Source organism: Podarcis tiliguerta (genome assembly GCF_965153285.1).
Source record: "Podarcis tiliguerta genome assembly, chromosome: 17".
Taxonomy (NCBI): Eukaryota; Metazoa; Chordata; class Lepidosauria; order Squamata; family Lacertidae; genus Podarcis; species Podarcis tiliguerta.
Window position 1 is genome coordinate 36,667,574 of NC_139550.1, and position 105,596 is coordinate 36,773,169.

Consider the following 105,596-nt stretch of genomic DNA (forward strand, 5'->3'; position numbering starts at 1 on the left):
TAGTCCTTGCAGCATCTGGAGAGACCCAGGTTCCTCATCCCCATTGCTGCGTCTCTCTGTCTCTCTTGCCACTGGGGGAAAGCAGCTAATAGCTGGCAGTGAGGAAGAGGAGGGGGCCAAGTGCCAGAAGAGCCAAAACGGATGGTGTGGCCTTAAAGTCCTATTTATATAGGAAGATTTGCTTTCATTTTTTCTTTCTGGCAGGGCTATTACTTTTAAATGGCAAGCAAAACTTCCCCACCTCAGTCACCACCTTTGCATTCTGGTGAAAGCTTCACCTGTTGAATTTCTGTTTGGCATTTGTCGTAAGGTACACTAATCATAAAGACGCTTGCAGCTCCCTCTTGAAGGCACACGTGCTGAAACCTTTGTGCTTGTGTAAAAAGACCCAAGAGCGCTTCTTGCCAGCCATTGCTGTTCCTGAACCAGGATAGTCTTGCCCCAGTTATCCATGTTCTGGTAACCTCCAGAGTGGGATTACTGCCATGCGCTGTACGTGGGGCGATCCTTGAAGACCGTTTCTGAAATTACTAGTGCAGAATGCAACTGCCAGGTCCCAAATTATAATACAGCACCAGACTTGACAGCCTTGCACTGGTTGCCTTTGTGTGCCTGTCCCCAATTCAAGGGGTTAAAATTGACACATAAACCTTAAAAGACTTGGGACCCAGATAATTGAACGCACATGAGTCTCTTTACCAACTTGCTCATGTGCCTAGATTGGCAGGAGAGACCCTGGACTGGCCATTAGGAGGCCATAAATCAGGCAGGCAGGTGGGGACTGGCAGAGTTTGGGGGGCAAAACCCTCTTAGCCCCAGTGGACCAGCCTCCACTTTCTCCCTGGGCTTAGAAAAACAGGGAAATAAACGGACAACATGGCCCAGAGTGACCCACCTTGTGGGAGGGAAGCTAAAATCAAAGGCAGTAAAGGAAGCCGCGTTCTTGGGCCGTCTAGCATTTTTATTTGCCTTCAAGATGCAAAGCGTGGTCTGAGATGACATCAGCCCCGTCCATCGGAATGGGGCGATGATGGCATTTCTTGAGGGGCGGAGGGAGGTGGCTGATCTGGGTTGTCTGCGAGATCGCCCTCCCCCCCCGGACCCGCCTCCTCTCCCCTCCCTTTGGCCTCCCGCCACCGCGCACGGCTCCCTTTGGCCCATTCCTAAAAAGGTTTCCTTGCAGAGATATCAGGATTCCAGCCGTGTGAATCATCCGCACCGGGTCTCTCAGGGGTGCCAATTATAGGCTCTTGCCCCCCTCTTTCCCCTTCATTTTTGGTGAGCCAATGAAACTCCCTCGCTTTCCCCCTCCCCCTTGTTTATTTCTCTGGATCCTGGCATTGCTCGATGTGCGGCTTGGGGGGGAAAAAGGCATTTTCCATTAATCGCCTTTGCGCCTCCATCAATTATCCCCATCTCTGGCCGCGCCGCGGTTCCTGGAAGTGGGGTGCGGGGGTCGGGGGTCCAGAAAGGGATTAGAATCGGGGCTGGAAGATCCGACTTCTCCCTTACTATAAAAGGAGAGTGCCGGGGAGGGCAAGGCGGCTGCACGATGGTTCTCCAGCGACAGATGAAAGGGAGCAAGACGCCTGTCGGGGAAGCAGAAGATTAGCTCGGCTGGGCGCCAGTGGAGCAAGCCCGCCAGCAGATGGCGCCCTTTCTCCGCCCTTGGCCGCTTCGCCTCGGCTCTCCAAAGCCTCCTTTTATTTATTTATTTTTTCAAATTTTCAAATTGATTTTCCAAGAATTTTTAAGACAAACAAACATACATCCTAGTTGTACCGTAATTAAACCAATCTTAATAACATTGTTAAGTGACTTCCTCAAATCCCCCTGGTTGAGTTCCATTGTATATCATTTTAAGTTTTCCAAAATCAATTTTCTCTAAAAATTAACTTGATCACTTAACATCTTTCATTCTTTCTAATTTAGCTTTAAACATCTTAACACTGAGGTCCAGCTCCGAGGGCCTTCTGGCGGTTCCCTCACTGCGAGAGGCCAAGTTACAGGGAACCAGGCAGAGGGCCTTCTCGGTAGTGGCGCCCGCCCTGTGGAACGCCCTCCCATCAGATGTCAAAGCGATAAACAACTACCTGACATTCAGAAGACATCTTCAGGGAAGTTTTTAATGTGACATTTTAGTGTATTTTTCATCTTTGTTGGAAGCCGCCCAGAGTGGCTGGGGAAACCCAGCCAGATGGGCGGGGTACAAATATATTATTATTATTATTATTATTATTATTATTATTATTATTATTATTATTAATTCCTATCTTTACATATTAAAATCCTAAGCCTATCTGGTATTTGCAAGCTTCCCAAGCCCCCTTTTAAAGGAGACGGAGAGATCATTCCGGCGAGAATTCCTCTTTACGGGCACATGTCTTTGCCCGCTGGCCTCTTGCACCCCGCCCCGCATCCTGCGCTGGCCTTTGCTGCTCCGGCGAGTGGCTGGCAGCTTCTCTTCTCGCTGGTCCTTCCCCAGAAACAGCTGCATTTCTGCATCAGTACAGAAGGCGATTCCCACTCCATCCCATCATCACCCCCAGGTCTAAGCAGCTGCTGAAGCTCTTGTGCGCCTCTGGGGAACCATGAACGCTCTCTTCTTTGCGATGGCTAGCTTTTCTCCCCCCCCTCCCCATTTTTTATTTTAAAGAGGGAGGAATCAATCACATCTGGGCTCTGCAAAACCTCACCCTGAGTGGCTCTTTATTACCCCCTGGGGATGAGGGGAGGCCGGGGCAGATGGTCAGGGAGCACGTGTCTGTGGAAGCAGGCGAAGGGGCGCCCCAGCGTCCTCCAGACATCATCTGCAACGCATTTCCTCAGGCTGAGATCTCTGATTGTGGATTTGAGGATCTGGTGGTGGGGAGGAATCAAACCGCTACCCCCTTTCTTCTGCTAGACCACTGAATTGCCTTCCACCCCCCACCCCTACCCCGGCTTGGCAAAGAACCCCGGAGTCCTGGCTGCAAAGATGGGAGAAAGTTGGGAGCAGAGAAGATGCAAACGCCCTCCTCCCCACCTTGGCCCCCGATTCTTCTTACTGATGCACCTCACACACTCCAGCACACGGGAAAAAGAAATAAATGGAAAAAGCAGGGTCCAGAGAGTGATCTCAGCTACCTGGCCTCGTTCTGAGGAACTGCACTGCCAACCTCCAGTCCAGAGCCTCTGGTTTGTTTCAGTGGGGAAGACTCTTGCCTGGGAGAGCTTATCTGTTGATGGCATTTCTACCTTTTGCTGATTATTTTCAGTTCTGCCAAAGCAAGGGAATTAAACCACGGGCATAGCCAGGATTTTGGGGTTTATTTTGGGGGGAGGCCTTTTGTTTGAGGGGGGCAGAACCTTAGTTAGCTATGTATTTTTATTGATTGGGGGGCTGCCCCTCCGGCTACACCCATGCATTGAACCCATGCATCCTAGCTAGCTCTGCATTCCACCCCTGTGCCTCCGGTGATGCCACAGAAATCTTTCTGGCTCAGAAGATGGAGCCTAGGCATCTCTACTGTGCCCCCTCCCTTTCCAAGCTCTCCCCGGTCTGAGGATGCAGTTGGCATACAATGCCACTTCCGTACGCGATTAATGTGCTAAAAGCCCCCTGATCGTAATTAATCTTTATGAGGCTGCTCTGAACTTCTATCCGATTCGCATTATAATCTTCCTTTCTCTCCACCCAGAGGCAGAGGGTGTGTGTGTGTGTGTGTGTGTGTGTGTGCGCGCGCTAAAGATTTACAGGCAGACACAGGCAGGCTCAGTTGAGTATGGCTGTCTCAGGCCTAGTCCTTGACTGGCTTTAAATGAGAGGGTAGTGTTAAATGCCGCTCAGGGCTTCTTGAAGACCACACCCAGGCCCCTCCAGACTGGTGCTGCTCCAGAAGGGTGTGTGGGTGTATTGTGACTCAGTAATAACGCATTGGTGGCAGATTTATACTGGAGCATCCACACATCATTTTGCTTTATTAGCTGTTCTTTGATGCTTCCCCAACATTACTGCATGATTGCCACCCAGAGGGGCACAGGAGTGAGTGCAAGAAAACAACACAAAACTTTGGAACCTTTGTGCTATGAAAAGTTACAAAGATTTCAGCAGGAAGCTGGGGAACACACACGGAACACACCCAGTCTCCTTCTTTGGAGGTCTTTAGGCAGAGGCTTGACAACCATATGTCAGGAGTGCTCTGATGGTGTTTCCTGCTTGGCAGGGGGTTGGACTCGATGACCCTTGTGGTCTCTTCCAACTCTATGATTCTATGATTCTATGGAACGGAAAAGAAACTGGAACTTTTGTAGGTGAAAACAGTATTCAAAGCAGGATCAAATAATCATGAATGCACAGTCAAAATGACTCTTGGAGAAGCTGCAGCTGAGGATGGAAGGAGAACAATATTTTTGAGCACTTCCTTACTTTTTTTTAAAAAAAATCTCCCTGCAAGTAGAAAATTAGCACAGTGCACGCCACATATTCCACCCCAGCTTCTGCAACCTGCAACCGTACAACTTGAGTTACCAAGTCATCTCTCTCAGAGTGCCGTGTTCGACTGAGGCACTAGAATTCTGGATGGTGCCACTTCCCAGAGGAAGGGCTGTGGCTCTGTGGCAGAACAGCTGCTTTGCATGCAGAATGTCCAGTTTCAGTCTCCCAAGTGGGGCTGGGAATGTCCCCTGCAGAGTTGCTGTCAATCAGTGTAGATAATTCTGTGCTAGATGAAGTAACAGTTTGACCCAGCATAAGAGCTTCTTAGGTTCCATACTTCAGGGGGCACCACAATAATGCTGTAGAACGGAGCATGAGAAGTGGGGGCGTGCCAAATTTTGACGTTGCACGGAGTGCTGCTGAAATTTGAGAGCCCCGACTGCTACTGCAAGAGCCCAGAAGTATTCCACCATGTCAGTCTACCACTTTGCTCTGGGTTATGTGCACAACTGAAGGGACTGAATGGGGAAGCACACAGGAGAGGGGGAGGCTCCCAGGATTCTTGCTAGCCAGAAGTGCTCTCTCTTCCTGGATGGGGCGGGTGAGCAGCCTTAAGGGGGCTGCAAAATTATGCCTGTCTCCTTTAAGAAGCACATGCATGTTCACATGCACACATACGAAGCAACTCCTTTTATTGCAGAATCAATCCTTTCAGTGTTTGCTGAAAGGGATTATTATTATGGGGATTCTAACCTGTGTTAGGGATGTGGGTGGTGCTGTGGGTTAAACCACAGAGCCTAGGACCTGCCGATCAGAAGGTTGGCGATTCGAATCCCCGCGACGGGGTGAGCTCCTGTTGCTCGGTCCCTGCTCCTGCCAACCTAGCGGTTCGAAAGTACGTCAAAGTGCAAGTAGATAAATAGGTACCGCTCTGGTGGGAAGGTAAACGGTGCTTCTGTGCGCTGCTCTGGTTCGCCAGAAGCGGCTTAGTCATGCTGGCCACATGACCCAGAAGCTGTACGCCGGCTCCCTTGGCCAATAAAGCGAGATGAGTGCCGCAACCCCAGAGTCGGTCACAACTGGACCTAATGGTCAGGGGTCCCTTTACCTAACCTGTGTTGATGGTTGAAAAATGAAGGAGTAGTTCTTCCAGCTGAACTAAAGCAAAAGGTACAAACAGGTCTCCTATGTGGAATATGTTTCTTCAGAAATTATTCCTCCATTAAAAAACACCAGGCAATACCATTCGAAGTTGTTGCGTGTGCGGCTGTGACTTAAGGTGAGCGTGTGTTGACTGTGAGCGTGAAGCCTGCAAGAACATTTTCTTGGCTTAACTTACTGCATCCTGCTTCCCCTTCCCAGATTTGGACTCCAAAGAACCTGGGAATTTTGATACATTTCAACACAAGAAGAAAACAAAACAAAAAACCCCGAAAGTAATAGGAAATAGGAAAAAGAAAATTATGTATTACATATTCTATTACATAAAAAAAAAAACACCTTTCCAAACTTTTCATGTTGCTGACACACTTTTTAGACATGCATCGTTTTGAGACACAGTAATTCAGTTTTACTAGCAAACCAGAGGTTAAACTAACCTCCTTCCAGCCCTGGGAGGAGCGTTTGCACAACACACCTACACCCTGCAGCCGACAGGACACCGAGTCTGGAAAGCCTTGAGCTACAGCACAGGCAACAAGTTCTGAGCAGCATTATTAACAGCCGCTCGCTTCGCTCTGGCTGCTGCCCCCAAGCCTCTTCTCAGACGAGGAAGCAATTAACAATGTTAAAGGCTTTATTAATGCTGCTGGAAGCCCACAAGGTGACGCCTAATGAAGCAGGAAGCAGGCGGGCGGCAGTGGCAGCCGTGGTGGAACTGGGGGTTAGTGGCAGGTTTCGCTAGCAAATCAACAAGACTTCTTACCGCACAAGGTCATTTAGAATTTGGGCTGAGAATCAAGAGTTGCTTGAAAGCTTTGGCTGCAGAATCCAAGCTTTCGTTTCCTGGAGTGAATCCTGGGTTTGGCGTCAGCATGCAGCACCCTCAGGTAGCTGTTGGGCCCATAACATGTGCCCACCCTGCTGCTCTGCCACTTTATTTCACCCCCTCCAAGAGCCACCATTTTAATTACCCACAATGCCTCCAATGTATCATCACTCCGGAGCACTATGGGAAAAATTTAATGGCAGCTTTCAACCACCGAGTGCAGGTCGAGCATGCTCCTGTGGCCACACGTCATGGCTAGTGGCTAAATTTGCTAGGGTGCTGGATCTGACGTAGGCTCGACATCCTGAAGTCAGCCCTTGATCAGATCCAGCACTAAAGGGCTACGGCCCTTTTGTGGGTGCTCATTCCATCAGGCATGCTTCATATACAGTCATACCTCGGGTTGAAGTAGCTTTGGGATAAGTATTTTCGGGTTGCGCGCTGCGGTGACCCGGAAGTAACAGAGTGCATTACTTCTGGGTTTCGCCGCTTGCACAGGCGGTCAAAATGATGTCACGTGCATGCACAGAAGTGGCAAATCGTGATCCGCGCACGCGCAGATGCGGATTGTGTTCGCTTCTGGATGCGAACGGGGCTCCGGAACGGATCCCTTTCGCATCCAGAGGTACCACTGTACTGTATTAGGTCTGAGTGAAACCCACAAGTGCCTCTCCCTGGGAGAAAAAATGCAACACCACTAAATAACCTCTTCATTTGCCGTTCTTTCATGAAACTCCAAGTCTACCACCTGAGGCATCCATCCACCTCACACTGCCTGATGGTAGCCCGACCTGTTGAGAGTGAAGAAATATTCCCAAATAATTTCTTTGTTTTCTGAATTCTGCCGCATTTTGCCAAACCTGGGTAAACACTCGCTGCAGCTTAGTGATGGTCTGTAATCTCATAACAGCCGTACTCTGAGGGCATTACTCCTCCAATCGTACAATAGCTTGTGACAGACTGTTATGGCGTGAGAGCAAAACTGCATCCACACGGTATCAGCCAGGGTACGGTTCTCTGGGATGGCTAGACCTTCAGTCTGATGCCAGCAGCCTAAGGAAACAGTACGGCAGATGTACCCAAGATGCGCTGTGAACTGGGGTGTGTGTGGAAAGGTCATGTGCAGTTGCAGATGTGAAAGTGTGAAAAGGAAGAGAGACGCACCCAGCGTCAGTCGGAGCAATAACACATGTGTGCAGCAACATGGTGACAACTGCATTTGTTTCTTCTCCCCTCTCATGTTGGGTTTCTGCTGTGTTGTTTTAAAAATCTTTTCAGCACTTGTAGCTTCATCTAATCTCTCTGCAATGCAACTTGTTTGTAATTGGTATTTTGCTTCATTTTGTATGTTAACTTTTGAGGACTACTTTGGGGGGGTTTTGTGCACAAAAAGCAGCAATAATTAATAAATTAAAAATAATAATGTTTTAATATGACATCATCCTCAGGAGAGAAAATTTGGGCAGGCCAGGCCCTAATGTGAATTAAACAAAAAGCACCAAAATTAAATTAAAATGCAACTGCCCCTACAAAAGGCCCCTTTCCCAGGCACCGTTAAACCTTTTCCTGGAACTCCCAGCCTGGCCAATGGTCAGAGGTCACTTCCAGACCTGTTTATCAAACTTTTATCCTAATTTGTTTGCACAAACTTTGCGATGTGATTAGGGGATATTAACTCTCATTCAACACACATTCTAATTTGATTGCGGGGAGGTTACATGATAATGCGTTAAGCAAGTCTTATCCCACACTTCCCAGTGCAATTCCCCATCACTTTCCTTATTGCAAAAAGGCTGACCTGGCTGGGGATGTGTTGTGGAGAGGTTGTTTTTTTTTTGCACAGCCTGAATTTGCCAGTATGTGATTGAGCCTCACTCATAAACGCAACTGCCTGGAATCACCCAGAGAGAATATAGCCCAGCAACATCCAGGAAGGCCTCTAGAGAGCCAGTGTGGTGTAGTGGTTAAGAGCGGTGGACTCGTAATCTGGTGAACCGGGTTCGCTTCCCCGCTCCTCCACATGCAGCTGCTGGGTGACCTTGGGCCAGTCACACTTCTCTGAAGTCTCTCAGCCCCACTCACCTCAGAGTGTTTGTTGTGGGGGAGGAAGGGAAAGGAGATTGTTAGCCGCTTTGAGACTCCTCAAGGTAGTGACAAAGCGGGATATCAAATCCAAACTCTTCTTCTTCTTCTTCTCCTCTGGTTTCCCATCCTTCCACAAGATGCCTGAAGTCAAAGAGTTGTCTGGTTGTTTCAAATCAGCACATGAGCTTCATCTGATCTCTGACTTCCACAGCTCCTGGTCACACAGTGGTTCTCCTCACCACTCAATCCTCTTCCACTGTACAGCACGTGAATTGGGGCCACTGAGCCTTCTCCTCCCAGACACAGACTGCGTCTGCACTATACATTTAAAGCGCATTCGAAGCACATTTCCCTCTCAAAGAATTCTGGGCACTGTCGTTTGTTAAAGGTTCCTGGAGATTATAACTCTGTGAGGGGTAAACTACCACTAATGTGAGAGCAAACCCCAGTGAATTCAATAGACATGGCTGGGACTGTGTTGTAAATCGTTTTCCCTTCCAGTGCTGGTCCAAGATGTTTCGTTGCCTCAAGCAAACCTCTGAATGTTCCCTCTGCCCACAGGCAAGGCCAAAAAAATTAAACATCCCACTGTACCATTCCAAAAAGCACTTCCTGCCTTCCTCTCATCCCCATAAATTCCACAGTCTCCTGCTTGGGCCGGCCCCAACAACGGCCAGCAGTTAAGCTGTTTTAAATGGTGCAGCAGCTTCCCATGAGCTGCAGCCTTTAGAGGCCCCATTGGCCTCTTCCAATGAGGCCAATGCGGCTTCTACCACCTGCTTCCCTTTAAGGCAGGAGCGGGGAGCCTGGAGCACTCAAGCCGTCGTTGGAACTCCAACTCCCATCAGCCTCAGCCAGCATGCCCATGAAGGATGCTGGGAGTGGTAGTCCAGCAACGTCAGAAGGGCTGCATGTTCCCCATTCCTGCTCCACAGCTCAAGTTCTGTCTTCGTTTCTGCCACTGCAGGTGAGAGAAGATGCAAGGCCGTTAAAGGCACTTGCCAATTTCCTTGTAAGTGGTGTTGCGTTCAACACTGTTTCAGACAGTGGGTACCCACAGCTGCCCTCTTGCAGCTCCCACACCTGCCCTCTTCCCTCGCCCCTTTGTCCTTGGCCTGGGTTGAAGAGGAGAAAGTGACCCTCACTAGACAGAAGGAAATGGTTGAGTTGCAGCTGCAAAAAGTGACATATGCAAGATAGACAAGAGAGGGGAGGTCAGGGGAGGGGATGTACAGAATGACAGAGAAGAGAAATAGCCAAGGAAACGGAGGCGCAGCCACAGGGAGGGAAGTGAGTGCAGTATAGTCAATAGGGTATTGAACCAGGGACCCCTGAGTCACATCATTTATTTGGTTGGCACCAATCAATCAGAAATCATGACATTTTCTCTCTCTGGAAATGGTTTCCATCTGACTTTTGGGCCATCTGGGTTCCTCCTTCCCTGCTCACAGCCACCTTCCCTTTCCCTTTTTTCTTTTTAGGCAAGAGGGTCTTGCCTTTGTTTCGCCCACCTCACTGTAGGGAAATGCTTGATCATCCCAGGCTGGGCCTGGGAGCAGTTAGTGCTGCCAAGCCTCTTGCTGGCTTAGATGTGCATTTCCCAATGGGTTGCGAGGACTGGCTTGTTGGGTTTTTTAGCTGCGTCTGTAGTAATCTGAGCCTCTTTGGGGTTTGGATCGCTGCTCCATTGGTTGGAGCCTGTCGCAAAATCAGGCTGCCTCCATTTGGGGTTGATTTTGAGAGCCTCCTGTGCTTTGCACAGAAAAGAAATTTCTTCTAGCGGCATTGGGCGAGATTTCTACTCTGGCCCACTTTAACCCATTCCTCTCCCAGAAACGAGACTTCTGTCCCCTTGCTGAACTGGGGAGGGGTCCTTAATCCCCTCTCCTCAAATGAGCTATGTCTGAAAGGGTGGGAGAGAGAACCTTTCCCTTCCTCCCCCCCCCCCCGCCCCCCTCAGACTTATTCTGAGATCATTGCCCCCCTCCCCCTCCTCAGGATTTATATCTTGGCTCTTTTTCTCTCTGGACTTTTTTGAGACAGAAACAATAAAATTTCATTTACGAGGCCATTAGCGGCGGCTGGCGGGTGAAATCACCAACTTGCGGAGGGGAGAGGAAGGGTGGCTGTGACAGGCCCTGGGCAGGATTGATGCTCCCCCCGCCCGGCACTCTGCTCTTGATAAAAATGTTATGTGGCGCTGCCAGCCACTAATGGACACCAGTGACTGGTGATGGCATGAATCACACATCGTGGCAGTTCGGGAAATGTTGTAACCGCACAGCAACGCCCCCCCCCCCCCCACTACTGGTGATGTGTGGGAAGCCTATTCTGCAGCGTTAGGGGGTTACAGCAACCCAAGTCATAGGAACGGAACCCACCAACCATTACGCTTTCCTTGGCACCCCCCATGCCATTATTCTGTTGTCTGCACCTCCTCAGGCTCTGACCCCTAAAGGAATCGATCCCTGCAGGTACATTCAGGAGTGGGAGTAAATAACCTTCCTGCAGAGTTTTCTGTATGCAGGCCTAAGCTCATGAAGGCTGGAGGGATACTTGTGGGGTATGACAGTGTGCCTTCGCCTATGGGTCATACAACCCCTCCAAGAGCCCAAATAGGTCCAGTGAAATTTATTTGGCTATTACATATTACACCCTACTCCGATTCAGATAGCATGCAAAGTAGGCCAACAATTTGGTCAGACCTGCAAAATCCCAGCTGGATGGCAGCCCCAATTTCTCTTTCTCAATTTTTACGGGAGCTCTGTTCTGTTTTCAAGTTGCCACATGGCCCAGGGCTGAGGAGGAGAGGGCGCCCTGTGCTACAGCCCAAAATGACTGAAGCTCTCTTCCTGCTTATGCTGAATCCAGGCAGCTTTTAAGAGAGAGGTAAAACCTCCTTTGGGCAGACTGTCTGTTTGTTTTACAGTCACTAAAGAACATTTCCAGTTTTTAAATGGCTGCTTCCTATTTGGTGACATCACAGCAGCATTTCAATAGCTTCTGGGTTCAGCCATGTTCATAGCGGGGTGGTAAAGTTTTGGAGACTCCCTACCAAAAAGGAAGAGTCAGATTCTCTAAACATGCAGATCAGCATTCAGCCTCAGAAGAGGTTAAATATCCCATCCAGTTTGCTTCATACAATAGGTGAGCAGAGAGTTTTGAATCTGGCTTTCCCACAGGCGCCCACTGCCCTACAATGCCCAGAAAAGCACTCTCTTCCATCTAATACAAATTTATCCTGTCCGCAAATGGGTGGGGCGGACACAGACAGTGACTGGAACAGGTAGCCCAGATAACAGATTCCTCACTCTCCATGTTGCTGAGGGATCTTCTGTACTTAAACCACCCCCAACCCTAAGCACCTTACATTAGGCCCCGAATCCAGCTAAAGTAATCCTTACTAAGTCCCATTAAAACCAATACAAGAAGGTATTAATGAAGCTGATCAGGCCTTTTTCCAGGTGGGTGCCACTGCCATTATAAGAGAACAGTGGAAGGGTTGACAGTGAGTTTCGGCACCTATTTCTCTAGAAAAATAGCACTAAACTGATGATGATGTTTGCAAGTCCATGCTCAGCTTTCACGTACCATTTAATGCGTCCTGGATTCTTGGGGTCTAGCGTGAGCATGTTCATCCCCTTCCATCTCTCCACCCTCACATGACCCTGGCAGATGGAAGCAGCAGCAACGGAGGCACACACACAAAGAAGCCTCTGGCCACTGCCTGCTCTGCTTGGTTATTCATTATTCATCCCCCTCTGTGGGCAACCAGCTGACACAAGGTTAATGGATGGAGTCAGCGGTGGGATTCCCTCACCTTCCTCTTCCCACAACCTACATAAAACAATTGCCAAAGAGTACGGTTTGTTGGTACTACACAGTGGTGGCACACCTGGGAGATGGGACACCCAATTACTACCAAATCCTCCCACTGCATCACAATGCTCCTTAGCCTCATAGCGATGGCAAAACCCCTTTAAATATTGAAAATGCATGGTTGGGACTCCTGGGTGCAAAGCATGAAGAGAACGGAACATTTAGCATGTTCTCCAACTGATGTCTACCCTTGCCGCCCCCCACCCCAGTTATCGGGGACAATCCCCATTTTCCCAAATATTGCTCTGTGGCAAATCACCTGTAATGTAACATTTGGGATGGAAATGTTGGGTTGGCCTCGTTAAATTCCAAGTGGCTAGGTAGGAAGACCCTTCCCAACTGAGGCACATATAAATCATATGGAAAAACTCAGGGATGGAATTGGAAAACACCACTGCACAGCCGCCTTCCTTCCACCCAGCAGAGAACCAGTGGAGTGCCAGATTGGGAGGCCAGGGTTCAAACCCTACTTAGCCATGAGGCTCACTGGGTGACCCTGGGTCAATACCTCAGCCTAGCTCATCTTGCAGGGTTGTTGTGAAGCTGAAATACAAAGGAAAGGGGGGGAAACCACATAGGTCTCTTTGAAGGAAAGGTACGGTATACATAAACAGAAAAAAGTAAACAAATCCTGCTGCCATAAAGATCTAGTTTAGATTTTTTTCCTGTGAATCAACATGGCTTCTTTTGCTTTTTGTGTGCCTTGGGAGAGTACAGATCCAGAAGAAAATGTGAATGTGTTTGGAGTTGCAGCTGCACTGTAAACAAACCCATTGTGATTAAAGCCTATTATAATGACTCCCCAAAAAATCTCAGGGTGTTTCTTGGGGTCAGTTTAACACAAAGCAGGCAGGGGAGGCCTCAATAACACGTAAGGATTGTGTATTAGGTGTGTTGGGCAGTGGATACTAGCAAGTATGGGCAAGTCTGTACATTTCAATTTTGTTCATTTTCTCATTTTTCCACCCTTTGCATTTCCGTGCCAGCCTGTGATTATTATTTTTTTAAGTCTGCATGAGAGTTCATCAGCATTTTAGGGCAAATTTATCCATATGCGCACATTTTTGTATGCTGTTTTGCCTAATATGATGCATCTGCATATCTGAAGAAGTGTGCATGCACACGAAAGCTCATACCAATAACAAACTTTGTTAGTCTCTAAGGTGCTACCGGAAGGAATTTTTTTGTTGTTGTTGCATCTGCATAAGTTACTTTCACTAAATATATGCATTTTTAATGCAAACTGTACCCTAGCATAAGCATTTTCTTAACTTGGCTGGGTAAGTGTATAGGGGGGTGTGAATTGTGAAGGACAGCTGTTTTTCAATTCTTTTATGGTTCCAGAAAGTGCAAATATGGGTAAATTTGCCTTTAAATGCAACCTGAATCGCCTTGCTCCTCCATCCCTGGGTATAGACCAGACATTGATCCTTCCTGTGGTCCCTCTTTTTGTCTGTGGGAATGTTAAAAGGGCATGGCATTAACAGTTCCTTACATTCACCATGCAACATAGGTAATTTTCTAGTAAGAAAGGTTTATGGCTTGCCCCTTAATCCATAACATAGGCTAGCTGTAGTTACACAGCAGAGAAGGAAGAATACTTTGCCCATGTGTAGGGGCACTCTCTCCAAGGCCAGACTGGCTGGGGGAACAAGGTCCCAGAGCTTAGCAGTGACCTCTACCTAAGGTGCAGTTTTGCTCTGCTGCCACGAGGCAGGAGGCTTCACCAACTGCGTAGAAAATAACTTCAAAGGGTCCGGATTTAGACAGCTCCCGTGGGATTAAAGGCAGAAAGGCTTTTCCCCCATAATAAGGGATCATCTTGAGGGTGGCAGGGGTGGAGCTGCAGAGAGACGGGAGGAGAGGGCCTGTCAAGGATGGGCTGGGAATGAGAAAGAAAGCAGAAGCATTTAAATTTCCCCTGCTCTGAAGATTATATATCATGGATGATGGGGCAGCCAGGGGGGTGCATGGAGAGAGAGACAGGCAGACAAAGAGCCCTTAAGCAAGAAAAGAGCTGTGAAGAGGCCAACATACATGTGGGGGGCACGGATAAGATGTGGGGAGAGGCATTGCAATGGGAAGGGCACACTTGCCGCTCGACAGCAGGATTCAGCTGCTGCCTGTCAGAGAAGCGAGTTTAATGGGACCGGGCATTTCATTTCCCTGAGTGGCCCTTTGTGGGCTGTGCTGTCAAGGCTGATGGATCCAGATTGAATTAGCTGGGGATGTGGATGTGGCATTTACAGCTCTCTCCCCCCCCCCCCTTCTTTTTGAAAGCCCCAGGGTAAGAACCACCAGACACTCCCTTCTTCGCTTAGCCTTTTTTTCCCTGGGTGGGGGGTGGGGAGACCCCAATTACTGCCCTCTGTCCATGGCTGAGTGACTACTAGACAATAAGATCAGCGCTGCTGCCAACTAGGAGCATCTTACATCCCTGCTAAGCCGTCAGTTGTGCTGCAGTCAGGATGCAGCCCCAACCATCCACTGGCCCGATTTTGGCCTGCCATTGGCAAAAAGCTCAGGAGCAGTAGAATGCTTGAGAGAACTAGATTCAGCAGAAGGGGCAAAAGCTTCTCAGCCTGTGTGAAGACTTTAACTTTGCTATATTATCATTTATTATTCGTTGCATTTATACCCTGGCCTTATCCTCACAACAACCCTGAGAGGGAGGTTAGACTGAGACACTGCGACTGGCCCAAGGTCTCCCAGTGAACGTCGTGGCCAAGTGGTGATTTGAACCCTCATCTCCCAGGTTCCAGCCCAACACTCTAACCACTACACCTCTGCTATGTGCTGATGGTGTTCCCTTTTAAGGTCTGCTCCTTAAACTCCTATTATAGTTGTTCCAAAACTCCCCCCCCCCCCAACTACAGAGCACTTGAAAATTGCTGAGGGTCTTGGCGGACCTACATTATTATTTTTCTTCCAGCTGTAGCAACTGTAATGCACCATGCACGATGCTATTTGATTCTTAATTATACTTTTATCACTTCTTTCATTTCTTGTATATCATATTACAATTTGAATTTCAGAGAATGCAAACTGTAATACAGTAAAATACAATCCGAGAAATAAAAAGATGCAATAAAAATACAATTAAAATCAAAATGAATATTTAATGTGATGGATGTGCCATCTCTCATCTCTAAGCACAAATGCAGAGACGCCACAGACCACCTGCATGAACCTCTGCTCTATTGCACCCGGCTAAAATCAAGCTTCCTTACCTTGGTACCTATTACAGGTGACAGGGCAATCCTTTACGTGTCATATATACCAGTTTCTATAACCTCCACCAGTTAACAGTTAAAATAAACAAAATACACGGATTATTGCTCTTGTGAAAGGTGACTGTGCTGACTTTGCATACATTTAAGCTCTGCTTGAATTGTGATAGACTACTTCTAATTCTGGCTTCTACTTTCCCCCCTCCACCCCATTGCACCCATGTGTATATACACGCCTCTCAACTGCATTCAATGAAGTCCATGAAAGCTTATGCAGTAAACCAGTGCATTCATTTTTAGGTTGCACTAGTGCACTTCTATTCTTCCACCAAGGATCCTTACTAGCTGAGGTGCCCCATCCCCCTTAAAAGACACTGCTGAGGGGGGCTCTCCAACTCCTATGGGTAAAGGCAAGTGCCATATTGTATTGCCTTGAATAAAAACAACAAAATAATTAGAATTTATATCCCTCAGCAAGTTAACAGTTGACAATGAACCTTGGCAGCTGCACAATCTGAAGTGGCAAACTCGGGCACACACCGATCATGTTTGAAGAAGAGGAGTTTGGATTTGATATCCCGCTTTATCACTACCCGAAGGAGTCTCAAAGCAGCTCACAATCTCCTTTCCCTTCCTCCCCCACAACAAACACTCTGAGGTGAGTGGGGCTGAGAGACTTCAGAGAAGTGTGACTGGCCCAAGGTCACCCAGCAGCTGCATGCGGAGGAGCGGAGACGCGAACCCGGTTCCCCAGATTACGAGACTACCACTCTTAACCACTACACCACACTGGCTCATAATTTGTTCATAATTTTTATTCATAATTATTAAGGCAGGGGAGAAATTCAGTGTAGCCGTATGGCCATCGTTCTGTCCGCACAAGCGTCTCATATCCCGCCCGCCCCCATGCACTGTTCTGGGGTTTTCCTGAACCAATTTTTTATGGGGGGGGGCGTTCACGGGAGAGGAGGGAAGCCCATTGTTCTAGCAGGTCTTTGCACTAGCTCCCACTAGTTAGTAGGACTTGTTAGCCCCAAGATTCCCAGCTGACTACAGTTTATCAGGAACGAACATGGTGCTGGTCAACACTGCCCAGTTAATCCCAAATTGTTCATCCCTTGGCAGGGGCAGGAGAAACAGACCAGTATGCTACTGTTAAGCTTGGCTTCCTGTTGCATCTGAAGATGGAATCACAGTTTGTGGCTACCTATCAAGTCATGATCACGAGCCACAGCCTCAAAACCAGAGTTTGTTGTTAGATTACAGATCCCGCCATGTTAGGAAATGACAAACGATGACCCCAAGTTTGGAGATAACAGGAAGTGATGCTTAATTGCACTTCCCTGGTCTGATTCTCCCAATCATGCTGGGGTTTGAGGGGAGTGAAGAAGAGGGAGCGATCAGGCAGTGTGCATGGCAAAGTTAAACTAGTAATCTTTTGCCATTGAGCTATGGGAACTCTATGACTGCCCGTGCATGTTCCTATACACGTGCCTTTATGCACTAGAGCTGAAACAGAGTGTCTCAGAGGAAGGGGCCGAATGGGAAATTTCACGAAAATGTCTGTAAACTAAAGTTGGCAAAGAGAAGACAGGGAGAAGTGGTTTACAAAGAAAAAGTACTTTCAAAAATGGAACAATCCCTAGTAAATTGGTACCAATGGACTCTGAGTTATCTGTCAACTCCAGACTGTCACTATTTTGTGGGCGGGATTCCCATCCTGTATTGGAAGTGTAAAGGTAAATGTAAAGGTACCCCTGGCCGTACGGGCCAGTCATGACCGACTCTAGGGTTGTGCGCTCATCTCACTCAAGAGGCCGGGAGCCGGCGCCGTCCGAGAACACCTCCGGGTCACGTGGCCAGCGTGACAAAGCTGCACTGGTGAGCCAGCACCCGTGCCGCACACGGAAACGCCGTTTACCTTCCCGCTATAAAGCGGTACCTATTTATCTACTTGCACTTAGGGGTGCTTTCGAACTGCTAGGTGGGCAGGAGCTGGGACCGAACAGCGGGAGCTCACCCCGCCACGGGGATTCAAACCGCCAACCTTACAATCAGCAAGTCCTAGGCACTGAGGTTTTCCCACAGCGCCACCCGCGTCCCATTGGAAGTGTAGCTGTGTATAATTAAAGTGAATTAAAGTTCTCTATTGCAAACAGATCCACTTTTTAAAAAGACAACTTTTTGCAGTTAGGGAAGTTACAGGGAAATTCACTAAAAAGTGTGGGATAATGATGGACTAACAGGAAGACAACGCCCGTCACCACAATTAAAATCAGGGCAAATGCTCAATATATAAAATCATAATAACATGAAACATTAAAAAACCTCCCTATACAGGGCTGCCTTCAGATGTCTTCTAAAGGCTGTATAGTTATTTAGCTCCTTGGCTCGGGGGGTCACATAAATTGATACTCTCCAACATTTCTCTGATGAAAACAGGGACGTTCTAAGGAAAAGCGGGACATTCCAGGATCAAATCAGAAACCAGGATGGCTTCTGTAAATCCAGGACTGTCCCTGGAAAATAGGGACACTTGTAGCAAACATTTAAGAAAGTGCTTTCTCTGTACAGTGGTACCTCTGGTTGCGAAAGGGATCCGTTCCGGAGGCCCGTTCACAACCTGAAAACAATGCAACCTGCGTCTCCGCGTGCCATGATTCGCCACTTCTGCGCATGCGCGTGATGTCATTTTGCGCATCTGCGCGTGCACGAGCGGTGAAACCCAGAAGTAACCCAGAAGTAACTTACGGGTCGCCGCGGGACACAACCTGAAAACGTGCACCCTGAAGCAAATGTAACATGAGCTATGACTGTACAGTGGTACCTCGAGTTACAGACGCTTCAGGTTACAGACTCCGCTAACCCAGCATTAGTACCTTGGGTTAAGAACTTTGCTTCAGGATGAGAACAGAAATTGTGTGGCGGCGGCAGTGGGTGGCCCCAGTAGCTAAAGTGGTGCTTCAGGTTAAGAACAGTTTCAGGTTAAGAACGGACCTCCAGAACGAATTAAGTTCTTAACCTGAGGTACCACTGTATTAGCCTTCCCTAACCTGGGGCCCTCATGATGTTTCGCACCACAACTCCCATCAGCCCCAGGGGTGGATCAGGCTGCCCTACATCACAGTCATGCAGACATTTTTTGACCTACATCCCTTCTCTTCCCCCCTTCCCTAGTTTATTCTGGCAGTTAAAAAACTCCTCAACTCGGTAAGTCCTATTGATGCTTAGGAGGCACACAAAAAAGCCCCCTCCTCCCCACAGCTACTCAGCACCCGGCGCTCCTGCTAATGAAGGCCCCTGATGCAGCCATGACTTATTCATAAAGCTGCCACCAAAACTTCCCTTTTATCTTATTGCTGCCTCCCCTCCCAGGCGCTGCTGGTTTGCCTCACTCCCACATCAAAACACACACACAGGCACACAAGGCACACACGGTCCTCTCCCCACCATCAGACAGCCACAAATGCCTGGGGAGCCCACAATGCATTCTTTGCTCCAGCCCCTGGGTCCTTTCCTAAACACCAGAGTCTGAAGGGTGGGGGAAATCTCAAGGCCACAAGAAGAACTCCCTCTCTCCCTAAGAGGGAGGAGGATGCTGACTGCTCACAACTCCAGGGGACCAAACCTACTTCGAAATGAGCACCTTAAAAAAATGTGCAATCCAGCTTAATGCAGGTCAGTTGCTCCTCTTCTATGCAGTTTAACCCACATCTAGGCACACAGGGCTTATCAACTCTTCCTGCTTTCCCCAGGGGAGGGGGGGACCGCTGTTTAGCGCATAGTCAGGTTTCCTCCAGATTACTATTTGTTTCAGACTACATGCTAAAGAGGAGGTTTTCCCTTGGAAAGGAACAGATCAAGGGCAAAGCTGCTCGGATACCCATGTTTTCTAGGCATGGCACAGGAGGAAGCGTGGACGAGCCCAAAGTCAAAACGCTCAGAGAAGAGTGGAAGACCTGGTTCACCCTTTCCCAGCCACAGTTTTCTATGTATAAAAGTTGGAATAAAGTGGAGATTTTAATCTGCATAATTGCAAATATGGAAGCAGAGGGGGTGGGTGTTGCAGAATAAGCTTCTTGTGCGAGTGAAATTGCTAGCTGACAGGCAGGGAGGGCAAAACAGACACATAATTCGCTTTTGTCTTTTTGCCTTATTAGAAAAAATAAGCAGCAGTGACGTTTCTCTCCCCCTTCAGCCATTTCTTGGGGTGGAGTGCGGCTGGGATGCTCAGTGAAATCCCCAACCTTGGGTGAAGAAGAAATAAAGTGTGGGCTGTTGTATTTATGTGGTGCTCCAGCTAAGGTGAACTATAGCTAGTAGCAGCTGTTTTTGCCAAACCTTGCTCTGTTGCCATTGCATTCTCTCCTCTCCAGCTATCAGGTTGATATAAGAATGCTCTTTGGTTTGGGCACCCAGTCCTCCTCCTAGATGAATTGAAGGAGACCCGGCCACAGTACAAGGAGCAGGTGCACGCAGGATGAGCAGCATTTGGTCCAATGGCATGGAGGCATGCCCAACACATCAGCTCAATGAGATGTTTACACCCAGACAATTGAAAACAAAGGGTTATTAGTATACAACAAACTAGTCCAGAAGTGGCCCCAGTACAACTAAAGTGTTTCCACAATGTTTAATTCAGTGGAAACTGAATGGGCATGGGAAGAGTTCTGAGCATCTGCTCAGAGTGGAAAGGGACCACAAGGCAAGAACATCAACGTGTGCAACCAAGACCGCAATATGCTGGTGCTAGAAAGTCCTGGGCTGCTTCCATACTTGATATTTTCAGGACTGCTGGTGAATCAGCAGGTTTAGAAGACTCCAGGCCACCAGATTTGAAGAGAGAAGCGGCAGCCTAACGTTTTTACAACTGGAGACCTAATCTTATGGGGCTGGCCTTTAATGGAAGCAGGGGATGGAATAGAAGTTGCACCAAGTTCCATAGAACTGGGGAGAGGAACAAGTGAGATTAGCCTAGCTATGGCAAGGACTGCTGTCTGCTTGTGTGGTGCATGCTGAACTTTGACTAAGGTAGGACACTAGTTGCTGCTTACGGTCAGCTGGGATTGGGGGAGAACAGGGACAGGGGGCTGGACTAGATGAGCCTTGGTATCCCTTCCAACTCTACAATTCTATGGAGGAGTAAAAGAGTTTTTTAATTTTTGGTTGACTGTGAAAAAAAAATGGCCTTCCGCTATCTATGATTCTACGTTTGTCTTAATTTGTCAAGGGGCAAGGCACTTTTCTTGCGGCAAACGTATGTGTGAATATCACATTTGCCTTCACAAGAACTGGGTACACATGCCCAAGAATCCCAATTGTACAACAAAATCACGCACACAGGTATTTAAGGATGTGCACATACGTTTGCGGCATGTACTGCAGTGTTTTTCAACAGCAAACAAGACTGCTGGGTAAAAGGTGCTGCTCCTGAAAGAAACTAAAAAATATGATGTGGGCTGATATATCTGCTGGAATACCAACAACCTGACTGTTGAAATACAACAGCAACACACACACACACAATTTATTCCATGTGAAAAAAGAGCCAGCATTAGCCTGAGCTTGGGGTGCAATTCAAAAGAGAAACAAATATTGAGGGATTGGTTCTGTGGACAGATGGACAGAGGACTGCCATATGGGGGCTGCAAAGACCAGACTATCCTTGCATCAAAGTGAAATGCAAGTGTTTGCCCACTTGCCCAGGATTCTTCTCTTGGGACACCCCCCACCTTGCCGATCCCCACATGACAACAAGAGGAACATTTTTCCACGCTTTTATTTAGCAAAAGAAAAATTAATTATAAAATGAACCGATAAAAAGCCCATGCAGCTGCAGGGACATTTCCCCCACCCCAGCTCCTTCACCCCAGTGGGGGATTTAAAAGTGTAGTTTTCTTTTATTTTTGGGGAGGGGTGGGGGACCGATTCCCTCCAGGCTGCAGTGCAAATATTTACACAGACTCGAAGGATGCGGATGGGGCAGGGAGGAATGGAGGACTTTTTACACTGAAATCTCTACACCCAGGGAATGGAATCATTTACAGCCAATAATCTTAACGAGATGCAATAATAAATTAATGAGTAAGGCACTGCACCCGGAGAGGGCACAACAGGTGGGGTGGGGGTGAGAGGATGGGGGGGTTGTCAGGTAAGGATTAAAAATATCTGATTGCCATGGTTACCAAAAAAAAAACAGAACAAGGGCAAATTCCACCAGCTACCAACAAGGAGTGGGGGGCTAGGGAATGGTCTGGATGATTAAGGGGAGGGTCCACAAACATTTGGGGTGAGGGGTCTCCATTTAGCTGCCAGCTTGAGGGGGGCATTATCTGGCTGCACCCCAACCTTATTGTTCACTCTGAGTTGCTCCTCCCAATTCAGATGCTGAGGAAAGGGTGCTGGTTATTGCTTCCGGGCTGAAGGTAGGGAGGGGGGGGCACCACAGCCTCTTTCTGAAACCCCAGGATTTCAGCCTTACAGGGCAAGAGGTCACACGTCTCTTGTTGACAGGGAGGTTAAAAATGTCAAGTCTGTCACCCTTGGGGGGCCACAAGTCAAGGCTGGAGGTAGAGTCCTTTTTTCTGATACGTCTATCCTGGATGCGTGCCCCCCCCTGCCCACTCTCCCTCCCCCCCCCCATCACTCTCAGCTATTTCCAGAAACGAGAGTGATGACTTGTTCAAGCTTCAGCCTCAATTTGTGTTTTCGGCAGGCGGCATCACGTTCCAGCGCGGTCAGGATCTGATGGGTAGACAGGCCATGGGTTGGGAAAACACGAGGGTCCGGAATAAAGGGAAGGAAAGAGAAAGGTGGAAAAAAAAAGGTCAGGAGGGACTAAGCCCCAAACTTCCAGGAGCAAAACGGGAATAAGAGATGGGCCCTAGGATGGAGAAGTACCTGGTAAAACTGGGAAAGGGACAGGAGACAAAGAGAAAGGCTTATGGGGTCTGTCCTGTCACCTGGAATCAGGCAATAGTTTTAAATCAGAGCTTGCCGACGGGGTTCCCGTGGGAAGGGCTACGGCTAGAGCATCTGGCTTGCATGCAGAAGGTCTGAGATTCGGCCCTTGGCAACTCTAGGTAGGGCTGGTAAATATCCACCAAAACATTGCAATGCACCACAGTTTTTGCTCTTCCTGCTCAGTTCCTGTGAGCATGTGCTCAGTCTCTCACCTTGGAATGTGTCCCCTTTAACATGGACACATTTTGTGGGATGCCAGGATTGAACACCCACCCATCCACTCCAAACAGAGGAGAGGGGTGAAGAGCTTGTCTCTAGGAGTGAGTGCAGTGGTGACCAACTTTTCCCCACTGATGGGAAGGCATGCCCAGGCGATTTTGTGGCTGTTTCTTTTTCCTATGCAGCTGCCATGTTTTGTTGTGCCTCCACCAACAGCAGCTCAGAATTCCATATGTGCTCAGTGGCTCAAAAAGGTTGGTGACCCATGTTTTAAAGAGTGTCATAATGCACTTTCAGAGAGACACGGTTCTTTTGCCCTGCCCACTGCCACTTCTGGTTTCGGAAATAAAAAGCAGGAAGAGCGGACAACACTTTCTTATTGAAGGTGAGAGTGCAAGGAGTGTGCATACAGACACACAAGCAGCAGTTCCTCTCAAAACGCCTTCAGTTCTTGGTGGCGGCAGCAGGGGATCCCTGTTTTCTCCAGCAGGCTAGGTAAGGGACAGATTTATGGCGTGAAAGCTCCAAATGGGGGAAATGTGTAGGTGAGAGGGATAAACATGGAGCAGAGGTCTCCATTTGTCATTCTACCTTCTCTGGAGTCCTAAGCCAGGTGTGGGAAACCCGTGGACTTTCCAGATGTTGTTGGATTCCAACTCGTCTTCTGGAACCACTGGCCATGCCTACTGGGTCTGATGGGAGCTGGAGTCCACCTACATCTGGAGGGTGTCCAGGTTCCCTATCCCTCTCATACACTACCCCTGGCTATTGAGATGTAGGGTGTTCTTAGGAGAGTGTCAAGGGCTAAACAGAAGGGTACAGGATAACCAATGAGGCAGTAGGCGGTGGTGCCTTAACTTATTATGGTACCTTAAATTCCTCCCCATGAGCAATTTAATTACAGAGGATCTGCAGTAGGGTCCAAATTAGGCTCTATCCTCATCAGATTTATAGCATAGCTGAATAACAGGTTGAAAACAATGTGAGAAAATTGTGGTGAGAGAGGGGGGAAAAACAAATAGGAAGGAAAGAGTTGGGCTGGAGCCTCACCTCATCACGGTACCTCCCCACGTAGCTGTAGAGCTCCCCCAGTGCACCCAGCGTGTTAAATTCGCCTGCGTGCTGCCGTGATTGCTCCACTAGATAGGCATCCATGTCTTGGTCACTGATGGAAGCCATCTTGGTGATATCCCGATAGTACCTGGTAAACATATGCATAGCTTTGGGATTCCTTGGAGAGAAGATTGATCAACACTCCCACGTCCGCAGAGGGTTTCCACACAAACCAAAGTGAATAAATGTGCATGTTTATTGCATTGCAGTCCCTTCTATGAATGGAAGCTATAAATGAAGGCTCCAGATTTTGCCATGTTGAATACAGAGCCATATGGCTCCTCCAGATGACCTAATTAATTAATTAGTTTTATATCCCACTTTTCCTTCTATAGGAGCCAAGGGGGATATTTAACTGAGCATTCATCCTGATTTGCTTGCACAAAGCTTACATGGTGATTAGGCTACAACTGGTGATTATTGAGAATTTGTTCTTTCTTGAATATTTGTGTTTCCCTGCCACTTTCCAAATGGCAAAAATGTTTGGGTTTTTTGTTAGAATTGTATTTGTTGCACCAGGATGACAGAGCCCTTTGATCCACTTTGTGCAAACTTAAAAGTTTTGGTACGTATTTGAACCTCTTAGGCCAAATACTGACAGCGTGGAGGCATAGACAACTACATAACCCCTGTTTTATCATGGCTTTTATGGTGCAACAGATAACCTTCAAAACGTGAGCTGTGTTCACTTCAACACTGAAGGAACCCATGTGTGGAGGTCAAACTCTGGCTTGGGAGAAGCTCTGCAGCAAAGCCTATGTGCTTTTCACACAGAAGGGCACAGGTTTAATTCCAGGTACCTCCAGCTAAAAGGATTTGCTAGCAGGTGATTAGAAACACATCCTGCTGAAATGATTAACAGGTGGGTATGATTTGGGGAAAATGTGCTTGTGGGCCAAGACTATCCCTCAGTCTAGAGCAGGGGTCAGCAACCTTTTTTAGCTGTTGGCCGGTCCACCGTCCCTCAGACCATGTGGTTGGCCAGACTATATTTTGAAAAATACATGAATGAATTCCTATGCCCCACAAATAACCCAGAGATGGATTTTAAATAAAAGCACACATTCTATTCATGTAAAAACATGCTGATTCCCGGACTGTCTGTGGGCCAGATTTAGAAGGCGATTGGGCCGCATCTGGCCTCTGGGCCTTAGGTTGCCTACCCCTGGCCTAGAGGTTTATGAGCAGGTCCTTGCTTCCTCCAGGAGCACCCTCCATTGCCTAGTCAAGATGAATCAGCTAGAGCTTTAAGGAGACTGGCAATAGATTAGGGAGGTCAGTTTAGAGACAGAAGTGGCAGACTCACCATGCTAGCTTCATTGCAGACCACTGTTGTTTACCGAGGGAGGCAGTGTGGAAATCAGTCTGGTGCAAACACACTGGCAGGAGGGCTGATTTGATTCTGCCAGTGCTTTTGCGCCACACTGCCCTCCCCCACCCCACCTCTCTCCCTCACTGGTGAGCAACAGCAACCCACCTTCAGGATGCCAGCACAGCAGCTCTGCCCCATCCAGCGTGCCGCTTGTGTGTGTGGAACAGCAGCAGCGGTGACTCCTCCTTTCCAAAGATGCTAAGGGAGGCCAAGGTAACAGAGCCCCCCCCCCCCCCTCAAAGACTCCTGCCCTTCCTGACTGTCCTGAACTCGTGGAAAGCCACAGCATTCCTTTTCCAACCTGTTTGAGGATGGCCCTCATCCAAACACCCCCTCATTCAAGGAACCAAGTTTCAGGCAGGATCTTGTTCTCCTTGTACAGTAAAGACCTACCAACATTATAATGCCATGGGATGATGTGCTGAGGTCAATCCCACCTCTGCAGTTGTACAGGCAACACAACCCGACGTGACCCCTCTCTGTAGCTCACCTTTCCACCCAGCCTTTGTAGACAGGGATGTCCTTGGCATAGAGAAGCTTTGTTGAAGGGGAATCCTTGCCCAGGCGGTGCTCAGAGGTGGAGCACGAGTCCATGAAGGTCTGGGCCACCACAGAGAGGCAAGCATCTGTAATGCTGCTTTTGTGGATATCAAAAACAAATTGTGGGTTCTTGATGACGTTCACCCAAAACCTCAAGGGCAGGCTGCAGTGGAAGAAAGGAAGAATGATGAAGCTTCAAAAGACCCCCTGTCACACATGAGAGGCAAAGGGTTAGATAGGGATAGGGCAGTGGTGGTGAGGAAATTACAGAGGTTGAAGCTCAATACTCATGTTTTGTTGAGGGTTTTTCATTTGTTTGTTTTGATACGCTGGGAAAACGCAGAGATCAAAGCCAATGGGTTGTATCCTGAGTAGTGCTACGTGAAAGCTCATGTCAGCGCAAGGATTTCTGCTTGCACAAAAGAACATTCACCACTAGATCCAAATTGGTCTAGGGGTTTCTTCAAACCTCTGGAGCAGATTTGGGAGAGTATAGGGTGCAGGGGCGCTCCTCTGTTATTCCTGTGCAAATGGAGCGAGTGAACTGGATACTGCCCCTTTAAAGGACTCCTACAGCCCATTTCCTGTAGACAGCACTTCCTTGTTTGCCAGACTGTGCTCCACAAAGGTAACATCCCATAGCTGAGTGTCATCATGGCCTTCCTCCATCCCGGTCAAGGGTGCTCCCCAGCCAAAGGAATGCACATGCCAAAGAGTTAACTCTTTGTTGTCAAAGGTAACAGAGTCATTTCTACAGCTCTGTAGAATAAATACACACACCAGTTTAGCATCTAGGGTCCGTGCTCTAGGGAGCAGTTGCAGCAATGGGGGAACATTCCCCCTCCACCCGTTTATGTACCTTCCCCTGACGTCTGCATGGAAACTTCCTCTGCTGCTTAAATTATCTTCTGGTTCTAGGAGATGGTGGTGCAGAAGAGGATGGGAAAGCACCTGGCCCTTCACTTGCCTGGCCTGCCTCTTCCTCCAGCTCTGAAGCTTCCCCTACCTCCTATTCCTGCCTCCTGGCTGGTACAGGTCTCCACAAACCACTGACCCCACCCTCTCCTGAGCCCCACTCCAGCCCCCATTCCCTTGGTGCACACTCATCAGTGTCCTGCCAGTCCCTGACAATCCCTGAAGTAGAGGAATGGAGGATTAGCAAAGTCCATGGGAGGTGGGGGAGAGTTGGCTGGCATCAAACACTTAGGGGTCATGAGCACTGGATTTCTTGGGGCAAAAATGTCTTCCTAAAGAAGATTTGTTCAATCAAGGAAGGGTAGGACAGAGCCTGGAAAAATGAATGGCTGAAGGCTGGCCAAGAGGAATACACAAAGCCAATCTGGTAGTGCAGCCAATCTGGCTGTGCAAAGATTCCTTAGGGCTAAAAAATCTTTCCCCATCTGCTTAAATATGATATGCCAGCTGTCAATTATCCACAGCCAGGATAGTCACACTGGCCGCTAGAGCCCTACCATTACCGACAAGTGGGAAACACTGGCCAGCGAGGGCTCCAACTGGAGAATAGCCTCTGCCAAAGGTGTCATGGACTTTGAAGAAGCACGAACTCAGGAAGGAAAAGAAAAATGAGCTAAGAGGAAGGCACATTTGGCGAATCCTCAACATGATCCAACGCCTGCTCAGAAACCTATGTCCCCACTGTGGAAGGACGTGCAGATCCAGAATGGGCCTCCACAGTCACTTAGGGACTCACTGTTAAGACCACATTCATGGAAGACAATCTTACTCGGCTACAAGTGATCACCAAAGAAGAAGAATTATTACTTTAGGGTACTGGCTGGTGGCCAAAGGACCAAAGGTCTCACCAGTTGCTTTTCCAGGTATGTCGCACGTCGGGGTCCCCAATCTGCCTTCGCTCTGCCTGCTCGTCCAGGAAGTCAAACATGTATTTGATGGGCAGGGGGAGTGCGCTGGCCCGGTGTGCTGTGCTGAACACAGTCTCAAACAGGTCGTCTACAAACTTCTGCAATGTGCCCTGAAGAAGCAGAAGAGAACAATTTCTGGGATGGATGGATGGAGAGAACAACTGCCAACATTTGGAGATCATGCGGAGCACTCCCACGGAAAATAGCACCACCCTTCCATCTTGCAATTGTATACATAATATTCACAAGCACATCTAATCCCTTTTGTTTCCCTAACTATTCTGCTCCAGACACTGTCCCTGATTTTCTTGAACTCTCCTAGTACAGTAGCCTTCCAAATCATCTCTGCCATAGTATTCTTGATTTGGGACACAGTCTCAAATAAGGGCACATCTACACTTCCTTGTAGGCCAGTTTTACACGAGTTTAAATGGTTGCCACTTCTCCTGAGGGGACCATTCAATTGGAAGCTTGACACCAATCTCATTTGCAGAATGGATAAGCCTTAAGAGATACAGGCGACGACCATTTTGCGCCAGGGTTCTGTTCCCAGCTCCCATGTGCCGAGCCCCATCCGCCCTGCCCCATTCTGCCCCCCCCAATCCACCCCCGTTCTTCCCTCTTCTGGGTCCAAAAGGACCCACACCTCATCAATCGCGCGCCCTGTAGATGCAGTGCTGGATTTGCATATAAGCTAAACAAGCTGTAGCTGAGGGCCCCACTCTCTTGGGCCCCCCCAAAAAAAAATTAGAAGAAAAAAAACCTACATACAGCAACAGTGGCAAATGGCTTTAGATACCTGTTAGGTCCATAAATTACCATATAGAATATATTCAACACAAAAACAACAACAATTTGTTGTTGTGAGTCAAGGACCTGCCACCCGCTTAGGGATAAATAAGACACAAAGACACATGTATTTTAGGTTAATGGGGTAAACAAGGCCACAACTTTATTGGTTACAGCATGTGAGTGGTATTGGCTTAGGCATTGGATCAAACAATCTATACATGACTCCACCCCGCTCAGCGGGGAGTCATTCAAGGGTTAACAACCAGTGGGAGGAGCTTGTTGATGCAAATACAACTGGAAGCTTCCCCTTTCCCCGGGGTAGTGCCATGGCCCCAGCCACCAGTACGGCATCGGACAGGATTCATGACGGCCGGATCCCTTTAATGGAATACCCAAAAGGTGAGGGGTAGGTGATGGCCACAACCTGCCCTCCAACACACCACACATATTCCAATGCCTAACTGCCAATACCCGAAAAGTTGTGACCATTTGCTATGAGGTAGGTGAAAAACCAAGAGGCTGGAGCCAATTAGCCAAATGGATAAAAATTCCTACCAGGCTTCTTGGCCAACCAAGGCAACCAACCAAGGTCCATAGCCATGTCAAAAGCGTAGAGATGACCTAAAGGGAGGGTGGGCGGGTGATCCGTCAAATTCTGGAAGCAAAGTGAGGGTGCAGCACTGCCGCGGCTGCTTAAGTGTGGCTAGACCCTGCCCCCAAGCCAGGCCAGTTGGCTAGCTGAAGGGGCGCGGGAGCTGGAAAGTGGATGCAGGGGGCTGAAACGCCCCACTGTCAACATGGGAACTGGGTCCCACTCACAAGCCCTCCCCTCGGGTAGGAGGAGAGGCCTTGACAGCTGGACATATAAAGGCCCCCATTACCTTCAGTAGCTTAGGGCCTCATCAAACCTAAATCTGGCCCTGTGTAGATGCGCCTAAAATGGTAGCTGCCTGTATTTGAAAGACTGTGCAAGGCAACGATTATTATAATGGGAGCAGATGATGTATTGCTGAGAGGCAGTCATTGCTAGGGGGGAATTATTATTTGCCTCTTTATGTTCTTCATTCTGAGTAATATTTTTTTGTTGTAATCTAACAAAATCAATGAAAATAGTTTTTAAAATAAGAATTATGCAAGCAGACCTGCAGAGCTGAAGGGACGCACCCTCCGCCTTCTAACACAAGCCAGGGGGACAAGGGTCACTTGGAGGTTGCATCTTCTGGCTCCCAGGAAAAACATCATGACGAAGGGGAGACAACTTGGCCCCATCCATTTGCCAGTGAAGAAGCAGCTGCTCCAGTGCTTTTCTCTTCCCTCCTCATTCCTTTTCCTTTTGTACCTATTCAATTGTGAGCTTGCAGCCAGCGACTCTCTTATCTTTTAACATAGGTACAACTTATGGAAATCTTAGGCACTGTGTTTGTTTTTATTATAAATAAAAGGGTACTGATCGCCATTTTAAAAAGGAAACTGTACACAATAGTAATATTACTACCACTTAGAAATTTTGATAATTAAGTGGTCTATAAATCATGTTCATTAAATTACAACTGGCACTTGTATTTGTACTTTATCTCAATAACCCCTGTAATAACTCTGTAAAGTTGTAACAACATATCCCCATTTTGCAGATGTGAGGACAGTGACTTACCTTACACCATTAAATAAATTCATGGTGGAGACAAGATTTGAACTGAGGATCTCCTGGTTTAGTGTTTCTTATTACCATAAAAAGATCAACACCCCACTCCCTTTTCAAAGGAAACCAGAGCAATGAAATTAAATCACAACAATTAAAACCGTGTCAGCCCACTCTTAGCCACTACACCAGAGCAGCACCACAAAATGCTACTAAATGTATTAAAGTCAAATACTGGATTAAAGTAACGTGATTAGAATAGAATGAGCAGAATGGTAGAATACAAACAAAAATCACATGTGTATGCACATCACATGACACAAACAATCTCACACAACTCAGACCCCAAATGACACGTTCTCTGCATTCCTTCCTCACTGTCAGGTAATGCTTTGGTGACAGTGGCATCACATGCCATGTCCATAAAGTATCTGCACTGTGCTTAGATGTCAGCTGGCAGACACTGGAAGCTGCAGTGAGTTCGCCACAAGGCCCAGGCCAGAGGCACCAATGATCACACCCCTGCAATCCAGACAGGCTGTGGTTCAAAGCATGCCCTGCCCCAGGAGACGAGTTCAGGCCACCTCTGTGAAGGGTTGACCGCTGCCGGAACACAGGAAGCTGCCTTGTGCAGAGTCAAACTATGGATCCATCTAGTTCAGTATTGTTTACACTAACTGGCAGCAGCTCTCCAGGGTTTCAGGCAGGGGTCTCCCAGTCAGACATGAAGATGCCAGTGGGGACTGGACCTGGGACCTTTCGTATGCAAAGCAGAGGCGGTGCCACTAAGCTACAGTCCCTTTCCAAACTAAACAAGGCCAGAGGACTGTGGGGAAATGTCTCCCCCAAGACAGTGTGGGATCTACATAATTTGCCCTAGGAGGCAAAGGCTGCACTGCTGCCTTCTGCTCCCTTCTGCAGGCTGCTGTAGAAAGGTCTGCCCTCCTTGTCTGCCCCAGGAAGAGGAAAGCAAGGAGCAACCAGGGAGGGACAAAGGGAGAAACTCTCCTTGTGTCATCCCACTGTCGCTGGGCTCCTCACCTTTCTCTTCCTGGGGTGAGCAAGGAGGTGCCCCTTTTGCAGCCAGCCAGCTGCCCCTCAAGCACACATTCCATGGCTCCTTGCATTCCTGGCTATGCTTTACTTATTGGAAGAGGTGGTTGGTTGGAATGCAAGGACTTGCCATGCAAGTGCCCGGATGGCTGTTTTGGATGCTGTTTTGTGAGCCCCCTGTACCTGCTGCCTGGAGCACGTGCCCCCTCTCGCCTCACTCTTAACCTGGGCCCGCTCCAATAGGGCTTTGTTGAAGACTAGAACTACAGAGATCTGTAGGTTATATAATGAAAGGTTGGAAGAAGAAGCTCAATGCATTTCATCTACCAAAGAGAAAATACCAATTAATGAATGTTAGAAGGATGCTGGAATGAAGTTATATGGTTTTAGCAGAAATGTTATAAAGAATTAAGTAAAAACTGATTATTAATGGGCCAAAGCGGAAAATTAAAAGTTAGATTGTGTTAAGATAAATTATAGAACAAAAAATTGAGAAAGATGGAAAGGATTTGCTGAAATAGTTAATTGAACTAGAATACAAAAAAGGGAGGTGTGAGGAGGTTGATGAAACAAGGAAATGAAAGGTAAAGATATGGAAATATTGGATGTGTTTTTAAATGTTTTTGTTTTCTTGCTGTTTTGATGTATTTTTTTTCTTTGTTTTTCTTTTTATTTGTGATGTATTGTTTGTTAAATTTTTTACTGGTTTTTTTTGTTTTTTCCTTTTTTCTTTTCTGTAACTATTAAACTTCTAATAAATATTATTTTTTTTTTAAAAAAGAGAAAATACCAACAAGGCAGAGGAAAATAGAGTGATAATTCTTCAATTGTTACAAAGGATATCAGGGAGAACTGCAATGAGGTTCTTTTAAAACAAAAACAGGAACAGGAAGTCACTTTTAGGTTAAGCACAAAAAAAATATCTTTTCCCTGGCAGTTTTCAAGGAAAAATGTCTGCCGCGGATTGATTTACAGATTGGTACAGAATCTTCTGCCTACCTGGTTTGGGCCAATCCCCCATTTCAGTGATTCAGTTCCTTTCATGACGTACCTTGGTGGCAAGGAGCCTTGTGAGGTAGATCTCAGACACCATCTTGCTCCCTCGTTCCCCTTCCTTAGGGTCTCCAAGATGCTCGTGGTTCTTGACTAAATGCCAGAGACGGGTACCTGAATCTTGATCCGGAGTGAGGATGGGGGCTCGTGAGCGCAAGCTCTCTGGACTGCTAGAGGTGCGAAGCAAACTCTCTGTGGAAGATTGGGGGGGGGGGGGGACGAGCAATAACCTCTTATGAGCTTTGCACATGTCAGCCCTCAAGACCAACCCTCAAGAGCCTGGGTTCCATGCACCTCCTTTCAACCTTTGCTCTACACCAGAAGCTCACCTGAAGGACAGGTTTGTATTTATTCAGCCTTGAAGAGTGCCTGCACCCAAGCAGGCACTGGTAATACCAAAACCACCAGGCTCCATAGGCCAAGTGAACCACTCCCCGTTCCCCTCCAACCACAAAGCCACAGAGTGGGAGTGGCAGTAAAATTACATGCATTCCAGGCTTGGAATAGCAAACATAATTACAGCCAGGCCAGGGTGGTGCTGGAAGAAAGCTTAGGGATAAGAAGTTTGGACGTGGCAATAGCCCTCCTTGGAAGGCCACCTGGCTTAGGTGATAATAGGGCAAGCCACAAAAGGCCAGAGGCTTGCTGTGTCACACAGTAAGAAAGGACACTTCACTTGTGAAGGACAAATCTTCTTACGCTCCAGTTCACATTGTATACAGCAGGGAACCAGGTCACATAGATGGACAACAGAAAAATGCTGCCCGCACAAGGTTGCATTCTCGACTCAGGAGGGCTCAGGTGAAACACTGACAGATGGCATTGCAAAAGAGCCAACAGGTCAGGAAAGAGCTGTGACCAGCTCTATGGACTCTGAGAACAAGGCCAAGGACACAGCACCCCTGTGTGCATTAATTCCAGCTTCGTGGACCTGTGCATGTGCTGTGATTCAGCAGGAATGAAGAGGAAGCACAAAACAGGCAACACGATGTGCAGAATTCAGCATCAGCTTTGAATAATAATTATATTGAGCAAGTGCGGCTGAATAAGAGTTCCAGTGGTTGAGGGCAGTGACTAAATCCATGGCTAACAATGAGAAATTATGAAAAATGGAAGAAGTATGTAAATTTGCATAAATTAGTGTAGATAGACTGAATAATCCAAAATATGGATTGTCTGAGCACAGAATTAATTTGGGGGTGGGGTGGGGCGGGACAGGAGGTTGAAGATTCTTGTGTAGAGTGTACAGAAGGATGGAAGATGCATTTTCATCCTCTCAAACTTTAGTGGCAATGGGGGGGGGGGAGCTGAATTCGACTCCACCACCACCCAAAAAACACAGCATAACTTTGTACAACATTGTGTTACCTTGTCAAAGAGAGAAAGGCAGAGCAGCCAAGCATTAGAGGGAATGGGGAGTGTTGAGCAGGATGTGTCATTCCTTACCATAGCGGCTCAGCGAGTGGGTGAAAGTGAAAGAGCTGGCTATATTGTAGCCCGATGCCTGCCTAGGAACCAGCGCCACTGCAGAGCCATCTGCTACCTGCACATTGAATGGCAGGGGTGGCGGGGGTGGGACAGGTAAAGGTGGGGTTAAAAGGGGGGGGGGGGAGAGAACAAAAATTGACATAATAATAGTAATAATAATAATAATAATAATAACACATTTACAATTTTCAGTGCATTTTGCCTGCATTATCTTAGTAACAGCCTTGTAAAGTAGGCCAATATTATTATTATATGGGAGTGTGTGCAAGCATATGTGTTTGTGAACCTGAGAGAACAGTGGCTTGGCTTAAGTGGCCAACCTAGTGAATTCATGATGGAGACGAGATTTGAACAGGGATCTTCCTGCCTTAAGCCATTATGCTACAAATCAGCTTCTTTCCACCTCAGCACACAAGGAGAGCTAGGATAATCCTCCAGAATACAGTTTGTCACTAAAGCTTCCAAACAGTCTGGAGTATGACTTCTTGAGTTGTATTCTTGGAGTAATCCAGCGTTCTTTGTTTGGTCAAGACACTCACATGCACGGCCCCCTCTTCCACCCCCCTCGCAACCTGCTCTATTCCACTCCTCAAATCTTCTATGGCGTGCAAAGCATTATTTATTTCCTGATTCATGCCGGAAATATTCCTAAGGAATATAGAACAGCCTTCACACCTTGTACTGCTCGGAAGCTGCTTGCTCCCAATCACTACCATGTTTTCCCATTTTCCCCAGGCTATGGTAAACATATTAGGAACCCAGGGTGGTTCATCTGGCCCTGAGCTGGGTGGAAGGAAAACCAGTTACCTGATAATGCCCAAGTGTATTGAGCCGCTTCCAGTCTCCTTCAATCTTGCTTGTGGCATCCTCATCCTGTAGAATGGTTCGCCCCCCACTGCCTTGACACCATTCTGGGGTGAAAAAGAAGGTCAATGAGGAGAGAGCTGGCTTGGTATTATCTCTTCCAGGCTTCCCTCCCCCAATTTTGTTACAACTTAACCCAGGGATGGGGAGCCTGTGGCCCTCCAGATGTTGTTGTTACTGAAATTCCCATCAGCCCCAGTCAGCATGGCCTGCGGTGAGGGATAACGGGACCTACAGTCGAAGAGCATCTCCTGGAACCAAGGCTCTCCACCCCTAGCCTAAGCCCAGTGGCTAATAACCAAGGTGTCCATCCATGCTCCCAGCCCCACCTGCTTTCTCCCACGTTCCTGCCTTCATACCCAGCTCCATGTCTTCGGCACGTGGGCGTTGGGAATAGGGCACCCCACGGTACACAGCGTCCAGCAGCTTCTCCTTCACTTGCGTCACTGAGTCACAGTTTAATACCTTGACAGGCACAGCAGGGCCCCCAGGGGGCTCAGGGGGGGTACACAACAGAGTCTGGAAGCGGAGAGAAAAACCTGCTAACGTTGCAATCGTCACAGTTTCAAGGCTCATGCATCCCTAGTTACATGAACCCAGGGTCATACCTAGGCAGTTTTTCAGCCCTGGTCATTCCTCACATCCCCAACTACCATTTGTGAGCAACTGCAGTTCCAGCATTGCTGTATTTGGGGTCAGTCTGATGTATGAACTTGGAGACATTTTGAAAACCTTTTTATTGCCAAACCAACATGAAGGTACAAGAGCAGGTTGCCTAATCTACGCCAGGATGGAAACAGAGGAAGGCCCATTCTTTTTGCGGTCAGCCAAAAGTAAAAAACAAACAAGCCAAACTCTTATTCCTACATAGAACTGTAAAGTTGGAATGGACCCCTGTTTTGCCCCCACCCCCAGCTGCCTGTAAGCAGAACCTAGTGCCTCACCTTAGCCAAAGTCCAGCATGCACCACAAGGCAGACAGCAGTCTTTGGCATAGCTGGGCTAATCTCACCCTTCCCTGTTCCTCTCCCCAGTTCTATGGAACTTTCTGGAACTTCCATTCCATTCCCTTCTTCCTTTAAGGCAGCCCCATTTGAGGCTTAAGTAGGTCAGCCCCATAAAGTTATGTTTCCTGCCATTAAAATGTTAGGTAAAGGGAACCCCTGACCATTAGGTCCAGTCGTGGCCGACTCTGGGGTTGCGGCACTCATCTCGGCTTTATTGGCTGAGGGAGCCGGCGTACAGCTTCTGGGTCATGTGGCCAGCATGACTAAGCCGCTTCTGGCGAACCAGAGCAGCACACGGAAACGCCACTTACCTTCCTGCTGGAGCGGTACCTATTTATCTACTTGCACTCTGACGTGCTTTCGAACTTCTAGGTTGGCAGGAGCAGGGACTGAGCAAAGGGAGCTCACCCCATCATGGGGATCTGAACCGCCGACCTTCTGATCGGCAAGCCCTAGGCTCTGTGGTTTAACCCACAGCGCCACCCCGCGTCCCTATTAGAATGTTAGGTTGCTGCTTATCTCTTCAAATTTGGTGGCCTGGAGTCCTCTAAACCACCAAGACTGCAAGCCAGACTGGCCTATGCAGCAACAACCCCCCGCCCACAGAGCAAACTAAACTGTTCTCTCCCCAGACTACGAAGAGGCGTAGCACAGCCACCAGCATCCTCACCAAGGTCTTGTAATCTATTTGCTGGCGAATGAGCTTGTCCTCGCTCAGCGAGTAGCGAGCCTCGCCTGTGATGGAGTCTATTGGTCCTTTCTCCATCTGCTGCTTGATGGCACAGAATAGCATAAATAGCGGCTCCCCAGCACATTCCTGGGGTGGGGAAGAAGAGAGAGGTTCATAGGCAAGGAACATAGGAAGATCCCGTATCCCAGGTCAGATTATTATCCATCTACTTTGGCATCAGGGCCTCTGGCAGAGAAAGGTGCTCTCCATCACCCAGAAGGCATGGAGCCCAGCAGTAGGCTGTTGTTGTTGTTAGCCGCCCGGAGCCCAGCTTCGACTGGGGAGGGCGGGATATAAATAAGAGGCCAGTGAGAGGCAGAGCCAACACATTTGAGTTCCTCCTCACTCCCATTCCTCCTCCCTGCTGAATAAGGAGGTGGCAGGCGGCAGGCAGGGCCACACATTCCTCGACCGGTTGTAAGTAAGGAGGGCAGGCAGCAGGGCCAACCAAGGTGGTAGGGATGCGAATTGCTTGGCCTAGTGGACTAGCCACTGCTGCCATCCCCTGCTACCTGGTCATTTTTCAAACTACAGATCCTAGAGATTGGACATGGAAGCTGATGCATGCAAAACATTTCCTTCCCTAACCACATAACTCTCATTCCCAACTCCCTATCCCCAGGACAAAGACCATGGGTAGAAAATTCTGGATCTTTCGCCTCTAGTTTCCCTCAGCCCCCTTTAGATTCCTGCTCTCTGCCAGAATAAGGGCCAGGACCCAGATGTCAGAGGCCCCGTTCCATCTCTCTCACTTCTCTCTCTCCCCCTGCCCGCCCCCCCTCTCTTTCGCTTGCATGCACTCACCTTGAGGAACCTGTGCAACAGGAAAGTAAACCAATTTGTCAACATCTTCTCAGCTACGGACTCCGTCCTGGGAAAACAGAAAAAGAGAGAGCACAGACAGCTGAGTTCCCCACATGTGGGAGGTGGAGGGAATCCTCAGTGCCCACACACACACACAGCTGTGAAGAGAAATACGCATAAATCTGGGAACCCCTTTGCCATGTCACAGGGACTAGAAACTTGACCTCCCTACTTCCTCTGCCCCAACAATGTTCACTCCAACAAATGGGATGCTGCTGCCCCAGCCCCTGGAATGACAGGGACATTTGGAGGGAAGGAAGAGACACACAGCATCAATTCAGTCCACCAGACTGGAAAGATGGGGAGAAATACAGCAGAGAGCAGCACAGAAGTGTGCATGTTAAGAGGTGGAACACGGCAGGGCTAGCAGGGGCTGAGGACCCATAGCAGCTCTGTGTGGAAGTGCTGCAGAGGGGCCAATGTAGCTGACTGTACCAGCACGATGCTGATACGTGGTTCCCAGCCTTAACGGGGTCTGGCAATCTCTTGTTTAGAAGATGGGGAGGCAATCGAGGGTGTTATGGCACTTGTTTGGCGGCAATGTGAGGGTTAATGGCATTAAGTGGTGGGGAGGAGCAAAGGAGGCCTCTCACCGGCGGAGCAAGAGCTTGGGGTGCGCACGGTTCTGCAGGTTCTTTTCAATGAGGTCTGCCAGCAGCTGCTTCAGCACACCAGTAGCATAGTCCAGCCTGCCCTGCAGAGCCACCATAGTCAGGGAAGCAACAGCCCCCCGGTCCCGCATGGAGAAGCCACGCTGTCCCTCCAGGGTGTGGATGAAGGTCAACAGGAAGGGCCGCGTGTGCAGCAGCTGCCCGAAGAGGCGGAGGCCTTTCTCTGTGCTCGGTGGCGTCTGTGGAGGGCAAGAGAAGCGAGAGAGACACACCCCTTGAGCTAGCCAGGACACCTGGAAAATGCTCATGCACATTAAAAACATTCCCATGGAGGGTCCTGAAACTTTGCACATGTCTTTGAGATGCTGCTGCTCACAAGATGGCCACTGAGAGAGGAATGTTGTCATCTGCACTATTGACTCTTGTCTCTTCTGCATAAGAGCATTAAAAGAATAGGAACATCCTTTGCTGCTAGATCAGAGCAAGGACCCACCTAGACCAGTTTCTTGTTTCCAACAGCAATGAGATAGGTGTCTTTGGGGGCTGACAGGCAGAAGACCCTTGCTGGATGAGGCCAAAGGCCTCATCATAGTACAGCGTCCTGGTCTCACAATGGCCAACCATGTGCCTATAAGGAAGGCCAGAGGCATGACCCGAGTGCAAGTGCACTCTGCCCACTTGTGACTGATTTCCAGCAACCCATCTACAGAGGCACACCTGCTTCCGATTGATAAGGCAGGACATAGACATTATGGTTAGTAGCCATTGATAGCCTATCCTCCATTAATTTGTCTAAGCGAGGCCAAACAAGTAGTTCAAGAACATGTTCCTCAATGGAGGAAATACCAAAGTGGGGCCGGGGACTGACCTGCACCCAAAAGCTAGAAGGCCAAGACTTCAACATGCAAGAACCCCACCACCATGGACTTGGTGGTTCCTCCATGGCTTGGTTTGTGTCATATGGAGATCATGAAACACCAGCTTCTGATCTCCCTTTTCTGCCACCTGTAAGGCAAAAACCTTTGCCAGGTCCCTGTCTCTCCCCCTGCATTGCAACTTACACTGGTCTCCTGCAGCGCTGGGTGCTCATCCACCCCTGGAAAAAGCACACGCCTTGCATAGGTCCGATAGTCCAGGAAAGGGATCTTCACACCATCCATGTTGTTTGTCAGCTCGTTAATGTCTGTCTGCAGCTCAGCAAAAGCTGGAGAAGGGGGAAGATGGTCAAAAGTGTTGGAGACCATGCATAACGGGCAACCTTCTCCACTGTAATTCCCCCCCCCAAAAAAAAACCCCCACCCCTAGGCTTTTGAAACCTAAGGAAGCCAAAGAATTTAAAGACACCTGAGTTCCTAGGGTTCTCCAGAAGCTGCCACATTTCTCATTAAGGACCACTCATGGCAAGTGCCTTTTCTGTGAGCCCACCAAGCTGTATCAAGCACAACCTCATAGAATCATAGAGTTGGAAGAGACCACAAGGGCCATCGAGTCCAACCCCCTGCCAAGCAGGAAACGCCACGAGAGCACTCCTGACATATGGTTGTCAAGCCTCTGCTTAAAGACCTCCAAAGAAGGAGACTCCACCACAACCTTCTCAACATTTCACACAAAGGAATGCTTTTGTGGATTTTTGACACATATTTACACCAGAAATTACTGCCTAAGATGACTGCACTCTTATAGCTGAAGGTTCTTCTCTTTCTGCTCTTTCTTCTAAACTGTTTTCTAAGGCAGGGAATGTGTGTCTATTGGGACAGAAAGTCGTGGTGTGCAGTAGTGGGAAAATGGGGGGGGGGATGGTACCTTGGCATTTTGTGCCTATGCCCGTGTCTTTGCCGTCTAGAGTTTAGGTGGACCTTCTCTGCCCTTCTTGCCCAGCCACCCCCAGAGAAACACCAGAGATTTAATTTCGAGACACCCAAGGAGGGGCTGAAACCTAAACAAATCTTCTGTGAATTAATAAGTTAACAGAAAACTCCCAACACTCAACTATTTCACAAAATGGGAACAAAATAGGGATGCTTGTGGGATAAACTGACAACCAAAGACTTTTGCTACCTATAAACCAAATACATTTTGCTACATGAAGCAGAACGGCAAATCCCACCCCCAATCATGGCCAGCTTAAAGCTGGCCAAGTTATTCTGGCAAATGAGACAAAAAAACCCCACAAGCATCTCTCCTTGCGAGTGGAGATACTATCAGAAATACCTTCAATAACTCCTGGTTTCCTGTCCCTTCATGACACCCAGAATTAGCTGTCTGATGCAGCCATCCCACTCTCCTGAATGGTTGGGCTGGCCTTGTCGCAGTGTCACAGGAACTGGTGACTGCCACAAACTATTTGCTGTGAAAAGAATATGGAGCCCATAATGGCTGCACATCTTTCCAATCTACAAAAGGAACTATTCCATACCCTGGGATCCAGTCCTGATGCATACATAGTGCCCAGAGGGAGCTGGACTTCTGCACTCCATGTTGGAGGCTACAGATAACAACTAGAGAAGGCACCTTTGCGCCCAAAGACCTACATTAGCACCAGTCGCCTCCTAAGAGAGGAGATGCCGAAGATTACATTAGATTACGAAGATTACATTAACACGTTCCAGCAACAACTACCAACCTTGGGCCCAAAAGGCAATGTTGCTGCCCCCGACAGTCACGCGTCCCTTTATTTCCCAGCCCCCTAAATACCTTCCTTGCACTCCAGGGCCACACGAGACTCCAAGTTGTCCATCTGCAGCTGCAACCGCTTCAGAGTACGGTCAGCATCCCGAGTCTTCCGCTTGTAGGCCACCAGCACCCCGATGATAGCGCCCAGAAGCAGACTTCCTCCCGCACCTAACCCAACAAGAGCCGGCAAAGGCAGGGCTGTCTCAGGGTAAATGTGTAAGGTCCCAGGGGAGAAGGAGAGACCCCCCACCAGGATCTACAAAAAGAAGAGCAAGAGATTAAGCCAGGTCACACAGGAGAAGCACCCCGCTGGATCAGGCCAAGGGCCCCTTTATATAGTCCACCATCAGTAAGACAAGCTCTCCCATCCCCTTGTACATTTAACTAACTGGCATCTACTGTTCAGGATATGTGCTGTCTCTGAAAACAATGAGGTCCAGCGGCTTAACTCAGGGGAACAGCCCTCAAATGCACTTAGGGCATATCTTTTTGGACATCAGGACTTGTTCTTGGAACACTGTTGACCTCTTTGTTGGTGGCAAGGGGAAAAATAGGTAGAAAAGGAGAATTCCTAGATGCCAAGATCCAGGTTTGGGGTAAGTACTATTTGGTGTGAGAACCCCAGTATATCCCACACTCTTCAACCTAGATGTATGGGGTGCTCTGTTCTGCAATTTTTTTCTTTCAGTTGGTCCGCATGGTTGGGCAGGTCTACCCACCAGCTGTGTACCTACACTTGCCGGGGAGGGGCGGGGCGGGGATGACATTCCTCAGGCTAACACATGCATACTACTATGTCACATCACCAGGACAAATCACTCACTCGACAACCCCTTACATGTCCATAGCATTGGCAGTTCTCCCTGGAATGGGCAGACTGGTCCCATCTGCTCCACATCCCCCCTCCCCCCCTGACTTCCAATGATAGGTGTACCGTAACTGGCTGTTCCCCGGTTTGGCTTGGTGAGTCACACAGCAGTTGGGTTTCTGAGACAGTCAGGATGCAGGGCTCTCCGCCAATTAGTACTGTATAGTTGAGTCGTGCGCTGCCCGATACTGCTGGGATCAGGTTCCTGCCCTGAAAGACACAGGAATATGAGTGAAGATATGGGAGCATTCTGTCACAGGATCCTGAATCTAGGCTTGGAGAAGACAGTCTCTTGAGTCCATGCCCAGGACTCTCAAAGTGCAAATTGGGTACCCACTCTGCACGAAGTCCATTCAACATAGCACCAAAAAGCACATTCATTCTCTGCAGCCAGTACAGAATTGTATATTTCTCTTATCCATGGAGAAAGGCAAGGATCTAAAACTAAATTCCTTAATCATTGGGAATCCTCCTCAGACCACCTCAACCAGATTTCACCAAACAAGGCCTATATTTACTCACACCTACTTTGCTGTCATAAGGTCTAGAAAAAAGTTTTTAAAATATATATGAAAGAAAACTAAACTCTCAATTCTGTACAGTGGTACCTCAGGTTACATACGCTTCAGGTTACAGACTCCGATAACCCAGAAATAGTACCTCGGGTTAAGAGCTTCAGGATGAGAACAGAAATCGTGCTCTGGCGGCGCGGCGGCAGCGGGAGGCCCCATTAGCTAAAGTGGTGCTTCAGGTTAAGAACAGTTTCAGGTTAATAATGGACCTCCAGAACAAATTAAGTACTTAACTCGAGGTACCACTGTATTTGAATGCCACAACCATAAAATAGGCACTCCTTTCTTTTTTGGAATGCTTATCTCTAACCAAAAGGTAAAAAGCCACATCATGCTGGAGAAAATAATTCTGTCATGGTTTTCTCTTTCAGTAGGCTTTGAGCAGGCTATCATTTGATTGGCTTGAGGTTTTCAACCATTAACGTCTGAAAAGCCCTGACACAAACGCTTCAGTACCTTGAGGACTACATGGGATCCAGGCTTAATCTCCAGGATGCCGCTGGGACCAAACGGCTCAAAGCTGGGGTCAGGGTAGTAGGTAAAGGCGGAGCGGTTCAAGGTACGTGCAGCTGCCACATCATCCAAGAGGAAGCCAAACTCGTCAGGGTGAGCACCTGCAAGGGGCAGGGCCTGCTCCCCAGGTATGATGCCAGGGGCCTTGCACAACATCACCGAGTCATTCAGCACCTGGCAACTCTGCAAGGAAGGAAAAACAGACACCCCACAACTGAGGGGGAACAAAGAATAATCCGCTACACTTGGCTTCTGACCTTCAACACCCAACCGCGCATACCTACTCTGCTGTCTCAAAGACCAGCAGTCCTTACTTCTGACATGCAGAGTCTTGGCTTTCACAATTAGCTCTCAAAAAGTATGTTGCCTTTTAAGGGCTTGGAAGGGAGGACAATTCCCTCCCTCCCAGAATGCTTTGGGCCTCCTAATCTTTATCTTGGATTCAAGACAGAGACAGATATGTTTAAGAACCATTTCATGGTTTTACTTACAATTTTATGGTTTACATTTTATGGTTTTTACTTACAGAGTCTTGGGAGTGGAAATACATGATTAAGAAAATATATATCACATGATGGAGTTTCCTTCTGAACTTCACCATCCAGAATGAAAGTGGGAGATCATATGTCTGAATAGTTCCTTAAGCTACAGACCTTCTCTCAGACGGTGGAGAGAGAATGTGCAGCGAGTTTATATACAGTCAACTCGCAACTTGTGTGCATTCAACTTATGCAATCACAGCTTTACACACTTGGCGGCTGGCCAGCTACAATCACACAAATTTAATGCACAAAAGATGGACAGTTTAAAAGTGGGAGTGAAAACCTGGCAAAAGTTTGAAGTTAAGAACTACAGGTGCAATGGACATTCTGTTCTTGAACTCCTGGGTATGGAGGACTGATCTGTAGATCAACAAACATAGAATCATAGAATCATAGAGTTGGAAGAGACCACAAGGGCCATCAAGTCCAACCCCCTGCCAAGCAGGAAACACCATCACATGTTTTAAGCCAAGTGATAGTACTGGTTGATACACAATATGGGTGAGTGGTATATTGTTTCTTAGAGCAGAGTAGCTAACCTAATGGTGAAAATTCCTTCTCTCTCCCTCCCTCTCTCCTCTATGTCTGTCAATTGCCTCTTTTTTGCTGCACACTCAGTCTGCATCAGTTTAGCCCACTCCACAGAAGACTCACATTGATGGTTTCTATTCCCCCATAGGCAGCTCGAACACGGGGCTCCTGGATCGTCAGCAGGTGGGTCCCACTCACTGTGAGACTGGTACTACCACTGTAGAGGGGGGGTAAGAAAAGACAGAGGGGGAGGTAAATGGATTCAGCCCACAGACCCTGTGGTGGTGCAGATGATAAAGAGAAGACCTTGCCAAAGAAAGAGAAATTCATGACTTTGGTAAGACCCCATTCTCATAATGGCACCCACCAGGCATGCGGCAATGGCAAGGAGACCAGGGATACAGTTGCATGGAGAAGACCAGGTATGCCCAGAATGTCACAGGTACCTTCCTATGGCAGATGAGCCATGGGAAGTTCACACAGGATCAAAGCTAGTGCGCTCCCTATGTGTGTTCCCCCTCCCTTTCCAAAACTCAATTTCCCTAGTGTTCACCATTAGCCTTGAGTCAACTCCTAGGGGCTGAGGTCCCTTTGACCCCCCCCAAAAAATATACAGTTTGTAAAATTAAAAGCATGCATACATATATACTAATGAATCAGTATATCTTTTGGCTTAACTCCACTGCCTGTAAATGTTGTCCTCTCCATGCTTTTTAATTTGGAAGATGTGTCTATAGTACAGGAATATTTTTTTTTAGTACAGGCGTCCCCCCCACTTACGTGGTGGTTAAGTTCTCCCCCCCCCCCCCCGCACATAAGTGAATATTGCGTGAGTGAGGAGCACCCTCTAAAAAGCCTTGGAATACCTGTTTGTTCCTGCTCTCCAGCTCTCTCCCCCCACAACTTTCTCCAGCTAGAACTGAAGCCCTGGGACCAGCTGGGAAGATGCCTGGGTAAGTGGCGGCTGCAGCGGCTGCTGTGCTACCCCATGCGTCAGCTATTAGGCAGGGAGGCTGAGCAGCTTAAACAAAGCCCCACTGTGCCTCTGGTCTCTTTGGGGCTTCCTCCGCCCTCACTGACGTCTTCTTTGGGCTACTAGGAGGGTCTTCTCATGAGCCATGAGGACTCTCCAGCTATCTCCTGCCATTTCCTGGTTTGAATCTATCTATTTCCCAGCACCACACATATACACGGTTGTGTGTGATTCAATCATGCGTATGTAGGGGATAGGGCAGGGTGATATATTGATATATCGTCCAATACCGGTTTCTAGATCACATCACAATAACTGTCTAAAAATAATTGACATGGCAATGCGTCATGAATCACAGTTTGTGTGAGTCTTCAATGTGGATTTGTCCGGAAGCAGCTGGGAGAAAGAATGGTTTCATGAAGCCACTGAGGCTGAGACGCTGACTTCCCTCACAGACGCCACGAAATAATAAAACAAAAAACCCACCACATTGCCCTGTGTTCTTCAAGCCTCTTTCCTTCCTTGCTCCCTTCTGTGTGTGTGTGTATGCCTGATTTGCTTCCTGCAAGCCTGATCTCCATGCTTCTTTGCTCACTGGCACACCCAATCTCCATGTTCCTTTGCCCAGCCACACACCCGATCTGCAAACCCCCAACCTGCATGATCTCCACAGACTGCTCCTTCACCCAACCTTCACCCCCCTACATAGTTCCAAGTTTCAAAAATCATGATATATCACTAAATTGTGGTGTTTAGCTGGTGATATATCACAATGTTGAAAACCAGGTATCGCCCAACCCTAGTGGGGGGAATGCCTGTATTAGCAATATTGTCCTTGGAACAGACTAAGGTGTGCGTGTCTCTAAATATCTGTCTATCTATTGGAATCTAAACAAATTGCTGGCCTAGAAGATGAGACTGTGTTGGTCAAACATGGGTCCCCAACTGTAGTTGGACTACAACTCCCATCATCTCTGACCACTGGTCCTGCTAGCTAGGGATGATGGGAGTTGTAGTTCAACAACAGCTGGGACCATAGTTTGAGAAACACTGAGATGGGAGACAGATTGAATAAACGAGACAAAGCAGAAGTGTAAAACTTTTTAAATGTGGAGGATGGAGGGCAGCCCCCAATTTTCCTCTCTGAGTCATGAGGGGGCGGGGAAGCATCAGGGCCCTCCCCACTAAGCAGCAGTCATGAGGAAGTTGGGGGGAGAGCCTTATTTCCTCAGTTACTCCCATCTACCGATTTGGGGCCTGGGCACCGTCCTGTGGGAATGAGAGATGCTTAGTAAAGAAGCTGTCACAGGCTCATCACTTACTTGGCAATGCTCCAGGCAGGCTCTATCCCTGTGACAACCGGGTCAGGGCTGTAGCGGAAGGAGACTGTGCCGTTGGTGCTGATGTTAGCACGGTCAATGCGAAGGCTGAGCTCAGCGAGGCCTGGGCCTAGGGCTGAGGGGGGAGACAGGCAGACAATCTCCCCTGCGCTACGCCTTGGGAGAGGGAAACTGAGAGTTATTGCCCCTAAAGAAACAAACACAGCCTCCTCACAAATAATCTAACCTCAAAAATTATGCTTCCTCCGTACCCCATCATTCAACACCTTCCACTTTCCCCTCACCCACGTTGCACTGTCCAACGTAAACACAGAGCTTCTCTCCTCTGTGCCTGGCCACCTTAGGTCTCAGGCCATGGACTTATTTCATTTTTATCCTGCTCTAGGGCAGCACACCTGATTCTCCCCACCACCACCACCACCCTATTCTATTCTGAGGTAGATTAAACTGAAAGGCAGTTAACAGGGTCTAGGAGCTTCATGGCTGAGTGGGGATTTGAACTCCTCAATTCTGGCTGGATACTCTGCCTGCTGCACCATGCTGACTCTCGGTTCATAGCTTCTACATACCAAGGAGCTGCTATGCAAAAAATAAACAGGCCTAGGGATCATCCAGACTTGTGCTTGTCCCGTGCCTAGAAAGCATGGGGCCAAGCAGATTTCCACTTGTCCAGTGCTTTCTAGGCAGTTTTGCGCCCTTGCCCATGGTGCCAGGGACCCCCTGCATGGGTGAAACAGACCTCTGGGGTCTGCAGGCTACCAATTGGTAACCACTGACCTAAAGAGTCCTTTCAGCCCAAGGGCTTCTGCTCGCCCAGCGGAACTTTCCCCTCATCTCCTCCACTTGCGCCCACCCTCCCCCCCCCCCCCAAAAAAAAGGCTTGGAGGGGATTTCAGGTCAACTCCCAGAACAGAGCTTGGGGAAGGAGATGGGGGGATTGTTCCGCCTGCTGCAATGCTTGTCCTGAAAGGACATTCACCTCAGCGCGATGCTGAATTCCACCCAATTCCTTCCCCCGCCCAAACCAATTTAATATTGAGCCTGTCCAAGAGTTCCCAGCCAACTCCACTGAAAGCTGAATGGCACCCCAAAACAATACCTTATCAGCTGACATGGTGCTCCCCGGATCACAACACTGACATTGCTCCCAGCATCCAGATGCGTTCCCAGGAGGCTGATTTTCGTCCCGCCTGAGGCAGGACCTCGTTCTGGGTATACCCCATGAAAACTGGGGGTCTACATGAGGAAACAGGTAGAAATTAATAATGAAGATACACTTCACGAACAGTCTCCCCCTTCCCTCAAGCTGATTAACATGGACACCCCTTCCAGAACCAGACGACTTTTTGGGCCTGGGGCTCAGAAAACACCCCTTCCCACAAATAAACCTGCCCACAGTTTACAAGCAAGACTTCTACCATGTACTTCATTGTTTATCATATAAGCTAAATATGCCTATTGAGCCCTAACCCCCACCCTGATTACCACAAAAGTGAAGGGAGTATCAGACTGGGTCCGGTAGTCAGCACTGCAATCGCCTACGCACAGCTCCACAGGCCCGGGGGGAGGGTCAGGCAAAAGTGATGGCTCCAGTTCGCATACCAGCCTGAGGGGAGAAAGGATGATTTGTCAGAAGAATATGGCTTCCTCCCCATCCCATCGCCACCACACCAATCCCTGCAGCCCCATTGAGTCCACCACATCCCTTCCCTTTGCAAGGCCATCACTTGTTTCTAATTCTTCATTCCACAATGCCCCTTGTTATAATTTATTTTTGCGCAGCTCAGCTCTCTTTGTCTTGCCCCAGACTGCAGGTTTGTTAAGGCCTTGCAAGAGACACTCCTTGAACAGAATGACGTTTGCCTGGTAAACCTTTTAGTCTGGTCAGTGCTCTTCCCTGGGGAGGGAATGACTCCTCATTTCCTCAGGAGTGCCTGTTGGGTCAGCAGCATTAGCCTTGGTCAGAGAGGCCTTCAATGCAATCCTCTAAATTTTCCTGGCATCTCTCCTAGCTGCCCAATGAATACTTTTGGCCTGGCCTATCTTTCCCCCTCAATCAAGGCAGCACCAAAATCCTTCTCAGCACAAAATACAGTGGAGCCTCGGCTTACGTTGCCTCCAGCTTACATCACCCTCGGCTTGCAACTGGCGCAAACCTGGAAGTACTGGAACGGGTTACTACCAGGTTTGCGCCATTCGCGCACATGAAGTCGCGATAAATCGCGTCTGTGCATACACAGAAGTGCTAAATTGTGCCACGCACATGTGCAGACACGACACTTTGGGTTGCGTCGTTTTCGGGTTGTGGCGGGGCTCCCCACCATAACCGAGGTTCCACTGTATAAGGAAAACTCAGAGGTTTCTGCAATAAGGGACTAGGGACACCATCTTGTTTTGCATTGGGAAGGCCCCTTCCACCCACCGCTCCGCCCAAACAAGACGCACAGAGGAAGCAAGAAATTCATGATCGTGGCGGATCTGAGCCTCCCACCTGTTAAGCCTGAAAAAGTTACCCATCCATGTGCTATTGAAATATCAAAGTCAGCTTTGGCCTACCTAAGAGCTTATCTGCACTTTCCCTTTTGCCCCTCTCTTTCCAGGCACAGTCCACACTTTAAAGTTTTGTGTCCAAGTCCCCCTCCCTTTTTTTGCTCTGGATCTTTCCCCAAGAAAACCCTGGAGCAAACGGCAATCCATGAAAAAGCTAAACTGAATGCTAAAGCACAGATTTTTGCAGAGAAAGTGGGAAGTAAAGCTTAAACACAGAGCTCTTTCCTGGTGCCTGGAAAAAACAGAGCAAAAGTTAAGCGTAGCTAACCCCCAAGAAAACCCATTATTGGTAGTTTAGACCAGTTTTACCAAAGTGAGAGAATCTGGGCATGGGAACCTTGTTTCTGGAGTTTAAGAGGGAAACATTTAGACAAACCTGTCTAAATTCAAATGAGTGGAACATGCAGGGATGACACCGGGGGCGTGGGGGGGGGGAGGAAAAGACTAATTTATTGTCCTTTCTTGCAACATGAATCTTTCTGGTCTGATCAGAAAGTGTGAAGATTAAAATGATAGCTTCATCAAGTACAACTGTGTGCTCCTTAGCTCACTGCATTGGCTCCCTTTCATTCTTCCAATGATTTTGCAACCCTGCAGCCTCCCTTCTTAGATATTATTTTGTTTTTAGTTAATATGACAAACCTGCCTGGAAGCCCTGGCTCACAAATGCACCAGAACCAAGTGCTATAACTAAAAGGCACTCTGCCATAAATTGTACTTTATGATCCTGGGCTTGTTCCAAAGCTGCTGATCAGAGTTTCTTCCATTCTGGGAAAAAGGGATACTCTGGTTAACTGGGGACTTCCTGGTGTAAGTACAAAGGGAGGAGCGAAGGAACTGCCTTCACAGAGTTCTGCCATTAAATGGACCACCAGCTCCAGGAGGTGGTGTTAAGTGAGAGAAGATGAACCACACAGTTGTTTTTGCAGTTTTGCTCCTACCCAAATTCCCTGTCCTATACCTTCCCTTGACAGCACCCCGCAGGCTCCTCCTCCTCCACCAGCACCCAGTGTTTTCAGAAAACCCTCACCAACCTCTCAGCGCTGATGTATTCAGCAGAGAGAGAAGTGCAGCGCACGCCTGCCACACGGACCCCCACCTCGAAGAAATGAAGCCCCAGGTTCTCTCCCCAAACGGTCACTCGTGTCCCACCTTCCTTGGGGCCAGTCAATGGCAACACCTGCAGAGAGATTGGGGTGGGAGGGGAAGAGAGAGGAAGGCTGCTCATTGGGGGGAGGGAACCCAGCGAGGTTTGCAGGGGTTCCAAAAAAGAAGGAAAAAGCACCACAGTAAGAGAATGCGGGTGGCGCTGTGGGTTAAACCACAGAGCCTAGGACTTGCCGATCAGAAGGTTGGCTGTTTGAATCCCCGTGACGGGGTGAGCTCCTGTTGCTCGGTCCCTGCTCCTGCCAACCTAGCAGTTCGAAAGCACGTCAAAGTGCAAGTAGATAAATAGGTACCGCTCCGGCGGGAAGGTAAATGTTGTTTCCGTGTGCTGCTCTGGTTCGCCAGAAGCGGCTTAGTCATGCTGGCCACATGACCCGGAAGCTGTACGCCGGCTCCCTTGGCCAATAAAGCGAGATGAGCACCACAACCCCAGAGTCGTCTGCAACTGGACCTAATGGTCAGGGGTTCCTTTACCTTTAAGAGAACCGCTAAGCAGTTTTTCTTACCTGGGTGATGCGGGGGTGGGTGCAGCGGGCCCCCCGCCGTCCAGGTGGCACCCAATTCTGCCGGGAAGCAGGGCAGTGAGGGCGCAAGAGACAACGGCGTTCTGGAACACACCAACCACACTCATAGCGCGGGTCTGACTTGAGGCAGAGCCCGCAGCTGGAGCGCTGGGCTGAACACTTGTACAACAGAGCTGGGGAGAGGGAAGAACAACATGGAGATGAAATGAAAGGAACTTCCTCTCTTCTCAACGCACCAGATTGCCACCTCCCTCAAAGACCCCTCCACCTACGCTGGCAATCTAAACCATGCAGTGTGGGCCAAGATTCAGCTACATGCTTAACATGGCAGAATCACCATAAACGTTTTAGTAGGTTAGCTTCTTAATGCAACTGTGTCTTTGAATGCACCCGGGCTGGAAGTTATCACACCCGGGTCAACCAAGATGCAGGGCTGAAGCTCAGGGCTACAGCATCTGCTCTGCATGAGTAAAGTCCTAGGTTTAAATCCCCAGCAGATCCAGATAGGCCAGCAAATATGTCCAGTCTAAGACCCTGGGAAGATTCTAGCAGGAAGTGTGGACAAAACTAAGGTAGATGGACCAACAGTTGGATACAGTTTAAGGCAGCTTCTCTATCTTCCAGAGATGGCTTTACCATACATACATCAGGGTTAAGTCACTTGTTTTAGGCAGCACCAGAAGTAGGGAAGGAGTGACAGATGAAGGCAGGAAATTGGTGACTGAAGAGTGTAGTAAGACTTTTTTTTAAAAAAAAGTGTTGGCCTTAGCAGTGCTGGCGGGTGTGTCTGTTGAGAACAGAGGCGGAGCAAGGTTGGGGCAGTCCGCCCCAGGTGTCATCCCTGGGACGCAGGCTGCCACTAACTCTGCCTCTGTCCATCCCTATGGGTGCTGCATAGTGCACCCCGTCTTTAGCCCCTATGGGCGCCATGTGGCACAGTTCACCCTGCCCCTATGGGTGGTTCACCCCACCCCTGGGCGCATCGCCCCAGGTGCCCAAGAGGCTTCCTCCGCCACTGGTTGAGAAGGGGCATTTCTGTTCTTCAGGCTGCAAAAAGTTTTGGGACGGCACTGATGTGCCCTGGTGTACTGCATTCCAACTATCACTGTTTAAGGTTTCTCTGTAACAAAATGTTCATTTTAGAAAACTGGAAAGTGATTCATGAAAAATCAGACCTAAAGCACCTCCATTAGTACAAACGCTAATCTACACACTCTGCATCTAGGGCTCATACCTTTGAACCCTGGTGGCTTGTCAATGGCGAAGTCTCCATCCCAAATGACATCAAAATCCAGCGGCAGTTCCCCCAGGTCATCACTGTCATACCAGTACTGTGGGAAAGAGATGGGTCACAAATGTATGAGAGGGCAAAATACTAGGAATTGGTTCACCTGTCAATTTCCATTTCTCATTTCCCCAATCTTAAATTGAGTTTTCCACATTTCTGCAACAATAATTTGCATTTAAAAATGAACCATCGTGAAAATTTGTCAGCATGTTAGGGTGAAATTCTCCTAAAATATACCTTTTTGTATGCAGTTTTGACAAATATACCCATTTTTAAAAAGCAATTCCCCCAATATAATGCATTTTTATATGTTGTTCTTTAATGCAAACTTTTCTCTAATATATGCATTTTCACACACACTGGTTGCTAGGGAATGAAGAAGAAAAAGAGGAGTTTGGATTTGATACCCCACTTTATCACTACTCTAAGGAGTCTCAAAGTGGCTAACAAGTTCCTTTTCCCTTCCTCCCCCACAACAAACACTCTGTGAGGTGAGTGGGGCTGAGAGACTTCAGAGAAGTGTGACTGGCCCAAGGTCACCCAGCAGCTGCATGTGGAGGAGCGGAGACGCGAAGCCGGTTCCCCAGATTACGAGTCCACTGCTCTTAACCACTACACCACACTGGCTCTCAATGGAGGCACAAACTTTGGAGAAGGGTAAAGTTCAAAGGATATTTGTGTGCAAATCAGGGAGTTTCTCATTGAAATGCAAACAATATCAAATCTGTCTCCCATCCCTACAGAGTATGACTGTAGGGATGGGAATCCCTATTCAGAAATACACATTGGGAAAATCTAAAAGAGGGCACCTCCCCAGAATCAGACAGAACACCCAACTGCCTTGCCACCTAGAAAGCATGAGCTGTACTTAAGAGCCTGTCAATCCCCCTTAAGGCTCAACTTTCAGACTAGGGCAGCAGCAACACACCCTACTTTACAGAGGGTAGTCCTCTGTCTGAAGGGCTGCCTGCTCTGAGTTCTGTTTAAAGACAAAGACCTAGATGAAATCTCCCTTCACATGCATCTTTAAATTGGACTTGGAGAGGAATGGCCTTGAAGTTGCCCATCAACAGCCAGCATCTGGACAGCACAGTGAGCAAGCACACAGGTCAACCCGGCGATCATCTTCCCCAGTATGGAGACATGCACTGTAGTTCTATTTAAACTGTGTGATCTTTTTAATATTTGCACATTTTATTGAGATCTGTGTCCTCCTTTGCCCTCTTTGTTGGCGTTGAGTAAACGGTCACCCTAGGTGGAAAGGACCTACTTGCTAATCTACTGAATCTGGATCATAGCCCCACTTCTTGCACTGTTAGCACTTCCTGGGTTCTCAGCATGTGAGTTGGCCTCTGCAGGGATTTATCGACAGCTGCCAAAAGAAGCAGAAGCTTTCCTATAATCCCCATCTTACATATTTATATTGCACGCATACACAGAACCTACAGGCACAAACCAGGAAACCTTGTTTGGAACAGGACCTATATGTCCCTCCAGATGTTGGTCATGCTGGCTGGGGATGATGCTAGTTGGGAGTCCAAAAACATCTAGAGAGCCTAGAGCAGGGGTCGGCAAGGTTTACCTCACCTGGGCTGGTTCACTCCAGCAGAAATCCCTCTGTGGGCCAGATTGTGCATGCGCGCATGAACGCGCACAGCCGCAATTTCCGGTGTCTGCGCGGACACAATTTCCAGCATCGGAGCGGGCAGCTTGGTTTGGGGGCGGCTTGTGGGCCAGTTAAATGACCCCCGTGGGATGCCTGTGGCCCATGGGCCTTAGGTTGCTGACTCCTGGTCTAGAGGTATGAAAGCCCTAGTGGGAAGAACGGGGAATTTGGGAGGGGCAGGTCCTCAATTCCCCCCCCCCCCAAGCCTTTGTTTTCTTTTAAAATGATAAAAACAATGTTTAAGCAAAGGTGTTCATGCATTTAATAGCCCCAAATGATTTCTAGAACTGTATAACAGAAATACTTTTACATAAGACTATGTACAGTATCAGATCATTACAATTTCTGTACACTGGGGACAAGCAATTGCTGAGCTGTACACTGAGAGTAATGGTTCTTTTCTTGACTTGGGAAGGGGAAGATGGGGCTTGCTTTGATCACATCAGAAAGCCAAGAAGTCCTTTCTAAGATGTGCTGGCCAGAACTCCACAGGCTGTATAGTAATCCTACAAAGACCCAGCAATGAAGGGATGAAAACTTTTAAGAATCAAAGGAGGGGTTTTCCTAGCTCCTGTCTGGACGTGCTGCTAACAATCTGAACTGAAAGTAAAACAAAGTTAACTGCTTTGCCCCAACTGGGTGCTGTAAAACTACCGTATTTTTCTGTGTATAAGATTATGTTTTGTTGCTTAAAAATTTAGTAAAGCATTGGGGGTCGTCTTCCACAAATGGGTTTTGGGCTTGGGTGGGCTGGAGCGTGCATTCGGCGGGGTGATTGGGGGTCGCAGTTTGCCTGCTTGGACAAAGAAAGCTCAACAACTTCCAGGGCGGTCGCCCTAAAAAGCTCAAGAACTTTCTGCCGCCATCAACCATTGCCAGACATGGCGAGCGAGAGGAGCCCAGCAGGCTCAGGCCAAGCTCCCCTGGCGGCAGAGCTCTGCGAGCGGAAGGCGGTGCTTGCCCACTAGCTGTCACTGTTTATTCAGCAGCAGCAAGGCGCTCAGCTCCACCATTTAAACCCCAGGCTGCAGCAGCAGCAGGAGGAGGAGGAGGAGGAAACAACAATTTGCAGCAAAACTCACCACCAACCAAAGTGCTGCTGCCGGTCTCAACAGCATGGTTTTGGCAACCCTAGTTTAAAATATTGATTTCTTAATTTGGGGTTCAAAAAAATAGGAGTTGTCTTATACACGGGGGTGTCTTATACACAGAAAAATACGGTATGCAGTTCGGCAAGGGAATAGCTTGACAGATATTGCCCAGGATGCAAAATGCACAGTATTCAAGTTCTGGCTGCTTCACTGTGTTCATAATACTTTTTATCCCTTTCTCAGGATTCTCCGGCAGTTTTTGGCTGCTACAGCATGTTGATAATTTTCCTGAGTACAATCTCCTTTCCCCAGTGGGAAAACATTAGTTTTAAACTAACAAGCACACACCTAAATAAAACAACAATACCCAGGCATGTAATTTTATTGTGTGCACTTGTTTTAAAACTTTAAAATTTTATTTATATTTTGATCAATTGTATGCCTATCTGTTTGTCGGAGGGTTGGTTTTATTGGTATTTCCTTATGTAAATTCCATATTGCTTTATGTGCACCACTCATGGTTTTTTGTTGTTGCTGATATAAGTGGTATATAAATCTTGTTTAATAAAATAAATGAACATTAGGAGTCCGAAGGTGGGGGCATCCCTTGCACCATATCCAGCCCCCAAAACTGCCTGTCCTGAGGTAAGAAGACAATGGCATGGAGGCACTGGCAACAAGTGTCGCTCCTCAGTCTTCTCTCCAAGTACAGTGGTACCTCGGGTTAAGAACTTAATTCGTTCTGGAGGTCTGTTCTTAACCTGAAACTATTCTTAACCTTAAGCACCACTTTAGCTAATGGGGCCTCCTGCTGCTGCTGCACGATTTCTGTTCTCATCCTGAAGCAAAGTTCTTAACCTGAGGTAATATTTCTGGGTTAGCGGAGTCTGTAACATAAAGTATCTGTAACCTGAAGCGTATGTAACCCGAGGTACCACTGTAGTTGAAGTAACTTGTTGACTAGGTCCACAGGTGTAGAAAAATAAAATCTTGCCTGCATCACATATATAACTTTGCTGCTATATCAGCCCTCTGTGTTCTCAGCCATTTTGTTCCTCAGCCACCTGGTTTACTTTTATTTTTATTTTTGACACATCTCTGCAGCCTTCTTTGTACTTTGCCAGCTGGAATTATTCTGCATCGCCTGCAGAACATTTGAGCCTCTTTAGAGTCGGTCCATCCTCTCTCACATCATTAATGCATGTTAAAAGTAAACAGAACAAGTGCCAACACAGATCTTCAGTAAGTCCTGCTGTTTATTTCTGCCCCAGCCAAAAGAAGAGACTCTTTAATCCTTATTTAAAAAAAAAAAAAGCAACGTGGAATCCTTCATTCCATTCCGTCAGTGTTTCCATACCACTTAACTTATAGAAATGCAACAGTGTTAATTAAGTGGAGGGGAAGGTGCGAAGGAAGATAAAGCCTTTGCTGCCAAGCAGCACCCAAAAACACCATTAATCACTCCTTCTAGACTTGCTGCCCTGAAATGAGCCAAAAGGAGGGACATCCATTCACTACCTGCCTCAGACTTCCATGGTACCCCAATACTGAGAGCAGGTGAAGCTCTGTGAGGTGCCTGCAGAGCAAATAGCTTAAGTTAGCTCAGACAAGCAAGCCAAGCCATGGACTGATGCAGTTAGCATGCTACAGTTTTGGAGGAGAGTTGTAAACGGGTGGGGAGGGAAAGGAAGGCGGTTCCCAACTTGCAACCATTATAGGCAGATTCTCACCATTCCTACAGAAGTAATTTTGGCTTGTGGACCCGGCTTTGGGAAAGCTCTGACATATTCGTATCTCAGTTCGCCATGTCCCGAGGTGGGGGGACCTTCAAAAACCAAGGCCACAGTTTGGACACAAGAGCTCCAGTTTGCTGGCATAAACAGGGGTGCACGACTGCACCTGCTAGCCTAACCCTCAGCATCCCCACTGAGTCTACCCCAAACTTCTCAGCATTGGGGACTAGTCACACATTCACCTGAATATACAAATAACAATATAGCGGTACCTCGGGATACGTACTTAATTCGTCCCAGAGGTCCGTTCTTAACCTGAAACTGTTCTTAAACTGAAGCACCACTTTAGCTAATGGGGCCTCCCGCTGCCGCTGTGCTGCTGCCGCATGATTTCTGTTCTCATCCTGAAGCAAAGCTCTTAACCTGAGGTAATATTTCTGGGTTAGCGGAGCCTGTAACCTGAAGCACATGTAACCTGAGGTACCACTATAATCCTCCCCACATGTTCAACCAAACATTCAAAGAATCATCCACCAGACTTTCCTGCTCCACACAGGAAGGCTGGTGGTGGACATGGAGGCAGACCCAGTGGCCACAGAGCCATGTGAGGGGCTGCTCACAGCTGCATGCCACCTCCATATACTTTATGCCCATATATGCTCTTTAAATGTATGCATAAGGCAAAAATATCATTCATACATCATGCACACGCCCTCGGGTTTGGGCATAGCTCCACGCATTGTAGGACCCAATGTCTGAACCAGGCAATCATGAATTCCAAATGGTCTGAAGACCACCTATAATTATTATCTGTGATTTTTTATCCAGATTGGAGACCGGGTTGAAACCCAACACAGCACTACGTTTTTGTTCTGTCAGCTCCTTTCACAACCAAACATTCTCCCGATCTTCCCCCCACAAGCAGCCCCTAAATCTCTTCCAACCCTCTGGAACAGATTTGGGCAGGGTACTGGGGACAGAGGGCAAGTCTCCTAGTGCAAGAGGAATCCTTGTGCAGATGGAATGCAGTAGCTGGTATCAGACTCTGATGAACCTTCAAACCAAAGCTATCCTCCTGAAATTCTCTGTGCACATATACTACCACCACCATCCGCTGTGGCCGCTGCCCAAAAGTGTCTGCAGATCAGATAAAAGTCAGTTTCCCAACAGTACTCAACGCCTGGCACCAAACCAGCCCATGTTCCCTTTACTGCAAAGCACCACAGGGATCAGAACGTAACCCCAAACGCAAAACACATATAAGCCCTCTCAGTTTGATCACCATTCCTCAGGCTGAAAATGCTACCTCAGCAGCTACAGCAGAAATGTATGAGTCACCGCGAAGAAGACTGTAAAACCTCACCAAAAAAATACATGACAGCCTAATCTCACGACAATGAAATGTGCAGAAGTGAGGTAGTTTCCTGCCAATGCCAATATTAATAGAAACAGAAGTCACCAGGAGGAGAAAATGCCAAACCCCACAGAAGCAACCCAATAGGAGAGCAAAGAAAGGGGGAGATCTTCCCCACAAACACATACCAAATAATCCCTGATTATAAGATGATTGTTTTTTGCCTGTCTGTCTGTCTGTCGCTAGAAATTCCAATCTAAAAGCCCAACTTCTAGCACTTACACTGGATCTAAAGTGTCATCTAAGTTGGAGAAGATGAGAGCAATTTTTACTGGTGAAGTGCTTGGCAGATAAATCTCAACAGGCTACCAAGGGTTCATTACAATCACCCTGGGGACCTAAATGCAGAAGATTTCTGTCCACTCAACACCGGCTCTGCTGAATGGCTCAGCAGAGATACAACAGTGGCAGAAAATTAGTTTTTGTTTGCTGCCATCGCTGCCACGAGGGAGCCTCTAAAATGAGCTGCAGCCTGGATTTGTTCAGTCTCATTCCAAGTTCCTCTCCACTCACATTCCCGCGAGCATCCCTATTGCTTCATCACCCCAACCTCCTCTGTATTCCAGGAGAAGGGCTGTCAGGAAACTGCTTAGATTCATCAGCTTTTGGAGTTGGCCCAACCTCCTTGTCCCATTCTCACTCCACTCTTGCAGAGGACTGGAGTCACCACCAGATAGTGATCTGGCCATGACTGGGAAACAGCCAAGAAATCCCTCCACCCAAGGACCACTATCAGTTCACCCTCAACAAAGAACATCACATGAAGAATATCAAATGAATTGGGTACAAAACGTTCTTGGAATAGCCTGGTGGTTCTCATGGTTGCCATAAGGTCCTGAGCCTCATCACTAAAAGTCCAAGACTACCTCCTTCAAATCAGGCAAGGCAAATATCAGGCAGCAAGCTGAGTGGTCAGTACACTAATAGAACCTTTGTTGTGTCCCAACTACCCAACAAACACTCAGAATGAAGGCTCTGCAATACATGAACCTGGAGAGGAAGATCGAACTCTTATAGACTACAATAAATCCTCCTATCTGACCTCCTTTTGATACTGAAACGAGATTCTAGGAGGGCATAATTGAGATGAGCTAGCCTGGCTTGCCTCATCTAGATTGGAAATGCAAGCCAGGCTGGTCCTTTGTAAGAATGTAAGAGCCTTGATAGCCAATAGCCCATCTAGTCCAACATCCCATTCTCACAAGGGCCAACCAGATGCCTATGGAAAGCCTGCTAGCAGAATGTGAGTGCAACAGTTCTCTCCCAGGAGCTGGTATTCAGAAGCATACTACTTCCAACAGGGGAGGTAGAACCTGTGGTGGTCTGTGCCCACCGAGACTAGTAGGGTGGAAGCCAGGGAGACCAACAGTGGGTAGAGATAGCACCAATAACAGACAGAGCCAGCTCATTCCAGTTTTGACGCCATCATCTTGCCTGCCAAGTTCTACAAGGGCAAAACTGAGTCTAAGAAGTAGGAAAAGCACTAGCAGAGCCACCCCTGAAAGAATAAAAAGGCAGGCAAAGAGGGCAGACTGAGTATAGTCTTAGATCAAGTCTTAAATGACAGCTCCTTCTCCATGGGTCAACTTTAAGCATTTAATTTCAGCAAACTCAGACTCAAGGGCATGTTGATATGGGAACCTGGGTGGTCTTGGGATAGGAAAGGGGCAGCGGCTGGGGGGGGGGGGAAGAGGAGTAGCTAGACCCCAATGAGAAGCAGTGAAAAAAGGAGGGTGCTAATCATGTTTCCATTGCACAGCAGCCAGAATTCTCTTGACCCTGTTTGCAGACCGGAATCATTAATAGCCCAGATGTTTTTGATACTTTCAGGGTGTTGGGGCAAAATACACACACACATTACCCCAAAGATGGCATTAATCTTTGGGACAGGTAAAAATCCTGAACTTTCAGCTGGGTGAGTTTATCGTAAGCATGAAGTGGCCAAGAATTTGTTTTTTGTTGAAGCTTTGCCCCTGCTTCAACCAATAGCTGCCCTGCCCTCAGGAGCCCAGCCCGGCAATGTCTCTTTTGTAATATGGGACTCATCATCTACAGGGTAAGCCCACACCCATTGGGAAAGTTCTTCCAATTTGCCCACAATTTGCCAATATTCCACTCCTAATTTTTGTGGAAGACAAATGGTCCAATATGTGTGTGTGGGACCAACCTTTGTTAATAATAGCCATGGGGAAATGATTACTGAGTGCAGTATTAGGTTATGAACAGCAGAGGGAAACCTCAGTGGAGCATCCAGTGGACACCCCACATAAACACAGCCATTTGCCAAGGAAGCAAAGGTGAGGGAGGTGGGCCTGACTCTGGCCAGCTCTGGAAGTGGGTCCTACAAAGCTAAGGATTGTTGGAGGATAAATCTGCATGCTTCTCTTCACTCTTTTAGTATAGCTAGTTCAAATCATTATTCATTTCGATTTACACTTCCAAATCTCACAACATAGGAACTACTCAACAGTGGCCGGCCAAACAGCCAGCCAACCCGCCAGATGCCAAAGGCACTCCATGAGGGCAGCAGCTCATTAGGCACTGAAGGCAAGAGTTCTCCCCTTTCAATTGCGTCAAGCACCTGGCACTCAAGAGGCAAAAGCCCTGCTGGATTAGCCTAAAGGTCCGGCATCTTGATTTAGCCCAGCACCATCATCCCCACAGTGGTACAACTTATGGGAAGCTTACAAGCAGAGCGTGGAAGTAATAGCCCTCCTGTGCTGTTGCTCCCAGCAACTGTCATTCAGTGGCCATTGATAAATTCATGGAGGATAAATCTCCCTAATCCCCTTTCAAAGCCATCTTAACGTAACTGCTATCACCACATCGTGTGGCAGCAAATTCCACAAGTTAATTATGCATTACACAAAGAAGCAATTCCTTCTGTTTGTCCTGAATTTACTGTCCATCTATTTCATTGGATTACCCTGAATTCCAGTATTACAAGAGGAGGAGGAAACAGTCTCCTTCACTCACCCCCATCCCCACTTCCTACACTCTCAGGCCGTAATATGTACTTGCAGCTGTTTGGGCTGCCATTTAATCTGTGTAGTCCACTTGACATTACCCTCAAATAATGTCATTCTCAACGCCTTCCACCTGTAAAATTTGGGCTTACTCAGTAAGGGAAAATCTGGCAAGTTGGGGGAAACTGGGCTCCAAACTGCTTCACTTGGGTTGCAGATTATTCCTTCTGATGTTTTGGGTGGGTGGATCAATAATCATCTTCTGTTCCCCTTCCCATGCCTACTACTGCCTCAATATTTTCGCGTGTTTTCCAGCTGCGCTTGTAACTACTTTCACTCTTGAACAGAGGACAAAGCAGCCAGGCGCGCACACACACACACACACACACACACATACACGAGGCTAAGGCTATTTCTTTTGATTCCTCAGATTTTCAAAATAAAACCCAGAGTACAACAGAAGTGTTCACTGAGAATTTACAACTGCCTGTCTGCTTTTGCAACTTCTTGCTGGGGATTTAAACAACAACAGCAGCAGCAACAGCACACCTGCAGCTATTTATGTACATGCCCTGATGGTAGTTAATTGGTATAATAGAATCAAGAAATTAGAAGGCAGAGACAAACACCAAAAATGAGAACACCTACAGGTATGAGCAGGAAAGACTAAAGTTGCTTCTCAATATACAAACTCAAGTAAGTGTAGGTATGAACTACTACAGTCTAAATGAAAGAAGGGAAGATGGACTAACAACTAAATACTGCTCAAATGCTGACAATGCCCTGAATTTCACTGGGTTCTAAAATTATTTGAGAGCGAAAAGGGAAATCTCACTATCCATATGCTTTATAGTTAGATTTATAAAGCTCTTCTGTAAATCCCCTTTAGCTTTGTGCTTCAGTCAAGTTAATGTTTTAGTTGTCCTTTCTCAACCTTTTCCAGATGTGTGATGTCCTTTTTCAGATGGAGTGATAACTCCACACAGTATACTACAGTAGTTGCAGACTTATTTTCAGTCCCTTTGCCAGTTCTTAACATCGAATTAGCCTTCCCCCTTTCCACTATTTCTGTACACTACAGTGAAGTATTAAGTACATTTTCCCGCTGTGATTTTAAATCTCTTTCCTAGATACTCACAGTCAATTTAGTCCATCATCATTTATGCGGTTGTATTTTATTTATTTATTTTGACCCAACATGCATCTCTCTAGCTACTCACTCTAAACTGCAGTTCTGCTTGAAGCCCATTTTGTTAAATTTTGTTGGGAGCTCACCCTGATTTGGTTTCACTGGCAAACCTTCCTACCTCACTGAACATACATGGGTTTGGGCAACTCTACTCGCGGGGCAAGAGCAGGATGGTGAGCCTGTGGCTCTACAGATGTTGCTGGACTCCAGCTCTCTTCATCTCTTGCCAACATAGCCAATGGTTAGGGATGGTATGGGGTTCACAAAGGAGAGAGTTACTGTCTTTTTTTTTTTAAAAAAAGAGGGATGCTTTTTATCCTTTGGGAGCGTGCTAAAGCTCATATGCAAAAATGTAAGCAATCTAACGCTCAGTGTACAGAACGCTTTGTGTTTTGCACCTTATTCATCATTACAGGAGTACAATACTGTTAATTAGGCTACTATTATCAACCTAGCAGTTTGAAAAGCACGATGTGCAAGTAGATAAATAGGTACTGCTCCTGCGGGAAGGTAAACGGTGTTTCTGTGCGCTGCTCTGGTTTGCCAGAAGCAGCTTAGTCATGCTGGCCACATGACCCAGTATGCCGGCTCCCTCGGCCAATAAAGCGAGATGAACGCCGCAACCCCAGTGTCGTCCGCGACTGGATCTAATGGTCAGGGGTCCCTTTACCTTTATTACCATTATACGAACAGACAACTGAGGCCAAGAAAGTTAGCCATTTGATGGTGTGTCAAAACAAGTCAACAGCAAAGGCTTGAACCCAACACTCCAACCACTGAAACATCATCAATTGGAATGGGTTCTGGTCCTTGCCCTTAAAACATGCATGCAGATTGTGCCACAGATGCACAAGGAGGCATTTTACAACTGTTAAGAAGCAGGGGAAGTGAAGCACAGCGAAGAAAAACCGGTGGCAGCCCCGGAACAGCGAGACACTGAATCTCCTTTTTCCATTCCAATGTTTCCAGCCTTCGCGGCTGCAGAATGCTGGGAGACAAGGGAAAGAGGTATTCAAAATACAGGTGCCTCACCGAGGTGTTCTGGCACTGCACACTGCTTGAATTGAAGCGCACGGCTGGGACTCTCTGCTGCCGGCCTTGGATGCCCAGGACGCACTCGTAGTTCTTCTGTCCTGACTGAGGCTGAGGAAGGTTCTTGGCACGCAGGGTAATGGGTTGCAACACTCCCACTGGGATCAGTATCTCACCACCAGGAAGCAGCTCAGGGCAGCCCTACAGGAGAGAGGCAAGGCATTTGCATGTGGTATTAAAAATGACACATTGACTCACACACACACACACACACACACACACACCCCTTCTTGTACTGTTTCCATGCACTTTTGAACGTTCCCAGTGCAGGACTGAAAGCAGAGGAGATATATGGGTCTAAAACAGAGGTCGGCAACCTAAGGCCCATAGGCTGGAAGTGGCCCATGAGGGTCGCTTAACCGGCTCATGCGCTGCCTCCAAACTGAGCCGCCCGCTCAGTGAGTCCCCCAGTGCTGCGCTAAACTGGCACATCACAGCGCGGGGACTCTTCCGCAGCATCGGAAATCGCTTCTGCACATGCCCAGATGCTGGAAATCGCGTCTGCGCATGTCCGCAGTGCTGGAAATCACTTCTGTGCATGCCCAGACGCCAAAAATCGCTTCTGTGCAGGTGCAATTTTCGGCATCTGGGCATGTGCAGAAGCGATTTCTGGCATCGCAGAAATGCAGAGATGTGATTTCCGGTACCACACTGTGCCGGCCTAGCCCACAGAGGATCTCCACTGGAGTGATCCGGCCCATGCCCGGTAAGCCTTGTCGACCCCTGGTCTAAATTATAACCAGTGTACATTTGAAACAGCAGACATGAGAGACTGGGGCGTGTGGGAGGGAGAGAAGTAGCTCCCCCCCCCCCCCGCCTGCTCCAGGCAGGCTTACTTACAAGTAAGCCCACTGGCTTACCATTCCACTGATTCTCAAGTTTTACTAGGGGCGCAATCTTGGCTCCACACACAACCCTTTCCACCACAGGAACTGAGGCTCTTTTTGCCCCCACCCCAAAAACATGACCTTTCCCACCCCCAGAGACCCCTGTCCTGGGCACAAGATAAAACCCAGGAGTCTGGCTTCCACCTCCTCCTCTTGCCTGGGGCAGCCGCGGGAGAAAGATGGAGATGAAAGAGCCTGCTGGGCGCTCTGAGTTGCCATGGAAACCAGAGTCTAGTTAATTGCTCCTTGGTACCAAAGGAAAGGTGGGGGGAGGCGTGCTGCTCTGTTTACATGGCTAGCAGGGAGGTTGGGGGGGGGGGGCAGTGACGCCAGGAAGCAATAGAGGAAATGTGGTCCTGACCTGGAGAACAATCAAGCCCTGGGTGCAACTTCCTGTCCAGACCCAAGACAATGAGGTCAAGACAAAAGGCAGGGCCAGCCGAGAAGAGCGAAGCACTAAGTTCCCTCCCCACTCTCTCGCTCAATTCTAGTGTGCAGCATGCGCGCGCGCACACACACACACGCACACACACGTCCTCCCGAGCGCACACCCGTTTTGCCAGTGCTAATTCAACCCCAACTGTTACACTGAATGCTCTGCTTCCCAGAGCCTCCGAGATTGCTGTCCAGGCCACTCCCAGCTCCAGCCACCACATCCGACCGCAACCCGAACGCTGGCCCCTCCAAGGGAGCTGCTATCAATTACCTACCCACAAAGAGCCCCGGGCGTCTCTAGGTCTATTGATCCCGCCGCCTGGGCCAGACGATTGATTATGAGCGACTGGCCCCACTCCCAGCAAATACCCTGGTCCTTCCTGCCCCCCACCAGCATTGATCCAGACCCCCCGCCCCAGCACAGGCACTTTAGTGCTATTATCGGCTGCCAATGCCGTCGATCTGCCACCCGCTGACCTTCCTCTGACTGCTTGGGATTCCCTGGTCTGTGGAAACGTACATTTGTACCAAAGATCCCATGGCAGAATCATAGAATTGGAAGGGACCCAATGGTCATCTAGTCCAACCCCAGCTAAAGCATCCATGACAGGTAGCCATCCAACGTCTGCTTTAAAACGTCCAAGGAAGAACAGCTCTTCGCTTGCATGCTACAACACAGGAAACAGCCTAAAGACAATCTAGACTTCCACAAATCTCGGTTCTCTGTTCACATTTCAAATAAAATTTATAGAGCTCATGTCATCTGAAGATATGTTGTCTTGCCAGGGCAGCATTCAGCGGTCAGGTAAAAGGATACCTTCACCTTCCTGTCCCACCTCACAACTCTTATTCCTCCTTTTTTCTGCCTGCACTGCCCCAAGCAATACACTCTGAATTCTGCAAAACTCCAAAATATTACAAGGTTGTTAGGTGAGCTGGGTGGTTATTTAATGTATGCAAAACTCTGCCTGCATTCCATATGTGTCCATACATTTGAAAGCAAAGCATCAATTGTCTTGCAGCCATTTCTGCTATTGTGCAGAAACACAGAACCCTCAAGAGAACAAGGAAAGCAGGTGATATTCCGGGTTGAAGCCACACGCAGAGAGATCTCTCCTCCCCTCCTAACCCCTCAGGCATCAGGTATGGGAAGGGAGAAGTCCCTGCCTATCAAATTGAGTCTTGAGTATGCCTGAAGGAGTGTCTCCACCCCCACCATTCTACCTGGACACTGAGGTCCAGCTCCGAGGGCCTTCTGGCGGTTCCCTCACTGCGAGAAGCCAAGTTACAGGGAACCAAGCAGAGGGCCTTCTCGGTAGTGGCACCCTCCCTATGGAACACCCTCCCACCAGATGTCAAAAAGAACAACAACTACCAGACTTTTAGAAGACATCTGAAGGCAGCCCTGTTTAGGGAAGCTTTTAATGTTTGATGTATTACGGTATTTTATTATTTTATTGAAGCTGCCCAGAATGGCTGGGGAAGCTCAGCCAGATGGGCAGGGTATAAATATATTATTATTATTATTATTATTATTATTATTATTATTATTATTATTATTGAAGCTTCAGACCCACCATACAAACTCCTATGGATTTCTCCAACAAGCAAAGGGGAGGTTGCAGGGGACTACATTGAGTGGGGAGGGTAAGAGGGGCATGGCTTGGGGTGGGTGGCGTATTGGTATCCCTGAATGAAGAATGGAGGTTCTCTCCAGGGTCTGGCAGGCATTCCCACAAGGTGCAGCGGGGCAAGAGGGAGTAAAGAACAGCTTACACTGCCAGGACTGCTCTCACCTCCGTGGTGTTGACTCGCCCTTCTAGGAAGAAGCACTTGGCAACGTTGTGGGTGCAAGTGTGTCTATATTTACACCAGTGGCAAGGGTAGTGGCTGCTCACACACGACAAGCATCTGCAGGAAGAATGGAAATAAAAAGTCAATAAAGGGAAACAGCAGCAGCAGAAGAAGCAAGAACAACAACAACAACAACAACAACAGGTGTATACCCACATGCACCCTGTCCCACAAAAGCCACCCACCCCCTTCTTTCCTGGACCTTTTCTTCCCTGTTGCCATTGTTCTGCTTGAGGATATGGAGTTCATGGGAAAGGGGGGGAGGGGGGAGGGACACTGATTGAATCAGCTCCCAAAGTCCTGCCAAAGCCATCTGCTTGCTGCAGAGGCAAGCCCGGGGGGCGAATGTTGACTGAAGCCATTGCCACAAATGGACTTGGCCGTGTATAAGGCTGGGTGCCCCAGAACCGAGAGGGGAAGCGCTTCTTCAAAATTAAACAAGAGATTGTATGTGACTTCCTATTTTAGAATGGGGGGTGGGGGTGAGGAAACAAGGAAGGAAGGAAGCGTGTGCCAAGCCATGGGAAAGGACAAGCAAGGCGGCAGATCGAGTGCTGCTGCACAGGCACCTTCAGCGCTTTGTTTCTAAAAACAAGAGGCGAACAAGGCCCAGACTCGCCCAGCCGCTCTCACCCTCTGCCCTGAAAAGAGCCCACCCACCACCACCAAACCCCTGCTGCAAATAGAGCTGCTTATGGGTCCTGGTAAAGGGGAAAGCACTCTGCACATGCTCAGACATCCTTTGCATTGGTTCAGATGCCCCAATTCAAGAGGAGTTCTGAGACTAAAGCCTAGAAAGTCTTCCTGCCTCTCCCCTGCAGAAATATTCTGAATTGGCTCTCTTTGGGGCTGTGTGTGAGAGAGAGTGTGTGTGCGTACATACTGATGTTATTGTGTTCAGCATCATGTACAGTCATACCTCGGGTTACAGATTCTTCAGGTTGGGTTTTTTCGGGTTACAGACCGCCAAAACCCGGAAATACCAGAACGGGTTAGTTCCGGATTTTGGCGCTTGCGCTTGCACAGAAGCACTAAATTGAGCTTTGCACATGCATAGTAGCACGGAATCACAACCCGCACATGCACAGACACGGCGCTGCGGGTTGCAGACACTGCGGGTTGCAAAAGTGCATCCCGCATGTATCACGTTCTCAACCTGAGTGTCCACTGTACTCTGGTGACACTCTGTAAATCAGAGGTTCCCAAACAAAATTGCTTGGAGTTCCCCTGGAAATCTATCTTCTGAACAAACAGAACAAACAGAAAGATGCAGCAACAAATGGGCACTCTTTTATGTATCTATATTTCTACCTACTTCCTACAACATAGTAAAAAAGATGTTGTAAGTAAGACACCTTGAAGTCTGTAATTATAAATTTATTAAAATCAACCATAGTAACATTTGCATTACACACACAAAAATTAGATAACGAAGGATAATATGAAAATAAAAATTACAAATAATATTAAAAATAATAGTAATGAAAAGGCTGAACCTGGTGCACTGCTATCAATTTATTAATGTTGGAGTCTATTTTTGTCAGCAGCATTCTTAAATTACCATGATTAGCTATTTGAAGTCAGTTTCATTTTTTAGTTAACAGATTTGTGACCAGTCTGAAGCCATGTTCCACTAAATATGATGAAGGAAATGCAATTAAAAACGTTTGTACTATAGCTGCAATCCACTTCCCAGGCCTGGGTGAAGCCAAAAAGTGTTTAGCCAAGCCCAGGAAAACCCCGCTGGATCCAGGGGAGGCGTGGTCGCCATCCTGCAACGGTGCCCAACCTGGCGGAAAGTGTCATGTACAAATCGTTTTTCAAAATTCTCTTCTTTCTTTATGCTTCTAGCACCCTTATTTTTATTCAATGCCCCCCAATAGTATCCAAGGCTACTACCACCCCGCCCCCTGGATCATTCCAGTGCCCCCCAGGGGGCGATATCACCCACTTTAGGAAACACTGCTGTAAAAGTTGGTAGAAGGAAGCGGGGGGGGGGGGGAGCACTTGCTGAAGAGGGAAAAGGTAACAACTCAGCCTTTACATTAGTTTTCTTCCTTGTTTTCAACCCACCTTTAACCCAAACATGCATTTGGGGATCCACTGATTATTTATTCACCATATATTCAGATTTATTATTATTATTATTATTATTATTATTATTATTATTATTATTATTATTATTATCATCATCATTAATACCCCAGCCACTCTGGGTGGCTTTCAGCACATATCAAAACTTATGTTAATAATTTAATAATAATAATTTATTATTTATACCCCGCCCATCTGGCTGGGTCGCCCATTTTAGATTAGCCCATGATGCAAGTCGTGGGACCTGGCTCCCCAGCTGGAGTTCACAGATTATTATTATTAGTAGTAATAGCAGTAGTAGTAGTATTTTATTTATACCCCGTCCATCTGGCTGGGTTTCCCCAGCCACTCTGGGCAGCTCCCAGCAGAATACTATTATTATTACTATTTAGTAAATTTATATACTGCCCTTCGCCAGAAGACCACAGGGCAATTTACAACACAAATGTAATGTCATATAGACGTCCTTAGCAAAAGGCATGCAACATGGGTGCTTTATGGGTGAGATAAGAACTCCTAGGAGCGTTTGGGTGGCCATTTTGGGCAGCAGGATGTTGGCTGGATAGGCTTTTAGTTTGCCAGATCAGAGCTCTTCCTAAAGGGAAGAAATCAAGACTAAGGAGCATTGTCTTGGGGCGAGGGGACAGTTGCTCAAGCTGGGACCAGGTCTGGGGTCTGGAGAAGGGAGATTATGGCCCCGGGGTCAAAACTCACGTGCGCAGAAGGCTGCAGTCGTAGAAGACAAAATTAGTGCTGGCGAATTCAACCCCCGTCTCCTTTGAGAGAAGTCGGAGTCTAACAGTGCGGACATCACCTGAGTTGGTATTGGGTGGGGTGGGGGGTTGGAAAGGAGAGAGATCAGTAAGCATCTGTTTGCAAGATCACATTCTACATTAACTTGAAGGTACACACTCAAAATTAGGAAAGCAGATGACGCTCCTCTCTCATAAGCATAAGCATCCGATTTACAAAGTTTGTGTCTGGATGTGGGCGGAGAGGGAAGAATTCTGTTCAATTACCATTTTCTGAACACCTCTAGCTGCAAATGGGAAAGGAAGCACCAGAGTGCTAGCCAGTCTGTACTGAGTGATCTTGACAGCTCAGCCCATGAGTGCAAGCTCATGATTTAAAGAGGGTCCCCTGCTGAAGTGCTGTTTGGGTCCCAACCTTTCCTCCATTTTAGCAGCAGCAGCAAATGCAGCACATTCTGAAGTGCTTCACATACAAAATAGCATTGTAATCATTATGACACAGTGGTCACAAGCACACCATACATTTAAAGCACTCTTATACTACTTTGAATAGCCATAGCTTAACCCAAAGAATCCAGTGATTCGTTAATGGTGTTGAGAGCTTTTATGAGACCCCGATTTCCCTCACAGAGCTACAATTCGTAGTGTGATTTAACAATCAGTCACTCTTCCCAATGAACTCTGGAAGCTGTAGCTCTGCAGGGAATACGGTCTCCTAACAATTCCCACCACTCCTTGGAAACTTGGGGGAAGCCATGACTGTTTAAGGTGGTACAAGAATGCGGGTGGCGCTGTGGTCTAAACCACTGAGCCACTTGGGCTTGCCGATCAGAAGGTCAGCGGTTCGAATCCCCGCGACGGGGTGAGTTCCTGTTGCTCGGTCCCAGCTCCTGCCAACCTAGCAGTTCAAAAGCATGCCCAAAAGTGCAAGTAGATAAATAGGTACTGCTCCAGTGGGAAGGTACCGTATTTTTTGCTCTATAAGACTCACTTTTTCCCTCCTAAAAAGTAAGGGGAAATGTGTGTGCGTCTTATGGAGCGAATGCAGGCTGCACAGCTATCCCAGAAGCCAGAACAGCAAAAGCGATCGCTGCAGCGATCCCTCTTGTTGTTCTGGCTTCTGAGATTCAGAATATTTTTTTTCTTGTTTTCCTCCTCCAAAAACTAGGTGCGCCTTATGGTCTGGTGCGTCTTATAGAGCGAAAAATAGAGCGGAAATGCCGTTTCCGTGCCCTGCTCTGGTTTTGGTGTTCCATTGCGCCAGAAGCGGCTTAGTTATGCTGGGCACATGACCCGGAAAAACTGTCTGAGGACAAATGCCAGCTCCCTCGGCCTGTAAAGCGAGATGAGCGCCGCAACCCCAGAGTCATCTGCAACTGGACTTAGTTGTCAGGGATCCTTTACCTTTTTAAAGGTAAAGGTACCCCTGCCCATACGGGCCAGTCTTGACAGACTCTAGGGTTGTGCGCCCATCTCACTCAAGAGGCCGGGGGCCAGCGCTGTCCGAAGACACTTCCGGGTCACGTGGCCAGCGTGACATTGCTGCTCTGGCGAGCCAGAGCCACACACGGAACGCCGTTTACCTTCCCGCTAGTAAGCGGTCCCTATTTATCTACTTGCACCCGGGAGTGCTTTCGAACTGCTAGGTTGGCAGGCGCTGGGACTGAACAGCGGGAGCGCACCCCGCCACGGGGATTCGAACCGCCGACCTTGCGATCGGCAAGCCCTAGGAGCTGAGGCTTTAACCCACAGCGCCACCCGCGTCCCTTTTACCTTTTTAAGAATGCTTTAAATGTCTTGCGTGGATGTGCCTTGTAAAGCAGGTCAGTGTTACTGCATATCACAGTGAGAAATGGTAGGAGTCAGGGGCTAGGATAGACAGTGGTTACTCCATAGCCACCTGTTATTATTAATATTATTAATTTTTTTGTACTGCCTTTCATCCAAAGATCATGGGACAGTTCACAACATTAAAATACAAAATGAGAACAAAAAAAATGTAAGAAAACAAAAACAAACCTAGGTAGCATGTTCATGCAGATTAGAAACTTCCTCCCAGCTCATAGCTCTGTCTCTTAGAACTACTGTGCTTCACCAACGTTCCCTCCCCACCTCCAAGCGCTCACCGTATTCCCCAGGGGGCTCATCCCTCAGTGTAGGAGAAAGGCATCGGATCCCTCCGTCCACCTGCAGTTGCCCCTCGCTCTCTCCAAGGCTCTCAAAGGAGCAGATCACACCGGCCGTCAGGTCTGGGGCATTGTGGACAGTAAGCTGAAGCTGGAAACACAGCCCAAGAGAGGGCAGTCACTAGACAGTCACTAGACAGATTAAAATGTTTGGGAATTACATCCAAGGGAAGGAGGAGGGCACCGTGTGTGTATTCTCTACCCTAGGGGTCACTTTTCAGCCCATGAGCACATTTGCAAGCTGGATAAACTGCCATGGGCACACACTGCAACCAAGGACATTCTGCCCCCTGTTCTATTGGCTACAAGAGAATGCTTCGTTCAAGCTGAATTTCAGCAGGGCAGGAGAGGGCAAAGAGATCCTCTGGTGCCAAGAAAACCTTCTGTGGGTGCATGCGTTGCATTGGCAACCTGTGTGCTACATGCCCCCTGACACATTTTATGCCACAAGATAACTCTGCAGCATGCATAAATTATAGAGGTGAAGAAGAAATTTCCATGCCTAATTATCTTAGTTCACAAAACACTTTCTGCAAACGTTAATATTTTGCAAAATTAGTTTTGTTTCTATGAGCTGGGTTGGGTGGCACAAAGCAAGAAGCTATGCAGGGCCCTGAAGGCGTGCTGGAAACCTTATTCAGTGTGACTCACCTGGAGATCCTTATGAATCTGTATTGCATGGCCAATACCATGTTCTGCAGTCCCAGCAGCCTCACGGCCTTGGCCCCAATTGGCACAAAGCACAGAGCGTCTCGGGTACAAACCTGAACAGCTGGTACCAGAGCTTGGAATGGTGGTGAAGGAAAGTGGTAATTAAGCCACACACCAGTTGTGGGGCTCAACCAATTAAGCTAGCTTACTGGTGCAGTTTGCAAATAATTCTATAGTCAATGTAGTTGGTGAGTCATAAAAGAAAACAATTGCCAGCAGACTGTCTGATGACTGTCTTCAAAGGGCGTCGCGAGGACAACTCCAGGCTAGGAAATTGAGCCTAGTATTTACATTGGCCATTTTGGATATCTTGGGCCTAAACTGTGAAGTGCTTTACAGGTCCTAGCCAGCACTTTGAATTGTGCCCGGAAACAGACTGGTAGGCACTGGAGCTGCTGTAGAACAAGGGAAGGGTCTGCACTCTCTAACCACCTCTGGCCAACAATCTAGCTGGAGCTTTTTGGGCCAGCTGGGAGTTTCTTAGCACTTTTCAAAGAGAGTCTCACATACAGCAGGCTACAGCAATCGAAACGGGATGTAGCTCAGGACTGACTGTGTCACTGTGGCATATATTATTCAGAGAACACAAGCCTAAGGAAAGGACCCCTCCTTAGAAAGAGGGGCAGGATCAGTATCTTCCCACTTCACCACCTGCAAACACAGAAGAGGTTCCTTGCCAAAGAAACACAGGAGAACGGAAAGCCAAAAATCCAGGCGGGCGCAAGGGGTGTACACAGGACTCACCACAATGCTGGGCTCTGTCACCGAGATGTTGTTGGGCTCAACAAGCAGCCGCACACATTGAGTCAGAGATGCTGTGAAACGGTGAGGCTCTGCGGCACGGGGACACTCGCTCTCTCTGCAACACCTGAGCGGCAACAGAAACAAGGCAGCTTGGGCAGGCGGGGAAAGCAAAGGAGGCTTTCACTGATTGCATTCTGCCCCTCTCCACAGCCTTCGGCCACTGCTGCCACCAATGGGACTGGGCTGGGTGTGGGGAGAAAAAGCTCACAGGGACCCGCTAGTAGAGGAACAAAACTTCTTAGCAAAACACTCAGCGGAGCAGACTGTCTTCTGATCTGGCAACAGAAAGCAGCACACATGGAAGGAGCTTTTGGCAGGGGAAAAGTTGGCAAGGGAGATGGGGGTGGAAACAGAAGCCAGAGAAGGCTCAGCAGTTCAGGTGTGTTAGGTGTGCACACGCATGCGGGGGGGTGGGGGGTGGCAAGGAAGCTACTGCTTCCCCTCCAGGGCCCTGGAGGCTTGTTAGGCTTGTCTGTGCTGGAAGGAACCAAAGGAGCTTGGGGAGCTGGGGATGGAGATGCCTGCCTTGAGGAAGGGTTTGTTTGTTTATTAGATTTATATCCCACTCTTCCTCTCCAAGGGGCTCAGGGAGGCTAGAGTGAAATGCCGCCCACCCCCCAACAAGGGTTGGCAGGAGGGAAAGTGAAGCGAGCGAGCAAGCAAAACTCACACTGCCAGTCAAGGAAGAGAGAGACCATGCTGGGTAGTGTGGAAAGAGGAATTTCCTGCCCTCTCCTAACTCCCTCCGTGGCTGATTCAGAGAGCAGAGGATTGCAAGTGGGGGGAAAGAATTGGCTCAGGAGTGGAGGAGCAGTCCTAAGAGAATCAGCAGCTCCCACTGCTTCTTATTTCTCTGTCTCTCTTTCTCTCTCCACTCCCCAAACCCAATACTACTGTGTGTGTGGGGGGGTGTCACCTCCGTTCTCACTCTTTCTTCACCCCCTCCAAGTATTATCACATAATTCTATATTAAGCTAGGAGGTGCAAGTTGCTGCGCCAGGTGCTGAGGCAGTGATAGGGAATTGGGAGGGAAGGGGGGGGGTAAAGGCAGGAGGGAAACATCTGCTAGCAGAGACACAGCCGTGGCTGGCAGGGTGGGGTTGCCCTCTGCCCCATCTCCTCCCCCCGCCCTGCTCTGGCTCCGCTCTGCCTCCTGCAGGGTGGGGGGATATAAAACGCAGGGGAGACAGGAGGCATTGTTGCTGCAGGGAGGGAGGATGAAACTCAAGCTTGCTTTCAATGGGGGCGGGGGCTCGGAAGACACCCCATGCTCTCCCCCCTGCTGCCTTGCTCAATATGCCATGGAGCGATGGGTTGTGGGAGTGGAGGAGAGCAGGAAATAAAACCCACCACCTCCCACTCTCTTGGAGGGACAACCGCTGCTATCTTCTTCTTCCCCCTCTCCCCCTCCCCAAAACCCCCTCTAACTCTTCCTCCTAGTCAGCTCAGTGCTGGCAGATTTAATAGGATTAAGGCTCCTGCAGAGGCTAGATAAGGGGGAGGAGGAGGGAGGGAGGCCACAGCAGGAGGGAGGAGAGAGGGGGTCTCACACTGGGCTGCCACCTCCCTACTTGATCCCCCAACATCGGGCGGGAAAATAAAGCAGCATTTTTGAGGGAAGGGGGTGCCGGTGTCAGATCATGGATTCTTTGCCTGCCAGCCTGTACAAGGCTTCTTCCGGGGGGCCGGCAGTGCGTGTTAGGAAATTCTCTCACCTGTTGTGCAGGACGCACCAGCCGCAGTGTGGGTCTCTGGAGCCCAGGCACTCAGCACAAGACGAGTACTGTTCACAGTTTTCCACGGGGAGCCGGACCACCTGAGGGGAAGGGCTAAATAATTAGACAAGGCCTTCCTTCTCCTCATCAGAATCACAAGGTACCAGGGTTGCTATTCCTCTCCACTGCTGCCCCCAGTAAAGCGTCTGTGCCTTGAGCAGATCCACAACAAAGTCAAAATCCAGCAGGTGCAGGTTTCTGGTACTGGGGAAGGCACCTGTTGAATTTCTGCCTGCTGTTAAACTGCACAATACTCTGATAAAGAGAGTGGGGAAAGCTGGCAGCTCTGCACAGTAGCCCTAACCCCACAATGTGCCACAACTCCTACAAGCCTCTTCCGCAGAAATCATACTCTTAACCTCAGCATCTGATCCTGTTTCACAGGCAGCATTGTGATTCCATTCAAAATGTCAAATTTCACAGCTCCCTCCTCCACAAAACAACAGGTTTTGCCTCTTTGCACCTTTAGGGATCTTGTCTCTCCAGAGAAGTTTTGCCAAGAACCACACACACCCCAAAAACCCCTTTTCCACCTGTTGTCCCCAAAAATGCACTTGAGATTTCCCCTCCCCTCTTAGAAGGATAAAATACCAACTAGTTCCTCTTAATAGGCATGTTTTAAACACAGTGAAATATATGCAGAGTCAAATTGCCCTGCTCTTAGCACGGAGTGCAAAAAAAATGTGCCTGGGATGTGTGCCTTTTATAAGTGGGAAGACCCATTTCTCTAACCCCAGAAGTGTTGGGTGCTGGTGGCTGTAATTGCTTAGAAATGACTCTGATGGAAAATAATTATTCACAAGCCTTCTTGCACTCATCGCCTAATGTTCCAGCATAAGGCCTGGATCAAATTGAAAAAAACCAGTACCAGTTAGATCAGGAGTGAAGAACTTCAGGACCAGGGCCCAAATGCAGCTCTGCAGCTCTTGCTCTCCCCACCCACCACCCCTCCATGCCTTCCTTGAGGGCCTCTGCCCTGTTGTTGAACACTGACAATACCTCTTCCTTGCCTGTGATTTGAAATGTAGTAGGAAAGCAAAAGTCAGGCCTGTTGCCCCACCCCACTTTTTCCCCTGACCGCACCCACTTTTGCCTCTGGCCCCGCCCACCACTGTCACATGGCCCCTGGAAGTTTGCCCAGAAGAGAATGCGGCCCCCTCAGGGGTCTGTCCTCTCAGCTGCAGTGCGACGGAAGCCACTCCATCCCTCTCCCGGAGGCTGACCTGTCTCTGGCTGAGCAAGTAGAGATGGCGCTGGTCCGGACTCAGGACCATGTCGCGCAGCAGCGGCTCCCCAGGCATCACAGGAACAGACTCGTAGAGATGGGCCTCCTTGGGGTTGTCCACACGCACCTGAGGAGTGCAAGCACATGAGCAGCTTTATGCCAAGTCTAAAGGGTATTCTTCTCTTCTCACCACCACAAGCTTCCTCAGGTCACAATCCAGTATTTGAGGGGGTTTGGAAAAACTGGGCTTTGTTGGCAAACGAAAAGGTGTGGTAGGGTAAAGCCTGAATCTGGGTTCAGATTGCAGCTTGGCACTCTTCTGATTCGCTGGGTGGCACTGTAGCAAGTCAACCTCACGTTTTTATCTGTTCTAAGGGCAACAGACAAATATAGTGGAGCATTTTGTGCCACAGGGAGTTACAGAACTGATAAGGAAACATTTTGTATGTGGTGTTAGAAGTGGGATATTGTTTTCTTGGAGGAACTGTGAACCATGAGATTGAAGGAATTAGCAGCATAATATTATGGTACAGGACATTCAGAAGTCCCCCACCCCACCCCAAAAGACAAAAGCCTTTTGCAGGTTTAGCTGCTAAACCTGGTGGTCAAATGTTTATTCCAAACCATGGAGCCTGCTGAAAAGAGCACTGCATCTGGGTAAAAATTTCAGTCATACACTGGCTGGATAAACCACTGGCTCCAAGATGGCTGCATATTTTGGGTGCTGTATGTTGGTGCTGGTGCACATATACCACAGACATTCATTTTCCTGTGAAAGTTATGAAGGCTGCATGCATTAAAAATCACAGCAAAGGTTCAGTCTGTACACACACACACACAGACACCCCTGAAGGGTGCGCACCCTTCATCACTTGAAGAGTGGTTTAAAAACAAACAAACAAAAAACCCCAAAGCTAATTGTTACCCTAATCCACAGTTCCCCACTTGTCAAATGAAAATGGTATTTGCTTTCATCTTTGTAAACACTCCTCCCAGTGTAGTATACCTGCACAAAGTGTGCTTCACTAATGCCAAAGGAAATCCACTAGCAACATGTGGCAGGCAACCTTGGACTCAGTAAAACACCTAGCTTGCAAGCTGCTTGGAATGGCAAAAACTGGAGGGAATGAATGAGGGAATAGATGGACAGATGGATGGATGGATGGATGGATAGATAGATAGATATAGATAGATAGATAGATAGATAGATAGATAGATAGATAGATAGATATAGATAGATGATAGATAGATATAGATAGATAGATAGATATAGATAGATAGATAGATATAGATAGATAGATATAGATAGATAGATAGGCAGGCAGGCAGATAGACAGATAGACAGATAGATAGATAGATAGATAGATAGATAGATAGATAGATGAATGAATGAATGAATGTGCCTAGTTGGATACATGCCCTGAAGCATAAAGTTTATGAGAAATTTTGTACTGAAAAAAAAAGCAATCAGGCACTACAATAATGTTTTTTGAAGGGTCTGGATTACATAGCTGCTGAAATTCTCCGTAATCTAACAGTCTGTGCTATGCACAAGACCCCACACCGAATTATACATTTGGGAGTCTCCAAAGATTAACAGCTCTGCCTATTTAAAGGGAGGTGGCGTGCTTTTAAGTTTGCAATTTGGGAGGGGCAAAGCAAAGAGCTCCAAAGGAGCATCCACTGCTGGATACCTTCAAGACGATATTGCAGCATATATATTTAAGCACGTATATTTGAATCTTCTACAGGCATGTCCGTCCTGCTGAAGAGGGTCAGTGCAAAGGATGCAAGGCCAAATCTAGGCCCCTGAGATGGACTAGTGACTCATGTTTGCCCACAGAAGCAATGTGGGCAGTTGGTGGTGGCAGCAATGGCAACAGGACTTGGAACTGGGGAAGGAGAGGTATTGTGTGAAGCAATTCAACTATTTTATTTTATTTTACACATTTTCTATTTATTAGCAAAATTGATAGTGCAATCCTAACCCTGATGAAGTAAAAGCAACCATCCACTGGAATCTGTAGGCCTCTGCCGCCATGGAGGCCCACCCGTCAGCAGAAGTTCTCCATCCATAGTAGCAGAAAACCACAAAATGGAGCAAGGCGCCAGTGCTTTTGGATCTGCAGGATCCAAACCCCCATGCATCCTCTGATGGGCCAGATCTCACACAGCCATTCAGCTGTGTGAGCTTGGAACTGATGCAGCAAAAGAAAAAGGTAATACATATATTTTTTTAAAGCAGCCCCCACCTGCTGCCCCGACCAGAGCTAGCTGTTAGGGCTTCCTATGGGGCAGACAGAGGATCAACCACCGCTGTGCTGCTACCGAACTAGTAATTTTGCTCTATGAAAGCTTGCTCTTTGCAATTTTGTCATTCTGCTTGGCTTTGCAAACTAAAAATAGGCATAAGATTTGAACACAAGAGGAGAATTGCAGAAGTTAATCAAAATTTATTCCATGCAAAAGGGAGTTTGTGATTAATGTTCCCGTTTCTTTGTCTTAGGCTGTTTTTCCAAGGGACATTGTTGCTTTTGCAAGCTAAAATAGAGACTACTATCTTGGTCTTATTTCGATACTTCAAATAATAAAGTCAACAAAAAAATCTGAATTACTAATATGGTTACTGGTAAATTCAAAAGTCATACAGCAGAACTTAGTACAATTTCTGGAAGTGAGTCATAAGACCTGAGAATTTTCATAAATCTAATAACCCCTTCCTCACAAGCTTCCTCTGACCAAGGCACAGACCCATTTAATCTTCTGTATTAGCCACTGTGCACAGAACCCCCCATTAGCACTGGTTTGGACCACTTTGTGCAAAAATATTTCACTTCCAGCTACTAGCTGCATATCACAGAGGAAGTTGTACAGTATGCATTTGGCAAATTACCCAGGAAATACTCTCTCACAGAGCCCAGATGGAACTTGCAAGGCACTTTCCAAAATGGCCCCAGAGCTTGAATGTGGCCTAGAGCCTAATGTCACTTTGCAGACAGAGCATGTTGTCCCTCTCTTCAACCCTGTAGTGTCCCAAACAGCTTTCACTATGTTTTCTTAAAATCCACTTTACTAAAAAACACACCAAAAGTCAATGATTTTGACAGTTACTCAACTATTTGACATTTGCATTTTTGAATGGGTAAAAGGAAAGACATGCTACTTTGCAGTACATACAGTATTTAATGGTATGACTTTTTAAAATAGCATTCTGAACTTTTGGGACAGGTTGGCGAACCTGTGACCCTCCATATTTTGTCAGATGACATCTCCCACCATCCCGGACCACTGGGGAGTCGGGAGTCCAACAATATCAGGCAGGCCACAGGTTCTCCACCCCTGCACTGAATGACATACAGGCAAAATTCCCTCTCTTTTAAAGAAAAAATATTTGGTTATTCTGCAACAGCCAGAATTGGTTCCACAACCATCAGGATGCATGCTTCTTCCTGAAGAGTTTCAGAACACTTCTGAAATTGATAATGGGATGTGGCCTTTTATGGCTTGAGCCACTTAACTGCCCAGCAGCTCCATGGTCAAGCCAGCCCAATATTAATGGTTTCCAAACTGATCTTAAAACGACGATAACTTTGAAACACTGTGCAAAACATTAGATATAATTGATTCACCTATGACCTGGATTTCCCATGAAGTGTTGTTAGAATTCAAAGACAGCATCAAGAAGGCCCAGTGGAAAGAGAAGAGGTTGGAGGAACAGGGCAGAGCACTGCTCTTCAGCCTTGGGTCCCCAGATGTTGATGGGCTACAACCCTGATCACCCCGACTGTTGGCTAAGCTGGCCAGGGATGTTGTGAGTTGTAGGCCAACAACACCTGGGGACCCATGACTGAAGAACTCTGGGGGTAGAAGTTGACTCCAGGTGCTTTTCCCCTACCCCACCCACCATGATTGTTTTTCTACCTACCTGGGTCTTGAAAGATGTTCCAGGCTTGGCTAGTGGCCCTTCCCCTGACCAGTAAATCCCACGCAGGCCTGCTTCATTTCACTCTCTCCCTCCCTCCTTGTAATGTTATTTTGAATTGTTAACATATTTTATTGTATCCGTACTTCGGGAATCTGACAGGACTGAAAAGCAGTCTAAAAATAACCTCGATAAATAGCCTGGCCTGCACTGGCTTCCAAAGCGGTGTGTGAATAAACTGAGCAGAACCATTTCCTCCTTCTAAAACCCAATAAAAGTTCAATCATGAAATAGATCTGTTTGCTGCTATTCTATAATGAGGAGAATGTACAGAGCAACCCTAATGAAGTTTACTCAGAAGTCAGACCCACGATATCCCCAAAGGATTGCAGCCTTAATCGCATTCAGCAACATTTATAATCTGGAGAGAGAGTAATGGGAGAGGGATGGAAGAGGTTCGGCAGCTCTGTGTGTGTCCCTCTGTGCAGAAGCACACATGTATAAACACAGAGAAGTGTAAACACAGCTCCTGGAGACCTGGGGTTGTGGGGGTGAAACTTGAGAGACTCTGCTGCTTATTTACAATGTTAAAAAACACACACACCAATAAATTGCCAAGAACAGGTATAAAATACCACATTCCCAATAAATAAGGACAACTGGGTCACAAGCATCTATGTTTCCAAAACAGACACGGAAACAGAAGGGAAGGAAACATAGATTGTCTTTATTCGAAGCTCTCCTAAAAAGTATGAAATAAAAAAGGGAAGACTACAGTCAGGGCCAGATTTAGGTTTATGAGGCCTTAAGCTGCTGAAGGTAGTGGGGGGCCCTTTACATAGCAGGCGGAGCCCATGACTTACATTATAGGAGCCTACACAACACAAAACACTGTTGCTGTATGTAGGCTTTATTTTATTTGTTTTTTATCTTATATTTTGGAAATGTACATCCAGGGTTTTTTTCTTCTTTCGATTTTTTGGGGGCCCCCAAGAGAGTGGGACCCTAAGCTATAGCTTGTTTAGCTTATATGTAAATCCGGCACTGAGTACAGTCCTTGGAACCTGTGCAAACTCTACAAAATCACCTCATAGGCATCTGGCAAGTTTGGGAGGGGAGAGAAGAGTGGGCAGTGGAGAGGCAACAGATGGAAGTGAATCCCCCCCTCACAGGTTCATAATGCTCAAGATTCGCCACCACACTACACATCCACAACTCCATTAGAAGCGCCCATTGCGTGTGGTCTGGGAAAGAGACAAGTTGCCCCTAGGACAGGTGGTGGGAGACTGAGTGGAACTATCTTCTAGAGTGGAGGAAGCCTCCAGATGTTGCTTGACTACAACTCCCATCATCTCTCACCAGTGGCTATGCTGTCAGGGGCTGATGGGAGATGGAATCCGCAACAACCAAAGGGGCACCACACTGGCTACCCCCTGCCCTGGAGTGACGTGGTAGCCTCATGGGCTTAAGGTGGAGCCCAGGGGCAGAACGGAAGGATGCTTTCTTTTCCACATCTGAACAAAATACCTACAATGGGGAAGATTCCTTCTCTCTCTCTCTCTCTCTCTCTCTCTCTCACACACACACACACACACACACACACTTGCCCCCCAGGAGATTGCTCAAAGGAGCTTTCATCCTGGCCAACAAAGCCCCATTGAGCCTCCCCCACAAACCAACCAGGCCCCTGGGGGTCAGTGCAGTTGTGGAGCTGGAGACTCAGATAGGAGTCCTCCTCCCTTCCCCAAGGAATGGGATAATGGTCCTTTTCAGACTTGACTGGGGGAACAGGCAGGTCACCCCTGGGTGAGGCTCCAGGCTGCACAGCAACAAGGCAATTAGTGTACTGAAGGCGGCAGAGGGGGATCTGGGAATGGAGAGGCAGACGGAGGGGCTACCTCCCTGCCTCCTGCCATCCTAATTGAATCGCCACCGTTTGCATGAGGGATAGAAGGGGGTCGTGACCTCCCTTCATGCCCCCTGCCAGGGGTTCAAGAGTTTAAACAGCATTTCTCTTCTCCGTCTTCCCCCACCACAACAAGCTGTAACTCAATTCCAGGCCACCAGCCCCAAAGACCAGACGCCCCGTACGCTCCCAAGGACCCTTCCACTTCAAAACTGACCCCACAGCTGGTGGGGGGTGGGAGGCAGCACGGGACAGAGAGAAAGCTGGAATGGGCAGCTGGGGTTGGGTTTTCTCCAGAATCAGAGAAGTCAGGAGGCTAAAGCACCCACATGGCACCTTGAAAAGGCCCACCCTGGGCCAATTATAATGGTGGGTAACCCAGAGAGTGAGAAAGATAGGAGCCCAATTGCCCAGTGAGGACTGAGACACAGCAAGAAAGCGAGAAACCAAGAAAGCGAGGACTGAGACACAGCAAGAAAGCGAGAAACCAAAGCCGACATACAACCAAGGCTCTGTTTAGGGAGGAAGGGAGAAAATAATAACATAAAATAAAGAGAGAGACGGACAGATGCAGACAGATGATGAGGGGAAAGCATTCTGTACAAGCTAGGAAACACATTATGACTTCACATGCTCCAGAGATGGAAGATGTGACCTTAAGTAAATTATGGGGCCACATCCTGGTGACAAAGGGAACCCTGTACCTAACTGAGGATAATTTATGGCTTTAGGTCGCATGCCTCCCATCTGCCAGCAACATCTCCTTCCCACCAACCACGCATACACTTGCTGCAAAAGGCAACCAAATCAGGTTGGAACATGCGGGAAAAGCGGGGAGGATTAAACCTGGCGCATCTGCCCCACCAGGCACCATTACCTGAGCTTCAGCCTCTGCGACCCCAATGCCTGGACACTCCCCTGACCCCTCCAGCTCTTTTACAGTGCACAATTACAATCTCCATCTGGCTCTGCTCCTCTCACAGACTTGGAAACGCCCCCCCCCCCCGCCACCGCCCAGCTAGATGGAGGAGGGGTGCGCCAGCTCATGCGCCACCCGGTTAATATTTAATGCGCCAGGTCTGTTGGGCACAAGCCTCTGCAAAGTGGCAACTAATGGCAAAGGGTGGGGGCTGCCAGTAACAACGGCTTCTCTCCCACCCCCACTGCACAGCAGGCAATGCTTGGGGGGTTGGGTTGAGAGAAGAGGTTTTCCATAAACAGAATCATAGAGCTGGAAGAGACCACAAGGGCCATCGAGTCCAACCCCCTGCCAAGCAGGAAACACCATCAGAGCACTCCTGACATATGGTTGTCAAGCCTCTGCTTAAAGACCTCCAAAGAAGGAGACTCCACCACACTCCTTGGCAGCAAATTCCACTGTCAAACAGCTCTTACTGTCAGGAAGTTCTTCCTCATGTTTAGGTGGAATCTTCTTTCTTGTAGTTTGGATCCATTGCTCCATGTCCGCTTCTCTGGAGCAGCAGAAAACAACCTTTCTCCCTCCTCTATGTGACATCCTTTTATATATTTGAACATGGCTATCATATCCCCCCTTAACCTCCTCTTCTCCAGGCTAAACATGCCCAGCTCCCTTAGCCGTTCCTCATAAGGCATCGTTTCCAGGCCTTTGACCATTTTGGTTGCCCTCCTCTGGACACGTTCCAGAGACTGGAAAGGGCATTGCATACCAGTTCAGATGCCCCTCTGGAATATTTTGCTAGATCCAGAATGTCAAGGCTTATGGGTTGTTGTTTTTTGGGGGGGGAGACAGTAACCAGCAATTTACCTGGACCTTTGACACTTGAAATAGAAGGACCCACCCGGTTCTTCTGATTGAAAATTGTTCTGACTGGTTTTAATATTGTATTTTTATATTGTTGTATCCTGCCCTGAGACACGGAGAGGAGGAGAGTAAGAAATACAATGAAATAGAAGTCTGTCCAGTGACCACCACTGTTGCCAGATATGTTTCCACACTGCAACCCCCTCCCCACCTCAAAGTGTAATTGCGAGAGGTGTGGGACAGTTGCCTGGCGTCTCATGGGGCACGGCCCAATTCCTGAGCATGCAGCTCCTAGCATAAACTAATTTTATTCTCTTGGCACTTTCTTGCCTAACTCTCAGCACAGCAAGTGGAAGATGTGATACCAGAAGTGTGAAATTAATTAAAAATAAGAAATGCACGCGGGTGCCTAAGATTTCCTGGAAGCTGCTTCCACCCTTGCCAGCCCAGGTGTGTGGAGCCCAGCTAGGGAGACTGCAGTGTGAGAACAGGGCACTCAGCACATAGACAGAGGTGCTCAAAATATGTGGCCACAATGCGCAGAAAAATTTAGTCTCAGCCAATGCATCACTCACATTCTACAGCCTGACACTGACTTTTGTTTAAAATTCTAACAGTGACACTTAGGAGTTCTAAACGAGATTACACAAGATGTGCCCTTCTGTTCTGGAAAAAAGGAGAAGACCTGACCACATAAACCGTGTTGGAGAATGCATTTTTATTTTTCCTGGTGAAGGTAAAATGATAGCATACCCCCACTAGTAACAGAAATCTCTTCTAGAAAATACAGTAGCTGTGCCAGAGAGGATGGTCCCGATTAGGGGAGGCTTCTGAGGAATTTTAATTCATTTACACAGACCCAGCTCAGATTAAGACCATGATGTCTCATAGCAAGCTGCCTGAATCAGAGTTGTCTACACTGAGGAATCTCTTCAGGATTGCAGACAGGCTCCTTGCCAGCCCTGCCTGGAAATGCTGGGGACTGAACCAGGGAATCCAGCCACACTCGTGTGGAGACAACCACTTCCGCCCTCCCACATTCTCCCTCCCCACCCCTTTTCCATACACCGAAGGAGAACATCTCACCTTCTTGAGGTTGCCCGCCCGCGTTCCAATGAAGACAACCGAGTGGCCACGGTAGGTGTAGGCAGCAACGCTGGCCATCCCCTCAGCCTTCTCCTCCAGCAGCGGGAGCCCTTCAATGACCTGCAGCCCCCCTAGGGGCTGGTTCAGCACCAGCCCACAGAAGTTCCCATTGATCTGCATGGGCTGGAGACAGGGAGACAAGGAGGCGAGAGTCAACATCAAACGGGATTGGGTGCCCTTTCCCTGCACGACAGAGCTAGAGCTGGGTACACAATGGCACTCTATTTCCCAGCAACTCCTATATTCTAGAGCAGAGATGGGGAATCTGTGGCCATCCAGAGGATGTTGGGCTCAGCCCCAGCCAGCAGTCAGAGATGATGGGAACTGTAGTTCAATGACATCAGGCGGCCACAGGCTCCTCACCCCTGTCCTACAGTGTGTTTGTGCCTCAATTTTCAGAGGAAATGTAACAGGTTTTGTTCACAAGACCCAAAACAAGACTTCCTGGGCTGTTACGTGTGGGTTCTGGGGCAAAATGGGACCAAGGAGGTTGAGAGAATGGCAGAAAAGGCCCAAACATCTCTCAAGCACCAAAATTTTGGGGAGGGGGTGTCCTATTCTTGGGGGGGGGGAGACACAGAAACTAGCAAGTAGGAACTGGGGGGCGGGGTCCAAATTGCGCAGCATCGTACCGTGTTGATGCAGGGCAGCTCTTTGTTGAGAAGCCAAGGGAGGGAGAGCCGGCCTTCCCCTCGGTAGCAAGACTGGATGCGCTCCCGGATGCGCTGGTTGACCTCATCCAGCGTGAAGAGGCAGAGGAGGCTCTCGCGGGGCGGGGCAGCGCGGTTCTTCTGGCCTTGCGAAAAGGCGGCGTAGAGCACATCCTGCCCTTCCGCGATGCCTAGCGCCCGGGCCAGCTCGCGGCCTGCCTTGGCCAGCTGCGCAGCCTGCACAAGGCGGTACTCCACGCCATCCTTGGAGCAGCCCAGCGGGAACTCCACGTAAGAGTAGAACTCTGTGTCGTTGGCACACAAGCGCACGATCTTGGAGGAGAAGAACCGCTCTCCGCCAGTCACGCCCGGACCACCTGGGCCTCCCGCCGGCTCCAGCGGGGTCTGAGCTGTGTCCAGCTGCAGGGTGAGGAAATACACAAAGCCACCGGAGACAAATGCAGAAACGTAGTAGATATCGAAGGCCGGGTAGAGCGAGAGGGTGTCCGAAGGTACTTTGATCTGGGAGGAGACAAACTCATCCTGATAGACCAGGCTGAACATCTCGGGACTGCTGGCGTCGGGGGTCAGGCGGCGGCTGGAGAGAGTGGGGAAATACTCTGAGCGCCCCCCAATGGATGTGCCCACAAAAAACTGGCTGGGCTCCCTTGGCTGCTCCACAATCACACCAACCATGGCGTCTGGCTCGCGCCCGCCGGAAAGATAATGCTCCTTGCGCTGGTGCGGCTCCCCCAGCTTGGCCAAATCATCCAACCGCAAGAGCTGACACACCCCTTGCCAGATGCTGCCACAGGCCACCAAGCGGCTGCCAGCATAGTCAATCAGCAGAAGCTTGTTGACGTTGTCGGCGGGGGCCAGGCGATGAGCGCAGAGTCGCACGCCGGGCGGAGGGTAGCAGCGGGGGTCGTCGGGCACCGGGCCCGTGGTATGAGCCCGCAGCTGGGTCAGGTTGGCTGAGAGCTTGAGAATGCGGTTGATGGCCCCAAGGTAGACCTCGCCCGTGTCATGGTGGACAGCCAGGTGTGTGAGGGACAGGTCCGAGACTGTGAAGGCGGCGCGTGGGGACAGCACACCCAGGACAGGTGGCGGCCAGGAAAGGAGGACCACAGCTGTAGTGGTGGCCATAAGCAGCAGCCGCCACATGATCACCAGGGAGTTGCCTGGGGTCAGGCAGGGCCAGACACAGGCAGCTCATTCAGCCTGCAAGTGGGGGGGGGGGGGAGAGAAGAGGAAACGGTGGTTAAGCACCAGTCCAACATTGTGCAGTCAAAAGGCAAAGCCTCCAGCAGCAGAGCAGAAATGACATGTTTATGTGTTTTTGTGTGTATAATCAGCTGCCATCCTACACATCAGGAATGAGGAACTTGTGTGGTCCTCCAGATCTCACTGTACTGTGCCACTCCCATCCTCCCTGGCGCCACTGGTGGATGGGAGCTACAGTCCAGCAACATCTGGAGGGGCAAAAATCCCCCCCCCCAATCACTGAATGGAATTCTCCTCCCAGGAGGCATGCCGGAAGGATTGGGCAGCCAGGTCGCGCAGCACTTATTTGGAGGGTTGCTAATAAAGGGAGTCTTCTGGAATTAGGTTTACAATTACTAATGCCAATCTGAAAATCTCCCTGGAGCCCCTCCTGAAAGGGGCTGCAAATGCGTAACAGCACCTCTTGGCTAGAGATCCACACTTCCCACCCGCCCCCACCCCAAGTAAAGAGTCACAGCCGCCAAGGAACTCGTTTTCTTCCTTCCAACACCCTTGCAGCTTCTCATTAGCACCCGCCATGCACAGCATGAAACAGCACCCACAGAACTGAGAAGCAAGCACAGCATCTTGCATCACATGCACAAGCAGACACACACAGAGACACACACACACCTGCAACAATGAAGAAAAGCTGAAGGCAGCAATGCCACCTGTCACACAAAACAAACAAAGATGGCACTAACCAGAGGTGGCTCCCTTCTCATTCCCAAGGATTCTCTCCACACAAATAACCCAATATCTACAGCAGGAGCTGCAGACTCAGGCCCAGGGGCCAAATGTGGCCCTCAAAGCCTCCCCTGGGCTACACAACCCCTGGCCTGCTCTACACCATTGTCAAGCGCTTTGCCTAACGAGAATGTGTCTTTGAACTGAGGCAATGCCTCTCGCTGGCCAGGGTGGAGGGAGACAGGAAGTCTCTGTGTGTGTGGAAACCTCTGGCTTTTGCATGGCGGCTGTACGAAGGTCACATCTTGTCCCTTCACTTGTCTTGGCCCACCATTGGCATGTGGCCCCAGGAAGGCTGTGCATGAGGGAATTTGGCCCTCAGGCTGAAAAGGATTCCATTATGCCTAGCAATGGCCTGGTACCAGACACACAGTCCTCAGAGGACAAACCCAACACGCCGCAGATCTGGATCTAGCCCTGAGGGATCCTCTGAGGGGAGGACCATTGAATAAAATGCTCCTCAGGGCTCCAGAACGCCAGCACCAAAAGGTTCAGGCTGAAGACTGATAGCACAGCACGTGTCCACAGACTGTGTGGCTTAAAAGGTTTTCAGGTGAGAAGCAGTGAAGCTTCTGGATCCCAGTTGCTGGAAACCACAGGAAGAGAGAACACTCTTGCACGGGTCCTGCTTGCAGCCTTCCGACCAGCAGAGTGGCCATTCTGAGAAAAGAGTGCTGGACTAGATAGGCCATTGGCCTGATCCTGCACTATCATCTTATGTTCATCACCAGCAGCTGTGGTTAGGGTGTGGTCTAGGAGGCCAGAATATATCAGGTCTCCCATTTGAACCTTCCAGTTACTGGAAATAAAACAGCTCTAACTCCATGAATCTGCACCTAGGTGCCCAGCCTTGCTTGACTTGTATTCCCTTTGGTATTGACTGTGGACTTGTCCCTTGGCCTTGCCTTTCAATGATACTTTGAACATGGACTGATTCTTAGGGCTTCAGAGCTTAGCTTGCTTTGGGCACCATCATCCCAGCTCCCCTTGGAGAGTGTTTTGCATAGGTGTCTTATACCTCCCTGGACTGGGACACTGGCCCACAATGGCACCTGCTGGAACATGACAAGTCCACCACTCCGATCCTTGCTATGTACATCATCTCCAAACAAATATTGTGGGGCCCCACTGAAAAATGATACGGGCAGGCAAAAAGAACTTGCCCATGCTGCGCTGCATGTTAATGGGAGTCTCATTTACATAGGGCCCTCAGCCACTGCATGCCACTGCAAAACCTGCCTCAGCTACAGATCCCTAGAATGTTCACAGAAGACGTGCAATGGCTCAGGTCCCCAATTAAACTGACTACTGGGCATGTGCAATGCTTCAATGGAAAGTTCTTGCCAGTTCACCTCATATTCAAATGGGGCCTTATGGGCTGGTTCGTAGATGATGGCTCCATCATCAAGGAGCCATCTGCACACCTTGGAACATGTGCAGAGAAGGGCAACTAGGATGATCAAGGGTCTAGAAGCCAAGCCTTATGAGGAACGGTTGAAGGAGCTGGATATGTTTAGCCTGGAAAAGAGGAGACAGAGAGGAGATATGACAGCCATCTTCAAATATCTGAAGGGCTGTCAGATGGAGGGTGGAACAAGCTTGTTTTCTCCTGCTCTGGAAGGGAGGACTTGAAACCATGGCTTCAAGTTGCAGGAAAGGAGATTCTGACTAGACATATGGAAAAACTTTCTGACAGTAAGAGCTGTTTGACAGTGGAACAATCTCCCTCAGGAGGCTGTGAGCTCTCCTTCCTTGGAGGTTTTTAAGCAGAGGTTGGATGGCCGTCTGTCATGGATGCTTTAGCTGAGATTCCTGCATTGCAGGCAGTTGGACTAGATGACCCTTGGGTCCCTTCCAACTCTTCTATGATTCTATAATCAAGGCAATACTCTGCATCTCTGAATGAGCTAGGAAAATAGAGAGCTGCCTTATAGAGATCAACCTTCAACCAGCCCTGCCTTGTTTTCACTGACTGGCAGAGACTCTTCAGGGTTTGGCAGTCTTTCCTAGTCCTGCCTGGAGATACTAAGGACTGAACATGGGGCTTTCTGTAGGTCAAGCAGTCTTCCTTCCACCCCCAACTGTAGGCCATAAACCACATTTCCCCATCACTTCAAACACAATGATTTTCACTAGACTGGCATTGCACATTCAGCTTAAAGAGGCGAAGTAACAAGAAACCAAGCGCTGTGGTTTTGTGTGTGAACTAGATCCCTTGTGCCTACAGGCCTTCAGCCGCATGTTGCACACCATCCAGGTTTCAGAAAGCTCCCATGCTTCGCTGGGGTTTTTTTAATTCATCTCCCCAACTTGTCAATATGCCATCCCCAAAACAGCTCTCTGAAAACATTTGTGGTCACTTCCTGCCCTTCATATGCAAGATCAGAGTTTTCACACTTCAGGTGAACACATAGGGTACTATCCCCACGCTTACAAATTCAGTGGCTCCAGCCATTAGCAAGCAATGCAAATCTATCCTTTTACCACTGGCTGCAAGTACGAACTGGTGGTTAAAGTATGCATTAAAGCAGGAATGGGCAAACTGGTAGCCGTGGGCAAAGGCTGGCTGATGAAGCGATTTTACCTGCTTCCCAGAGGCCCTACCAAGCACTATTCTAAGGTGTGGTATAAACACAGATCAGTTTCTCCTAAGAAAATGTTTTTAAAATGGAGAGAAATAAAGAGCTACTCTACACTTTGATGTTATAGCCTTGTTTAGAGCCTAATACCCTGTGATGGTATTTCCCCACAGGGATAGCAGTGCTAGTCTTCTGCAGCCAAAACCATTATCTTGTGGCACCTGAAAGACCAACGCTTTTAAGACAAATTTGTTAGTCTTAAAGGAACTACAAAACTCTTTGTTGATAGAGACTTGCAGAATTTATCATAGAGTCTAATCTAGAGAACAGAGTAGCTCGAGATAATGCAGACACACAGCTTCGAATCTACACCTATTACACAGTAACACCTCCCAATATCCCTACCCAACTTCCCATGCTATTTTTGACTTCTTGTCCACAGATCACAGAACTGTAATACACACACACACACACACAATGTCTGCAAGCGCCCCCACCTTAGCTTACAGAGTGAGGGAGGCCAATTAGATCATCAGTCCGCCTAGCCCAGTGTCATCTACTTAGACCACTGAGCATACTTAAAAATAGGGATGTATATGGAGCTGTATGTGGGCATGGAGAAACTATGTTTCTGTGGTTTCTATTGAGTGTGGTGGGAAGGGATCCCCCCCCCCCCAAATTAAGGGTCATCCAGCAACCTTGCCCCCCATTCTTCAGCTGAACTGGAACAAACATGCAAACCCTATACTGCAATAAATAAGTGCAATATACAATCACATCTTTACACACTCCTGCTGCCGATACACACATTTCAGTGGCTTCCCGCTACCACCTTGCCCCTTCCCACCACACTAAGGCACTGAATCAGCCCCACCCACGATGGTGGCCCCACAGCAGACCACCTCATAACATCAGTACCCACCAGCCTCTCAGCCTGCCGCTCCAAATATCCTAACCAATGTGCATACCCCCCCCCCTTTCATTCAATGCAACCTTCTGCAACCCAAGCAAACCACAGACCGCTGGGTTCGCTCTTCATTGATATGGCTCCTCCAACAAGCTATTTCATTCCTCCTCCTCTGCCCCCAACCCAAATGCTCAGCCTCTCAATCTTCCACCTCACAGGAAGGAGAGAGAAATCTCCCATCCCACATACCAAGCTTCTCCCCCTCCCCAATGCCTTTTTGTCTACTTTTCCCTCCTTAACAGGCATGGATTATAAGCAGACCCCTCCCAGAAAGAGGCCTGGAAGAAGCACTGGGTGGAACAGCAACCATTACCATTCTAAGACCCAATACATTATTCCGCCCGCAACCAGGGAGGGAAGCACAAGTAGGAGGAACAGTCTGGGATCAACCAATCTTCCTGCCAATAGAGAGAGAGACCAACCTGTTACACACACATTTCAGAGTTGTCCATCAAATACAACACTGGGCCTCGGAAACCAGGGTTCAAAACAACATCACAGCCATAGGTCCTCTAGGGGGTAAGCCTAATCTCAGTTTTCCCACTCTGCAAAATGGGAACAATTGGATTTCACTCACAGATCTTTTGTGGGGATTAACAAAATAAGGAAATGCTCTTTTCCCCCTTCTCCTTTTTCTAAAAAAGCCATGCATTCAATTTAAGGTACATGAGAGCCTAGAGCTCCTTCCTCTCTTCCATTCCAGAACACACCACCATCAATCAAGTTGACCCAATTCCCAGAGCTTGGAGACCCCTCCTTGCAAAACCCACTCCCTTGAACTCCCTTGAACAGCCATCATAAAGGTATAGCAGGAGGATTTCTGGCCCCTCCAGCAGAATCCGCATCCTCACCAGCCCCACGAAGATAACATGCTTGGAAATTCCTCCGGTACAAATGCCTAATTTTTTTGGTTCCAGGAATGACGAGACGGGAGGGGGGTTTTGTTTTTCGTTTTAACAAAAGCAAAGAACCAGATGCAAACAAGTCCACCGGCAGATCGCGTAGAATGGCCAGATCAGGGGCCAGCGAGGTGATGTCTATGTTACCTACTAAGCGACCCCCCCCCATACACACACACACACACACACAGGCAAGTCAAGCCCAGCTGGAGTGTGATGGGCGTTAGCCAGGCTCCTCCACTCCGGATCGGGCTCTTCCAGGGTAAGGAACCAAATCATTGTGTGGCGGGGAAGGAGGAAAGAGTTGATCTCTTCCACCCAGGCACACACCCAGCTGGTGCCATCTCGAAACGGCCAGTCTTCTCTGACTTGGCATTCTCGCCCCTATTCCCTTACCTGTTCGTTTCGCCGCCCCCCTTCTCCCGGCCCCGCTTCCTTCCTGTGACGGCCGCCCACTTGCGAGGAAGCCCCTTTCGCAAACCAGAAAAACCAGCGAGGAACCTCCCTGAAGGGTAGGCTGAAAAGAGCCGGCGGAGGGGGGCGAGCAGTGCAAGAAGCGCCACCACAAAAGAGGGGTGGGGGCAACAGATGGGGCGTCTGCTGCTGGCACAGACCCAGGCAGGGGCTCCCCCGCCCTGTCTAGCAAAGACCCCGGTGAAGGGAGGGGGATCCCGCGCCATCCCCCCCGCAGGACCAAACCACCCTTTTCTTGGCGTTCCTTGTTGCTCGAAAGCGATGCTGCGATGGAGGGGGAGTGGGGCGGCCATGTGTGGGGTGATGCCCCCCTTCCTTCCTCCCCTCCGGGTCCCCCCAACCCCTCGGCACTTTGCGCGGATCCCGGCTGTACCTGCCCGCCGTTCGCTCCCCGCCTGCTGCCTCCCTCGCCTCCGTCTCCAGCCGCCGCTCTGGCTCAGCGTCTGCTCCCGCCCCAGCCGGTCGGAGCCCTTTAAACGCGGCCAGAACCATTAAAGGCATGGGGGGGGGAGAGAAGGGATGGGGCTTGGGGAAAGCCGCGCTGCCCGCGCCCCCGCCCCGACCCCTTCCTTGCCCGGTCCCCGAAACCTCTCTGCCCCGGTTTTCCTTTGCGCGAGCCCCCGTCCCTCTAAGGGCAGCGGGAGAACCGTCTCTCTCCTCCCCGCCAAGGAGTCGCCATGTACGCGCACCCCCGGCCCCTGGAATGGTACCGCCCGGGCACTCATTCATCCAGACCCGGGAGCGGCGGCGGCGGCGGCCAGTGCGAGAAGCAGGGGCGTTCGGCAAGCGCCTGGCTCCCGCTCTTGCACGCGCGGAGCTGCCGCTTGGGTTTGGGTTTTTGTAAATAAGTGCCCAACCTGGAGAAGGAAGCAAAGGCTTGCCAAGCCCACGAGGCAGCCTGGCTGCAAAAGCGAATACTCCCCAGGCAATCGGTGTAAGGAGCGCACGTGCGCAGCTCCCTCTCGCCCTCCTCTGCTTTCGCCCTCCTCCTTGCAAGGGACAGTTTCACGCCCCCCCCCCCCGGAGAAGATGCCAAGAGTTAAGAGGAGGGCTCTTTTGCGAGCAAAGGAAGATGCTAGGATAATAAATCCTCCATCTCTCTGCTGCTAGAATCCTCGAACCTCCTTTCATATTTATTTTTTGGGGGGGTTTTGGGGGGTAGAACCTCGTGAAAAGAAGCGAAAATCCGCTGGGTGGAGGGCAAAGGGGCTGACCCCCCCGGTTTATAAATTCCCAGTTACACCCCTTCCCGGCCTTAGGCAACGTTGCTGTGTGTAAGGCGCCTCCTAGTGGAGAAACCGGACTAAGGCTCCTGTCCTCCCCCCACCCCTGCCTAAAAACAGCGGAGGGCGGGGGAAACACCAGTTGCACGCCTGGAAATGAGCTCGCCCCCCAATGACACCCCTAAGAGCAGCTCAGCCAGTCCTAGCCATCTTCTCGCCCCCAGACCCCCTCTCCAGCTCCCCGTGCCCTTTCCCCGCTCCAGACCCCCGATCTCTCCCCGCACCCTTGTTTTGGCTGCCGCTGTTGCCGCCGCCACTGTACCAGCCAAGGCACGTTGTCATGGCAACGGGAGCCAGGAGATGAGAGATGATGGACGCCCCCTTGGGTGGCGGGAGGATGATGGAGAGACCTGGGCGGTGGGATGGGTCAAGGAGGGAGAGGGGAGAGAGGGGCGTGGGTGGGTCCAGGGGCCGGGCAGGATGGAAGCACGGGCTCTAGAACCATTGCACCCCCCCTTCTCTCTCGAACTATATCCCGGGCTCGGTCCGGTCCTGTACCTCCTCCTCTGCCGGCTCCTTCCGTCTAGGATTCGCTCGCTCCGGATGAGCTGCAGAGCGCGCAGGCTCGAGGGCGGGGGCTGAGTTCGTGTCCCGGGTCAGAAGAAACGGGGAAGGGCTCGTCCCGTCCCGGGCCGGGATCCAAGGGAGGGGAGGCGAAGCGGGGCCGTGGCCGGCCGGCCTGCCTGCGATGCTGCCGCTGCCTGGCACCGCCAGCGCCCAGAAACCGCGGAAACTCAACCCGCCCGAGGCCTCTGATGAGAACCAGATGCCACCGCCGTCGCAGCTACCGAGCCTGGCAAGGGCCGCGTCCACGTGGGCTGGGCGGGCAAGGCGGCCGGGCAAGCGGAGGGCTCCGGAGGGGAAACGTCGCGAAGGACGAGGGGCCAGCAAGAGAAGCGGGGCTGGGGGGGGGGATCTCGCATCAAGGAGACGGACGGGGCGCCTCGCTCTCTTCCAGGTGAGGAGGCGGGAGTGGAGGAGCCAGACTTCATTCGAAGCAGAACCGGATTTCAATGCGAGGTGTCTGTGTGGCTCAGCCTAAGAACGCAGAGGGCCAACTCCCAGGGGCGGAGATCCCTTTGGCCCCCCAACAAAATATTTGAGGGCGCTAAGTTGATGGACATTGCCATTCAAATAATGTGTACCGTGTGAAATATATTCTTTTTTAATATATATATAAAGATATTTATTAAAGGTTTTTTAGTTACAGAAAAAAGTATAAAAAAACAGAAACAATGAAAGAATTAACAAACAATACATCAAAGATAAGGGGGGAAAAGAAAAGAAAAAAGAACAATACATCAAAACAGCATAATAAAGAGAGAGAAAAAACACATCCAAATTCCATGTCATTATCTTTCATTTACTTGTTTCCTCGACTTTCTCACACCTCCCTTTTTTGTATTCTAGTTCAAATTAGCTAATTCAGCAAATCCTTTCCCTCTTTCTCAATTTTTTGTTCTATAATTTGTCTTAACATAATCTAACTTTAAATTTTCCACTATAGCCCATTAACAATCAGTTTTTGCTTAATTCTTTATCACATTTCTGCTAAAACCATATAACTTCATTCCAGTATTCTTTTAACATTCATTAATTTTGCAATATTTCTGTAAATATACTTTAAACTTTTTCCAAGAGTCGATGGAAGAAGACCGTGTGAAATATATTCTGAGTCGAGTGTGGATTTCATGCTCTTTATTCAGCTCATAGTGGTGAGGAGGGATGGAAGTTCCCCAGAATGTCTGCTTTATATACATTATTTACACAATGGGCCCCACGTGATTGGCTAATTCTGGGATTCTCCTGTAGGCCAATCAGGTTGTGGATTCACTTCCACCTGGAGTTGGATTGGGTGGCTCCTGTGGACCAATCAGAGTGCTTCATTCTGGATCCTATTGTTCAAGACCCATCAGACTGCTGAATTTTGGATCCTATTCAACTCAGTACATAACACCGTGTTATGTGATGGATTATATGGGGCGGGGCTTACTTGCCCCCCAATATATTGAAGTTGGCATCTGTGGTGATGGGAGAGTGCCTCTGAACATATTCAGAGTGCGCCCCTCATCTTTTTGTTTGTTTGATGGCTACAGTCCACCCACACAGATCCGGAGCAAGGCAGATATTTTAGGCGTTAAGCACTCAGGGTAGGTGGAAAAAGAGTAAGTGCTGTATAACATTAAAAAATTATTGCCTTATGCAAGATTTGGTTATATAAGTTAGTTGATCTAAAATAAGTTTAGATGAAACAAAAGAATAGAGAAAAATCAGAATGGAGCCCTGAGCAGCTGGAGAAAAGGGGTTTCTTGCATGACAAGATTCTTGGGATTCGCAAATGTATGTGTAGAAAGCAAATCCTTCTGGCTCTTCCGGAAATAGGGACACAATAGCAGAGTAGCAATTCCCACCCACCTACACTTAGAATGAATTGCTCCATAAATTGGGTTGTTTCTCCCCCCTGAAAGTTTGTTTTATCCTCCATATACCACAAAAATGGGAACTCACTCTCAAAAGAGTGTTTTAATATCTAGGGTTGCTTGCTATGTTCCTGGTTTAGGAAGCAATTCTGTCCAAGATCAAAAGGTTTCAGCTCATTCCAAACCAACTATCAATAGGCAGAGGCCTGTTTTTTCCGTCGTACATACTGCTCCCAGCTGAAATTTCACTGCAATTCATAGCCGAGGTAGAAGGTCCTTTCTCAGAGGCCTAATGCTCTCCGAGATGGTAGGCATGGATCTGGGCTGTACCTCTTGAGACTTCAAGTGGGCTCCATTGATGGAAGGCACATAGGGGGCTCTAGCCTAGGCTTCGCCCTTCTGATATTAAAGGTTCACAGAATCAAAGAAACATAGAATTGCTGAGTTGGAAGGGACCATGAGGGTCATCTAGTCCAACCCCCTGCCATGAAGGAATCTTTCACCCTGAATTATTTCTGCGCACACCCCTCCCTCCATCCTCACCCACTTCACAGATTCCTTCTAAAACACACCCCACAATATTTTGTTTATATATTAAATTTGTATATTGCCCTTTACTTGAAGCACAAAAGTACAATACAGTGGTACCTCGGGTTAAGTACTTAATTTGTTCCGGAGGTCCGTTCTTAACCTGAAACTGTTCTTAACCTGAAGCACCACTTTAACTAATGGGGCCTCCCGCTGCCGCTGCACAATTTCTGTTCTCAACCTGAAGCAAAGTTCTTGAACCTGAGGTACTATTTCTGGGTTAGCAGAGTCTGTAACCTGAAGCGTATGTAACCTGAAGCATATGTAACCCGAGGTACCACTGTATAAAAACAAGAACAAAACAAAACACAGTCTTTCCTGGTAAGGAAAGTGCTCCACAACTACATGGCCGCACCAAACCTCTAAAGTCCTGCTCGGATCGTGGTAGTTTTATTTCAGATCCCTCAGAGGCAGCGACACATCTACTATTGTTTCTTTTTCATGCACAAGGATGATAATAATGATTATTAGGAGCATTCAGTCATGTGAGCTTCTAATTGCATCCTGATGTGGTCTAGCTCTGACACAGGTTTACTTTTTCACTGAGAACTAAGGCCTAAAACAGAGATGGGGAACCTGTGGTCCTTTTCAGGTGCAACTGGATTCCCCTCAGCCCACACCAGCACGGCCAAAGGCCAGGGAGGATGGAGTTGTAGGCCAGCAACTTATGGGGAAACACATGTTTCCCCACCTCTCAGAGGGAGAGAGAGAGACTGTTCTGGTTTTTCAAAATCAGGAGTTTGGCTCTATGGAGAGTTTGTGACTGTTGTTGTTTCCCTACATTACATTGTCACTTTTCCACCAATATAAATCTTTTTTCTTTTTTTTAACAGGTGACAGCTGTTCAAAACTTTCCACATCCTTTCTTTATAGTGCTACATTTAGGTGTTAACACTTGTGGCAGCATTCCAGATGTTGCTGCTTGTTCTAGGCTTGCCACCAGTTCCTTGTTTCAAGAAACAGTTGCTAAATGTTAATAGGAAATAAGGAACCATTCCCTGAAATAAGGCACAAGTGACTAGGGCAATTTGTTTCCTCAGATCTTGCTCCTATGGCTACATTTTTATTCTAATCTTTATAATCCAAAAGGTTATTGTGGTAATGAGCCATATCTTTAACATATGTGAACCACTGTAATACCTCAAATGGAGTGAGACAAAAATGAGGAAACTGTGATTCTCTAGCCCAGATGATGTTGTACTCCAACTCCCATCATTCCTGGCCATGCTGACTGCAGCTGATGGGAGATGGAGTCTAGCAATGTCTGGAGGGCCATTGGTTCCCCATCTCCTTTTCCTGCTTAGTAACTTGAGCTTAGAGAAATGGTGAACCGGATAGACTGCAACAAGGCTAACGGCTTCCAGAAGGGTAGTCCTGTTAATCCATTGCAACAAAAGCAGCCAAGATTCTTGTGGTGTTTTAAGGATTAAGATCCCCTCCCCACCCCCACCTGAGAAAACCACTTATGGCCTGGAGTCCACTTCATAAGAAACATCAATCTGTGACATTTCTATCTATTTGCCTACTGCCTATTTTCTGAGATTGCTCCTCTCCGGTCATTTTTTCATTGTTTTGCCTTATCTCTCACAACCCATTTCCAAAGCAATTTGCCCCTGAGCCCTCAATTGGAAAGGCGAATAAATTCAAAATAGAGAGAACCGTGAAATGTCAGGCCCTGGAAGCCAAGGTTTCCCTCCAATCTATCCCACACTCCCAATGTGGCGTTGATATCCTAGGAAGACCTCTGGTGCCTAGAAACCTCAGACAGCTCAGTAAACCGGCCGATCCCCTTTAAGGGTGTGATCCTACACATGTTAGTAGAAGGATGGGCAACCTATGGCCCTCCAGAGGTTGCTGGACTTCAGCTTCCATCAGCCCCAACTGGCATAGCCCATAGACAAAGAGACAAAGATGATGGGGACTGTAGACCAGCAACACCAGAGGGTCACCAGATCCCGATCCCTGAACACAATACTGCTTACTACTGAGCGGACATGCATGGTGCTATGATGGTGGTGCTATGATGTTTCATTTCCACCCATGTGTTCCCAGACGGAAACCCTATTTAACTTAGTGGATTTACTGGCGAGGAAGCATGCTGAGGACATTTCCAGTTCAGGACATTTTGACCTACTGAGGCTTACCACATGTTGCCTTCTCATAGTTCACGCTACGTTAATGTGAATATATATCAGTGCTAGAACATAGTTTAAATACAAGATGTGTCTCTACACAATCGTGTGCACCCACAAACATTGTGTGTGTGGGGGGGTAAGGGTTCTGTATTTGCAAGAGTGCCGGCAGAAAATATGGAGGTCATCATGACATGTATATGGGGTGTTCACAGGTGTTTCTATTGGCAAGTGAGAACTTACCTGTGTGCCAAAGGTATTTACGCACAATCTCTGGGTTAAGCACGCATAGCCTGCACATCTGCACTGCACACAAAACCCCATAAGAAACAGTTCAAACCCAGCTTGGGGGGAGGATGGACAAACTCCAGCAAAATATAAAAATGTTGCTGAAATTGCCCCAGATTTGGAAGTCCCTCGGTTGTGTTTTTGCGATGTCTTTGATTGTTTTAAAATAAAAGGAGTCTGGTGTAGATGAAGACATCATAATCATCATCACTAAAATTTGGATACAGTGGTACCTCTGGTTAAGAACTTAATTCATTCTGGAGGTCCATTCTTAACCTGAAACTGTTCTTAACCTGAAGCACCACTTTAGCTAATGGGGCCTCCCGCTGACACCACGCTGCTGGTGCGCGTTTTCTGCTCTCATCCTGAAGCAAAGTTCTTAACCCGAGGTACTATTTCTGGGTTAGTGGAGTCTGTAACCTGAAGCATCTGTAACCCGAGGTTCCACTGTACTGTACTGCCCTTCATCCGAAGATGCCAGGGCGGTTCACAACATAGAAATACAAAATGAGAATACACAATACATAATGAAACAAAAACAAACCAATAACCCTCTCCAATACATTTTAAAAGCCAGAGAATGCTGATCAACCAAAGGCCTGGCTGAAGAGGAACTATTTTGCTTGGCGTCTAAAGGTATCTAATGAAGGCGCCAGGCAAACCTCTGTGGAGAGAGCATTTCACAGACAGGGAGCCACTGCAGAAAAGGCCCCATTCTCACGTTGCCACCCTCCAGACCTCTCATGGGGGAGACACATGAAGATGGGCCTCAGATGATGAACACAGAGTTGGTTCATATGGGGATGGCGGTCCTTGAGGCATTGCAGTCCTGAGCCACTTAAGGCTTTATAGATCAAAATCAGCACTTTGAATTGCGCCCAGAAACTCTTTGGCAGCCAGTGCAGTCGCACCAGGATCGGTGTAATATTCTCAAACCATCTTGCCCTGGTGAGCAACCTGACTGCCAAATTTTGCACTAGCTGAAGTTTCTGAACCATCTTCAGAGACAGCCCCGTGCATGATGTGTTGCAGTACAGTAATCTAACCTAGTTACTGGAACATAGATGGCAGTCTATCCCTGTCCAGATAGGGATGCAATTGGGCCACCAGCTGAAACAGATGGAAGGCACTCGGTGCCACGGCCTCAAGCGACAACAAAGGATCCAGAATTACCCCCAAGCTACCTCCCTTCTCTTTCAGAGGAGGCATTATTATATTTGCATTGGGGAATTTTTCTCCCTTTGGATGTTGTGTGCAGCAGTGGTACTGCCTTAGTGAAAAGCACACATACCTCACTATACAGGGACCCCATTTCCCTCCTGTATATAAAAGCCGTGAAAATGGGTTGAGCTGTGCCTCTAATGGGATTACAGCACCCCCTGGTGCCCATGGGAGAAAATATCCGATTGCAGCGCATTCTAGTAATCCAAGTTTCACCAGTCACGTTGTTTTAAGCGAATCTGTATCTGTATCTGAATCTGTATCTGATTCTCTGTATCATCTTAAATTGGGAATAAAATACCTGACATTGGAGGGCCATGAACTCTATCCCCAGCTCTTTGTGAATCCAACTCTTTCACTGTGAACTGGTTAAATCTTCAGAGTCAGACTCTCGTCAAGCCATTATGCATTATGTAAGCCAAGCAGCCCAAAGACAGAGAAACAGCAGCCACGGAATTAACACAGCAAATAGATGAGAGTGTTCCTGTTCATGTCCATACAGAATCCTTTACTACAGCTTGCTAACTTGTGGCCTGAGTTGTAGGTGGACTACAAGTCTGATCACTCCAGGTCTTGGCCAAGCTGGCGAGTGTTATCGTAAGAGCCATAATTATTTAGCTCTGCACCTCCTGGTCATATGAAGCTCTCTATGCCCATTCTCTCTCTCCCCCCTTCTCAGTTGCTTTCCCCCTTTCCTGCAGTTTAGTCCATGACAGAGACCCTACTGTCTGTCCCTCCTCTCTGTGACATTGCTGCAGCTCAGCCAATCAGTGTGAAGATGCTTCATAATCAGCACCAACTACTCTCTGGGTGCAGCATAAATATAAATAACCTATTTTGGAAGTTGTCATTGTCTGGAAGCAACATGGCAACCAGGAAAAGTGAGGAAACACTAATGGCAATTCTTTAGTGACTGTTAAGATTCCAGGTCAAAAAGAACAGAAATGAGGGAAAATAGCTATACTTAGTCAAGGTGTAGCTTGATATTCACAATCACCCTCCAACTTGTAAAGATGGGTGTTACATGTGTTGTGTTTATTACATCAATACTTTTTGCTGTAAGTTTGTCTTGCGCCCTGGAATTGCAGTCATGTGAAAATTATGGAACACATTCCACCCCCTTGAAAGGAAAGCCTTACAGAAATCCAGTTCTAAGATTTGCATATGGGTTTTAGGTGTGATTCTGTAGTGCTGGCAGCCACGTTGGGTGGCGGGTGGGGAGTGCAGAGTCAAAAAGTGGGTTCAGAGTGAAGCAAGTAAATGACCCCTTGTGCCTTTAACAGAGTTTGAATATATAAAGTAGACGGCTTCAGTAAGGCTTGAACACTGGTGCTTGCATGGTTGTCTGGGGTGAACAAGAACTGCTTGCAGGTAACTAGGAATGGAAACTATTATAAATTAGAAAGGAGTTTGTTCTGCCCCCAAACCTTCCTTTTATACGTCAATATGTCCCTTTAACTGTTATTAGTATTTTTTGTATATTATTATTGTAGTTTTCTTCTTTCTTTCCTCTTTAATTATTATTATTATTATTATTATTATTAATAATAATAATAATAATCTTTAATCTAAATTTATTTAATCTTTTTCTCCCTTGTTGAATTAAAAACAGATCAATACAACTCTGATGAGGGTGAGGCAATTTATTTTCAGGCAAGCATCTTTTGTTACTTATTTTGCATCTTAGCAGTAAGTAGCATGAAACACTTGTTAGAGAAAATGAGAAATCAACCGATCAGGCCTGCTTTAGAACCCACCCAGAGTCTGAAAGCAGATTCCAGCACTATCCCATGGCTCAAATGAAGTTTTGATCCGGCAGATTTGGCAGCCCTTGGCCACAAGTGGTACAACACAACACTTCATGTTTAGGTGAGGCAAAGTTTATTTCACCAAAGGCTGATACAGTTAGGGGTGAAGGTGCAGCTGCAGAGGTTGGAGGGCTGGAGTGGGATAAAGGAGAGATGCTGCAGCAGCTTCAGGAAGGCAGACACGTATCACACCAATAGAGGATCAGCAACTTCATCCGTCCCTCAGCGGATCTGTGGGAAGGAAGAAGAGGGTGGGAGTTGTTCCAGTACCATGCTGTAGAAGTTTTGCCAGGAAGCACTGGGCACCGCTTGTAAAAACCACATGAACTGGGGCACCACTCCATAGCTAGGTCAGGTACCACAGTGGCATCTCTTTGCGCTTAGGGTGACTACAGAACAGCAGTGCCTCGTTCATTTACAAAGGAATAATGCTAATGACCTAACAGACCGCAGTGATAAACCGCGAGTGAGGAAATTTGATGATGCAAAGGACAAGGCCATGGCCTTGTGGGTTAAGAATCATCGTTTCTGCTAGCTGCTGGGAAAGCAACATGGCAGGAAACAGATTGTGTACGAGTCATCAATTGGCTGAATCTGCAAGAGGAGGAGCTTGAATTTTCAGAATCTTTGATGCAAATACCACATCCACACACTAAAAGGAGGGTGTTAAAGAGCACCAGTCAGCTCTCAGTCTCCTCTATTCTTTGGGTAAAGGCAAATTAATGTTGTTTATCATCCGTTCTTGATGTTATCTTAGTACTTGCCAAGCTATATTCTCCTTTAAAATTATTTGCTTGTTTGTTAATTAAATTTACATACTGCCCTTCATCCAACAATCTCACAATGGGGTGATCAAACCTGATCGCTTTGCAGATGTGCTAAATAACTGCAGCACAGGGTGCTCAAGATTCTGGAATGAAGGAGTGAGCAATTCAAATGGAGGACACTAGGCCAAGCTACACATTACACACAACATTGCAGCTGGTGAACCTGTGGGACCTTCAGATGTTGGTGGACTCCCAGTTCCCATTATCCCTGACCATTTGCTATGCTGACTGGGGCTTATGGGAGTTGGGGTTTCAACAACAACTTCTTAAGGTCCACAGGTTCCCATCCATCTCTGCTCTAAAGGCACTGAAACATTCTCCCCTCCTGCTTCTTCAAAACTTGAGGTGACTTACGATTATTAAAACACAATAAACAGCCCAGTCCCAACAAAAACCACGTCACAGCTATAAAAGACTGCTGCCAAAATGCCTCAGGGAATGGTGAGTTTAAAATGTCTAGAACCATGAAGCAATTGCTTGGAAACTACGACTAACCGAGAATGTGGCAGCTAAACTGGTGACTGGGAGTGACTGCTGTGACCATAGAAGACTGGTCCGAAAGGATCTACACTGACTTCCAGTACATTTCCAAGCACAATTCAAAGTGTTGGTGCTGACCTTTAAAGCCCTAAACAGCTTCAGCCCAATATATCTGAAGGAGCGCCTCCACCTCCATTGTCCAGCCTGGACACTGACATCCACCTGTGGGCTTTCTGGTAGTTCCCTCACTGCAAGAAGTGGGGCTGCAGAGAACCAGGCAGAGAGCCTTCTCGGCAGTGGAACGCCCTCCCAAAAGATGTCAAACAGGTGACTTTTTAGAGCCTTCCAGAGTGGCTGGGGCAACCCAGTCAATTAGGCAGAATAGAAATAATAAAAGTTGTTGTTATTGTTGTGGTTGTCACCATCATCATCAAGCAAAACCTCTCAGTTTCAGTTAGACAGAGAAGACGAAGCAGAAGATAGAGACCACCATCAGGAATTCCTTGGCAAGAGAGTTCCACCAAGGGAGAACTTGTGAAGACAGACTGTTGAGTACTGTGGTTGTTAAGGGACTGGGGTCGTGAGCTGGAACAGTCCCAGGTCAATATCACCTCAGCTATTTAAACTTGCCGCAAAGGTCTATGCAAGCCATTATCTCTCAATGATCTATTAGTAACACAGGGATACTGATCGATCTTGGCCTACCTTACAGGGCAAGACATCATAGACATAGCATTTAGAGTACTCTGAAAAAAGCCCAATATAATTTCACAGGGATATACTCATACAGTGGTACCTCGCAAGACGAATGCCTCGGAAGACGAAAAACTCGCAAGACGAAAGTGTTTTTCGTTTTCTGAGTTGCTTCGCAAGACGGATTTCCCTATGGGCTTGCTTCGCAAGACGAAAACGTCTTGCGCCTTTTTTTTTAAACCGCCAATGCATTCCTATGGGAAACCGTCAATACACAGCGGTGCTTCGCAAGACAAAAAAATTCACAAGACGAAAAAACTCGCAGAACGAATTAATTTCGTCTTGCGAGGCACCACATACTCATACTGCTATAAATTTGCAAGGCAAGTCATTTGAGGCGCCTCTCCCCTGCTGAACGCCCCCTCCTTCAGAGCTCCCCCATCCTTATCCCACCCCTCCCCCCAGCTCCCCCGCTCCCTACCGTATACTTGTCCCACTTCTTCTCGGGGTCGTAGGGCTCCCACCGGCTTGCAGGGAAAATATGCTTGTTCTTCTCATACCAACTGCGAAGCACCACTTTGCCGGCGTGGGACTGGAGATGGGGACAAGAGGGGAATTGGGGTGGGGGAAACTATGGTCAGGAGGGGTGGGGTGCTGTGCAGGAAGCCGAGTGCCTGCGGTAAGAGACAACCATGCTGGCTCTTATGTCAGGTGGAAGGATTTCTCTGTTGGGAGGCCTGTAAAGACCATGGGCTTGGCAGCGCTGGGCCAGGTTCCCCCCTCCTCCTCACCTCATCTTTTTCCACTGTTGCATCACTCAGAAGCCGAACATCATCGTGTACATCAAAATTGAAGAGCGGCCCTGGATTGGGGAGCACCCCACGGGAGAGAGAAAAGGCTCATATTGGAGCTTATCACTCCTACCCCCATAGCCCAAACCCCTCTCTTGAACCTTCAACCTCAGCCAAGTACTTTATAACCCACAGGAGTCTGCATCCCCTTTTCAGCCTCTCCATTTTCACCAATGCTTCAGTCGCTACCTCTTTGATTGTTGCCATGTCACAGGGGACAGTCTCATTGTGATTTGCCCATTGCTTCTCTGTTTATGCCCCTTTGCCTTTTCTCTTAGCCCAAGCAACCTTCTCTCTGCCAACATGCAACTGCAGCCCAATCTGACTCTGACCACCACTGTGTCTGTGCCACAGTAACTAGAACAGAACCCGCCCCCCGCATTACTTCCCCAGGTAGACTCAGAATGGAGGAAGGGCAGAAAAAACTCACCGCTTTTCCCCCGGGCCTTGGTGACGATGAAGTCATAGAAGCTGTGGTGCTAGACAGGCAGAAAGAAATGGGTTCAGGAAGGGATGTCTCAAAAATATTCCCAGCCCACACAGAGGAACGCAGCCAATGGACTTACTTTATTTGTGGCAAATGGGAACTGGGATGGAAACAAAGGGCAGCGTCCCCCACAAAAAGAAAGTGTTAACTGGGGTTTGTTTCAGTGTTTGAAGACGAATGGGGTGCCACCCCACTCAGACAGACCTATAGCTATTCCACTTCTTTCCAGGGAGGACCTAACTGAATCTGGCTTAACCATCCCACTTCACATGCTGATAGAGTCAAAGGAAGACCCTATGGAACTACTCTGGGCGATGGAAGTTGGGGTCTCTTTAAATATTTCTCAAAGCAGGAAGTGGACTTCCCTAAAAGCAAGCACTAGCAGTCCCTATGTACAAGAAGTCAAGTGTTTCCTCCTAGTTTTGTTTGAACTTTTGTTGGGGACGGGAGGGAGGGAGAATCCTGCTTCACACACCCCTCTAATACTCTGGAAACTTCAAGTAAGGAAGTTCAGATCTTCTGGCTTTTAGATTACTAGCACACGGATGAATTAGGTACAATTTGGATGCTTTCTCCCCATGCATAAAGGGGGCAGGGTTCTGAAAAGCAGAACAGGCTGGCCCAGGGCTATCCACTCACATGTGGGATGATCAGATCCTCCTTGATGTACATAAGTTGCTCCACACCAGCTGACCTGCAAGGGGAGCGAAGGAGAGACATACTCAAAGTCTAAACCCAACATCTTCCCCCGCCCAATAAGCCTCATACCTTCATCAGCCAGTAACTCTGACCGAAACATCCTCCAGAAAAGCATTCACTTTTCTCCTGCACTCTGCTTGCTCTGTGTTTGTGTACGTGTGTATGCTGGCTGCATTACAAAGTCTGTGCTGTGACTTTGCATATTAATGAATCATCCTCATTTTACAGATGAAGATTTAAGGCCAAGAGGTAGGGACTTTTAACTCAAATCTACCATGGC

General features: G+C 48.3%; 2 protein-coding genes across 5 annotated transcripts in view; both read right to left on the reverse strand.

Annotated features, from left to right (window-relative positions):
• Nucleotides 1-21,361: 21,361 nt before the first annotated feature.
• On the reverse strand, nt 21,362-93,599 carry PLXNA3 (plexin A3). Of its 4 annotated transcripts, none has more exons than XM_083419268.1 (32): nt 93,321-93,599; nt 84,593-85,831; nt 83,901-84,083; nt 75,202-75,330; nt 73,919-74,019; nt 72,144-72,267; nt 70,629-70,779; nt 68,465-68,564; nt 65,599-65,713; nt 62,421-62,621; nt 51,276-51,372; nt 50,024-50,214; nt 49,385-49,530; nt 47,286-47,406; nt 46,900-47,036; nt 45,783-45,956; nt 43,611-43,704; nt 42,358-42,597; nt 41,396-41,539; nt 40,483-40,717; nt 38,850-38,992; nt 37,771-38,027; nt 37,118-37,184; nt 36,254-36,400; nt 34,907-35,096; nt 34,521-34,624; nt 33,672-33,768; nt 32,224-32,417; nt 27,629-27,798; nt 25,756-25,968; nt 23,831-23,981; nt 21,362-22,342 (listed from the first exon to the last, which is right to left on the reverse strand). In XM_083419268.1, the coding sequence occupies exons 2-32, from the start codon at nt 85,772-85,774 to the stop codon at nt 22,247-22,249; spliced, it is 5,694 nt and encodes a 1,897-aa protein (XP_083275394.1). In that variant the 5' UTR covers nt 85,775-85,831; nt 93,321-93,599; the 3' UTR covers nt 21,362-22,246. The 4 variants fall into 4 exon arrangements, with proteins under 4 accessions (XP_083275394.1, XP_083275395.1, XP_083275396.1 ...); XM_083419269.1 differs by lacking the exon at nt 93,321-93,599 and adding an exon at nt 92,397-92,419; XM_083419270.1 differs by lacking the exon at nt 93,321-93,599 and adding an exon at nt 91,913-91,997 and having other exon boundaries at nt 34,937-35,096.
• Nucleotides 93,600-101,335: 7,736 nt separating this feature from the next.
• FAM50A (family with sequence similarity 50 member A) overlaps nt 101,336-105,596 on the reverse strand; it is a 12,464-nt gene continuing 8,203 nt past the window's right edge. The window contains exons 9-13 of the mRNA XM_083419125.1: nt 105,257-105,346; nt 104,561-104,609; nt 104,071-104,141; nt 103,640-103,871; nt 101,336-103,367 (exon numbers count right to left, since the gene is read on the reverse strand). Of these exons, the coding sequence (XP_083275251.1) occupies nt 103,707-103,871; nt 104,071-104,141; nt 104,561-104,609; nt 105,257-105,346 (375 nt within the window). The 3' untranslated portion in view covers nt 101,336-103,367; nt 103,640-103,706. The remainder of the gene's footprint in view (nt 103,368-103,639; nt 103,872-104,070; nt 104,142-104,560; nt 104,610-105,256; nt 105,347-105,596) is intronic.

Bases quoted from the DNA above. Each gene is read 5' to 3' on its own strand.
- PLXNA3 (XM_083419268.1), bottom strand. From the start codon at position 85,774: ATGTGGCGGCTGCTGCTTATGGCCACCACTACAGCTGTGGTCCTCCTT. The intron at 43,705-45,782 runs GTAAGTGATGAG...CCCCCTCTACAG, and splicing joins CCTGCCTGGAGCATTGCCAA to TGGTAGTACCAGTCTCACAG. The intron at 38,993-40,482 runs GTATTTAGGGGG...CCCCTTCTCCAG, and splicing joins GGCCCTGGAGTGCAAGGAAG to CTTTTGCTGAGCTGCAGACA.